Consider the following 144179-nt stretch of genomic DNA (forward strand, 5'->3'; position numbering starts at 1 on the left):
TTGAGATGGTACAGACGTCTTCTGATGGCATAGAAGGCTTTGGATGCCTGGTTTTTTAGTAACTATGGCTTGCTTGAAGCTCCCTGACTGGCTGAGTTCTAGGCCCAGGTAGGTGTACCTGTTGGTTTCTGAAAGTGGACGGTTGTCTATCATAAAGGTAGGATGGCCAGTAGGTTTCTGCTTTCTTTTCTGGAACACCATAATATTAGTTTTCTTCTTGTTGATTGGCAGTGCCCATGTGCTGCTGAAGGTCTCTAGGATTTTCAGATGATCTTGGAGGCCTTTCTCAGTTGGTAATAACAGCACGAGGTCATCCGCATACAGCAGAAATTTCACCTGGGTGTCATGGAGGGTGAGTCCTGGTGTTGAGGAGGACTCTAGGGCCACTGCCAGCTCATTGATGTAGATGTTAAAGAGCGTTGGACTGAGGCTGCAGCCCGGTCTCACTCCTCGGCTCTGTTGGAAATAGGCCGTCCTCCTTCTGTTGACCCTCACGCTGCAACTGTTCTCAGTATAGGAGTTTCGGATGATGTCGTATGTTTTGCCTCCTATTCCGCTCCCCAGCAGTTTTAGGAATAGTCCTGGTTGCCACACTGAGTCGAAGGCCTTCTTGAAGTCCACAAAACAAGCGTATATCTTCCCGTTCTTTGTATTGTGGACGTGACTCTTGATGAGGCTGTGCAGAGTGTAGATGTGGTCAGTGGTGTGGTGGTTCGGCATGAACCCTGCTTGGCTTTTGCTGAGGACGTTGTACTCAGTGAGGAAGGCGAGGATCCTCTTGTTCAGGATGCAGTTGAAGAGTTTACCCAGGTTGCTGCTGACACATATCCCGCGGTAATTTGATGGGTCGTACTTGTCCCCGTTTTTGTGTATAGAGGTTATGAGGCCTTGGTTCCAGTTTTTGGTGAAGCAGCCGGCCTGCAGTACAATATTAAATAGTTTTGTTATCACAACCTGGATGTTTGGAGGGCTGTATTTCAGCATTTCTGGGGGGATCCCATCTGGACCGCTGGCTTTTTTACCTTTTATCTGTGTGATCCTTTCTGTTGTTTTTGACAGTGTGATTGGTGTATCCAGAGGATTTTGCCCCAAGTTTGCAAATAAAATTGTTTACAGTATGTGAAATAATTGTGTTAAAATAAATTTAATGCTCTCTACAATAAACAAAATTTGAGTGGACAACAGCCGTAAAAAGTATTCTGCCGACTCACATCCTTTGTCATGATTGATAACTGTATACAAAGATTTAATATCTAATGTACCAAGTACATACTGTAGTTATATGACCACTGGATTGTTTCCAATACTTGAATAGTATCACCTGTATCTTTCAGGTAGGCCGGGAGTAATGTGGCGCATTTCTGCAAATGAACATCCACATACTCTGATAAATTTGCTGTTCAGCAATTAATTCCTGAAAAGATAGGTCTCCCTGGAGCATTCATAGGGTCTTTGTGCAGTTTTGGGATGTGATAAAATACTGCCAGACTAGGTGTTTTGTTGTACACAAATTGGAACTGTTTCTTATTTAGAACACCTAAAGATTTACCCTTACAGGCCAAGACATACAGCTGTTTAGTGAACCGGCTGGTGGGGTCACCCAGCAATTTCTTATAGGTAATGTGATCATTTAGAAGTCTTACTGATTCATTATGATACATGGAGCGATCCATGATCACATTGCCTCCTCCTTTGTCCGCTGTACAGATAATGATGTCTTGATTCTCCTGCATGTTGATTAAGGCACTTCTTTCTCCTCTAGTAAGGTTGCATGGTGTAAATTTGGAGTTCCTCTTTATTATTTTTCTAATATCCCTAGTAACTAATGTCTCAAACGTAATAAAAGCATTGGAATACTCATTAACGGGATTAAATGTAGATGGTCTAGCCAGTGATGTATGTAAATACTCTCTATTCTCCCGATTCTGTGTGCCAACACCCGTTAATTCTTTTTTTCAAAAAATGTTTTTTTATTGCTAGATTACGGAGGAATTTTTTCATACAAACATACAAGCTAAATGGATTTGTTTGTACAGTGGGAGCAAACTTCAACCCCTTTCATAGGAGGGACTCCTCATCTTTAGTCAGCACCTATGAACTTAAATTATACACTCACTGGCCACTTTATTAGGTACACCTGTCCAACTTCTTGTTAACACTTAATTTCTAATCAGCCAATCACATGGCGGCAACTCAGTGCATTTAGGCATGTAGACATGGTCAAGACAATCTCCTGCAGTTCAAACCGAGCATCAGTATGGGGAAGAAAGGTGATTTGAGTGCCTTTGAACGTGGCATGGTTGTTGGTGCCAGAAGGGCTGGTCTGAGTATTTCAGAAACTGCTGATCTACTGGGATTTTCACGCACAACCATCTCTAGGGTTTACAGAGAATGGTCCGAAAAAGAAAAAAAATCCAGTGAGCGGCAGTTCTGTGGGCGGAAATGCCTTGTTGATGCCAGAGGTCAGAGGAGAATGGGCAGACTGGTTCGAGCTGATAGAAAGGCAACAGTGACTCAAATCGCCACCCGTTACAACCAAGGTAGGCCTAAGAGCATCTCTGAACGCACAGTGCGTCGAACTTTGAGGCAGATGGGCTACAGCAGCAGAAGACCACACCGGGTACCACTCCTTTCAGCTAAGAACAGGAAACTGAGGCTACAATTTGTACAAGCTCATCGAAATTGGACAGTAGAAGATTGGAAAAACGTTGCTTGGTCTGATGAGTCTCGATTTCTGCTGCGACATTCGGATGGTAGGGTCAGAATTTGGCGTAAACAACATGAAAGCATGGATCCATCCTGCCTTGTATGGAGCATCTTTGGGATGCGCAGCCGACAAATCTGCGGCAACTGTGTGATGCCATCATGTCAATATGGACCAAAATCTCTGAGGAATGCTTCCAGCACCTTGTTGAATCTATGCCACGAAGAATTGAGGCAGTTCTGAAGGCAAAAGGGGGTCCAACCCGTTACTAGCATGGTGTACCTAATAAAGTGGCCGGTGAGTGTAAATTGTTGCTGTTGTTGCTGTAGTGCCTCATTACTTTTGCTTTACCACGTTACTTTCCGTAACGTAACGTGTCTTACCATGTTTGTTTTTGTATTTCGCAATTGAAAAAATTTTTGATAAGCTTTAGAGGTTCCCCCTTTTTTATTACCTACTCCCCCTTTTATGGGGAATTTCTGCGGCTGTGTTTTTTTTAAATTTACATCCCTACTCAGACCTTTTTTCCTTTGATTCTGTAATTGCGGTGTAAATCTAAATTTATCTGATAGATGCGTATACCCTTTGTTTTTGTTTATATTTTTATTTCTATTTTTAGGAAACCCCTGATGTACAAATAGGGGATACGCTGAATGTGTCAAAACATCCAGATAGTACACAAAATGATATGTCTGAAATTGACCCCTGTATCCCCACAAGTAGTAGCATTCCAACTAGCAATAGGTATTCTCAATTGTTATCAACAACTGAGGATCCAGGTACATCGAATGCAGAAGCGTTGCCTAAAATAGAAATAAAAATATAAACAAAAAGGGGGAACCTGTAAAGCTTATCAAAAATTTTTTCAATCGCGAAATACAAAAACAAATGTGGTAAGAGAGGAAACTCTCCAGAGCAAAAGTAATGAGGCACTACAGCAACAACAGCAACAAACAATTTATAATTTAAGTTCATAGGTGCTGACTAAAGATGAGGAGTCCCTCCTACGAAAGGGGTTGAAGTTTGCTCCCACTGTACAAACAAATCCATTTAGCTTGTATGTTTGTATGAAAAAATTCCTCCGTAATCTAGCAATAAAAAAACATTTTTTGAAAAAAGAATTAACGGGTGTTAGCACACAGAATCGGGAGAATAGAGAGTATTTACATACATCACTGGCTAGACCATCTACATTTAATCCCGTTAATGAGTATTCCAATGCTTTTATTACGTTTGAGACATTGGCTACTAGGGATATTAGAAAAATAATAAAGAGGAACTTCCATATTTACACCATGCAACCTTACTAGAGGAGAAAGAAGTGCCTTAATCAACATGCAGGAGAATCAAGACATTATTATCCGTACAGCGGACAAAGGAGGAGGCAATGTAATCATGGATCACTCCATGTATCATAATGAATCAGTAAGACTTCTAAATGATCAAATTAGAATCAAGAGAATCAATCAAGAGACAATATTTCCTGCCATTCTAGAGGGGTTATATATACGGTAAGATGCCCGTGTGATAAACTCTATGTGGGTCGCACTAAAAGATGGCTTAAAGAAAGAATAAAAGAACATCTTGATAATATTAATAAGGGCTTTATGGGACACCCCTTGTCACACCATTATGTCGACAAACATAACCGATCTTGAGACCATACTTCTTTCTGTGGGATCCAAAGGGTTAGGGGAAATCCGAGGGAGGGCGACTATTTGAAGACTATGTCAAAAGTGGAGTGTAAGTGGATTTTCAAATTGGATAGTCTTGCCCCCAAGGGATTAAATTATGAAATTGAGCTGTATGCCCTGTACGACATGTATATTTTTACAATATTTTTACAGTATCATCTTGGGGTATACTCTTTTTAAATAATAACATTTTAGGTAGTATTTCATTTACTTATTTATATATTTAATATTGAGCAATTTACCGGGTGGAGTCCATTTAAGGGCATCATTTATTTATAGAAGATTCAGCAGTTATTTGTTCATAATTTTATAGTAATTTAAATAGGTAGATTATAGTAGTTTTATAGGATTTTTTATAGCATGGTAATTATATAATAAAAGTTTTTAAATTACACATATGATTCGTTTTAAAAGTTTAGAATAAAATATTGATGGTTTAATAAACAAAAAATTCTTGTTCTAGGCATGGAATGCGAACATTTATGTGGAAGATTACCACCAGCATTAACATTTGGGATAGGACTATAGTAGTCACTTGTGGGCAATACCAGTGAAAACAGGCTGGGGATTCACTATGTGTGGCATTGTGGGTATTCCGGGTGCAGGACGGCGGTATATTGTTGCACACAGAGCTAGACAGCGTGGCTATATAATAGGCTATGTGAGCAGGGTGGCCGCACCTTGAGAAAGAGGAACGGTTTCCTCGAAACGGTCGGGATTGGCCCCTTGCTAGTGTCCGTCAGTTGGACAGGTGACATCACTGCTTTAGCCACGCCCCCCGCACACCATGCAACTGCACGGCGGCGCCATCGGCCGAGGCTGCTTGCCGGCATATTCAGCGGCGTGCGCGGAGGGGACTCAGCAGATCGGGAGGACGTTCCCTTGCATTTGTGGTTTGCAAAATGCCTCTTCTCTCCTCAGTAGTGCGAACGGCACGGTTACAGCAACAGCTCACTTTCCATACGGTGGATAAGCCAGTTACACTTACAAGGTAATACAACTGAATATTCACCGTTTTCATTCTTCAGTCACAAGTAGTTTTATCCTCTTTCAGCACGGCATCCTATATTGGGAGTATTGGTATTTATTAATTGTCAGCAGGTGTGCACACACCACCTGTGTAGGTGCCTGCAGCTTGTTTTGTACAGGTTAGCGTAGCGCCGGTGTGGTTCTTCTTGATAACCTGACTGTTGATCTTGTTGTAGGCAATTGGTCCAGTCGCGTGAGTTTCTTGCTTATAGAGCTGATCATGGTCTTTATTTCTGCCAGCTTACTGCCCTGCTACATATATACCAGGATGGTAGGACATATATACCAGGATGGTAGGACATATATACCAGGATGGTAGGACATATATACCAGGATGGGGAACATATATACCAGAATAGTAGAACATATATACCAGGATGGGGAACATATATACCAGGATGTTAGGACATATACACCAGGATAGAACATACATACCAGTATAGTAGAACATATATAGTAAGATAGTAGAACATATATACCAGGATAGTAGAATATATATACCACGATGGGGAACATATATACCAAGATGGTAGAACATATATACCAGGATAGTAGAACATATATATCAGGATATTAGAACATATATACCACGATGGGGAACATATATACCAAGATGGTAGAACATATATACCAGGATAGTAGAACATATATACCAGGATGGTAGAACATATATACCAGGACGGTAGAACACATATACCAGGATGGTAGAACATATATACCAGGATAGTAGAACATATACACCAGGATAGTAGAACATATACACCAGGATGGTAGAACATATACACCAGGATAGTAGAACATATATACCAGGATAGTAGAACATATACACCAGGATAGTAGAACATATATACCACAATGGGGAACATACTGTATATACCAGGATGGTAGAACAGATATACCAGATAGTAAAGCATATATACCAGGATAGTAGAACATATATACCAGGATAGTATAAGGACTAAGGAAGTGGACCCTCTGGGTCACGGCTTTAGAGCCCCCGAGGAAGAGTAAACCAGATGATGCCACCCCCTGTACAGGGAAAGTTAGGGACACAACCAAGGAGGGTGAAGCCGCAACTGCCGGAGCCAAAGGGACGACTGAAGATAGAACAAAGAGAGAACAGAAGATGGGGGGGAAGACTGAGCTACTGAAGAGACTAGAATGGTGGAGGTACTGGACAGATGGAGGCAGCAAAGACTAAGTACTGACCGGTAGGATGGAAGCACGCGTAAAACGGAAACAACAGAGACTCAAGACTGGCAGGTACGGCAGGCACGCAGGACTGGAAGATACAGCAGGAACACAGGACCGGCAGGATACAGCATTAACACCGGACTGGAAGGTACGGCAGGAACACAGGACTGGCAGGGTACGGCAGGAACACAGGACTGGTAGGTATGGCAGGAACACAGGACCAGCAGGAACACAGGAAAGGCAGGATACAGCAGGAACACAGGACAGGCAGGACACGGCAGGAACACAGGACTGGCAGGACACGGCAGGAACACAGTACTGGCAGGACACGGCAGGAACACAGGACTGGCAAGGTACGGCAGGAACACAGGACTGGCAGGGACGACAAACAGAGACAGTCAGAGTCACAGCAAAGATGCAAGGAACGGAGCCTAGGAACCTAAGGAGATGCTGGCGGTAAGCCAGCGAATGCAATAGGCGCAAAGGCGTCTGAGCAGGGCAGGCACTGGGAAGAAGTACCCGACGGGCGCCGCCATATTGGATGCGGAGCCGCCGGGTCACGATCTCCCAGAAGCCCCAGCGACGCACCGCAGAAGGGACGAGCGCCAGAGAAGCTGGAAGGCGAAGAGCAGGAGGGAGCATCGGGAGCGCGCCGGCCGGACAGGTAAGTATGAGGAAGCGGCGTAACAGATAGTAGAACATATATACCAGGATGGTGAACATATATACCAGGATAGTAGAACATATATACCAGGATGGTGAACATATACACCAGGATAGTAGAACGTACACCAGGATGGGGAACATATATAACAGGATAGTAGAACATATATACCAGGATGGTGAACATATATATCAGGATCGTAGAACTTATATACCAGGACAGTAGAACATATATACCAGGATGGAGAACATATATACCATGATAGTAGTGTTGAGGAGAGCCATAAGATCAAATACTTAATTAACCTCAAGACATAAGACATAAGGTAATTGAGAGAAGCAACCCATAACATGTATGTCATATGTTCATTTCTTTTGGTGCGCACCTGATCAATATCCATTAGGCCAGGAGTAGGCAACTGAATTGAAGTGAACACTTTATTAATTGTTCAACCTAACATATTTGGCCACCCAACATGGGGCCAGCAGAGGAAGAGCCCTGAACCCTGAGGACTGGCGAGTGGAATAGCAGGATGCGCTGAATACCCCGAACCTGGAAACTAATCACCTCCTTATCAGAACACGGTAAGGGTACCGTCACACAGTACCATTTTGATCGCTACGACGGCACGATCCGTGACGTCGCAGCGATCGTATGATTATCGCTCCAGCGTCGTAGACTGCGGTCACACGTTGCAATCACGGCGCTGGAGCGATGCCGAAGTCCCCGGGTAACCAGGGTAAACATCGGGTAACTAAGCGCAGGGCCGCGCTTAGTAACCCGATGTTTACCCTGGTTACCAGCGTAAACGTAAAAAAAACAAACAGTACATACTCACATTCCGGTGTCTGTCCTCCGGCGTTCTGCTTCTCTCCACTGTGTAAGCACAGCGGCCGGAAAGCAGAGCGGTGACGTCAGACGTCACCGCTGTGCTCGCTTTCTGGCTGGCAGGCGCTCACAGTGCAGAGAAGCTGAGACGCCGGAGGACAGACACCGGAATGTGAGTATGTACTGTTTGTTTTTTTTACGTTTACGCTGGTAACCACAGTAAACATCGGGTTACTAAGCGCGGCCCTGCGCTTAGTTACCCGATGTTTACCCTGGTTACAAGCGAACACATCGCTGGATCGCTGTCACACACAACGATCCAGCGATGTCAGCGGGTGATCAAGCGATGAAAGAAAGTTCCATACGATCTGCTACGACGTACGATTCTCAGCAGGATCCCTGATCGCTGCTGCGTGTCAGACACTGCGATATTGTAACGATATCGCTAGAACGTCACGAATCATACCGTCGTAGCGATCAAAATGGCACTGTGTGACGGTACCCTAAGTCTGCTGATTTTTATAATCTGTAGTCTTTACCTTGTGTCCTTCGGGGTATCCTGTACAGATTGCCTGACCGTGTCCGGTTTTCTTGGTATCTGTAAGACGGCAGAAGGGACTCTCCGCTGCTGGTCATTTAATTGCAAGAACCGTCACATGTTTTAGTTGCCTACTGCCTATTACGTGTTGTGAAGAGGGGAGATGACTGGTAGTTAAGAGAGCAAGCAGATTTTCTTTAAAAAAAACAAACAAATTTTGTCTGTGGTACAGTACAAGGTTGTCGCCTGTGATACGATTTTCAGTTCTGTATAGGAGAGACTAGAAACTTGAGTGATTGACTCGGCCTAGGAGGGGCCCGTTAACTTCGAGTGAGATGACTCAGTTCGGCGCCTAATAAATTGTGTAGCGGTCCGTAAACTTTGAGTGAGATGACTCAGTTCGAGCCAATTAAATTTATAGTTTTGCCTTGTGACATTGAGTGAATTGACTCTGCATGGGGCCTGGTAATTTAGGGAGCAATTTGATAAGTAGGGAATAATTGGTTTGTAAAGTACGGAACACGGAAGTCAGACAGGGACCACGTGACATTTTGTGGATGGCAAATGTAATTCTGGCAGCAGCCATTTTGTGGATGGCAAAAGTGTTAATGCTGGCAGCAGCCATTTTGTGGATGGCAAATGTGTTAATTCTGACGGGAGCCATTTTGTGGATGGCAAATATAATTCTGGCAGCAGCCATTTTTGTGGATGGCAAAAGTGTTAATTCTAACGGCGGCCATTTTGTGGATGGCAAATGTAATTCTGGCAGCAGCCATTTTGTGGATGGCAAAAGTGTTAATACTGGCAGCAGCCATTTTGTGGATGGCAAATGTGTTAATTCTGACGGCAGCCATTTTGTGGATGGCAAATGTAATTCTGGCAGCAGCCATTTTGTGGATGGCAAAAGTGTTAATGCTGGCAGCAGCCATTTTGTGGATGGCAAAAGTGTTAATTCTAATGGCGGCCATTTTGTGGATGGCAAATGTGCTGCTCCTGGTGTTAAACATCTCAGACTAAGGCTACACACCACATCACTAAATTCTTGTTACCCAGTAATGACCACTAACAGCCAATACTATATTCCTTCGGGAAGTGAACAGGCTTTACCCATGATTCCCGTCTCAGTGGTTTCCAATGGGGCACCGACCCTTTTCCCTATCACTCTTGTCGTGAATCCAGCAATCCTCCCACCTGGATCGTCCCCGGCACTGACCCTTTCTACTGTCACTTCCACTGCCAATTTAGCCGCTCACCCACATGAGGTGCTCCAAGCAACGGCCTCTCCTCCCAATGCTTCCGCTACAACCACACTCTCACGCAGTCTACCTAACCCTACACCCGGTACCTCACAGGCTCTCTCGCAGCCAAGTGCACACCTGTATGGGATGGTGGCAACTGTAACAAGGGGGGCTCAATCTGGGAGGGGGATACCAGCAACACAGGAAGCACAAAGGGAGGGAATGTTGGCAACCTATTTTTGAAAAAGAACTTCCTGAGGGACCCTTGTTAGTGGTGGGAAAGGGTGACATAACAACAATGGAGACAGATGCTATTGTTAATGCTGCCAATTCTCGGTTAGAGCACAGTGGAGGTGTAGCTAGAGCTATAGTGGAAGCAGGAGGGGCGACTATTCAAGCTGACGGTCAAATCATTGTTGAGTCATGTGGTCAGATAGCTGTTGGGGACATAGCAGTGACTAAAGCTGGCAATCTTCTGTGTAGAATGATCATACACACCGTGACCCCTACTTTTGACCCTATTCATCCAGACGTTAGTGCTCAACAACCTTGTGCAGCAATAACTCGCATTTTAGAGTATGCGAATATTAGTGAGCAGATTGAGACCTTGACAATTCCCACCATTGGTGTTGGCATTTTCGGTTTCCCTGTTCATGCATGCACAAGGGAAATCGTTGGAATTATAATAAACAAGTGTAGCCCCCAAGCATTTGCTGCCTCTCTGAAATCAGGTTAATTAGTAATGAGGACAGGACTGTTAAAGCTTTTAAGACTGCCTGCATCACCTGGACCCCAAACCATGATACTGGAGCTGCCCAAATAGAGCCCCTCATTCCAGGACTGTTACCTCCACCTGCTCCTCATACACAAGGGATTACATCTGTACTCCGGGTGCCATCTCTACTCCCGCCTCAGGTGCCACCACCAACAGTGCCAATGCTCATGTCTGAGGAGCCCACCCTCAAGTTCACACCCCAGCAAGCTGCTACTCTGTTGAACCAACTTCCAGATCCAGAAAAACAGCCGATGCCTTTCTACAGAAGCATGCTTCAAATCCAAAGTACTTAGCCAGCCAAGTGGCAAGATCTCATTTCCTTGCCAAATCTTAAAGCAGGTGATGCATATTGGCCTGTTATGGATATCGTGTTCAATGATGAATCACTTGCCAGTGACAAGACATGGGACTCTGGTGTTGAGTTCTGCCAAGAACCTAAGACATGGGCCTCGGATGAGTTGGCTGACCTATCACTTATTGTCGCCAAAGGATTCCAGATGCCTCAAAGCTGATGCAGCCATTGTACGATGACCTCAAGACGTCAGCGTTTCCACTATGTACCAAATCCGTGGAAGCTTTCTACGCTCTTAAACAGGCCATACGGTCTGCACCAGCTCTTGGAATCCCAAATTCTGATATCATCTGAGGACATCCAGTTCTCTTAATGGCTCCACACGACATAATTGCTACTCTTGCAACCTAAACATCTGTTGGTGCAGCGTCATATGAGACTCCAATGTTCCCTCTTGATTCCGGATAATGTCACTCTTGTCCGCTGCACCATCCTCAACCCGTCCACGCTGCTTCCTCTTTCCAGGGGGGATGTGGATGATGATACTGATGCTCTTGGAGAAGATGCCTCTACACACTCAGAGGATCATAACTGTCTCGAACAAATGCAGGAAGAAGCAGCCTCCAAGAAAAACGTGTCTGAAGAGCCACTCCCACATGCTGACCTGACGTTCTTCACTGATGGTTCCAGATTTGCAGATGAAACAGGAAGATTCCATACGGGATATGCCGTGGTTACACATGACCAGGTCATCTCAGCTGGATCGCTACCACCGCACATGTCTGCACAAGAAGCGGAACTTAAAGCTTTGACGTTGGCTTGTTAGGAAGCGACGGAGAAGGTGGTTAACATCCACAAGATACACTTTCGGAGTGGCTCATGACTTCGGCAGCATACCTAGCGTCCAGTGGAACTCCTGTAAAACATGCTGCTATCATACAAGAACTTGTGGCCGCTCTAGATCTACCTTTGGAGGTTGCAGTGATCAAGATCAAAGCTCACGGGAGATTGGATTCTCCAGAAGCAAGGGGAAACTTCTTTGCTGACAAAACAGCAAAGACCTATGCTGCGGATCCATTTGGAAAAAAAAAAGCAGCGATGTACGTGTCAGAAGACACTGAAGAAGGGACTAAAGGCTCTCTTATGAGGATTATCCATCTACATCAAGACAAGACATCAGATGATGAAAAGAAGTCATGGCAAGAAGGAGGAGCTAAAAAAGGATGAAGATGGAGTCTGGAGGGTGAAGAAAAAGCTCTGTCTACCCCGTAATCTGTACCCCTCAGTGACAGAATGGGCACACGGTACCACCCACAGAGGCAAGAATAGGATGAATGACCTGATTTGGAAGACTTATATGGCACCTGGGATCTCTACTGTCACCCAAAAATATTTCAAGTCCTGCCTTGTGTGTGCAACATGCCATCCAGCACTGCCTCAGAAAGTTACTCAGAAACATTTGGCTAAACCTCTCTATCCCTTTCAGAGAATTCAGATAGATCACAATCAAATGACAAAAGTAGGGAAGTGCGAGTATGTACTGGTAGTGACCGACATGGTCTCAGGATGGCCCGAAGCCTATCCAGTAACCAACATAACTGCCAGAGTGACTGTTAAGAGACTGGTGACTGAAGTAGTATGCAGATATGGGGTCCCAGAGGTAATTGAGAGTGACCAAGTACCCGCATTCATTGCAGCACTGACTAAGGAACTATGGACATTGGTGGGAGCGGATTTGGGTTTACATAATAATAATAATAATCTTTATTTTTATATAGCGCTAACATATTCCTCAGCGCTTTACAGTTTTGCATACATTATCATCGCTGTCCCCGATGGGGCTCACAATCTAAATTCCCTATTAGTGTGTCTTTGGAATGTGGGAGGAAACCGGAGTGCCCGGAGGAAACCCACGCAAACACGGAGAGAACATACAAACTCTTTGCAGACTCCACATACTCCATATCACCCACAGAGCAGTGGGAAAGTAGAAACACTGAATGACACCTTCAAAAATAAAATACTGAAAGCCAGTTAGGAGGTCAGACTTGGACAGACATTTTGCCCGTTGCCTTATACTCAATCAGAAACACTCCAAAGGGTCCCACTAAAAACTTACACCATTGAAGATTCTTTTTGGGGGGCCTCCAAGTTTGGGTCAATATTTTCCACAACAGCTAGCCTTAGGAAGTGATACTCTTTTAAATTATGTAATTGTCCTTACTAAAGAACTGTCAGTAACACATGTACAAGTTTTATCATCCATTCCAGGTCCAGATTCCACTGAAGGTACCCATGCTTTCCAACCTGGTGACTACGTGCTGGTAGAGAAGTTCATCAGAAAGACATCCCTGGAGTCGAGATTTGAGGGTCCCTACCAAGTGCTCCTGACTACTCCTACTTTGGTCAGGGTTGCTGAGCACCTCCTGGATCCATCTCTCACATTGTAAACGTGTTAGACAGTTAGGGACAGAGTAGGATCTGATCTGCTTGCCAAAGTCCAGTTACAAAGGGAGGTTTTCCACAAGGGAAAACTTGTCTCAAACTGGTGAAAACTCCAATTCCCCCCTCCCGGGTGAGACGGTCAGATCTAGGATGTGTTGCATCAGGGTTAGTCACATGTGCATTTTATGTAACCATGGAGATGGGAGATTGGAGAGTAATAGATCCAGCAGGTAGGAAAGTCCCGAGGACATGGGTAACGCGCTCCGATATACCTCCTCGGTATACTCATAATTAGTCACACATTCTCTGGTGTCTATAGCATCCGTATTGTCATGAAGCCTCTGATGTCATAGTAACACTTAACACTGGTGGGTTAGGGAACCACGGTGGGATCAAGATAAAAAAAAGGTGGTTAATAAAGTATTTAGGGGGGACTGTTGAGGAGAGCCATAAGATCAAATACTTAATTAACCTCAAGACATAAGACATAAGGTAAGTGAGAGAAGCAACCCATAACATGCATTGTTTAACCTTACATAAGTTTTCCCAGATCAAAGTGAGACACTAAAGATGGCTGCCATTTCCTGTATCAGCACACCATGTGCTGATATCCAAGATGACGCCCACCCTGATGACCTCATGGATCCACCCACAGTGACGCCCACCCTGATGACCTCATGGACCAACCCACCCTGATGACCTCATGGATCCGCCCATGGACTTGTTCATTGCTCAACCCACTAACCAATGGAATACATCCGATCACTCCCATTTTAGAGCTAACCGAGCCCCCCTTACAGGAGCTATATAAACTTGTGTCTGACTAATAAAAGCCCTTCTTGGAGCTGAGCCACAGATTGATCAAGGAGAGTTTACATCAGACTGTGTGTGTCATATGTTCATTTCTTTTGGTGCGCACCTGATCAATATCCATTAGGCCAGGAGTAGGCAACTGAATTGAAGTGAGCACTTTATTAATTGTTCAACCTAACAGTAGAACATATACCCGGATGGTGAACATATATGTATATCAGGATAGTAGAACGCATACCAGGATGGGGAACATATATACCAGGATCATAGAACTTATATACCAGGATAGTAGAACATATATACCAAGATGGATAGAACATATATACCAGGATGGTAGAATATATATAACAGGATGGTAGAATATATGTACCAGGATGGTAGAAAATATATACCAAGATGGTAGAACATATATACCAGGATGGTAGAACATGTATACCAGGATGGTAGAACATATATACCAGGATGGTAGAACATATATACCAGGATAGTAGAACATATGTACCAGGATGGTAGAACATACATACCAGGATAGTAGAACATATATACCAGGATGGTAGAACATATATACCAGGATAGCAGAACATATATACCACGATGGGGAACATATATACCAGGATGGGGAACATATATACCAGGATAGTAGAACATATATACTAGGATGGTAGAACATATATGCCAGGATAGTAGAACATATATAACAGGATAGTAGAACATATATACCAGGATGGTAGGACATATATATACCTGGATGGTAGAACATATATACCAGGATAGTAGAACATATATACCAGGATGGTAGAACATACATACCAGGATAGTAGAACATATATACCACGATGGGGGAACATATATACCAGGATAGTAGAACATATACACCAGGATAGTAGAACATATACACCAGGATGGGGAACATATATACCAGGATATGTGATGCAGTGACCCCTGTTATAGCTAGGGGGCGCTGTATGTGCTCCCCAGGACATGCATGGAGGCGTAATGGGGATAGTGAGACAGTGTCCGGCATTGTGATGAATGGCCGGTATGTGTTGCAGAGGAGGGGGTCTTCTGCGCTGTAAGCCTTCCTTGATATGAGGAGATGCTCCCTACAATGCAACCCGGAGTATTTGGTCTTTGGTGCACATGAGCACTAAGATGTTTAGTGAATCTGGGTCCGGGTTGGGGGTAGCTATGAGAGATGGGAGGGTCTGGCTACCCACATACCTCACCACTGGGTGAGGGTGCTCACTGCACCCCTTTTTCCTGCGGGACGTACGGATGTTTGAGGACCTGCAGTGATGTCAGGATCACGTGACCAGCCCATGTGATCCATACCTCACCTATGGGGTGTGGTTACAAGGTACATAATGTGACCAGGGTATGGGTCACATGTTGCTGTATGCTCTCCGAGTGTGGACCTGAGTGGTTCTGTGCTGGAAGGTCCTGGAAGCCTAAGTGTTGGGCGTATGGACTCCCTGAAGAGCACGTGGTGGGACTCTGGTACTGGTGGCCTTGGGTGTTGGACGGTCCCAGTCGGGCGACGGACGTCCTGAATATCACCTGGACAGATCACCTGTGGTGAGGACCTTGGACTGACGAGGAGTCAACCTGTGGAGCAGGAGCTCCTAAGAGGTAACCCCGGGTATGGGGAAAGGACTATGTGCCTTGATAAAGGACAGTTACTGAACTGTGCGGCATGCAGTCACCCATGGCAACTGGACAAAGTAAGGACCTGTGTGGTTACTGACTGTGCTTCAAAGCCGTACACTGTGAAGTGCCAAGTATTATGTGAGGTCTGTGATATGTAACATGGCCTACAGTGGTTTATGCTGAGCGGATAATAAACCACATGGACTGTTTATGTGAAAACCCGTGCCTTTCTATATTTATCCTGCTGCCAAGCGGGTATTCCCCAATACGCTAGTGAGCGCTATCTCACAGATAGTAGAACATACTGTATTCTCACCCATCCCTTGTAGATTTTGAGCCTTCGCGGGCAGGGTCCTCACTCCTCCTGTACCAGTTATGACTTGTATTGTTTAATATTATTGTACTTGTTTTTATTATGTATACCCCTCCTCACATGTAAAGCGCCATGGAATAAATGGCGCTATAACAATAAATAATAATAATAATAATAACATATATACCAGGATAGTAGAACATATATACCACGATGGGGAACATATATACCAGGATGGTAGAACATATACCAGGATGGTAGAACACATATACCAGGATAGTAAAACATACCAGGAGAGTAGAACATATATACCAGGTTTGTATAACATACATATATATCTAATATATAAAACTGAATGTGTGTGTGTGTGAGAGTGTGAGTGTCCGGGATCAGCCAGAAAGTTTTGCACAGTCACACGTCTGGATCCCGAGATCGTCATAGGCTATGTTGTGAGGTAAAATTTTAACCCCGCACTTTCCAATTCACCAATTTTGCCCCTATCTACATAATGGGGGAAAAAGTGAAAGGAAAAGTGTTGGAGGCAAATTGAAGAAGGGGGACTTAAAGAATGAGAGCGATGGCGCCAAAGAGTATATACCGTACAGTTGCTAAGGTGGGGCCCCGACATGGGATACTTGCCACACAAGGGGATATGAACACACACACAAAATGTGCAACACGCTACCACGTGCTTGAACACATACCACCCTCAGCACACATTTCATCACACATACACCAACCTCGCCACATAAAAAGTCAAAACGAAAGTCACCACTCAAAACTCGCCACGTGCAAAATTCACCACATGCAAAACTCACCTCATGGAAAACTAGGCTCATGCAAAACTCGTCACATGTGCAAAACTCACCTCATGGAAAACTTGCCACACGCAAAACTTGCACACGCAGAAAAATTGACACATGAACAAAAGTTCAACACGTCCAAAAGTTGCCTCACACAAAGCTTGCAAATACTCAAAACGCACCACATAAAACTCGCCATGCGCAAAACTTGCTGCACACAACTTGCTACACTAACCTGTCACATGCAAGTCGACACACAAAAAGTTGCTACACGCATGTCACCACACAAAACTCATCTCACAAAAGTCGCCAAGCGCAACTCAACACACACAACTTCACACATGAAACTCGCCCTAAAACACACACAAGTCTGGTATTATCCTTCAAAAATAAAAATCTGATTAATAAGCAGACAAACTACAAGAGCAACAAATGTACCATATAGGAAATACGGCAGCTGTCAGTCACATGACCTGTCTATTATGTGTATGTGTGAGCTAATATATACTGCCAGGGGGGAGGGCTTCCTGTTGGCTGGGGATTTATCAGGCTGCCAATTTAGCTTACAAATGCTGAGGTCAAAATACTGACCAAATAACATGTAAACAAGGTCTAATACAGGAGGAGATGACATACAGGTACATACAGCACGGTGGCGCAGTGGATAGCACAGCAGCCTTGCAGCGCTGGAGTCCTGGGTTCAGGCCCCACTAAGGACAACATCTGCAAAGAGTTTGTATGTTCTCTCCGTGTTTGCGTGGGTTTCCTCCGGGTACTCCGGTTTCCTCCCACATTCCAAAGGCATACTGATAGGGAATTTAGATTGTGAGCCCCAACGGGGACAGCGACGATAATGTGTACAACCTGTAAAGCGCTGCGGAATATGTTAGCGCTATATAAAAATAAAAGATTATTATTATTATACTATATACAGGGGAGATGACACACAGATATATACCATATACAGGAGGAGATGACACACGTATATACTATATACAGGAGGAGATGACACACAGGTATATACTATATAAAAGAGGAGATGACAGGTATATAGAGGAGATGACATACAGCAGGTCTATACTATATACAGGGGAGATGACATACAGGTATATACTATATACAGGAGATGACATACAGGTATATACTATATATAGGAGGAGATGACATACAGGTATATACTATATACAGAAGAGATGGCATACAGGTATATACTATATACAGGAGGAGATGAGAAAGGTATATACAATATACAGGAGGAGATGACATACAGCAGGTATATACTATTTACAGGGGAGATGACATACAGGTATATACTATATACAGGAGAGATTACATACAGGTATATACTATATACAGGAGGAGATGACATACAGGTGTATACTATATATAAGGGAGATGACAAACAAGTATATACCAAGGTGAAAATGAGAGGTGTGAGGTGAAAATGAGAGGTGTGAGTGCAAAATTTGAGGAGTGAGGGAAAATAGTGGAGTGATCGGAAAATGACAGATGTGAGGTCGAAATGACAAGTGATAGGGGGGAATGAGAGGAGTGAGGGGGGAATGAGAGAAGTGAGGTGCTATAACTAACCACAGATATTTACTATGTCCAGGCAACGCCGGGCTCTTCAGTATAATAAAATATATATATATATATATATATATATATATATATATATACTAGCTATTGAACCCGTTCTACGCCCGGGTGGCGAGCATTTATATTGGTATATGGTCTCCATCCTGGTATGTGCTGCTCCCATCTTGCTCTCCCATCCTGTCATGTGCTCCTCCATCCTGCGCCCCCATCCTGTCATGTGCTGCTCCATCCCGCGTCCCCATCCTGTCATGTGCTCCCATCCTGCACCCCTATCCTGTCATATGCTGCTCCATCCTACACCCCCATCCTGTCATGTCTGTGCCCCCATTCTGTCATGTGCTGCTCCCATCCTGTCATGTGCTCCCATCCTGTCATGTGCTCCCATCCTGTCATGTGCTCCCATCCTGCACCCCCATCCTGTCATGTGTGTGCCCCCATTCTGTCATGTGCTGCTCCCATCCTGCGCCCCCATTCTGTTGTAATGTGCTGCACCCATTCTGCCTGTTCCTGTTTCCATTCTGCCATGTGTTGCTCCCATCTTTCTCTCTCCGGCTCTACTGCCCGAGTGCGGCTGTGGCGAGTGCGGGCGGCTGTGGTGAGTGCGGGCGGCTGTCGCGAGTGCCGGCGGCTGTGCTGAGTGCCGGCGGCTGTGCGTGGCTGTGCTGAGTGCCAGCGGCTGTGGCGAGTGCGGGCGGCTGTGCGTGGCTGTGCTGAGTGCGGGCGGCTGTGCGTGGCTGTGCTGAGTGCCGGCAGCTGTGCGTGGCTTTGCTGAGTGCCAGCGGCTGTGCGTGGCTGTGCTGAGTGCCGGCGGCTGTGCGTGGCTGTGCTGAGTGCCGGCGGCTGTGCGTGGCTGTGCTGAGTGCCGGCGGCTGTGCGTGGCTGTGCTGAGTGCCGGCGGCTGTGGCAAGTGCGGGCGGCTGTGCGTGGCTGTGCTGAGTGCGGGCGGCTGTGCGTGGCTGTGCTGAGTGCCGGCAGCTGTGCGTGGCTTTGCTGAGTGCCAGCGGCTGTGCTGAGTGCCTGCGGCTGTGCGTGGCTGTGCTGAGTGCCGGCGGCTGTGCGTGGCTGTGCTGAGTGCCGGCGGCTGTGCTGAGTGCCGGCGACTGTGCGTGGTGGCGCTGAGAGTGCGGGCGGCTGTGCGTGGTGGTGCTGAGAGTGCGGGCGGCTGTGCTGGGGGCCTGAGCAGGCGGGGACACCGGCGCGCTGTGGGGGTCAGGTGCCCGAGTCGCCGCTAGCTCAGGCCCCTGGCACTTGCTATATTTACCTGTCCCCTGTTCCACTGCTCCGTCTCCCGGGTCCTCTGGCTGTGACTGTTCAGTCAGAGGGCGGCGCACATTAAGCGCGTCATCGCGCCCTCTGAACTGAACGTCACAGGCGTCCGCACTTTCCAGCGCCATTTTCTTGAAGACACGCAGTGTGTCTTCAAGAAAATGGAGCCGGAAAGCGTGGACTGCGCAGGCGCCGATTCCGGGAGCAGGCGGACATTCATGGCCCGGAATCGCATCGGTGGAACGGGACAGGTAAGTATTGCATACTCACCCTCCTGGCTCATCCCTGCTTCTCCGTTGGAGATCGCGGTGTGCGTTCAGTGCTTACGCATACCGCGATCTCCTGGGAGCCTCACTTTGTGGGGTCCAGACTGAGCCGGCGCTTGCGCAGTCTATAAAGGCTTCGGACAGAGTGACGCTCCCAGCGTTATATTATAGATATATATATACTAGATGGTGGCCCGATTCTAACGCATCGGGTATTCTAGAGTATGTATGTCCAGTAGTATATTGCCCAGTGACGTAGTATATTGCCCAGTTACATTGTATATTGCCCGGTGACGTAGTATACAGCACAGAGCCACGTAGTATATTGCACAGCCTATGTAGTATATTGCCCAGCCACGTAGTATATTGCCCAGCCACGTAGTATATTGCCCAGTTACGTAGTATATTGCCCAGTTACATTGTATATTGCCCAGTGACGTAGTATACAGCACAGAGCCACGTAGTATATTGCCCAGCCCATGTAGTATATTGCCCAGTTACGTAGTATATTGCCCAGTTACGTAGTATATTGCCCAGTGACGTAGTATACAGCACAGAGCCATGTAGTATATTGGCCAGTCACGTAGTATATTGCCCAGCTACATAGTATATTGCCCAGCCACGTATGTCACAGGTTAAAAAAATAAAAAAACATATACTCACCTTCCGCAGGCGCGTTGTAGCTCTGTCTATAAACCTACATCGAATCCGTAGCCAACACGGAAAAAATGCCCCCTAGTGGCTGATACATGTATACCAAGAAAAAAGGGTTTGCTCGACAGGAGCAACGCAGTCTATAATCAGATAATCAATGGGCGACCTCATGGAGGCCCACATGAGTAATATGTCCTAAAACAGACTGCCAAGACGGGGGTATATATTAAGAACGATTTATTTATTAAACATGTATAATATACAAAATACAAAATAGGGACAAAGTGCAAAAAGCAATGTAGATGGATAAAGAACAGCTAAAAAGATTCTGGCACCAGGACAGATGACAAAAGTTGGTGTCAGAAAAGAAAAAATATGTACACGTCTCAAAAAGACACGGCCGCACACAGTTATTAAGAGAGGCTAACTACTAATATTGTATCCGGTTAGTGGTAGATGCAATATAGTGACAGGTGGTTAGATACTGGTGAAAAAAAGGCCTTAAAATAATCTTAAATCTCCCACTAGTCCGCAGTCCAACCCAAAATGGGCTACAGGCTGCCAGTTATGTCACTATACACCCGGATTCGCCAGTTACTACTACTGGCACACGTGACTGCAAAAAGAGCAAGTGCTAATCTAAGCGGCCAACAGCAGTAAAAACGGCTCAATTATCCAATATCAAATGCAATAGCATAATATGTTTCAAGGTGAGCCACTGTACCTGTCAGTGGTGCCCAGACAAATAGTAGTCATAGTCAAATAACAATACGTTTACCTTGTGACATGATCCTCTCGGTGTGCAGCCGCGTCTGAGACACGCTATGCCTCGACGCGCGTTTCACTGCCCACGGCTTCGTCAGGAGGCTTGGTTAAAATGTAAGGGTCACAGGTATAAGTACTGAGAGCTGGGGGCCAATCGACGCGCTACTGCCCGCGATACCCCGCCCACCAGAGGGGGAGCCCGCCGCGCGACGCGGTCGATGGGAGGGAGGACTTCCGTCATCACCTCCCATCACCACAGCAACGCGCCGGACTCCTCCAAATGAAGGGCGGGTGCAGCGCACGGGCACAGCGCGTCTGCGCCGCAATTGATTCAAGTATACAGAGTTTGGACCGCCGGAATCAGAGTAGCAAAGAGAAAAAGGTACCAAGTTGCAACCCTGATAAAGGCCAACCAAATGGGCCACAGCAGCTAAATGATTGCTGCCCAAGTATGTACGAACATTGTTATATCCTCATCAATATAATTTATCAAAATTTATCAAAAAGAAACAGTACATGAATATAAATATAAGTAGCAATAACACATATATGGACTTAGCCAGTATGTGATCAGAAAAATATGTATTAATTCTGAATTTAATAGGACTATCGTAAAATCCTCTCTATCATACAGTCGCATGGCAGGAATACTGAATAAACAGAGGCATCCATACTCCGCAACTATACAGAATGTTACTAAAGAGTAATGTGGGTACACACCTAAAAATTATCTAAACATATATAAGAATATGACAAAATATCAAAATTATGTATATATGTAACGGCACTAGTCCATGCTGATTAATAGATGGTAAAGTTCATCCAGTCCACTTAAATATTCAATTATTTCATTAGATTCATCCAACGACAGCAGTGGACTTCCAGGGAAACAGTATGTTAGCAAAATAGCAAGGAAATATCTGAAAAATCAAAATTGTGAAATTAGAAACAAACGAATAAAAACAAACAAAGAGCCATGACCCCATAAAATAGCGCACAGATGAAAAATTAGTTAAAGAAAAGGCTTAAAGCTGATGGCCTCTTTGAGGCCATTGGGTGTCAACGTGTTGAGTGTCACAATCCGAGTTGTAGCTCTGTCACCTGTGTGGGGTGCAGGCGGCAGCTTCCGGTCCCAGGGTGTGATGACGTAGCGGTCACGTGACCGTGTCGCGGTCACATGACCGTGACGTCACGGCAGGTCCTTGTCGCGCAGGACCTGTGATGACGTCTTGGTCACATGACCGTGACGTTACGGCAGGTCCTTTCCGTGCAGGACTTGTGATGACGTCGCGGTCACATGACCGTGACGTCATGGCAGGTCCTTTGGCCAGACCATCCTTGCCACCGGTACATTCCGCTTGCATCACTAGGAGCGGGAAAGGCGGCGTAGGCGAGTATATAATCATTTTTTATTATTTTTGACATTAGATGTTTTTACTATTGACGCTGCATAGGCTGCGTCAATAGTAAAAAAACTTAGTCACACAGGGTTAATAGCAGCGGTAACGGAGTGTGTTACCCGCGGCATAACGCGGTCCGCTACCGCCGTCATTAACCCTGTGTGAGCGGTGACCAGAGGGGTGTATGCAGGCGCCGGGCAGTGAGTGCGGGGAGTAAGGAGCGGCCATTTTCTTCCGGACTGTGCGCGTCACTGATTGGTCGTGGGCGTTTTACCACGACCAATCAGCGACTTGGATTCCATGACAGACAGAGGCCGCGACCAATGAATATCTGTCACAGACAGAAGGACAGAAAGACGGAAGTGACCCTTAGACAATTATATAGTAGATAGATATATATCTATCAGGATAGTAGAACATATATACCAGAATAGGGGAACATATATACCAGGATAGGGGAACATATATATACCAGGATGGTAGAACATATATACCAGGATGGTAGAACATATATACCAGGATGGTAGAACATATATACCAGGATGGGGAACATATATACAGGGCCGGCGTCAGCACCCGGCGTACCCGGGCAAGTGCCGGGGCCCTGGCGAGACAGGGGGGCCCATTCAGGGCCGGCGTTAGGGGCAGGCTGCCCGCATGCGGCCCCTGAGGCAGGCATCTGCGGTCCAAGGTGCACGCTAGAAGAGAGGAGGCAGAGGCAGCACGGAGCTCTGGGACTTTTGCAGCTGCTGGAGAGCCGTCCACAATCCGTCGCCATGGATACGCAGCAGAGCAGAGTGACTTCCGACCGTCCAGTGCCTGCAGAATGAGCCGAGCGTCGACAAACAGGAAGTGTGCAGCACCTGCCACCTGGAGCAAAGGATTGCGGGGGCCGGGGGGATGCAGAGCCTGGCTGGGAGGACAAGGTATGGGCTCTTATATACTGTTTGGGCTGTATTATATACAACGTGGTGGGCTGCTATATGATACGTGGGCTGGGCTGCTATATGATACGTGGGCTGGGCTGCTATATAATGCATGGGCTGCGCTGCTATAGGATACGTGGGCTGCTATATACTACATGGGCTGGGCTGCTATATACTACGTTGGCTGCTATATACTACATGGGCTGGGCTGCTATATACTACGTGGGCTGGGCTGCTATATACTACGTGGGCTGGGCTGCTATATACTACGTGGGCTGGGCTGCTATATACTACGTGGGCTGGGCTGCTATATACTACGTGGGCTGGGCTGCTATATACTACGTGGGCTGCGCTGCTATATACTACGTGGGCTGCGCTATATACTATGTGGGCAGTGTTATATACTACGTGGGGCGGGCAGTGTTATATACTACGTGGGCAGTGTTATATACTACGTGGGCAGTGTTATGTACTACGTGGGCAGTGTTATATACTACGTGGGCAGTGTTATATACTACGTGGGCAGTGTTATATACTACGTGGGCAGTGTTATATACTGCGTGGGCAGTGTTATGTACTACGTGGGCAGTGTTATGTACTACGTGGGCAGTGTTATATACTACGTGGGCAGTGTTATATACTACGTGGGCAGTGTTATATACTACATGGCTGTGTTTATATGCGATCATGAATCGTGGTATGTGTTAAAGAGGGGGCCCACTGAGACTGTTTACCGTGGTTATCAGCGTAAAAGTAAAAAAAAAAAAAACGTACATACCATCTGATGTCCGTCCGGTCCCTTGCCGTCTGCTTCCCGCTGTGACTGAGTGCCGCCGTAAAGTGAAAGCAGATCACAGCGGCGACGTCACCGCTGTGATCTGCTCTCACTTTCCGGCCGGCAGACAGTCACAGCGGAAAGCAGACGGCAAGGGACCTGACGGACATCAGATGGTGAGTATGTACGGTTTGTTTTTTTTTACTTTTACGCTGGTAACCACGGTAAACATCGGGTTACTAAGCGCGGCCCTGCGCTTAGTAACCCGATGTTTACCCTGGTTACAAGCGAACGCATCGCTGGATCGCTGTCACACACACAACGATCCAGCGATGACAGCGGGAGATCCAGCGACGAAAGAAAGTTTCAAACTATCTGCTACGACGTACGATTCTCAGCAGGGTCCCTGATCGCAGTAGCGTGTCAGACACAGCGATATCGTAACGATATCGCTACAACATCACGAATCGTGCCGTCGTAGCGATAAAAATTCCACTGTGTGACGGTACCCTAAGGCTAGTTTCACACTAGCGTTAACTGCATTACGTCGCAAATCCGTTTTTTTGCCGAAAAAACGGATGCGTCAAAAAAGTGAAAAACGGTGACAAACGTATGCCACGCATCCAGCATTTCGACGGATCCGTCGCAAATCCGCTAAACGTTTCCGTCGAAAATACTGGATGCGTTGCATACGTTTTACCATCCGTTGTATCCGTTTTTCCGACGGATCCGTTTTTAAAAGGGGAGGCTCCCAAAATTTGATTGGCTACTGGAAAATTTGAAAAACTATATAGTACTGTATTTACAGCCCATCTTTGTGGGTTTTAGTTTTGTGGCAGCGATGGAAGGTGTTCTTGGGAGGATTGCTAGTTTGGTTACCGACGTTATCTTTGAGACGAATCGCCTGGATATCATAGTGCGGGAGAAGGAGGCGGCAGCGGAAAGGCGTAGGATGCTTCTGCAGCAACGGAGACGGAGACGACTGTGGATTCATCCGATTAATCAACTACGGATGACCCGGGGTGTCCAGTCCACTCTGTACCTGGAGTTGCGGCACAATCCACACAAATTCCACAACTACGTGCGGATGAGGATTGAACATTTCGATTTTTTGCTTGCAAAAATGGAGGATGTCATCCGAAGACAGGACACAAGGATGAGGCTTGCCATCACACCGGCGGAGCGGCTGATGGTGACCCTGCGGTAAGCCTCTTTTTTTTATTTCATTGCTGATATTGGATGTTATATTACACGCTGCAGACAATACTGCGCTGCCATATTGCGCACTATTTTCTGCAGCATGTAGTTTTGGTTTTCTTGGCGGACATTCCACTGCTTTATTTAAATGTCATTGCTGATATTGAATGTTAGATAACAGACTGCAGAAAATACTGCGCTGAAATATTGCGTTGCATTTTTTTTTTTTTTTTTGGTTTTTTGGGTTTGATGACATGCAACTGCTTTTTTTCTCTCATTGGTCATTTTGAATGTTATATTACATGCTGCAGACAATACTGCGCTGGCATATTGCGCACTATTTTCTGCAGCATGTAATTTGGGTTTTCTTGGCGGACATTCCACTGTTTTTTTACACCGGTTTCATGCTGGTTTTATTGGGTGTCCCGTCCTTAAAAAAAAAAATAACAGTGCCATATTAAAACTTGTTGGTCTGTGCAATTTTTTCTAACATTTATTTATTTTTTTTTTTTAAAGTTTCCTAGCTACGGGTGAATCTATGACTTCGCTCCATTATCAGTTCAGGCTGGGCATTTCAACTATCTCTGGAATAGTGAAGGACACATGTCGGGCTGTTTGGACCACTTTGCAACCAGAGTATATCCCCCAACCATCCATGGAAATCTGGTTGCGAAGTGCTGAAGAGTTTCTGCAAATTTGCAATTTCCCTAATTGTGTGGGTGCAGTTGACGGGAAACATATAAGGATTGCGAAACCGGCAGGAACAGGATCGGAGTATTATAATTATAAGAAGTATTTCTCCATCGTCCTTATGGCTATTGCAGACGCCAACTGCAGGTTCCTTGCCGTGGACATCAGAGCATATGGACGGTCCAACGATTCGCAAGTTCTTAAAAACTCTCCGATGGGTCGTTGCCTTTATGGAGAGACCTACGATTTCCCGCCAGCCAGACCACTGCCAGGAACAAGTGAACCAGCCATGGAATATGTCTGTGTAGGTGATGAAGCCTTTCAACTGTCGCCGCACCTACTGAAACCGTACAGTAGCCGGAACTTAAACCATACCAAGCGGGTCTTTAATTACCGGCTTACTAGAGCACGAAGAGTAGTGGAGTGTTCCTTTGGCATATTGACGGCGAAGTGGCGAGTTCTGCTGACGGCTATCAAGCTGAAAACAACAACTATAGACGAGGTAGTTAAAGCCTGTGTGGTGCTCCACAACTTTGTCCTGTCAAAGGAGCCCGTTTCTTTGGATGATGAAGAGTTGGAGACCACCTTGTGGGACTACCGCAGCAGCTCGGTTCGCTCTACAAGTTCAGTTACAAGGATGAGGGACCAGTTTGCCGATTATTTTGTCTCACCTGTCGGGCGGATCCCGTGGCAAGACATGATTGTGTAACCTGTTTCCCATGTGTTTTGTTTATGTAAAAAAAGTGTTTCAGCCCCCCCCCAAAAAAAGGCCCAAAAGCGTGGTTTTCTTGCTAGTAAAACCATTATGTTATAAATTTTACATGTCTGGTGTTTGTTTTTATTAAACCTTTTTTATTATATTACCTTATTAAATCCACACACACACAAAGAGTAGAATTGTAATCAGAAATTTATTTTATCTCTTTTTTTTTTTTGTTTTGCAAAAAAAATATATTTTTATTTTCCAACTTTTTTTTTGAAAAATTTGAACATTTTTTATAATATTATTTACATTAATAACACTTTACAAATTTTCAAAGTGTTGGGTGGAGATATGAGAGGAGGAGGGGCAGGAAGGTTGGACCACGTCGATAGGTGGGGAAACCCTACTTGTTTGGGGTGCAGTGGAAGGGGGGGTTAAACCAAGAGGCTAACCAGAGGGGGGTGGTGTTGGGGTAGGGGGAAGAGAAAAGTTGAGTAAGGAAAACATTGGGGAAGTAATTTGGTCTGGGGGCCGGGATTGTTGTGGGGACTGGGTCGGGTATTGTGACTGGGTAGGGTAGTGGGACTGGCGTGGGGTTTGGTAATGGTGCTGGTGTGGGGATTGGAGCTGGGTTTGGTAATGGTGCTGGTGTGGGTATTGGGGCTGGGTTTGGTAATGGGGGGTATGGTGTGGAAATGGGGCCTGGGGTGGAATTGGAGTGGAGGTGTGGGGAGGTGTGTGGGTCGATTCATTAATGGCCTGCAGTAGAGCATTATGGCAGGTATTCATTACCCGCATCTGTTGCTCAAAAGAAAGCTTCTCCATGCTCATGAGCATGGATTGGAAAAAAAGATTGGCCGGATCGGGACTTACAGCTGAATGCAGCCTATCCAAGCGACTGCTGGTTTCACGGCTTGTTTCACTGATGCGTGACTGCACCATGTTGAAACCAGCAGTCACTTGCTCTCCCAAAATTTTGAAAGAGCCTTGGAAGGATGCATTCAGGTGTAAGAACTCAGGAGCATAGCTCCTTTCCTGACCCCTCTGTCGCTGCCGCCACGAACCTAATGGTGGTGTCGAGGTGGCAGGATCAGAGGGGTGGGGTAAAGGGAACGCTAACTGTTCAGCATCAGATGCGAGCAATGAAGCCTGCAATAATGCTCCACTGCTTGGGGCGGATGAAGTGGAGGGGACAGAGGGGTCAGAGGAGGGGACAGAGGGGTCAGAGGAGGGGACAGAGGGGTCAGAGGAGGGGACAGAGGGGTCAGAGGAGGGGACAGAGGTGTGGGGCCTACCGACGTGGCCCTCAGTGGCGGACTCAGGAGGGATCGCTCCAGAGGAAGATGCAGGCGCCCGGTGGCTGGAGAAGGTGCTGTGAAAGAAAAAAAAAAAAAAATTAATACATTGGAATGAAAAAGCCCTGACTGAAAGCAAACTAAGTAGACAGGTTAACATGGTTATTAGTGGGCTGTAGAATACTTACACTCTGCTTAGCATGGTTCACCTCAGGAAGGAGAGGGCCTGGCCATATTTATATTTGCTCCTCTTCCTTCCTGCAGAGCCACTCGGGGCCTTCATCTCATCGTTGAATTCCCTCTTAAAGCGATCCCTCAGTGACCGCCACCGCTTCCTAATCTTTCCAACTGTGAAGACAAGAATCAAAAGAAAAAACAAAAAATTGGTAAATGCAATACATTACAGTCAGCTCAAAACATCACTGGAAAGTGAATACTTACCTAGTTTGCTCTGCTGCTGAGGATGAGGCTACGTTCACACGATCCGGATTTTGATCCGGATCCGTAGCGGATTTTCAGCTGCGGATCCGGATCAGTTTTCCATGTTGGTTACAGTACAATGTAACCCAATGGAAAACCAAAACCGCTGTGCTAACGATCCGTTTTTCCGCTGGAAAATCCGCGCGGATTTTCCAGCGGAAAAAAGAAGTAGCATGTCAATTCTTTCAGCGGATTCCGCACCGGTTTTCCAGCAGCTCCAATAGGAAACTGCTATTGGAAACCCGCAGTGGAAAACGCTGAAGAAAAAGGATCAGAAAACGCAGCTCAAATTCACTGCGGAATTTAGCTGCCGTTTTCCAAAAACGGGCAGGAAAAAAAAAAGGATGGAAATCCTGATCGTGTGAACGTAGCCTGAAGGCTCTCCCGCCTTGGAAACAGGTTGCGACACACTTCGTCCCAGAGCCGACGGGTGACACCGGTATCAGCATGCCTGCGGTCAGCCATGTTCCACAGCGGCTCCCGCTCGCGAACCTCCTCAATTAGATCATCAATGTCGATGTCATCGTCATCTACTGCGGGAGCACGCTGTGAAGCCTGTGCCAAAAAAAAGGAAGAAGAAAAACAAACAAATTAGTACACTGAAACACTAAGTACCAATAGAATCCCCCTCCCAAAAAAAAAAAAAAAAAAAAAAACTCACTGATGGCCGACCGCGGCGACGAGTCCGCCGACTCTGGGATTGTCTGGGAGAACCTTCAGCGGCAGCAGCAGGAGCAGCAGCAGCAGCAGCCTGAAATAAAGGAAACAAATTCTCAGTAATGTAGGCATATATTTTCTGTGTTTAGTTATGTATGAAAATCTGTTTTGTGTATGGTGCAGTGTGATGTGCGAAAAAACTGTTTCACCACTACTTACACTTGGTTCCTCCTCCACTAGCATCTCTCCACCCGTCTCGCCCCCTTCTGACAGCTCCTCATCTGATTCAGCTTCCTGTTGAAACATAATTTATGCATGTGGTTAGACATCAAAATGTAATTTTAAAAAACCCAAAAAAATTAAACCCATTTTTTGCGTTAACTTACCGATACACGCTGTTGCTGTGGAGGAGGGCTGTCAGAAGAGGACATTGTTTTGTGGTCCTGGTGGGCAGCGGCTGTGGTCCTGGTGGGCAGCGGCTGTGGTCCTGGTGGGCAGCGGCTGTGGTCCTGGTGTTTCTGTAAGTTAAAGAGACACTTGCAATCTGCTCGACACATTGAAGTAGCAGATTGTGGGTCTTCAAAACTTACTTCTAACACTTAGCTGTGGTCCTGGCGGGCAGCGGCTGTGGTCCTGGTGGGCAGCGGCTGTGGTCCTGGTGGGCAGGTCAGTGGCTGCGGTCCTGGTTTATCTGTTAATATGTATAATGGATCTATAGTTAGACCACCCTCTGAACTAGGTAATGTTCAATGATAAACACCCTACTGAAATGATGTCAGAAATGTTCATACAGGTGAACAACAAAAACCCCCAAAAAGTTGCACGTTATACCATTCATTTCCATGTCCCAAAAAATAAAATTTTAAAATGTTAACACTATGAAAAAATATATTGGACACATTTTATTTTAAAAAAAACAACATCCCCCCCCCCCCCCCTCCAAAAAAAAAAAAACACATTTAAACCACATGCTGCACAGACCACTATACAGTCAATACATCAGAAAAAGGCAAATAACCAATTACAGCATGGACAAATGCACATGCAATCAACAAGACGCACACAAAAAACATGCATGGTATGTTTCCACATTCCGGATTGCATCAGAATTTGGTCAGGATTTCCCATCAGTATTTGTAAGCCAAAACCAGGAGTGTAAAAATTAGGTAAAGTATAATAGGAAAACAGGCACACTTTTGCTTTTATCACCCACTCCTGGTTTTGGCGTACAAATACTGATGGAAAATCCTGACCACATCCTGATGCAATCCTGCACATGGACACATACCCTCCCACATGAACAGGCATAAAATTGGCAAAGGCATAATATGGTGCAGGCACATGATACAAAATCACACAGCCGTAAAAAAATACACACATACACATGCACGCACATAGCTTTATGCAAATACACATATGTACAACAAAGGCAGAAAGGTGAACCCAATCAGAAGACGCATACACACACACACATACAAAAGGCTGACAATCCTTTGGCTGAAGCAGCAGGTCTTCACAGTGGCTGGCATCATGGTGGATCTGGACTCTAGCATGGCACTGGCTGGTGCAGGACGATGGCAGGCCTCAGGTTCTCTTCAGGTTTTAAGCTCTTTCTGTAGTCAGTACCTCATATACACACACAAATGCACAGGCACACAGATGCACACAAAAATTGCAATACTCACACTGGCTCTATGGTGGCTGGCTCCTGTGGCTGGAGTCCTGTGGCTGGCTCGGGTCTTGTGGCTGGCTGGGGTCCTGTGTCTGTCTCCTGTGGCTGGCTCTATGGTGGCTGGCTCCTGTGGCTGGCTCGGGTCTTGTGGCTGGCTGGGGTCCTGTTGCTGGCTGGGCTCTTGCTGGCAGTCTTCTCTCTGGCTCTTGCTGGCATATGTGGGGTTGAAGGCCCAGGCCAGGTTTATATAGATTTGGGGGTGTCTGACCAATTGGCAACAAAATACTTCTTCTGAGCATGCTCAGTGTAAAAAAAACGTATTGCAGCGCTGTATTGCGTCGTACGACGTGTCCCGACGCATCCGTCGCTCATAGGCTTCCATTGCAGCCAACGACGTATGCCGCAGGATGCGTCGCGACACGTTTTTTAGGCGGAGACAAAAAACGTTACAATCTACGTTTTTTTGAGACGACGTGTCGCCAAATTTCGACGCATCCGTCGTAAAACGTACACGACGTATGCCAATCCGTCGCCATACGTCGCCAATACAAGTCTATGGGGAAAAAACGCATCCAGCAAAAAGTTTTGCTGGATGCGTTTTTTCTGAAAAAAGACGTTTTGAAACGTAATGCAGTTAACGCTAGTGTGAAAGTAGCCTAACACAAAATCTGAAGAATCACATATTTAGACACAAAAGCACAGAAATAAATAATGCAATAGATAAGACAAGTGTTTTGAAGCTGAACTATCACTGTGGGACAGGGAAACAGTTGTGGCCATAAATATTGGAACAGTTCAGAGTGTGACAGTTTTATTGCCCTCTGATTGGGGTCTGGCTCTGTGCTCTGATGCCCCCACAAGGTCAGAGGAGAAATTCCTTAGTTGATGTAAAAAGACATAAATCCATGTGACACATTCACATAGCGCCCAACCCATAGCGCCCAACCGTCCCTTATTGTGCGGGATTGTCCCGGTTTTGATGGTTTTCCCCGCGGTCCCGCACGGGACACGACTTCCCCGCAGACAACAGAAGCAGCCGTCACACGCCCCCTTGTGTTAGGCCACGCCCCTTCCCCATGTTCCTGACTGAGCAGTCTTCCAGTGCCCCCCGGGCCGGTCACTTAGCAGCGATTCGGGCTGCTGGTGGCCGGCGCTGTTCTCTATGTCCCGGCCAGCTGCGTCGTGACAGTGGAGCAGACCCGCCCCCTGCTCCCTGTGTGCGGCCTCCTGAAGAGGGAACATGGCTGCATCTACCTGCAGGAGAGGAGCCGGTGGACGGCTCACACATCAGTGTGCGGTGAGGAGATGGACGCTGCTGCTCACCTCCCGGTGATAAGGCCAGGGCCGTGTCCCTCTATAGTATGGAGAGCTCTATTATACAGTGTTATTAATGGGGGAGTCAGCTGACCCATGGAGATGCTGCTTTCACTTTCTCCACACTTTACATGCTGTTGTTCCAGTCTACCATTCCCTGCAGTATATGTAGCAGCAATGCCTGCTGCGAGTTGTACGAGATTAAAGGGGTTGTCCAGGACATTAATCTTTGAGATAGGTCATCTTATTGGTGGGGGTAGCCCTGTCGATAAACTGTTGCTGCAACCTTAAGTGCGGAGCTGCAGAGCACAGTGTTCTGATCGCGGGCGGTGCAGCCACTGTAGAGATGACGGCGCTGTGCGGCTCTGGGCGTGCACCCCCACTGATCAGGTATTGATGACCTATCATAAGGGCTCATGCACAGATCCGTATTTTCCACAGAACATTGGATCGCATTGGGACCAGTGTTCGTTAATATGGGGTCGTGTACATCCGACTTTAATTTTTTTCGTTCGTTGGACACAGCAGGTCCAAGCAAAAAGTCACCTCACGCCAGAGTTTGATTCAATATTTGGATGGCACTCAACCATGTAAGTCAATGAGTCTGCTGGAAACATCGGACTGCACTCGGATGGCATCTGAGTGCAGTTCAATTTTCACAGAATGGACTGATCAAAGTGTCATTCGCATGATCGACCTTATTCTCTTGCATGAGAGCGTATAACTCTGGTGTGACCCATAGGATAGGTCATTATTGTAACAGTCCTGAACAACCCCCTTTTTGAGGCAGAGAGACGGCCGTATGAGGTCAGGAGGTGTTTACAGTGTGGATGTAGCAGAGCCGTGTGTGTACAAGGTGTATGGATCGGAGCAGCGTGTGAAAGGTGTATGGAGCAGAGTCGTGTGTGTAAGACATGTATGGAGCCGTGTGTACGGGGTGTACGGAGCGGAGCAGAGCCATATGTGTACAAGGTATACAGAGTGGAGCAGCGTGTGCAATGTGTATGGAGCGGAGCCGTGTGTGTATGAGGTGTACGGAGCGGAGCCGTGTGTGTACGAGGTGTACGGAGTGGAGCCGTGTGTGTACAAGGTGTACGGAGCGGAGCCACGTGTGTATAAGGTGTATGGAGCTGAGCCATGTGTGTGCAAGGTATACGGAGTGGAGCAGCGTGTGCAATGTGTATGGAGCGGAGCCGTGTGTGTACGAGGTGTACGGAGTGGAGCCGTGTGTGTGCGAGGTGTACGGAGTGGAGCCGTGTGTGTATAAGGTGTATGGAGCTGAGCCATGTGTGTGCAAGGTATACGGAGTATATGCAATGTGTACGGAGTGGAGCCGTGTGTGTATGAGGTGTACGGAGTGGAGCCGTGTGTATATGAGGTGTACGGAGCGGAGGCGTGTGTGTATGAGGTGTACGGAGCGGAGCCGTGTGTGTACAAAGTGTATGGAGTGGAGCCGTGTGTGTATGAGGTGTCCGGAGCAGAGCCGTGTGTGTACGGAGCGGAGCCGCATGTGCAAGGTGTATGGAGCGGAGTCGCATGTGTACGAGGTGTACGGAGCGGACGCTGGCTGTGTCGGATCGGAGCAGATATTGCTCCTCGCTCTGACACTAACTGGCACAGGAGACACGGAGGTCTTTATCAGTGGCGTATCACAGCTGCAGCGACGTGAGCAGTCAGCAGCGCAGCTGGATGACACCATTCAGCGCCGTGGGAGTGGAAGCTGCCGGCTGCTGCGAGGGTGCGCGGTGAAAGGTGTCTGTGTGTAGTGATGGAGAAGGCAATGATGGGGGTGGGGTAACCATGTGTGGCCATTATACTGCACCCAGCATTGTGTGGGGCCATTATACTGTATGGAGCATCGTGAGGGGCCATTATACTGTACCCAGCATTATGTGTGGCCATTATACTGTACAAAGCATCATGTGGGGCCATTATACTATACCCAGCATCGTGTGGGGCCATTATACTGTACAAAGCATCATGTGGGGCCATTATACAGTATGGAGCATAATGTGGCCAATGGCCATTGTACAGTATGGAGCGTCATGTGTGGCCATTTTATAGTATGGAGCATCATGTGTGGCCATTGTACAGTATGGAGCGTTATGTGTGGCCATTGTATAGTATGGAGCATCATGTGTGGCCATTATACAGTATGGAGCGTCATGTGTGGCCATTATACAGTATGGAGCGTCATGTGTGGCCATTGTATAATATGGAGCGTCGTGTGTGGCCATTGTACACTATGGAGCATCGTGTGCGGCCATTGTACAGTATGGAGCGTCATGTGCGGTCATTATACAGTATGGAGCATCATGTGTGGCCATTGTACAGTATGGAGTGTCGTGTGTGGCCATTGTACAGTATGGAGCGTCGTGTGTGGCCATTGTACAATATGGAGCGTCGTGTGTGGCCATATTTTTTTTGTTTATAATTATTGTTTACGAACATTGTGATCAGAAGTGCTAAATGGGTGTGGTTGGGGCGTGGCTAGTTGTTAAATGGGTGTGGTCAGAGGTGTGGCTTAAAATTTGCCGCGGCGCGCTACGCGCGCCGCTGACTTTATCCCTCTTTCCCTTCCTCCAAAGTTGGGGGGTATGCATTCATCTCTGCACCGAGAGGGTCAAAGATTGGAATACGTTTATACTCCTAGACTCTCCTGTGTCTCAGAGTTGAAGTTACCTTTCAATACAATGGTGCCATGATCAGGGACACAATGTCTGCCAGCACAGAACTCTATATACTGAGGTGGAAATGAGAGGTGTGAGGTGAAAATGAGAGGTGTGAGGCGAAAATGAAAAGGTGTGAGTGCAAAATTTGAGGAGTGAGGGAAAATAGTGGAGTGATCGGAAAATGACAGATGTGAGGTTGAAATGACAAGCGATAGGGGGGAATGAGAGGAGTGAGGGGGAAAATGAGAGAAGTGAGGTGCTATAGCTAACCACAGATATTTACTATGTCCAGGCAACGCCGGGCTCTTCAGTGTGTATATATATATATATATATATATATATATATATATATATATACATACACTCACTGGCCACTTTATTAGGTACACCTGTCCAACTTCTTGTTAACACTTAATTTCTAATCAGCCAATCACATGGCGGCAACTCAGTGCATTTAGGCATGTAGATATGGTCAAGACAATCTCCTGCAGTTCAAACCGAGCATCAGTATGGGGAAGAAAGGTGATTTGAGTGCCTTTGAACGTGGCATGGTTGTTGGTGCCAGAAGGGCTGGTCTGAGTATTTCAGAAACTGCTGATCTACTGGGATTTTCACGCACAACCATCTCTAGGGTTTACAGAGAATGGTCCGAAAAAGAAAAAAAATCCAGTGAGCGCCAGTTCTGTGGGCGGAAATGCCTTGTTGATGCCAGAGGTCAGAGGAGAATGGGCAGACTGGTTCGAGCTGATAGAAAGGCAACAGTGACTCAAATCGCCACCCGTTACAACCAAGGTAGGCCTAAGAGCATCTCTGAACGCACAGTGCGTCGAACTTTGAGGCAGATGGGCTACAGCAGCAGAAGACCACACCGGGTACCACTCCTTTCAGCTAAGAACAGGAAACTGAGGCTACAATTTGTACAAGCTCATCGAAATTGGACAGTAGAAGATTGGAAAAACGTTGCTTGGTCTGATGAGTCTCGATTTCTGCTGCGACATTCGGATGGTAGGGTCAGAATTTGGCGTAAACAACATGAAATCTTTGGGATGTGGTGGAACGGGAGATTCGCATCAGGGATGTGCAGCCGACAAATCTGTGGCAACTGTGTGATGCCATCATGTCAATATGGACCAAAATCTCTGAGGAATGCTTCCAGCACCTTGTTGAATCTATGCCACGAAGAATTGAGGCAGTTCTGAAGGCAAAAGGGGGTCCAACCCGTTACTAGCATGGTGTACCTAATAAAGTGGCCAGTGAGTGTATATTATATTAGATGGTGGCCCAATTCTAACGCATCGGGTATACTAGAATATGTATGTCCACGCAGTATATTGCTCAGCCACGTAGTATATTGCCCAGCCACGTAGTATATTGCCCAGTAACATAGTATACAGTACAGAGCCACGTAGTATATTGCCCATTTACATTGTATATTGCCCAGTGATGTAGTATACAGCACAGAGCCACGTAGTATATTGCCCAGTTACGTAGTATATTGCCCAGTGATGTAGTATACAGCACAGAGCCACGTAGTATATTGCCCATTTACATTGTATATTGCCCAGTGACGCAGTATACACCACAGAGCCACGTAGTATATTGCCCAGTTACGTAGTATATTGCCCAGTGATGTAGTATACAGCACAGAGCCACGTAGTATATTGCCCAGTTACGTAGTATATTGCCCAGTGATGTAGTATACAGCACAGAGCCACGTAGTATATTGCCCATTTACATTGTATATTGCCCAGTGACGCAGTATACACCACAGAGCCACGTAGTATATTGCCCAGTTACGTAGTATATTGCCCAGTGATGTAGTATACAGCACAGAGCCACGTAGTATATTGCCCAGTTACGTAGTATATTGCCCAGTGATGTAGTATACAGCACAGAGCCACGTAGTATATTGGCCAGTCACGTTGTATATTGCCCAGCTACGTAGTATATTGCCCAGCCACGTATGTCACAGGTTAAAAAAATAAAAAATAAACATATACTCACCTTCCGCAGGCGCGTTGTAGCTGTCGCCTGTGTGGGGTGCAAGCGGCAGCTTCCGGTCCCAGGGTGTGATGACGTCGCGGTCACGTGACCGTGTCGCGGTCACATGACCGTGAAGTCACGGCAGGTCCTTGTTGAGCAGGACCTGTGATGACATCACGGTCACATGACTGTGTAGCGGTCACATGACCGTGACGTCACGGCAGGTCCTTTCTGCGCAGGCCTTGTGATGACGTCGCGGTCACGTGACCGTGACGTCATGGCAGGTCCTTCTGCCAGACCATCCTTGCCACCGGAACGTTCCGTTTGCATCGCGAGGAGCGGGAAAGGTGGCGTAGGTGAGTATATAATCATTTTTTATTATTTTTGACATTAGATGTTTTTACTATTGACGCTGCATAGGCTGCGTCAATAGTAAAAAACGTGGTCACACAGGGTTAATAGCAGTGGTAACGGAGTGCGTTACCCGCAGCATAACGCGGTCCGCTACCGCCGTCATTAACCCTGTGTGAGCGGTGACCGGAGGGGTGTATGCAGGCGCCGGGCAGTGAGTGCGGGGAGTAAGGAGCGGCCATTTTCTTCTGGACTGTGAGCGTCGCAAAACGCCCACGACCAATCAGCGACTTGGATTCCATGACAGACAAAGGCGACCAATGAATATCCGTGACAGACAGAAGGACAGAAAGACGGAAGTGACCCTTAGACAATTATATAGTAGATAGATATATATCTATCAGGATCGTAGAACATATATGCCAGGATAGGGGAACATATATAGCAGGATGGTAGAACATATATATCAGGATGGTTGAACATATATACCAGGATGGGGAACATATATACCAGGATGGTAGAACATATATTCCAGGATGGGGAACATATATACCAGGATGGGGAACATATATATATACCAGGATGGGGAACATATTATAATAATAACAATAATAATAATAATCTATTTATATAGCGCCAACATATTCTCCAGCGCTTTACAGATTAAACAGTTTCAAACACAAGTCATAAGTAACAACGTTAATAATAATACAAGAAATTAAAAGCAAAATAGAACATCCCTGCTGGTGAGAGCTTACAGTCTACAATGAGGTGGGGGAGATACAAAGTACAGGTGTGTATTTACAGTGATGTCCAGCCATCTGAGGGAGTGGGGGATAGATAGAGATAGTGATTGGCTACATGTAAAGACTTCCATTAGGGAATGTGATGGGCCGCTCTGAACAAATGTGTTATGAGGAAGCACATACATATATACCAGGATGGGGGGGGTCATGTACAAGGATGAGGGACACAGACTGATTATAAGGGTATGTGCACACGTTGCGGATTCGCTGCGGATCCGCAGCGTTTTTTGAGGTGTAGAAACGCTGCAGATCCGCAATTGATTTACAGTACAATGTAGATCAATGAGAAAAAAAAAAATGCTGTGCTAACGGTGCGGAAAATCCGCTGCGGTTTAAAAGAAGTAGCATGTCACTTCTTTTTTGTGAATCTGCAGCATTTTTGTACCCATTCCATTATAGAAAACCGCAGGGGTAAAAACCGCAGCAAATCCGCAAGAAAACCGCAGCAAAAACGCAGAAAAAACCACTGCAGAACCGCACAAAAAACCGCAGGTGCGTTTTCTGCCAGGAGAGGCAGAATCCGCACCAGAAATTCCTAAGCCGAATCCGCAACATGTGCACATAGCCTAAGAGACAATGGCATTATAAGACAGGCCCCATTTAACATTAAAAAACATTTTTTTTTCTCTTTTCCTTCACTAAATTTGGGGTGCGTTTTATAAAGTGAAAAACACGGTATATGTGCTGCTTATTCTAATATTTTTTTTTTATTTTGAATAATTTAGAAAAAAAAACGGCAGAAAACAACTGTCAAACTACGTGAAGGGGCAGGGATGGAAAACAAATGTACCAACCATAGTAGAAGTGACCGTACTTGGAAACCCCCCCATGCAAAGGAAACAAAACTACTTTCCAGAGGAGATCAAAGAGCTTGTGAGGACACAAAAATGGAAAGGACTAGTTATAATAGAGGACAGCCGCAAAGGTGGGCACACCGTGAAGACCAGCCATGCTTCCAAAAAAAGGAGAGGTGGTGTGTGATCATCACGGAGAAACTATGGACTCTACAGAAGGGGAAGAATTGCAGAGATTAGTGACAGGATGAAATTGTGCATTAATGCAATGGAAGCACCCTGTGATTGCCACCCTGACATCCCGTCCACTTTTGGATGGATGATAAACCATTCGGGGAAGGTTCACAATCTCAAGCCGAAGGTTCAGGTTTGTGGAGAAGGAGAGACGCCAACAATTCTCTTTTATGCCGAGAGAGATCTGAAGCCAGAGACAGAACTCTTTTTAGATTACGGAGTCTGAAGAAATGATTTTGGAGAAGGGGGGATTGTTCATGGCTTGACACGTAATATTGTACATGGGCTCCAACATAGCTCCCAACCGTCCCTCATTGTGCGGGATTGTCCCGGATTTCATTCTTTGTCCTGCTGTCCAGCGCAGGACGCTGTGATCCCGGGAGACAGCAGGAGACCTCCCGTCACGCCCCCTTTTGTTAGGCCACGCCCCTTCCCCTGTATGTTCCTGAGTCTCCCAGCGTCACTGTTCAGAGAGGGAGAGAGGGGAGTGACTCCCTTCTAGTTTCAGTTTGAGGTACGTAATTAGTAACACAGCCGAACACAGCCTGGGTGCCAGCGGCAATGTAAGCAGCAGACCAGAGTGTGAGTGGACTGCTGGAGCTGCTAATTATAATGCCTGGCTAATAATAATTGTGCGGAATGAGAGTGGGGCTGAGCAGGGAGGGACGGACACACTCACAGCCTCCCTCTGTTTGCCTTGGCTGCTCAGTGCTCACTGCTGTGTTCTTATTGCAGAGCGCCCAGTGTGAGTGAGTAGTCATGTCACAGAGCAGCTGCAGCTCCCACGGAGAGGGTGACGGCGCGACGCTATTGTGGCTGCTATTTCCCCACGCATAAAAGGGCTACCAAAGCCCCTGTGACAGTCTGACACTGTATCATCATGTGCTATGAGACAGCAAATCATGGCACAATTAATTCATTGCTCTACACAAAAATTACAAGCAGCTCCGCTCGGTACACACTCTGCTCCGCACGGTACACACTCTGCTCCGCTCGGTACACACTCTGCTCTGCTCGGTACACACTCTGCTCCGCTCGGTACACACTCTGCTTCCAAAGAAAGAAAAATGAGTTCCAGCTCCGTAAAATTCCAAAGTTTAATAAAGTCCTTGATTAAAATACAGACAGGTGACTGTGCTCCCTCCGGTATATATTCCCAAGTGTGAGAAGCAGATGGCGACGCGTTTCGATCCGAAGATCTTTTTCAAAGCCATACCTATATCTGATTGTGTTTCTCTATATAGAGAGATCCACCAATCAGATTGAATTATTAGATCACATGACATTGCTTAAGGTCCTAGTAAAAACATTAACAACAAATAAATGTATATACAATTAAAATATTCACTTTATATTTAACAATAGTGCAGCATAGTTTCAGTGAGTTTATTTAGCCCCATCGGGTGTCTGGTATTTAAATGAAAAATCCAATACGCCTCCCGTGTTAGGAGACGTCTTCTCATATCCCCGCCCCGACGAGGCATATGCACCTGCTCTATGGCCAGGATCTGGAAATTAGCAGTATTACGTGCATGACAGGTAACAAAGTGTCTGGATGCTGCTGACATATTCCTACTGCTACCTGTTATATTAATAATATCATGTAGATGTTCCCGAATACGGGTTTTAAGTTTTCTAGATGTACAGCCCACATATGACATATTGCACTCTTTACAATTGATTTTGTACACCAAATTGGTAGAATTACAATTAATATATTGTTTAATACTAAAATTTATTGTACCTTCCGCATTTTGAAAGGTTTAACCGGGTATTGCCCCAAGTACGTGAGGACGCTTATTCACTTTATATCGCAATATGGCCACAGATTTATCCAGGGACAGAGTACGAAAAGCCGCACAGGTGTTTTCTACTCAGCAAATGGATGACATAAGTAACAATGATCTCAAAGATAATCTGAGTAAACTGGAAACCCTAATGATGCAGGAGACGAAAGTTTGGTGGGATCAGACCACTTTAAACAACTACGTGGCCAAAGAGATGATCCCAAGAGGATTGCGTATTAAAAAGTTACCCACAACGATATATTCGGAGCAATTCTCTGAGGAATGGAATTCTATTTTGAGTATTTGTTCTTGTAACCTCATGAAACTTATTATCAAATATGAGGACAAGAAATTACAGAATATTCAACAAGAGATTGATGAGATAAATCTTGTGTTGGAGGAACATAAAACAGATGTGCAATATGATCTATCGATGGTAAAAATTAAAGAAAAAGTGGGAGCTTTGGAAGATCTAATTATGGAACGTAAGAAAAGAAAATTCACCAGAGACTCCAATGATTATCAAGCTAATATGGTCTATGAATGGGGAAAATGGACTAATGATAATGGAACGCCCAAATCCATACTCAAACAGAGCCAGTCTCACCAAAAACGCAGAAACTTTAGAAAAAAAACTAAAACGCACGTCTATTTTACGTCCTCAGACCCGGACTCATCTGATAATCAGAGTAATGCATCAGAGGTTTCGTCTAATGAAAATAGGATGATTACCCCAAAAAATAATTACCGCCAGTCAAAAAACGTAGCAGGCGGGGGGGGAGAAAACACAAACGGAGGAGGGATGACAACACGCAACAAGAAGTTTCACAAGAAATAAATAATTATGTAAATGTGTTAAACTTATCGAATAGACCTTTGACTGCAGATCAGACTCAAGTATTATCGTTGGGCTTAAATTTTGTGCCAGATCAGAATTTTGATTTATTTACAGCCATTATGGACACAAATAAGTTTATTAGAAATTTGACTATTAAAAAACATTTTTTACAAGGGGAGACTCCTGAGGATGACAGACAACAGATGGTCAGCACTACCCCTAATATAGCGGGAAATGAATTTTCTAATATGGACTTTAAAGATCAAATGACATTGGTCATGCTGCAGGATCTTGGCTCTGATATGATGTCTGACTCAGATAGAGTGAATTTCTCACAAGCTTTTGAAACGAAAAACCCATATTACTACCCAGTGCAAGATAGATCCGAATGCATGGATCGTTTTCAGGAAGGTGTGGAGAGGGAACTCAGACAACTATACAGTGAAAATAAAAATAATACTGTAAGAAATCGGAGTAATATACGCAGGAGATTTCAACATGCATTAAAAGAACTTAAAGACATGACAGATATCATTATAAAGATGTCAGACAAAGGAGGGGTAGTAGTAGTATTAAATACATCAGACTACCATAACAAAATGATGGAACTGTTGTCTGATCCAAATACATATGACAAATTGAAATCAAATCCGTCCAGTGCAATCATAACAAAAAGGGACCTGATTGTCAAGGAGGGACAGAGTTTAGGGGTACTAACCAAAAAACAAATAGACTATATTATGGTAGAAAATCCGATTCTTCCCATTATATATGGGGTACCCAAAATTCATAAAAAGGAAGGGATTCCCCCTATGCGACCAATAGTGTCGGGAGTAGGTTCATGTAATGAGAAGCTCTGTCAGTGGGTTGATTCTCTCCTCCAACCATTAGTGAAACGGACTCCGGGGTATATACAAGATTCCAAGGAGGTATTGCGGATTATGGACAACAAAAAGTGGCAAACTAATTATTCTTGGGTTTGTTGTGATGTTATCTCCCTGTACACGTGCATCCCTCATAATGTGGCACTTACAGCAATACAATATCATCTTGTTAAATTTAGTGATTACTCTATGGATCTAATTAATTATTTGCTGATGGTAATTCAATTTTTGCTAACCAATAATTTTTTTTCTTTTGATGGCCAATTCTATATGCAAAAAACGGGAGTGGCCATGGGTGCTAAATACTCACCCTCACTGGCTAATCTGGTTATGTCATTTTGGGAGATGGAATACGTCTTCTCGGTGGCCAATCCATATTTGGACCATGTGGTGTGGTATGGCAGATACATAGACGATACCCTCATTATATGGGGGGGTGATGTATCTGCCATACCACACTTCGTGGATTATCTCAATGATAATCAGTATAATATTAAATTTACATATAAATTTGATAGGTCAAAAATTTCTTTTTTGGATTTAGAACTCAGTGGATCTATTGATCTAAATATTACCACCAAAACCCATCATAAACCAGTTAGTGGGAACACTATTTTGCATGCGGACAGCAGCCACAGTAAGCACACGATCAAGGCAATCCCGGTGGGTGAGTTTACTAGGATCAAGAGGAATTGTTCCATGCAGGTAGATCTTCAGGGAGAATTTAGGCAGATTGAAAATAAACTAAAAAATCGGAAATATCCAAATTGGGTAATTAACAGAGCAAAAAAAATAGTAGAAAAAAAGGATCGTAATGACCTAATAACTTCAGAAAGGAGGATAGATCCAAATCAGGTGAAAAAGCCATATATATGTTTTCAATACAGTCCTCAATTCAATAAAATCAAAAATATTATCCATATGGAGCGCCCCCACACCGCCGCAGGGCCGAGGGGTACCCGGAGCCGGGCCTCTAGTTCTCAGTCTCGGGGTTGTCACGGTGGCTAGACCCGGTCCGTGGCCCTGTCCGTCAGTGGGGGACGTCCTGTACAATAGAGGGTAGTGATGGTGGTGTAGCGGTGCAGTTGTGGGGTGCAGGTCGCGGTAAATAACGAGGACACCAGGTTGCAGTCTCTTTACCTCTTTACTGAAGCTCTCTGGGTCCTCAGTCCGGAATACGGCTCACCAGGCTGCGCAAGTCCGGCCGGTCCAATGGCACTTCCAGAGCTCTCCTTGCAGGTGGAAATCGGTGCCTTCCTTCTAGCGCTATGTGTTGCAGTCCTTCCCTGCTGTGCTTACGGAAAGTACCCCACAACTGTTGTGTCTGTTTCTCGTGTTCCCTCACAACAACTTAATTCGCAATGATCTTCCTCGTCCCTCCAGATACTATGGTAGGAACGCACCCGTATGACGGGGAGGCTCGGAGATCTTCCGGGACTCTGTCTGCGCCCCTCTCCTGTTGGTACCCCCCTTTGCCTTCCTGGGTGATGCGTGAGACAGTCCGCCTCAAGCTAACTGCCCTGCCGTAGGTCTGAGGTATGGCTTGAAACTCTTTACCTCCTCGGCGTTCCGGCCACCGGTAGTGCGCCTCAGTAAGGTGCTGCCTCTTTCAGCACAACCCTCACTGGTATCTCCCTTCGCTTGATTTCGTTTCTCACTCAGCACAATCTATCTCGCTTCTTAGTCCTTCCTTGGGCACCGCCGCTATGCTGAGCAGGCACGGTCCCTTTACGTTCTTTCCATGCCAAGCCTCTGCCAGGATCCCACCCCTGGCAGAGACCCTACAGTCTCTCCCTTCACAACACCCTCTGCCACCAGGTGTTGCTCCGTTCAATCCCGTCAGCGTTCTCTCTAACTTCCTGCCCGACCCCCGGTTTACCCACTATGGTGGGGAGTGGCCTAATGAATAGCACCCTTAGCTCCCCCCGGAGGCCCAGCTGTGAAATGTAATGGTGACTGTGATACCTGCTCAGAGAACTCCTTCAGTGCCATCGAACGCACCATGGCCCCCCTTAGTGGCTGAGCCATGATACTGCAACGACCAGGACTCTGGGGCGCTGCACTCCCCCCTGGTTAAACACAGTACTCCGGGACTGGGAAGAAAAACAACAATACAGGTTAGCAAAAAGACATACAATTTTGTTGAGTGCAAATAACAGCAAGTATACTTAAGTAGGCTTCCCTTTATGGGAGGTGAGGACACTTAACGTTACAAACATAATCAACATTATAAATTACAGGGCATAAATAACTTCTGTTACCCAACCGGGTATTCTACTTAGTGCAATTTTTGAAACAATAACTTAACATTGCCTTTAAGAAACTCACACTCTTAGTCTATCAAAGGCCTTCCTATAATCACATTATAAGGCATTTCAACTTTACATTCTCCTTCTTGCGAACCTGCAGGACCGCCTGTCCCTACGGCACCAGACCTACTGCCTCTCCTTTCTTTTACAGGACCGCCCTGTTCAGCCAGGGCCTACTGCCTTTCGCTACTATACACAGTATAGACATAACATTCCTTTCAGTTGAAGAACTCTGAGCCAGCTCTACTCGGCCCCTTTAAGGACTCACTCTCTAACCCCTACGGGTTCACGCTCTGTCCTTAGCAACTAAGTAACTTTTCAATGGGGACGCAGGGTTTACCTTCTATCCTCATCCTCATTATTACTTCTTTTACTTTCAACTATGCAGACTTCTACATCTACCCCTACGGGCTCTCTGCATCTTTCCTTCTTACAAAACATTATTCAGATTTCACATTTCAACAAATTCAACACATATAACTCGGCATGTAAAACAGTTACATTTTCTTTTCAAGGCATCATTATCACATTACTGTTCGGTAACAGTATCACTTTCAAATTTACTTCGTCACATCCCCTTTAAGAGGGGACCAAGTCTTTCTGAGGTAGCTCGTCTTCTCAGCCTACCAGTCTTATGCAAAGTTCCAGTCCGGGATCTTCACAAAGTGTCTTTAACTAGGACTAGTAGGAAAGGTTTCTTCGCAAAGTGTCTTTAACTAAAACCAGTAGAGAAGGGATCTTCGCAAAGTGTCTTTTGGCTAAAACCAGTAGGGAGCACCTTTAAGAAAGTGCAAACTATTTACAAGGGAAAGTTTGAATCATGCGCAGTTCATGATTTCTGCAGTTTGTGTAACTTTTAAAACTGTATAAACTTCAGGAAAACAACAACAGTGACCCCGGGTCAACAAAGGGGTCACCTTTAACCCTGGACGGGTTTAGCAGCAACTTGGAACAGTAAGGAATAAACATTTAACTATGTACATTTTTCATGGTATCGAGGTTTATTCTTCTTCAGGTGGCTTTGGTTCTGGGGCCCCGGCCACTGTAGTGCCGCTGTCTGCGGTTCGAACATGCAGATGGACTCGACTAGCCAACTCTGGGGCTGCCACTAGGCGCACCGTTGCGATGGTGACGAGATCGGGTACCCCCGGGACCAGGTCTGGGGTAGCAAGTGCCGCGGCTCCAGACATACACCGCCGAACATTCCGTGCATACCACCCGAGCGGGTTCAAGTGGCGGCTGTAGGTCACTGGATCCCCCTTTTGTAACGGCTCTCCGCTTCGGCCACAACAAGGAGCCCTCACGTTACAATGCGCAACGAAAACATCAGTATCCAGTCCCGGCTCGTGTATGAGGCCCCACCCCCTTTTTACATGGTAGGCCAACACAGTGCCCCGCCTTACCGCGTCTCTATCATCCCATGCCGGGGGGGTTGGTTGTACTTTCGATGGGCCCATCGACTCAGCTCCTTTTCGTCCTTTCCACTGCAGAATCAAGCACTGTCTATATTGTTCCCATGTAAGCACCGCAAGAGTGGACCCGTTCTCCCGGGATCCGTCTGCTCTAAACCAGGGAGTGTCCCACCGAAGAACTACTCCATCTAGGCTCACATCCACGGGTTCTCCCACTCCAGTTGACAGCGGTGGCACCATCCTCCCCAGGTCATCGGGGGATAACACCATCAGCCCTGCTGAGATAAGTCGCTCCCTACTGAGATGGAGGTGGGTCATGGAAGCGGGCTCGTGGAGGGGAGCAGGGGCGTCTGCCATACCTGCGCCTGATGTGGTTCCATCGGTGTCGCTCGGGTCCATTAACGAGAACGCTGGAGTCGGCTGCAGCCCGGACCGGGGCTCCTCCAATGGGGTGCTCGGATTCAGCTCCGCTTGCTGTGGTTCCTCCTCCTCTAACTCCGAGGTCGGGATTGGTGGACGTAGCTCCACCGTCGGATCCGCCGGCCTCCAGCCCATCTCCGGTGAAGAAGGGCAGGCCGGAACCGCTTCTTCCTCGCTCAGGCACTCGCCGTTCATCATCGCTGCCTGATAGTCGGTGGCAGTGCATGCACCTAACTCCGCCATTTCTCCGAGGTCGGGCTTCTCCGTCACCAGCCTCTCGCCGTTGCATATCAAGGGGTGTTTCTCTTCTGCTTTGGGGCAGGTCATTCCTCCGCAGCCAGAAGTGCAGGGGGCGGTAGCCATTCCTCGCGCCACACTGGGAGTCTCCGCCCATAACACACCCTCCTTCTCCTGGGGTGTAGCAATGGCGGCGCCTTTTGGCGGGAACTTTTGGCGGCTAATGGCGCAGCACAGTCTTTCAATAAAGCACCGTCTAAGCACAACAAATCACAGTCTCTAGGCACACATGACCTGATTCTTCAGGCTTAAGTAGATCCTGTTCGTGACGCCAAGTTGGAGCGCCCCCACACCGCCGCAGGGCCGAGGGGTACCCGGAGCCGGGCCTCTAGTTCTCAGTCTCGGGGTTGTCACGGTGGCTAGACCCGGTCCGTGGCCCTGTCCGTCAGTGGGGGACGTCCTGTACAATAGAGGGTAGTGATGGTGGTGTAGCGGTGCAGTTGTGGGGTGCAGGTCGCGGTAAATAACGAGGACACCAGGTTGCAGTCTCTTTACCTCTTTACTGAAGCTCTCTGGGTCCTCAGTCCGGAATACGGCTCACCAGGCTGCGCAAGTCCGGCCGGTCCAATGGCACTTCCAGAGCTCTCCTTGCAGGTGGAAATCGGTGCCTTCCTTCTAGCGCTATGTGTTGCAGTCCTTCCCTGCTGTGCTTACGGAAAGTACCCCACAACTGTTGTGTCTGTTTCTCGTGTTCCCTCACAACAACTTAATTCGCAATGATCTTCCTCGTCCCTCCAGATACTATGGTAGGAACGCACCCGTATGACGGGGAGGCTCGGAGATCTTCCGGGACTCTGTCTGCGCCCCTCTCCTGTTGGTACCCCCCTTTGCCTTCCTGGGTGATGCGTGAGACAGTCCGCCTCAAGCTAACTGCCCTGCCGTAGGTCTGAGGTATGGCTTGAAACTCTTTACCTCCTCGGCGTTCCGGCCACCGGTAGTGCGCCTCAGTAAGGTGCTGCCTCTTTCAGCACAACCCTCACTGGTATCTCCCTTCGCTTGATTTCGTTTCTCACTCAGCACAATCTATCTCGCTTCTTAGTCCTTCCTTGGGCACCGCCGCTATGCTGAGCAGGCACGGTCCCTTTACGTTCTTTCCATGCCAAGCCTCTGCCAGGATCCCACCCCTGGCAGAGACCCTACAGTCTCTCCCTTCACAACACCCTCTGCCACCAGGTGTTGCTCCGTTCAATCCCGTCAGCGTTCTCTCTAACTTCCTGCCCGACCCCCGGTTTACCCACTATGGTGGGGAGTGGCCTAATGAATAGCACCCTTAGCTCCCCCCGGAGGCCCAGCTGTGAAATGTATTGGTGACTGTGATACCTGCTCAGAGAACTCCTTCAGTGCCATCGAACGCACCATGGCCCCCCTTAGTGGCTGAGCCATGATACTGCAACGACCAGGACTCTGGGGCGCTGCACATACATACCTGCCCATCCTCTATGAGGACCAACATCTTAATGATATTTTAAAATCAGGAATTAATATAGTATCAAGAAGGGCTCCAACCATAGGTAGCCAAATATCCCCCAGTCTATTTCAATCTCAGATAATGGGACAGAAAAAAACATGGTTAAATTATCCTGGTTTTTTTAGATGTGGCACGAATAACTGTAGCACATGCAAACATGCTTTGGTAGCCAAAACCTTTCAAAATGCGGAAGGCACAATAAATTTTAGTATTAAACAATATATTAATTGTAATTCTACCAATTTGGTGTACAAAATCAATTGTAAAGAGTGCAATATGTCATATGTGGGCTGCACATCTAGAAAACTTAAAACCCGTATTCGGGAACATCTATATGACATTAATAACATAACAGGTGGCAATAGGAATATGTCAGCAGCATCCAGACACTTTGTTACCTGTCATGCACGTAATACTGCCAATTTCCAGATCGTGGCCATAGAGCAGGTGAATATGCCTCGTCGGGGCGGGGATATGAGAAGACGTCTCCTAACACGGGAGGCGTATTGGATTTTTCATTTAAATACCAGACACCCGATGGGGCTAAATAAACGCACTGAAACTATGCTGCACTATTGTTAAATATAAAGTGAATATTTTAATTGTATATACATTTATTTGTTGTTAATGTTTTTACTAGGACCTTAAGCAATGTCATGTGATCTAATAATTCAATCTGATTGGTGGATCTCTCTATATAGAGAAACACAATCAGATATAGGTGTGGCTTTGAAAAAGATCTTCGGATCGAAACGCGTCGCCATCTGCTTCTCACACTTGGGAATATATACCGGAGGGAGCACAGTCACCTGTCTGTATTTTAATCAAGGACTTTATTAAACTTTGGAATTTTACGGAGCTGGAACTCATTTTTCTTTCTTTGGACTTTACTCGGTTTCCCGCAAACGGAGTTCCGTGCACCTGCGTTCATCAATGGTGAGCTGGCTTACAACTTTTTTCTACACACTCTGCTTCGCTTGGTACACACTCTGCTCCGCTCTGTACACAGACACACACGTGGCTCCACTCGGTGCACCTCGTACACACACGCGGCTCCGCTTGGTACACTTCGTACACACACGCGGCTCCGCTCGGTACACCTCGTACACACACACAAGCGGCTCCGCTCGGTACACCTCGCTCACACACACACGCAGCTTCGCTCGGTTCACCTCGTACAGGTTACGAATCCAGGTTACTCCGTCTTTTCCTGTGGATGATGAAGAGTTTGTGAAGAATTGGGAGGAAATATGTAATGGCACATCTAGGAAATTGATGGAATTACTAATCAAATTTAATTTGGGAATCCTAACAAAAATTGATGGTCTCCTGGATGAAGCTTTTACGAAAGCTAAGACTAATTTGTCATCTGAGCAGATCCAATCCATAAATTTACAAATGGACAAAAATATTGATCAGTGGGTCAAGGACATCCAAGCAAAACAATCCAGTAAACTGATAAGAGACCAAAAGGACTTCTCTAGTGGAAATGTATACAGATGGAGGAGACATCATCTTAGGGAATCACTGAGTGACAAGACTCCATCAACTACATCCAACTTACCTTTGGGTGAGGTGTCTGGAACTTCATCTTCCGCCTTTTCCATGATATCAACCGCTTCAACTCCAAAACGGAAAAGGGAACCCCGTTATGTACCTGCAAAGAAACCATACGGGTACACCCATGAAAATTCTGGGAATAATTTAAAGGTAATAAATTTGAGTTCCCATGAACTATCCTCTACTGAGATTGACATCCTGGGTCGCGGTTTGATGTTTTGCCCTCAGGCACATTTTGACCATTTTACCGCAGTCAAAGATCTCCATCTCTTTGCGAGAAAATTGGTATATAAGAAATTCTTCCATAATGAGAGTCTCTTACAAATGTTCCCAACAGAGGCGGAGCAGGAGACGTTAGCCATTTTACATGAATTGGCACAGGAAAATGAACCACAGGAAGGTAAGGTTCCTAAATCCATTCAACCTCGGTCTAGTAAATTTCCACCCTTGTCAGCTTGTCCAGCAATTGATGTGTTTGTTAAAACGGTCAGTAAAGATTTGGGAAAAATTCCTCTCTACTCGGACTCGGACAATCTTAGTGGAGATGAAAGAATGGCTCTTAAAAGATTAAAGACACTGGATGATGTTGTTTTTAAACCTGCTGACAAGGGTGGAAATATAGTAATTTGGCCTAGAACACTATATGAGAGCGAGGCCCTTAGACAATTGAGAGATAATAAATGCTATAAGAAATTGACTTTCAACCCTTTGGACAAGTTTAAAACTGAACTTTTAACCATTTTAAAGGTGGCTTTTGATAAAGGGGTAATTTTTAAAGATTTATTTGGAGCTCTCCAAGTGCCAGAACCGATGGTATCAACACTTTACCTTTTACCTAAGGTTCATAAAAACCAAAATGTTCCCCCAGGTAGACCAATAATTTCCGGTTGCGGCAATTACCTTGAAAACGTAAACAAATTCATTGCTGCCAAACTACAACCCTTGGTAGAAGAACTGCCATCATTCACAAAGGATACTACGGAATTTTTGAAAAAGGTTGACGGTCTGTGTATAGAGGATGATACATTCTTAGTGTCCTGCGACGTAGAATCCCTTTATACTAATATTCGCCATGTGGATGGGATTAAAGTAGTCCAATACTTTGCGCAGACTTCATCTTTGTCTGCCCACATGAGCGCATTTGTGATTCAGCTATTGGATTTTTCCCTATCACATAACTTCTTTTTATTCAAGGGGTCCCTCTACCTGCAGCTCCAAGGTACTGCAATGGGCGCGGCTTTTGCGCCGGCTTACGCAAATTTGTTCTTGGGGCTGTGGGAGAGGGATCTGTTCATGTCGGGTGAGGTGCCATTGATGGAGCGTGTCTGTCATGATCTCCATGGCCAGAGAACTAGCATAAGCCTCAATAGGAACAAGCTCTTGGAAGATGTAACTGTACTGACCATGAACTAAACCTACCGCATCATCTAGAAGTAGCCAGGTAGCATGTCCTACTTTTTATCCCTATATGCCCAGCGCCGGCCGGAGAACTAAATAATGCTAGCAGAGGGAAATATAAGACCTGACTCACCTCTAGAGAAATGCCCAAAAAGGAGACAGAAGCCCCCCACATATATTGGCGGTGATATGAGATGAAACAACAAACGCAGCAGGAAAATAGTTTTAGCAAATTTGAGGTCCGCTTTCTAGATAGCAGAAGACAGAAAGCATACTTTCATGGTCAGTAGAAAACCCTAACAAAACACATCCAGAAATTACTTTAGGACTCTGGCATTAACTCATAATACCAGAGTGGCAATTCCTGATCAACAAGAGCTTTCCAGACACAGTAACGAAACTGCAGCTGTGAACTGGAACCAAAATACAAAAACAAAACATGGACGAATGTCCAACTTATCTAGTAGATGTCTGGGAGCAGGAACAAGCACAGAGAGGCTTCTGATAACATTGTTGACCGGCAAGCATCTAACAGAGAAGCCAGGTTATATAGCGACACCCAGATCTAATCAGAACAGGTGAACAGGGAAGATGATGTCACAAGTTCAATTCCACCAGTAGCCACCGGGGGAGCCCAGAATCCAAATTCACAACAGTACCCCCCCCTCAAGGAGGGGGCACCGAACCCTCACCAGAACCACCAGGGCGATCAGGATGGGCCCTATGAAAGGCACGAACCAGATCAGAGGCATGAACATCAGATGCAGTGACCCAAGAATTATCCTCCTGGCCGTATCCCTTCCACTTGACCAGATACTGGAGTCTCCGTCTGGAAACACGGGAGTCTAGGATTTTTTCCACAACGTACTCCAACTCACCCTCAACCAACACCGGAGCAGGAGGCTCAACGGAAGGCACAACCGGTGCCTCATACCTGCGCAATAATGACCGATGAAAAACGTTATGAATAGAAAAGGATGCAGGGAGGTCCAAACGGAAGGAAACAGGGTTAAGAATCTCCAATATTTTATACGGACCGATGAACCGAGGCTTAAACTTAGGAGATGAGACCCTCATAGGGACAAAACGAGAAGACAACCACACCAAATCTCCAACACAAAGCCGAGGACCAACACGACGGTGACGGTTGGCAAAAAGCTGAGTCTTCTCCTGGGACAACTTTAAATTGTCCATCACCTGCCCCCAGATATGATGCAATCTCTCCACCACCGCATCCACTCCAGGACAATCCGAGGATTCCATCTGACCGGAGGAAAATCGAGGGTGGAACCCCGAATTACAGAAAAACGGGGACACCAAAGTGGCAGAGCTGGCCCGATTATTGAGGGCGAACTCCGCCAATGGCAAAAAAGCAACCCAATCATCCTGGTCAGCAGACACAAAACACCTCAGATATGTCTCCAGGGTCTGATTAGTCCGCTCGGTCTGGCCATTAGTCTGAGGGTGAAAAGCAGACGAAAAAGACAAATCTATGCCCATCCTAGCACAGAATGCCCGCCAAAATCTAGACACAAATTGGGTTCCTCTGTCAGAAACGATATTCTCAGGAATACCATGCAAACGAACAACATTTTGAAAAAACAGGGGCACCAACTCGGAAGAAGAAGGCAATTTGGGCAGGGGAACCAAATGGACCATCTTAGAAAAACGGTCACACACCACCCAGATGACAGACATCTTCTGAGAAACAGGCAGATCTGAAATAAAATCCATCGAGATGTGTGTCCAAGGCCTCTTAGGAATAGGCAAGGGCAACAATAATCCACTAGCCCGAGAACAACAAGGCTTGGCCCGAGCACAAACGTCACAAGACTGCACAAAGCCTCGCACATCTCGTGACAGGGAAGGCCACCAGAAGGATCTTGCCACCAAATCCCTGGTACCAAAAATTCCAGGATGACCTGCCAATGCAGAAGAATGTACCTCAGAGATGACTCTACTGGTCCAATCATCAGGAACAAACAACCTATCAGGCGGACAACGATCCGGTCTATCCGCCTGAAACTCCTGCAAGGTCCGCCGCAGGTCTGGAGAAACGGCTGACAAGATAACTCCCTCCTTAAGAATACCTGTGGGGTCAGAGTTGCCGGGTGAATCAGGCTCAAAACTCCTAGAAAGGGCATCCGCCTTAACATTCTTAGAACCCGGTAGGTACGATACCACAAAATTAAACCGAGAGAAAAATAATGACCAGCGCGCCTGTCTAGGATTCAGGCGCCTGGCGGTCTCAAGATAGATCAAATTTTTGTGGTCAGTCAATACCACCACCTGATGTCTGGCCCCCTCGAGCCAATGGCGCCACTCCTCAAACGCCCACTTCATGGCCAAAAGCTCCCGATTCCCAACATCATAATTCCGCTCAGCGGGCGAAAATTTACGGGAAAAGAAGGCACAAGGCCTCATCACGGCGCAGTCAGAACTTTTCTGCGACAACACTGCCCCAGCCCCGATCTCAGAAGCGTCGACCTCAACCTGAAAAGGAAGAGTCACATCAGGCTGACGCAACACAGGGGCAGAAGAAAAACGGCGCTTAAGCTCCTGAAAGGCCTCCACAGCATCAGGGGACCAATTAGCAACATCAGCACCCTGTCTAGTCAAATCGGTCAATGGCTTAACGACATCCGAAAAACCAGAAATAAATCGACGATAAAAGTTGGCAAAGCCCAAAAATTTCTGAAGACTTTTAAGAGAAGAGGGCTGCGTCCAATCACAAATAGCTTGAACCTTGACAGGATCCATCTCAATGGAAGAGGGAGAAAAAATATATCCCAAAAAGGAAATTCTCTGAACCCCAAAAACGCACTTAGAACCCTTGACACACAGAGAATTAGACCGCAAAACCTGAAAAACCCTCTTAACTTGCCGGACATGAGAGTCCCAATCATCCGAAAAAATCAGAATATCATCCAGATACACCATCATAAATTTATCCAAAAAATCGCGGAAAATATCATGCATAAAGGACTGGAAGACTGAAGGGGCATTAGAAAGACCAAAAGGCATCACCAAATACTCAAAGTGGCCCTCGGGCGTATTAAATGCGGTTTTCCACTCATCCCCCTGCCTGATCCGCACCAAATTATACGCCCCACGGAGATCAATCTTAGAGAACCACTTGGCCCCCTTTATGCGAGCAAACAAATCAGTCAGCAACGGCAATGGGTATTGATATTTAACCGTGATTTTATTCAAAAGCCGATAATCAATACATGGTCTCAAAGAGCCGTCTTTTTTTGACACAAAGAAAAAACCGGCTCCTAAGGGAGATGACGATGGACGAATATGTCCCTTTTCCAAGGACTCCTTTATATATTCTCGCATAGCAGTATGTTCAGGCACAGACAGATTAAATAAACGACCCTTTGGGTATTTACTACCCGGAATTAAATCTATAGCACAATCGCACTCACGGTGCGGAGGTAGCGAACCCAGCTTGGGTTCTTCAAAGACGTCACGATAATCAGACAGGAACTCAGGGATTTCAGAGGGAATAGATGATGAAATGGACACCAAAGGTACGTCCCCATGAGTCCCCTTACATCCCCAGCTCAACACAGACATAGCTCTCCAGTCAAGGACTGGGTTGTGAGACTGCAGCCATGGCAATCCTAGCACCAAATCATCATGTAGATTATACAGCACCAGAAAACGAATAGTCTCCTGGTGATCCGGATTAATACACATAGTCACTTGTGTCCAGTATTGTGGTTTATTATTAGCCAATGGGGTGGAGTCAATCCCCTTCAGAGGAATAAGAGTCTCCAAAGGCTCTAAATCATACCCACAACGATTGGCAAAGGACCAATCCATAAGACTCAAAGCGGCGCCAGAGTCGATATAGGCGTCCGTAGTAATAGATGACAAAGAGCAAATCAGGGTCACAGACAAAATAAATTTAGACTGTAAAGTGCCAATGGGAACGGATTTATCAAGCTTTTTAGTACGCTTAGAGCATGCTGATATAACATGAGTAGAATCCCCACAATAGAAACACAACCCATTTTTCCGTCTAAAATTCTGCCGCTCGCTTCTGGACAGAATTCTATCACACTGCATGTTTTCTGGCGTCTTCTCAGTGGACACCGCCAGATGGTGCACTGGTTTGCGCTCCCGCAGACGCCTATCGATCTGAATGGCCATTGTCATGGACTCATTCAGACTTGCAGGCACAGGGAACCCCACCATAACATCCTTAATGGCATCAGAAAGACCCTCTCTGAAAGTAGCCGCCAAGGCACACTCATTCCACTGAGTAAGCACAGACCATTTACGGAATCTTTGGCAGTAAATTTCAGCTTCATCTTGCCCCTGCGATAGGGACATCAAAGTTTTTTCTGCCTGAAGTTCCAAATGAGGTTCCTCATAAAGCAAGCCCAAGGCCAGAAAAAACGCATCCACATTGCGCAACGCAGGATCCCCTGGTGCCAATGCAAAAGCCCAATCTTGAGGGTCGCCGCGGAGCAAGGAAATCACAATCCCAACCTGCTGTGCAGGGTCTCCAGCAGAACGAGATTTCAGGGACAAAAATAACTTACAATTATTTCTAAAATTCTGAAAGCTAGATCTATTCCCTGAGAAGAATTCCGGCAAAGGAATTCTCGGCTCTGATACCGGAGCATGAACAACAAAATCTTGCAAACTTTGTACTTTCGTGGCGAGATTATTCAAACCTGCAGTTACACTCTGTAGATCCATTATAGACAGGTGAACATAGAGCCATTCAAAGATTAGAAGGAGAGAGAAAAAAAAGAAAGACTGCAGCATAGACAGACTGGCAAGTGATCCAATTAAGAGCACACTAACTACTAGAGAAAAAAAAAAAAAAAAAAAAAATTTTCAGCAGACTTCTTATTTCTCTCCTTTCTCAGCCAAGGATTTTAACCCTTTAGTGGGCCGGTCAAACTGTCATGATCTCCATGGCCAGAGAACTAGCATAAGCCTCAATAGGAACAAGCTCTTGGAAGATGTAACTGTACTGACCATGAACTAAACCTACCGCATCATCTAGAAGTAGCCAGGTAGCATGTCCTACTTTTTATCCCTATATGCCCAGCGCCGGCCGGAGAACTAAATAATGCTAGCAGAGGGAAATAGAAGACCTGACTCACCTCTAGAGAAATGCCCAAAAAGGAGACAGAAGCCCCCCACATATATTGGCGGTGATATGAGATGAAACAACAAACGCAGCAGGAAAATAGTTTTAGCAAATTTGAGGTCCGCTTTCTAGATAGCAGAAGACAGAAAGCATACTTTCATGGTCAGTAGAAAACCCTAACAAAACACATCCAGAAATTACTTTAGGACTCTGGCATTAACTCATAATACCAGAGTGGCAATTCCTGATCAACAAGAGCTTTCCAGACACAGTAACGAAACTGCAGCTGTGAACTGGAACCAAAATACAAAAACAAAACATGGACGAATGTCCAACTTATCTAGTAGATGTCTGGGAGCAGGAACAAGCACAGAGAGGCTTCTGATAACATTGTTGACCGGCAAGCATCTAACAGAGAAGCCAGGTTATATAGCGACACCCAGATCTAATCAGAACAGGTGAACAGGGAAGATGATGTCACAAGTTCAATTCCACCAGTAGCCACCGGGGGAGCCCAGAATCCAAATTCACAACACGTGTCCTTATGTGGACACGCTACATCGATGATATTTTTTTAATCTGGCAGGGGTCGGTTGACACACTTAAGGAGTTCATGACACTCCTAAACCAGAATGAATATAACATTCATTTGACCTATAAGTTTGACCGTGATGTGCTCGATTTCCTTGATGTGACCGTTCGTAGGGGTGTGGATGGCTGCCTATGTACAGATTGATATCGAAAAGATACCTCCGTGAATTCCTTACTTCACGCTACGTCGGCACACCCTCCAGCAGTGATAAGAGCAATACCGAAGGGACAATTCCTACGTTTACGTAGGATTTGTTCAGATGAGACAGATTTTAAAAAACAATCTGAAGAACTGAAAATACGCTTTCTGGAAAGAGGTTACAGTAGGCGCTCTATAAAAAAAGCTTATAATAGAGCTAAACATACAACTAGACATGAAGCCCTATACTCTAAAAAAATGTCTGCCCTTAATCAACCAGTAAGGTTCATTACAAAATATCACGAACAAGCTGACCTAATGTATTCACATATAGCGAAATCATGGTCAATTCTCCAATCTGATCCCATCTTACAGAAATACATCGGAGATAGGCCCAACATCACTTACAGGAGATCAAAAAATCTGTGTGACTATTTAGTGCAGAGTCACTATACTCATAACAATACCCTTTGTCCTCCCCTTTCTTTTTGCCCTAGGCTACAGACTGGATGTAAACCCTGTGGGAAATGTGTTTCATGTCCTAATATTCAAAGAGCCCAGGAATTTACTAACTCAAAAGGGACTAGCACATATCAAATAAAACATACTATTAATTGCATGTCAAAGGCTGTAATATACTACACCACGTGTCCTTGTTCCCTCATCTATGTGGGACTCACAACGAGACAACTAAAAGTTAGGACGAGGGAACACGTTTTGGGTATCCTGGCGGCCAAAGATGTGGAAGATATTTCTACCTTAAAAACAATCCCTAAGCATTTTAGGGTCCACCATGATTGCGATGCCTCACTTTTGAAAGTGATTGGCATCGATATGATCAAATCAAATGAACGTGGGGGCAAAATTAGCATACCTCTAGCTCAAATGGAGGCCAAGTGGATATGGATCTTGGATACTGTTTCTCCACTTGGTCTTAATGAAAATCTCAGCTTTGCCCCTTTCTTATAAACCTTTTTATAAACCTTTTCTATAAACCGTTTTACACCTTTCAGTATTAGTGTAATTTTTTAACTGTTTTGGATTTTTAACTTTTTATCTAGGTGTTTGTATTTTTATTTATTTTCTAAGTTTTTATTATATGTTGCTCATATTTCCATTATCGTCTTTCAGATTTTACTTACCTTGTCGCCATGATGTTCGCTAAATTTCATCGCCATGTCCTTTGTTTCCTCCATGTGATCGGCTTGTCCTGAGGAGTGGTCGACGGATCTACAAAAAAAGACTATTATTATACTGTATATTATATGGTTTTTCTCTCCTATTTTTGAGAATATTATTAATATCTTGTAGAATATTAAAATGTCGGTGATTTGGTTTTTGCTATTTCTTATCTGATCTTGTTTATAATAATTATGTTAGAGTGACTGATATAGCCTAGCCACTTATATTCTTACTGAGTATGATTTATATTATCTTACTGTATTTTGGTGTTCATTTTTTTTTTTTTATCACTTTGTCATTTTTTGATCATCCTGATCTTCCTGTTGCACCTTCACTGTCATAATACAATTGTGATATTTTTATGATTGTTCTCTCCTTTTTTTCTTATTATTATTATATTTTTTAAGGTTGATTCCTTGATAATTCACAGTATATTGATATTTATTAATTTACTTTTTTGTGATATACCATTATTTTAGTATATCTATCAAATGCACCGTTATCACACTTTTTCTTTAATTATTCTCTCTCAGTGACTTAGACGGCATTCGCTATAACGCTATTAGGCTATATATTATATTATTGGCGCTTACTATATATCCCCTTTTCTTTTCATTTTTTCTATCGGTCGGCCCCGTATTTGGTCTATCCAGGTATTATTCCTGCTCTATTGCTCATGTCTTGCGCCGGAGTGGTGCGCATGCGCCTTCGGTAGCCTGCGGTCTCTGCTCTCGGCGTCATTGTGGTCTTGGCAACGCCGGGTCCTTCCTGTGCGTCCGGCCGCGTGACGCTGGGGGCGGGAACTTCCGGCCTGTCTGTCGGCGTCTGCGCCGCCTGCACAATGGCTTCAGTCATCAGCAAAATATATAAACCCCTAGCCATATGTATCCATCACCCCCTGACGAAGGATCGTGTATCCGAAACACGCGTCGGGGTGCGCTTTGTTGGATACGGTGACTCCATAAGGTATATGTCCTCCATATTTCATACTGGCCACTTTATTGTTTTTTTTGTGTGCAGTGCACTTGATAGATTTGCGAGTGAGTTATATTGCACGATTGCACTTTTTTCACTATAGGCACTTTCTTTTTTACCCTATTATGGGTTAATATATATATTTTTTAATTTTTATTAATTTCCACGATTTTATACGTATAATTGGGAGACATATACATGATATTACTATACAATTGTTTTAATACTTATGGTACACCGTAAGCCTATTGGTTATTATATATATTTGTTTGGGAATTTTATTTCAATTATTTTATCCAACATGTGCACTTTTTAAATTATATGTATCACCATCAATAAAGATTTATATATAATTATACATATACCCTGCTCTGTTTTCCTTTTTCTGGGATTGGTATCCTGGCTCTAGGTGGTTGGTTTCTTCTCCTCATGGTATGAGTGGTTTCCACTCACTTTTTGTTGTTATCACTGGGGTCATTATAAATTATTAATATTAATTCTAATTTATTAGTTAACATAATTTTTTACCCCTGGTTGTGGTTGCAATCTTCTTAACTCGTACACACATGCGGCTCCGCTCGGTACACCTCGTACACACGCGGCTCCGCTTGGTACACCTCGTACGCACACACACACATGCGGCTTCGCTCGGTTCACCTCGTACACACACGCGGCTCCGCTTGGTACACCTCGTACACACACACACGCGGCTCCGCTCGGTACACCTCGTACACACACACGCGGCTCCGCTCGGTACACCTCGTACACACACACAAGCGGCTCCGCTCGGTACACCTCGTACACACACACAAGCGGCTCCGCTCGGTACACCTCGCTCACACACACACACGCGGCTTCGCTCGGTTCACCTCGTACACACATGCGGCTCCGCTCGGTACACCTCGTACACACGCGGCTCCGCTTGGTACACCTCGTACACACACACACACACGCGGCTTCGCTCGGTTCACCTCGTACACACACGCGGCTCCGCTTGGTACACCTCGTACACACACACGCGGCTCCGCTCGGTACACCTCGTACACACACACGCGCGGCTTCGCTCGGTTCACCTCGTACACACACACATGCGGCTCCGCTCGGTACACCTCGTACACACACACGCGGCTCCGCTCGGTACACCTCGTACACACACACAAGCGGCTCCGCTCGGTACACCTCGCTCACACACACACGCGGCTTCGCTCGGTTCACCTCGTACACACATGCGGCTCCGCTCGGTACACCTCGTACACACGCGGCTCCGCTTGGTACACCTCGTACACACACACAAGCGGCTCCGCTCGGTACACCTCGCTCACACACACACGCGGCTTCGCTCGGTTCACCTCGTACACACATGCGGCTTCGCTCGGTTCACCTCGTACACACACGCGGCTCCGCTTGGTACACCTCGTACACACACACACACGCGGCTTCGCTCGGTTCACCTCGTACACACACGCGGCTCCGCTTGGTACACCTCGTACACACACACGCGGCTCCGCTCGGTACACCTCGTACACACACACACACACACACACACACACACACACACACACACGCGGCTTCGCTCGGTTCACCTCGTACACACACGCGGCTCCGCTTGGTACACCTCGTACACACACACACGCGGCTCCGCTCGGTACACCTCGTACACACACACACACACACGCGGCTTCGCTCGGTTCACCTCGTACACACACGCGGCTCCGCTCAGTACACCTTGTACACACACGCGGCTCCGCTGTATAGATCAGCTGAGATGCTCAGTTCAGAGCGGGCTCAGCGCCGGAGCCCGCGCTGAAACAGGGTTTATTACCTATGTCGTACTATTACGGCATAGGTAATAAAGCAGTTAAAGAACAGCACCAGAATGGGGGGGGGGGGCATATACCAAGATAAGGGATATATATTACCAGGATGGGGATATATATACCAAGATGAGGCCCAGTTTAAGGGACATATACCAGTGTGTGTATATAGATAGACTAGCTATTGAACCCGTTCTACGCCCGGGTGGCGAGCATTTATATTGGTATATGGTCTCCATCCTGATATGTACTGCTTCCATCCTGCGTCCCAATCCTGTCATTTGCTCCCATCCTGCGCCCCCATCCTGTCATGTGCTGCTCCCATCCTGCGCCCCATCCTGTCTTTTGCTCCCATCCTGCGCCCCTATTCTGTCATGTGCTGCTCCTATCCTGCGCCCCCATTCTGTCATGTGCTGCTCCCATCCATATGCCCCGTATGCTGCTCCATGAAGGTTGATGGCCCCCATAAGACGCTCCATAGCATAATATGCCCCGTATGCTGCTGCGATAAAAAAAAAAATGGCTCAGGCCCCCGACACTTGCGAAATTCACCTGTCCCCGTTCCACCGCTGTGCTCCAGTTTGTCTTCCGGGTCTCTGGCTGTGACTGTTCAGTCAGATGGCGCGCACTAAGCACGTCATCGCGCCCTCTGACCTGAACATCACAGCCAGAGGACGCGGAAGCCGTAGCCCAGTGGTTGAACGGGGACAGGGGAATATCGCATACTTGGCCTCCTGGCACGTCCGTGCTTCTCCGTCAGAGATCTCAGTATGCGTTCAGTGCTTACGCATACTGCGATCTCCTGGGCCACAATTCTCATCCCCGGATGCATAACTCTGTGGAGTCCAGACTGCGCAGGCACTTGCTCAGTTTATAAAGGCTTCGGACACAGTGATGCTCCCAGTGTTATATTATAGATAGATATGATGCGGGGGTCCGGTTCAAATCTTGCACCACAACCCATCACACTCTATTTATGCCGCTGTTCTGGGTTGCTCTATGTAACTGTAGACATTTGAATCTTCACACCGTTCACATCGCACGCTGTGAGGATTCTCCAGACACGGCAGCAGGCGGTTATATGACTTTGAGTATGTGACTTGCATACTTGTTGTGAATTTGGATTCTGGGCTCCCCCGGTGGCTACTGGTGGAATTGAACTTGTGTCATCATCATCTCTGCTCACCTGTTCTCATCTAGATGTGGGAGTCGCTATATAACCTTGCTTCTCTGTCATTTGGATGCCGGTCAACAATGTTATCACAAGCCTTCTGTGCATGTTCCTGCTCCTAGACAACTCCTAGATAAGTTGGACTTTTGTCCATGTTTGTTTTTGCATTTTTGTTCCAGTTCACAGCTGTAGTTTCGTTACTGTGTCTGGAAAGCTCTTGTGAAACAGAAATTGCCACTCTGGTGTTATGAGTTAATGCTTGAGTCTTAAAGGAATTTCTGGATGGTATTTTGATAGGGTTTTTCAGCTGACCATGAAAGTGTCCTTTCTGTCTTTCAACTATCTAGTAAGCGGACCTCAAATTTGCTAAACCTATTTTCATGCTGCGTTTGTCATTTCATCTTAAGTCACCGCCAATATATGTGGGGGGCTACTGTCTGCCTTTCGGGGTATTCCTCTAGAGGTGAGCTAGGACTGTATTTTCCTCTGCTTAGATTATTTAGTCCTCCGGCTGGCGCTGGGCATCTAGCGATCAACGTAGGCATGCTACCCGGCCACTTCTAGTTGTGTGATAGGTTTAGTTCATGGTCAGTTTAGTTCCCATCGTCCAAGAGCTAGTTCCGATATGTGCTGGGCTATGTCTCTTGCCATTGAGACCATGACAGTTTGACCGGCCCACTAAAGGGTTAAATCCTTGGCTGAGAAAGGAGAGAAAAGAGAAGTTGCTGAAATTTTTTTTTTTTTTCTCTAGCCCTGTGTGTGCTCCTAATTGAACCACCTGCCAGTCTGCCTATACTGCAGCCTTCCTTTCTTTCTCTCCTTCTAATCCTTGAATGGCTCTGTGTTCATCTGCTTAAAATGGATCTTCAGGGTGTAGCTGCAGGTTTGAGTAATCTCGCCACGAAGGTACAAAATTTGCAAGATTTTGTTATTCATGCACCCATGTCTGAGCCGAGAGTTCCTCTGCCGGAATTTTTCTCGGGGAATAGATCTGGTTTTCAGAATTTTAAAAATAATTGCAAATTGTTTTTGTCCCTGAAGTCGCGCTCTGCCGGAGACCCTGCACAGCAGGTCAGGATTGTGATTTCCTTGCTCCGGGGCGACCCTCAAGATTGGGCTTTTTCATTGACGCCAGGGGATCCTGCGTTGCTCAATGTGGATGCGTTTTTTCTGGCCTTGGGGTTGCTTTATGAGGAACCTCATTTGGAGCTTCAGGCAGAAAAAACTTTGATGTCCCTGTCTCAGGGACAAGATGAAGCTGAAATATACTGCCAAAGATTCCGTAAATGGTCTGTGCTTACTCAGTGGAATGAGTGCGCCCTGGCGGCGACTTTCAGAGAGGGTCTCTCTGATGCCATTAAGGATGTTATGGTGGGGTTCCCTGTGCCTGCGGGTCTGAATGAGTCCATGACTATGGCTATTCAGATCGATAGGCGTCTGCGGGAGCGCAAACCGGTGCACCATTTGGCGGTGTCCACTGAGAAGACGCCAGAAAGTATGCAGTGTGATAGTATTCTGTCCAGAAGCGAGCGGCAGAATTTTAGACGGAAAAATGGGTTGTGTTTCTATTGTGGTGATTCTACTCATGTTATATCAGCATGCTCTAAGCGCACTAAGAAACTTGACAAGTCTGTTTCCATTGGCACTTTGCAGTCTAAGTTCATTCTATCGGTGACCCTGATTTGTTCTTTGTCATCCATTACAGCGGACGCCTATATCGACTCTGGCGCCGCTTTTAGTCTTATGGATTGGTCCTTTGCCAAACGCTGTGGGTATGATTTAGAGCCTTTGGAAACTCCTATTCCTCTGAAGAGGATTGACTCCACCCCATTGGCTAGTAATAAACCACAATACTGGACACAAGTAACTATGCGTATTAATCCGGATCACCAGGAGATTATTCGCTTTCTGGTGCTGTATAATCTACATGATGTTTTGGTGCTGGGATTGCCATGGCTGCAATCTCATAACCCAGTCCTCGACTGGAGAGCTATGTCTGTGATAAGCTGGGGATGTAAGGGGACTCATGGGGACGTGCCTTTGGCTTCCATTTCATCATCTATTCCCTCTGAAATTCCTGAGTTCTTGTCTGACTATCGCGACGTCTTTGAAGAACCCAAGCTTGGTTCACTACCTCCGCACCGAGAGTGCGATTGTGCTATAGATTTAATCCCGGGCAGTAAATACCCTAAGGGTCGTTTATTTAATCTGTCTGTGCCTGAACATGCTGCTATGCGAGAATATATAAAGGAGTCCTTGGAAAAGGGACATATTCGTCCGTCGTCATCTCCCTTAGGAGCCGGGTTTTTCTTTGTGTCTAAAAAAGATGGCTCTTTGAGGCCATGTATTGATTATCGGCTTTTGAATAAAATCACGGTCAAATATCAATACCCGTTGCCGCTGCTGACTGATTTGTTTGCTCGCATAAAGGGGGCCAGATGGTTCTCTAAGATTGATCTCCGTGGGGCGTATAATTTGGTGCGAATTAAGCAGGGGGATGAGTGGAAAACCGCATTTAATACGCCTGAGGGCCACTTTGAGTATTTGGTGATGCCTTTTGGTCTTTCTAATGCCCCTTCAGTCTTCCAGTCCTTTATGCATGACATTTTCCGCGATTATTTGGATAAATTTATGATTGTGTATCTGGATGATATTCTGATTTTCTCGGATGACTGGGACTCTCATGTCCAGCAGGTCAGGAGGGTTTTTCAGGTTTTGCGGTCTAACTCTTTGTGTGTGAAGGGTTCTAAGTGCCTTTTTGGGGTGCAAAAGATTTCCTTCTTGGGATATATTTTTTCCCCCTCTTCCATTGAGATGGATCCTGTCAAGGTTCAGGCTATTTGTGATTGGACGCAGCCCTCTTCTCTTAAGAGCCTTCAGAAGTTTTTGGGCTTTGCTAACTTTTATCGTCGATTTATTGCTGGTTTTTCGGATGTTGTTAAGCCATTGACCGATTTGACTAAGAAGGGTGCTGATGTTGCTGATTGGTCCCCTGATGCTGTGGAGGCCTTTCGGGAGCTTAAGCGCCGTTTTTCTTCTGCCCCTGTGTTGCGTCAGCCTGATGTTACCCTTCCTTTTCAGGTTGAGGTTGACGCTTCTGAGATCGGAGCTGGGGCAGTGTTGTCGCAGAAAAGTTCCGACTGCTCCGTGATGAGACCTTGTGCTTTTTTTTCCCGTAAATTTTCGCCCGCTGAGCGGAATTATGATGTTGGGAATCGGGAGCTTTTGGCCATGAAGTGGGCTTTTGAAGAGTGGCGCCACTGGCTTGAGGGGGCTAGACATCAGGTGGTGGTATTGACTGACCACAAAAATTTGATCTATCTTGAGTCCGCCAGGCGCCTGAATCCTAGACAGGCGCGCTGGTCGTTGTTTTTCTCTCGGTTTGATTTTGTTGTGTCATACCTACCAGGTTCTAAGAATATTAAAGCGGATGCCCTTTCTAGGAGTTTTGAGCCTGACTCGCCTGGTAACTCTGAGCCCACAGGTATCCTTAAGGATGGAGTGATTTTGTCAGCCGTTTCTCCAGACCTGCGGCGGGCCTTGCAGGAGTTTCAGGCGGATAGACCTGATTGTTGCCCACCTGGTAGACTGTTTGTTCCTGATGATTGGACCAGTAAAGTCATCTCTGAGGTTCATTCTTCTGCGTTGGCAGGTCATCCTGGAATCTTTGGTACCAGGGATTTGGTGGCAAGGTCCTTCTGGTGGCCTTCCCTGTCACGAGATGTGCGAGGCTTTGTGCAGTCTTGTGACGTTTGTGCTCGGGCCAAGCCTTGTTGTTCTCGGGCTAGTGGATTGTTATTGCCCTTGCCTATCCCTAAGAGGCCTTGGACGCACATCTCGATGGATTTTATCTCGGATCTGCCTGTTTCTCAGAAGATGTCTGTCATCTGGGTGGTGTGTGACCGTTTCTCTAAGATGGTCCATTTGGTTCCCTTGCCCAAGTTGCCTTCTTCTTCCGAGTTGGTTCCTCTGTTCTTTCAAAATGTTGTTCGTTTGCATGGTATTCCTGAGAATATCGTTTCTGACAGAGGAACCCAATTTGTGTCTAGATTTTGGCGGGCATTCTGTGCTAGGATGGGCATAGATTTGTCTTTTTCGTCGGCTTTCCATCCTCAGACTAATGGCCAGACCGAGCGGACTAATCAGACCCTGGAGACATATCTGAGGTGTTTTGTGTCTGCGGACCAGGATGATTGGGTTGCTTTTTTGCCATTAGCGGAGTTCGCCCTCAATAATCGGGCCAGCTCGGCCACTTTGGTGTCCCCGTTTTTCTGTAATTCGGGGTTTCATCCTCGATTTTCCTCCGGTCAGGTGGAATCTTCGGATTGTCCTGGTGTGGATGCTGTGGTGGAGAGATTGCATCAGATTTGGGGGCAGGTGGTGGACAATTTGAAGTTGTCCCAGGAGAAGACTCAGCTTTTTGCCAACCGCCGTCGTCGTGTTGGTCCTCGGCTTTGTGTTGGGGATCTGGTGTGGTTATCTTCTCGTTTTGTCCCTATGAGGGTCTCTTCTCCTAAGTTTAAGCCTCGGTTTATCGGCCCGTACAAGATATTGGAGATTCTTAACCCTGTGTCCTTCCGTTTGGACCTCCCTGCATCTTTTTCCATTCATAATGTTTTTCATCGGTCATTATTGCGCAGGTATGAGGTACCTATTGTGCCTTCCGTTGAGCCTCCTGCTCCGGTGCTGGTTGAGGGTGAGTTGGAGTACGTTGTGGAAAAAATCTTAGACTCCCGTGTTTCCAGACGGAGACTCCAGTATCTGGTCAAGTGGAAGGGATACGGCCAGGAGGATAATTCTTGGGTGACTGCCTCTGATGTTCATGCCTCCGATCTTGTTCGTGCCTTTCATAGGGCTCATCCTGATCGCCCTGGTGGGTCTGGTGAGGGTTCGGTGCCCCCTCCTTGAGGGGGGGGTACTGTTGTGAATTTGGATTCTGGGCTCCCCCGGTGGCTACTGGTGGAATTGAACTTGTGTCATCATCATCTCTGCTCACCTGTTCTCATCTAGATGTGGGAGTCGCTATATAACCTTGCTTCTCTGTCATTTGGATGCCGGTCAACAATGTTATCAGAAGCCTTCTGTGCATGTTCCTGCTCCTAGACAACTCCTAGATAAGTTGGACTTTTGTCCATGTTTGTTTTTGCATTTTTGTTCCAGTTCACAGCTGTAGTTTCGTTACTGTGTCTGGAAAGCTCTTGTGAAACAGAAATTGCCACTCTGGTGTTATGAGTTAATGCTTGAGTCTTAAAGGAATTTCTGGATGGTATTTTGATAGGGTTTTTCAGCTGACCATGAAAGTGTCCTTTCTGTCTTTCAACTATCTAGTAAGCGGACCTCAAATTTGCTAAACCTATTTTCATGCTGCGTTTGTCATTTCATCTTAAGTCACCGCCAATATATGTGGGGGGCTACTGTCTGCCTTTCGGGGTATTCCTCTAGAGGTGAGCTAAGACTGTATTTTCCTCTGCTTAGATTATTTAGTCCTCCGGCTGGCGCTGGGCATCTAGCGATCAACGTAGGCATGCTACCCGGCCACTTCTAGTTGTGTGATAGGTTTAGTTCATGGTCAGTTTAGTTCCCATCGTCCAAGAGCTAGTTCCGATATATGCTGGACTATGTCTCTTGCCATTGAGACCATGACACATACTCCTTTAAACATTCTCATACCTCCCAACCGTCCCGGATCCCACGGGACTGTCCTGATTTTGACAGTCAGCCCCGGGATCCCGGATGGGACATTAGTTGCCCCGCATTACGTGCCTAGGGCGGGGACAATGCAGCAGGGGGCGGCATCTGAATAAGGTTTGTGTCTGTTTCCTGTTTGTGTCGGCTTTCCTGGCTGAAACTGTTCCTGAGCCAGGAGATGACCCCTCTCTTCATGTTTTGGCCGAGGTAATCAGGGAAGAGGAAGTGAGACTGGCCATTGATGGGCTCCGGCCCAGAAAATTGCCAGGTCCGGATGGCTTAACATCCGAGTTTTACAAGACTTTTAGGGATTCCTTGGTCCCCCTCTTGACTGAGGTGTTTAATGAGTGCCTCTCCTCGGGTGCTCTTCCCAGTTCAATGAGGAAGTCGGCCCTGATTATCTTGTCAAAGGGTAAGGACCCATCCCATATCGAGAATTGGCGTCCCATAGCGCTACTCAATACGGACCGAAAGATTCTGGCAAAGGTGTTGTTTAATCGGCTGGTGAAGTTTGCACCCCGGCTCCTTTCAGGGGCTCAGCACTGTTCTGTTCCAGGCCGCAGTACTTTTAGTGCTGTGCTCGGTGTCCGAGAGACAGTGGAGCAGGGCATTGCGGGTCGCTGGAAGGGGTACTTGCTGTCCTTAGACCAGGCAAAGGCTTTTGACCGGGTGGATCAGGAGTACCTCTGGTCTGTCCTTCTGAGGTATGGTCTGCCGGGGAGGTTTGTCAATTGGTTAAAGACCTTGTATGAGGGGGCTGAGACTTTCCCGCTCGTGAACGGTTGGGTTGGTCACCCTTTTGAGGTGAGCTCCGGGGTCCGTCAGGGCTGTCCTCTGAGCCCACTTTTATACTTGTTTGTGATCGATCCCTTCTTAAGGAGGGTAGATCGTGGACCGTTGGTGGGAGTCGGGATGGACCGGGCGGAGCCACTCTTGAGAGTGGTAGCGTACGCCGATGACGTCTCCCTTTTTGTATCCTCGAGAGAGGAGGCGGATTGGGTCATGTCTGAGGTCGTGCGCTACTCGGAGGCTTCCGGGTCCATGATCAACCGGGAAAAGTGCGAGAGTCTCTGGCTGGGAGGGGGAGATCCAAGTTTTGATCTCCCGGACACCCTTCCAGGGCCCCAGTCCTCCGCTAAGATCTTCGGCATCAATTTTGGCCCAGGGGACTATCCCCAACAAAATTGGGAAGGCAGGCTCAAGATTGCCGCCCAGAAGGTGGACCAGTGGAAGGGTTGGTCTTTAACCCTAAGGGAAAGGGTCAGCTTGGCCAAGGGTTATTTGCTTCCTTTGTTAATTTACTTGGGCAGCGTCTGCATCTTGCCGGAATCTCTCTGGACGCGGGTCTACAGCCTGTTCTTTCAACTGTTATGGGGGAACAGGCTTAACCTAATCAAGAGGGAGGTCACGTACCGCACGAGGAGACTAGGCGGGTTGGGTATGGTCAACCCAGTGGTGTTCTTAGTGAACACCTTTCTTAAAACCAACATTGCCAACCTCTGGACAGAGAGGGCTCCTCCGTGGGTATTCTCCTGCAGGGGATGGTTTCGGCCTTTCTTCCAGGAATGGGAGACAGGAGGGCAGGTGAAGGACCTATGAACACCACATGGTCATCTCCCGGCTTATGCTACCCCGGCTCTGAAGGTGATCCGCTGGTGGGGTCTGGGAATGTGGGAAATCAGTACCATGTCGAGGAAATCCCTTGACAGTAGGGTCCTGTTGACCCATTTCCAGAAGCCCCTGGTGCTCAGAGATTGCCCAGGCCGGGATCTGGAGGGGGGGATCGGGTTGTTAAATTCTTCACGGATCCCCTCGAAGTTTTGGGACTTGGCCTGGCGCTGCTTCCATGGGAGGCTGTATGTAAGGGACAATCTGAAGTACAGGAACTCTGATGATCGGGGTTGTCCCCGTGAAGAGTGGCGACATGCTAGAAAGCATGGAGCACTTTCTCCTTCAGTGTCCCTTTAATACAGGGGTCTATAACCGGGTGGGTGCTTCCATAGGCTGGCCTCGGCTGGCATCCCTCTCTTATCCGGAGTGGGCTTATGGGGCATTCAGATCCCTTGGTGGCCGAGATCGGGGCACTTTATTCCTAGTTAGTGTAGTTGTTAGGTTCTACACCTGGAATGCACGGTGCCTAGTTTCAACACAGCAGAAAACCCTCCCCCGGAATGAGGTGGTTAGTAACATCTTGGGTGACCTGGGCAAGGTGCGCTCTTTGGTGTTCGGGAGGCTGGGTGCGAGGAGGGCCTCTTGGCTTTGGAGGGGTCTCTCCTTTTAATACGTACCCGAGGGAAAGCTTGGTTTGAGTGATTAGGGAAAATCTTCCTAGGATTTTGGGAGGCCGTGTATGAAAAGGGCCTCTTCACTTTGGAGGGGTCTCTCTTCTTACTCTAGGGACAGACTGGTTGTGTGATTGGGATAGGGAAAGATAAGGTGGTGTGGGGCGTTGAGGGATAGTTATATAGGGATAGATGGGGACAGTTTAGGGATAGGTAGATAGTTAGCATTGTTAAGTTAGGTAGAGTAGGGATAGGTAGGGGCAGGTAGGGATAGTTAGGGTCAGCTTTTTGAGGGACAGTCTTAGTTGAGTAGGGACAGGGTGTTTGTGTTGGTGTTAGGGTCAGGGCCTCTTCAGACTCCTTTTTCCTGGTGGCGGGCTGATGTGTGGCACGCTTAGTTTTTTGTTTTGTTTCTGGTATAAAAAGTTATTATAATTAATATTATTATTAAAAGTTATATATTGGGCTTGCAGGTGCTGAACTTGGGCCTTGCATTTTTGTTTATGCTGATGTTATGTAGTTATGATATTGTAGTGTGTTTTGTAGAAGTCTTGTAATATAGGTTGATATTGTATAGTTTTGTTAAATTACTGTATGTATATGTGTGTAATTTTTTGAATAATGTAATAATGTATATAGTTAGTATGATGGGGGGGGTATAGTTTAGGTTGGGAGGGGGGAGTGGTGTGCTGGGATGGGTTATTCTTTACATGGGCATATGGACCCAAAAATTATGGGCATGAAACTTTCCCATGGACCCAGGGGTAAGTGTGTTTTGGGCATGAACTTGCATGGACCCGTGGTGAATATATTAATAAGGCATGAACTGACATGGACCTAAAAAAAAGGTGGAGGAAAAAAAAAAAAAAAAAAAGTGTGGTTTGCTGTGTTAAAAATGTGTTAAGCTTATATGGCCGGGTGGGCCTTTTCTTTCTTTTGGGCAGTATGGGCCAGTTTTTCTTTTATAGTTTTTTTATATATAACATGATATGAGTGGGGGTATGAGTGAATATGTGTGAGTGTGCTTTATTTTTGTTTAACATATAGTGAAGTATGGTACTGTTCCTGCTGGGGGTTCCCTAAAACTGCAAAGTTTTAAATGGACTCTGGTCCGGTATGATGAAGGACTTCCTTTTGTTTTGAATTTTAAAAATGCTTTTTTCTTGTTGTACAGTATGTTTCGTATTTTTCGGATTGTTTTGTAATGTTTATGTGTTTTGTATTTTTTATAATGAAAAAGAGTTCCAGCTCCACACAGGAAGAGGCGTGGCTGCTGGTCGTGTGATGGCTGTGTGCTTGCTGAGGACCGTGTGCTCCTGGGAAGTGAGGTATTTTTTCACCTGGGACTTTTTGCCTGCCCCCTTCCAAGGAGAGTGAACAGTTCCTGGGACTGAGCTCCGGGGCTGAGCCCCTGGCTCTAAGCCAGCTGGGGGTGGGAGGCCTTGCATACCATCAGGAGGCCCCGTGTGTCATCCAGCCAGTCCCAGGAGCCTGGGAAAAAACAGCAAGAGCTCGGGGGGCCGCAGGCCCCAGAAGACCGGGACCCCTAAGGCCGAGGCGGTTCCTCCTCCCGGAGGAGAGGCGGCCAGTAGAGGTGCGGCGGTGGGCCCCCTGATATGGGGCTCTAAGGTGGCAGGGGAGCCGATTACCAACTACGGCTCCCGGATACACGCGCACCTCTACGAGTATGAGAAGGCCGCCAAGAAGCTGAGGTTACTCCGGGAGGAGTTGAAGGGAGCTAGGGCAACTGCGAAATGCAGGCTCCCTATGTCAAAGAGAGCAGAGGTCGCCGCCACGGTGAAGAGGCTGAAGGGGTCTATAATCTCCCTGGAAAACCATAGAGCGGAGATCCTGGCGGGAAGTGGCCCCTTTGAGGAGAAACATAGGAACGATGACTGGTTTAGGGCCATGACCGGTGGGTCTCCTGAGGGGTCAGGAGACCCCTACCAGGTGGAGGAAGAGGAGGAAGATGGCGGTCCATCTGCGCCGTAGCCACCTGAGGACCTGGGAGCAAGAGCGCCCAGGTATCGTATAGCGGGATAGCCCCTGAGCAAGTGTGAGCAAGTGGCCCTCCCGTCAGACTCCAGTAACTCGGAGGAAAGAGGGAGCGAGGGGGAGGATGGTGGTGGTACCAGCAGTCAGGGGGGGCTGCCTCATCCTGCAGCAAGTGCGGTAGATCGAGTCCCCAGCACGGTTTGGCGAGCTGTTTGGGGACGAGGTCTGCGAGGATGGGGCAACCGGGAGGGGGAAAAAGCGGAAGAAGGCGAAGGAGTCCGTGGTAGATAAATGTCTACGTCCCCCTTCCTGGGGCTCCACTGTCCCGTTGTGCGGAACCCGCTACCCACCCCTGCTGGGGTCCTGTTGTGGGTCCGCAGCGAGGGAGCGGGGAGAGGAAAGTCTGCCCGGATCGGAATGCCAAGCCTGGTAGTGGTAGTTCAGATTCGGGCAGTGATATGGAGTGCGGTGCCAGTGGTGGTAATGGTGCTCGGGCCAAGTCCTCTGTGGCAGGGGGGGGCTGGCCCGGCACCTGGTGTGCAGGCAGCCGGGGCCGCATCTCCGACGGCGAGAGCTGGGGTGTCCGGGTCCCCCACATGCGGATCCGCTCAAAAGGCTGGATCTTTTTCGGGGGCCCGGGAACCAGGAAAGGGCGCGTTGAAGTTAAAGGCACAGTGCAAGGTGCTGGTCGCTCCCCTGGCGGTGTCCGTGGCCAGGTCGGGTGCCCCTGTGCGCAGAGCCAGCGATGGGTCTGTGCCGGGGGTCCCGCAGCCGCTGGACGCCGAGGGGGAGTGGCCTGTGCTGAGGGTGTCAGCGGTGGTGGTGGCTGCTGCGGGAGCTATGCCCCTTGGCGTCAGTACCGTGGGGGGCCCTGGGCGAACCCCGGGGTCTCCAGTGCGGGCAGCGTCGCTTCCCCAGCTGCGGCCCCAGTTGTCCCCTCCATGCCTGTGCCCCGTGAGGGGGGCGTCGCTTCCCCGAGTGTTGCCCAGCCCGCCGTGGTTGTGGCATGCGGGGGGGTGTGCCCTCCTCGGCTGTTGTCCCGCCCGCTGTGGTTACAGGGGGGCACAGCCTCGGTGGTCACGGGACCCCCCGCTGTGATCGCGGCCGGCGGTGGGGGCGTGGCCTGTGCAGCTGCGGCCCTGCCTGCTGGTGCTGTGTCCAGCGGAGGGGCGTGGCCTCGGCGGGTTTGCCGCAAGTGGCTCCGCCCACTCCGAAAATGGTTAGTGCTGCGGCAGTAAAAGCCGGCAAGGGGGTGCCGGGGTCCCCTGCCCACTTACCATCATCTGGTGGTGCGGGGGCTCCGGTCCCTAAGAAGAGCATGCCAGGTTCCTGTGTGGGGCAGGGTCCGGCCCTGCTCCATGTGCTAAGGGAGAAAAAAAAATGGTGGTAGCAGCCGAGAGCTCAGGAAGTGCTGCTGCTCCTCAGCCCGGGCAGAGCATACTGACTGAGCTCTGCGGCTCTTAAAGGGGCAGCAGCACTCCTGGGCAAGAATAGTGCTGCTGCACAAAGCACTGTGCAGCAGGGGTCCCCAGCAGGAGGAAAAGTAAAAAAAAAAAAAAAAAAAACCCATTTAAAGTAATAATAAGGATAACACCCGTGTGAATGTGGCCAGGGCGAATGAGGATATGAATGATGGTATGGATGGTGTGCTGTGTGTTGGGGATGTGGGGGAGGGGGCGAATGGCGGTACAAATGTTGCGGGTGTGAATGGTGTGGGTGTCAGTGATGTTAGTGGCGCGGTGGTGGGTGAGGGGGAGGCTGGTCTATCTGCCCCCCCAGCCTCCCCTCCCCCCCCCCCTTTTGCAGCGGTGGTGGTTTGAGGGGTGCTCGGGGGGTCTCCTCGCCTCTGGGTTCCGGGGACGGCGTTTTGCAGCGCCGTTTCCTGGAGGCCCTAAAAAAGGAGAGAGGTCAATCCTGGTAGAGGGAAGAGAGGTGGACATGTCTTTCTGGCTGGAGAGACACGGCCTAGCTGCCTTCCATGATAGAAGGGAGGGGGAAACAGTATGGTCCCTCCCAACAGCCGGGCAGGGGGTGGAGAGGAGGAATGTAGTCCGTCTTCGCTGGAGGGGCAGTGAAGCTTGCCCACCCAGGAGTAGGGTGGTGGAGCTCCTCCTGAAGATGGACTTTGGGGTGGTTGACATCTTTGCCCTGATTCATCCTGCGGCCACCCTCTTCTTCGACATCAGTTTCGTGCGGCCGGAGGGGCTTGAGCTCTTCTGGTCAAATTACGAGCTGGTGAAGGGGGAGCCTGGCTGGCGAGACTTCACTGTACAAGCGGTGTCTTGCCAAAATGGCGTGAAAAAAATGACCGTGGTGACTTGTAACGAGTCACTTTCTGGGGTGGACATCTTAACGTGGCTTTCCCGCTATGGGGAAGTCACGGACGTCCCCAAAAAAAATCGTGACGTGTTCGGCATCTGGTCAGGGGGCTGGACCTTCATGATGAAGTTGAAGGTCTCAGGGGGTACTGTCACCCACATCCCTTCCTCGGCGTTCATAGGAAGGGACCGGATCCTGATCTTCTACCAGGGGCAGCCGAAAGTCTGTCACAGGTGCGGTGATCCCCGCCACTTCAGCGCAAGCTGCAAGGTGCAGAAATGTGCCTTGTGTGGCGGGGTAGGTCATCTCGCTGCATCCTGTAAGGACATAAGGTGTAACCTGTGTGGTGATCTGGGTCACCCGTACAGCCGCTGCCCTCTCTTTCTCCAATGCTGCTGCTGGCCGGGCGGGGGGGAGGCCGTGAGGGGATGACCTCTGGTAGTTCGACCTCTGCCGTGGTAGGTGGTGGCAGCAGGGGAGGGGCTGAGGGGCCAGTGAGGAGAGACAGAGCCCGGGGTCCTGCCTACCAGAGGAGGCAGGTGGTGCGCCATGAGGATGGGGGGCAGGGAGAGCCTCAGGCAACTGGAGTAATGTCTGCTCCCCCCTCTGGGGCATCGGCTGTTGTCGCTGAGGCCCCAGGGGAGGCGGAAGTGTGCGAGGAGATCAGGAGGATGGAGAGGAAGGACAACAGGGCTGACTCCGACAACTCCTCCCAATATGAAAGTGTGGATGAGGAGGTCACGGATCAGCCGACAGTAAAACAGGGTGGAAACAAGCGTACCAAAAAAAGGGGGAAGATGATAAGGAAGGTTGCTAAGCCTTCTGGTCCTTCGCCCCCTCCCCTGACCGTAGGTGTGCCAACGGAAGGGCTTACCGGCTGCCCTCTGATTGCCCTCTCCAACTGGTTCCAAGCCCTCGACGACTCTGCTGAGTCGGAGGTCGAGGGTGAGGGGCCGGCACTTGGGGGGCTTTCGGGGGGCGGCGCAGTCTGTCCTCCCGAGGACGTTGTTTCCTCTGGGGGTGGGGACTGACCCGGAACCCAGAGGCGAGGACACCACCAAAATGGACACCTCATCATCTTTAAAGAGGAAGAATATATCAGAACCAGACCCCTCTCCGGAGGGGAAAAGTAAAGATGACGGGGTGGGGAAGAAGAAGGCCGTCTAGCTTAATCACCCATGATGGCGGAACTCACCCCGTTGACTCTGGCGTCGATTAATGTCGCCAGCATAAAGTCTGATGCGGCTAGATTTGCGGCCTTCGATTTTTTCACCCGAATTGAGGCTGAAATTTTGTTTTTGCAGGAGACCAGACTAACAGACATGGGGTATAGAAAAAAATATAACCTCAAGCACTCATCCATGAATAAGTCTTATTTTTATTAAATGGAATCCACAGCCGATGTAATAACAGAAAAAACTTTTTCCAACGTTTCGGCCTACTTCTGGCCTTCCTCAAAAGGTATTTTTCTATATATAAACATAAATACAAAAACATCCAAAATCATCATATAGTAAATGAAAAACAAACAGAACCATCATATGAACTATTACATCATCATATTATTTAATATCATATATATGTCTGCTTGTGGATAACCTGAAAACATAAAAAGGGGGTTTAGGCTAATATCCACATAATACAGTAGCCTGATTAAACTCTTTGGCTACAACTCTAAAAAGGGCTACATGCAAACGCCAAGGATCAAAGATGTATCAACAAAAAAACTTTTTTAGCTTTTTAACAAAGGGGACAGCCAGACACCCTGAGAGAGAGCCCCAGATCCCAGACAAACACCCCAAATAGTAATATATAGGAACCACTAATCCATGATAAAGGAGAATCACAAAAACTATAAATGACCAAGGTCACTCACCTGTAACAGGAAAATCGGCAAGCATACCGTGCGCTAGGTCCGGTGTGGTGAAAGGTGTACGCTGTACTGAAAGAAGCCCCTTTTATGTGCCACCACCGTTTCTACTTCCGGGTGCGTCATGTGATCCGCAGTGACCACTGCTGGGAAAAGATGAGTACCAGAACAAGTTTGAGTGCGCAGTCGCGGTAGTGAGCAGAGTGCGCATGCGCCTGCAATAAACGTCGGAAGGAGCCGAAGAAATCCGAGTGCAGAAGGAGTAAGTGCGCAATTGCAATAATGAATAAGGTGCGCGTGCGCAACGATAAGAACCAAGGGGGACTACATAGCACCAAGGAAAAAACATATACCCGGACACGATTGTGCCATATATATAAAAAACTAAAACTGAATTGATTGTATATATGGATTGTGCAATATATAGAAAAGAGAAAAAGAAGACAAAAGGGGAGAAAAAAAAAGGAGAAAAAAAAGGGGAAAAAAAAAGGGAAAAAAAAGAGGGATAATAAGGAGGAAAACATTGCCAGGCTCGCTAGGTGACCTGAAATAAGAGAAAAGGAATATTAATATCCTTATATGCCCACATTGAAGATAATGACACAAGATAATACATTCATATTAATTATAAACGAATCACTTCGTATTCTCTATTGAGACCCCATGGTTCCAGGGTCTGTAATGTGTAAATCCAAAATGCCTCCCGTAATTTCAATCTCCTGATCCTATCACCCCCATGCCTTGATAAAGGAACATGCTCAATCACTTGATACTTGAGCTGAGATATGTTATGACTAGTGTTGAGCATTCCGATGCTGCAAGTATCGGGTATCGGCCGATACTTGCTGTATCGGAATTTCCGATACCAAGATCCGATATTTTTGTGATATCGGGTATCGGTATCGAAACAACATTAATGTAAAAATGTGTAAAAGAAAGAATTAAAATAAAAAATATCGCTATACTCACCTCTCCGACGCAGCCTGGACCTCAGCGCAGGAACCGGCAGCGTTGTTTGTTTAAAATTCCCGCTTTTACTTAGTTACGTGAAGTCCCGGCTTGTGATTGGTCAGGGCGGCCATGTTGCCGGGACGCGGACCAATCACAGCAAGCCGTGACGAAATTACGTCACGGCTTGCTGTGATTGGTCCGCGTCCCAGGAACATGGCCGCCATTAACCAATCACAAGCCGTGACGTCACGGGAGGCTGGACACGCGCTTATTTTAAAAAGCGCGCGTGTCCAGCCTCCAGTGACGTCCCGGCTTATGATTGGTCACGGCGCCATGTTGCCGGGACGCGGACCAATCACAGCAAGCCGTGACGAAATTACGTCACGGCTTGCTGTGATTGGTCCGCATCCCGGCAACATGGCCGCCATTAACCAATCACAAGCCGTGACGTCACTGGAGGCTGGACACGCGCGCTTTTTAAAAAGCGCGCATGTCCAGCCTCCCGTGACGTCACGGCTTGTGATTGGTCACGGCGCCATATTGCCGGGATGCGGACCAATCACAGCAAGCCGTGACGTAATTTCGTCACGGCTTGCTGTGATTGGTCCGAGTCCCGGCAACATGGCCGCCCTGACCAATCACAAGCCGGGATTTCACGTAACTAAGTAAAAGCGCGAATTTTAAACAAACAACGCTGCCGCTTACAATCGCCGAGGTCCCGGCTGCGTCGGAGAGGTGAGTATAGCGATATTTTTTATTTTCATTCTTTATTTTACACATTTATATGGTTCCCAGGGCCTGAAGGAGAGTTTCCTCTCCTTCAGACCCTGGGAACCATCAGGAATACCGTCCGATACATGAGTCCCATTGACTTGTATTGGTATCGGGTATCGGTATCGGATTGGATCCGATATTTTGCCGGTATCGGCCGATACTTTCCGATACCGATACTTTCAAGTATCGGACGGTATCGCTCAACACTAGTTATGACTAGGGTTGAGCGAAACGGGTCGATCATTTTCAAAAGTCGCCGACTTTTGGCTAAGTCGGCGTCTCATGAAACCCGATCCGACCCCTGTGCTTGTCGGCCATGCGGTACGCGACTTTCGCGCCAAAGTCGCGTTTCAATGACGCGAAAAGCGCCATTTCTCAGCCAATGAAGGTGAACGCAGAGTGTGGGCAGCGTGATGACATAGATCCTGGTCCCCACCATCTTAGAGAAGGGCATTGCAGTGATTGGCTTGCTGTCTGCGGCGTCACAGGGGCTATAAAGGGGCGTTCCCGCCGACCGCCATCTTACTGCTGCTGATCTGAGCTTAGGGACAGGTTGCTGCCGCTTCATCAGAAGCAGGGAGAGCGTTAGGCAGGGTCCACTAACCACCAAACCGCTTGTGCTGCAGCGATTTCCACTGTCCAACACCACCTTCGGTGTGCAGGAACAGTGGAAGCTATTTTTTTTTTTTTTTCCCCTCAGCGCTGTAGCTCATTGGGCTGCCCTAGAAGGCTCCGTGATAGCTGTATTGCTGTGTGTACGCCACTGTGGAAACCAACTGCTTTTTTCAAAGCACATATCCTCTTGTTCCTTCCTTTCTGCACAGCTATCTTTTTTGTTTGTCCACACTTTTTATTTAATTTGTGCATCAGTCCACTCCTATTGCTGCCTGCCATACCTGGCTTACATTACTGCAGGGAGATAGTAATTGTAGGACAGTTTTTTTTTTTTTTTTGTTTTTTTTTTGTGGGAGATTAAGATTGGCATTTCTGCTACAGTGCCATCCCTGTGTGTGCCATCTCTCACTGAGTGGGCCATAGAAAGCCTATTTATTTTTTCCGTGATTTGTGTTCTAAAATCTACCTCAACACAGAAACACTACATCAATCAGTGGGAGAAAAATATTGGCCTCAGTCAGGGCTTGTGTGCCACTGCTGTGTGTGCGCTATCTCTCATTCAGTGGGCTATAGCAAGCCTATATTTTTTTTTTTTTTTTTTTTTTAATATTATTTGGTTTCAAAAGTCTCCCTGAAAAAAAAAAAAAACCTAAAAAAACAGTGGGAGAGTAATATTGCCCTTTCAGCTTGTGTGCCAGTCTTGACTCCTGGGTGTGCCACCTCTCTCCCTCTCATTCAGTGGGCCATAGAAAGCCTATTTATTTTTTTTTTTAAATATTATTGGGTTTCTAAAGTCTCCCTGAAAAAAACAAAAAATACATAAAAAAACAGTGGGAGAGTAATATTGCCCTTTCAGCTTGTGTGCCAGTCTTGACTCCTGGGTGTGCCACCTCTCTCCCTTTCATTCAGTGGGCCATAGAAAGCCTATTTTTTTTTTTTTTAAATATTATTGGGTTTCTAAAGTCTCCCTGAAAAAACAAAAAATACATAAAAAAACAGTGGGAGAGTAATATTGCCCTTTCAGCTTGTGTGCCAGTCTTGACTCCTGGGTGTGCCACCTCTCTCCCTTTCATTCAGTGGGCCATAGAAAGCCTATTTTTTTTTTTTTAATATTATTTGGTTTCTAATTCTCCCTGAAAAAAAAAAAAAAACCTAAAAAAACAGTGGGAGAGTAATATTGCCCTTTCAGCTTGTGTGCCAGTCTTGACTCCTGGGTGTGCCACCTCTCTCCCTCTCATTCAGTGGGCCATAGAAAGCCTATTTATTTTTTTTTTTAAATATTATTGGGTTTCTAAAGTCTCCCTGAAAAAACAAAAAATACATAAAAAAACAGTGGGAGAGTAATATTGCCCTTTCAGCTTGTGTGCCAGTCTTGACTCCTGGGTGTGCCACCTCTCTCCCTTTCATTCAGTGGGCCATAGAAAGCCTATTTATTTTTTCCGTGATTTGTGTTCTAAATTCTACCTCAACACAAAAACACTACATCAATCAGTGGGAGAAAAATATTGGCCTCAGTAAGGGCTTGTGTGCCACTGCTGTGTGTGCTATCTCTCATTCAGTGGGCTATAGCAAGCCTATTTTTTTTTTTTTTTTTTTTTTTTTAATATTATTTGGTTTCTAAAGTCTCCCTGAAAAAAAAAAAAAACCTAAAAAAACAGTGGGAGAGTAATATTGCCCTTTCAGCTTGTGTGCCAGTCTTGACTCCTGGGTGTGCCACCTCTCTCCCTCTCATTCAGTGGGCCATAGAAAGCCTATTTATTTTTTTTTTTAAATATTATTGGGTTTCTAAAGTCTCCCTGAAAAAACAAAAAATACATAAAAAAACAGTGGGAGAGTAATATTGCCCTTTCAGCTTGTGTGCCAGTCTTGACTCCTGGGTGTGCCACCTCTCTCCCTTTCATTCAGTGGGCCATAGAAAGCCTATTTTTTTTTTTTTTAATATTATTTGGTTTCTAATTCTCCCTGAAAAAAAAAAAAAAACCTAAAAAAACAGTGGGAGAGTAATATTGCCCTTTCAGCTTGTGTGCCAGTCTTGACTCCTGGGTGTGCCACCTCTCTCCCTCTCATTCAGTGGGCCATAGAAAGCCTATTTATTTTTTTTTTTAAATATTATTGGGTTTCTAAAGTCTCCCTGAAAAAACAAAAAATACATAAAAAAACAGTGGGAGAGTAATATTGCCCTTTCAGCTTGTGTGCCAGTCTTGACTCCTGGGTGTGCCACCTCTCTCCCTTTCATTCAGTGGGCCATAGAAAGCCTATTTTTTTTTTTTTTAATATTATTTGGTTTCTAATTCTCCCTGAAAAAAAAAAAAAAAACATAAAAAACAGTGGGAGAGTAATATTGCCCTTTCAGCTTGTGCGCCAGTCTTGACTCCTGGTTGTGCCACCTCTCTCCCTTTCATTCAGTGGGCCATAGAAAGCCTTTTTTTTTTTTTTTTTTAATATTATTTGGTTTCTAAAGTCTCCCTGAGAAAAAAAAATAAATAAATTAGGTGGGAGATTAATATTGACATTAGTGCTTGAGTGACAGTCCTGCGTGTGTGTCATCTCTGTGATTTTGTGCCACAGAAAACAGAGTGTGTAACATTGTGCCTGATTTTCCTTGTGGTCTCACCAACCTGTTAAGGGATATTGAAATCATACTGAAGTTATAGCTCACCGTGTAAGTTGTTTGATAGCAACAAATAAAGTTACTTTGGTTAAGATTTTAAAACAATGAGGAAGTCTGGTGCAAGAGGTCGTCGTGGGCGTTCATTGTCAGCTGGTAATGATGGTAGTGGTAGTGGAGCATCAGGTGGTCGTGGGGATAAAAATATTCCACCTAAGTCTGGAGCTGTGGAGCCAGTTTCGTCGTCAGGCTACACAAGGCCTCGAACGCTCTCTTTTCTGGGAGTAGGAAAACCGCTTTTAAAGGCGGAGCAGCAACAGCAAGTTTTGGCTTACATTGCAGACTCAGCCTCTAGCTCTTTTGCCTCCTCTTCCGAAACTGGTAAATGTAAAAGCAGCGCGTCGCTTGTGGATGTTCACGGTCAGGGACAAGTCGCTTCCTTGTCCTCCTCAGCAAAAACTACAACAAGAGAGAAGGATGCAGCAGGCGACACAACGGGTCACTCCATGGAGCTCTTTACACATACCGTCCCTGGCTTAGAAAGTGAAACATTTAACAGGCCATGCCCATTACAAGTATATTCTGACATGGAGTGCACTGATGCACAGCCACAGCCAGAGTACTATGCTGCTCCTTTGACTCAGACCACCACATTGCCCTCTCAGGGTACAGATCCACAATCAGACCCTGATGAGACTATGTTGCCCCGCCACGAACGCTATACCACCGACCGACACAGTGACACAGACGAAGTTGCACACGAGCTCGAAGAGGAGGTAATAGATGACCCAGTTATTGACCCCGATTGGCAGCCATTGGGGGAACAGGGTGCAGGCGGCAGTAGTTCAGAAGCGGAGGTGGAGGAGGGGCCGCAGCAGGCATCAACATCGCAACAGGTTCCATCTGCCGGGCCCGTATCTGGACCAAAACGCGTGTCAAAGCCAAAACCTGTTGGAGCACAGCGTTGCCATCCGGTTAAAGCTCAGTCTGCAATCCCTGAAAAGGGATCAGAGTCTAGGAAGAGTGCAGTCTGGCATTTTTTTAAACAACATCCAACTGATCAGCGCAAAGTCATCTGTCAAAAATGTTCAACTAGCTTAAGCAGAGGTCAGAATCTGAAAAGTCTAAATACTAGTTGCATGCATAGACACTTAACCACCATGCATTCTCAAGCCTGGACTAACTACCAAACGTCCCTCAAGGTTGTAGCACCCTCGGCCAATGAAGCTAGTCAGCAACGCAACATCCCTTCCGTCACTGTAAGGCCACCATTTTCCGCACCACCGGCAGTATCTGTGCAGGTTTCTTTGCCAGCCAAAAGCAGTCAGGGTCAGGGAATCACCAGTTTTGTAGGAGGAAATATTGCATGTAGGGCACCGGCGGAAACAATACCGTCTCCAACCGTCTCTCAGTCTGCCATGTCCACCGGCACACCCGAAAGTTCCACGATCTACAGCTCTCCAGTCCAGCTCACCCTACATGAGACTCTGGTTAGAAAAAGGAAGTACTTATCCTCGCATCCGCGTACACAGGGTTTTAACGCCCACATAGCTAGACTAATCTCGTTAGAGATGATGCCCTACCGGTTAGTTGAAAGCGAAGCTTTCAAAGCCCTGATGGAGTACGCTGAACCACGATACGAGCTACCCAGTCGACACTTTTTTTCCAGAAAAGCCATCCCAGCCCTGCACCAGCATGTTAAACAGCGCATCGTCCATGCACTCAGGCAATCTGTGAGTACAAAGGTGCACCTGACTACAGATGCATGGACCAGTAGGCATGGCCAGGGACGTTATGTGTCCATCACGGCACACTGGGTGAATGTGGTGGATGCAGGGTCCACAGGCGACATCAATTTAGGGACAGTTGTGCCTAGCCCACGGTCTAGGAAACAGTTGGCTGTAGGCGTTCGCACCCCCTCCTCCTCCTCCTCGTCCTCCTGCAGAAGCTACAGCTCTTCCACAGAACGCAGTCGGCCAACCACTCCATCGGCAGATGACACTGTTGCACACCAGTTGTCCCATTATGGGCCAGCTACTGCCAAGCGTCAGCAGGCTGTATTGGCTATGAAGTGTTTGGGCGACAACAGACACACCGCGGAAGTTCTGTCCGAGTTCTTGCAACAAGAAACGCAGTCGTGGCTGGGCACAGTAGATCTTGAGGCAGGCAAGGTAGTGAGTGATAACGGAAGGAATTTCATGGCTGCCATCTCCCTTTCCCAACTGAAACACATTCCTTGCCTGGCTCACACCTTAAACCTGGTGGTGCAGTGCTTATTGAAAACTTATCCTGGGTTCTCCGACCTGCTCCTCAAAGTGCGTGCACTTTGCTCACATATCCGACGTTCGCCTGTACACGCCAGCCGTATGCAGACCTATCAGCGGTCTTTGAACCTTCCCCAGCATCGCCTAATCATAGACGTTGCAACAAGGTGGAACTCAACACTGCACATGCTTCAGAGACTGTGCGAACAGAGGCGTGCTGTTATTTATTTGTGGGAGGATACACGGGCAGGCAGTAGGATGGCAGACATGGAGTTGTCAGGTGTGCAGTGGTCGAAGATACAAGACATGTGTCAAGTCCTTCAGTGTTTTGAGGAATGCACACGGCTGGTTAGTGCAGACAACGCCGTAATAAGCATGAGCATCCCCCTAATGCGTCTGCTGATGCAAAGTTTGACGCACATAAAGGAGCAGGCGTCTGCACCAGAGGAAGAGGGAAGCCTTGATGACAGTCAGCCATTGTCTGGTCAGGGCAGTGTACAGGACGAGGTAGCGGGCGAAGAGGAGGTGGAGGACGAGGAGGATGATGGGGATGAGTATATTTTTAATGCGGAAACTTTCACGGGGGCACAGGAAATTGGTTGCGTGTCACGGCCGGGTTCTGGTTTTTTGAGGGACACAAGTGACGTAGATTTGCCTGCAACTGCCCCTCAACCAATCACAACCGGAGATTTGACAAGTGGAACTTTGGCCCACATGGCGGATTATGCCTTACGTATCCTACAAAGGGACACACGCATTACGAAAATGATGAACGATGACGATTACTGGTTGGCCTGCCTCCTTGATCCACGCTATAAAGGCAAATTGCAAAATATTATGCCACATGAGAACTTGGAACTAATATTAGCAACCAAACAATCAACTCTTGTTGACCGTTTGCTTCAGGCATTCCCAGCACACAGCGCACGTGATCGTTCTCACACGAGCTCCAGGGGGCAGCAGACTAGGAGTGTTAGGGGTGCACACATCAGAAGTGGCGTTGGACAGAGGGGTTTTCTGACCAGGTTGTGGAGTGATTTTGCTATGACCGCAGACAGGACAGGTACTGCTGCATCAATTGAAAGTGACAGGAGACAACATTTGTCCAGTATGGTTACTAACTATTTTTCATCCCTTATCGATGTTCTCCCTCAACCGTCATTCCCATTTGATTACTGGGCCTCCAAATTAGACACCTGGCCAGAATTGGCAGAATATGCATTGCAGGAGCTTGCTTGCCCGGCAGCAAGTGTCCTATCAGAAAGAGTATTCAGTGCTGCAGGGTCAATATTAACCGAAAAAAGGACTCGTCTGGCTACCCAAAATGTTGACGATCTAACATTCATTAAAATGAACCACAACTGGATTTCAAAATCTTTTGCCCCACCTTGCCCGGCCGACACCTAGCTTTCCTATGAAAAGCTCTTGCCTGTGAATTACTTTTCTAATGTCTAATTTGCTGCTGCAGATTGTACAGCATACGACATGTTTACACCTCCCTAAATGGCCAAACTCCCCACACGGGGCCGTGGTATCGCGACTTGGCGCAAGCACCCGTGAGACTGCTGTTTGTCTGAAGAGGTGGGTGTGCTCGCTTTTGGTTGACGGCATTGCTACTGGGTCCCTCATAGTACAATGTAGTGTCTCTGGCGGTGGTGGTGCGCACCCAACGTCAGACACACCGTTGTAACATGAGTGGCCCTGGGGCGGTCCCGCCGGCCTCAAGAGAGTTCCCCCCTACCCCAGCTCAAACTGGGCTCTACTACGTGCAAAATTATGTCGCACAGCTCCACCAATCTTTAGTCTATTCGCTGACATCATTCAATGTCTGGCACTGACAATACAAATTTGTAGACATCTATGATGCAACTTAAAGTAGTCTGTGTCTGTGTCCTATATTGGCACCATTAAATAGTTACTGCCAAATTACTATGTCAGAAACACAGCAGATGAGCCCACCCCTGTACCTAAGTATGCCATCTTTTTTTTTGTTTTGGTTGTTTTGCGAGACATTAACATCTATTTATATTTTGGGAGTACTGGGACAGACACTCCTTGCACTACTCCTCCACTCAGCACCAAGCTGCCTGCCCGTGTATCCATGTAACCGCTGTAAAACTGCCATGAGCCTATTGTTTGTTATTTTAGGCCTTTGATAGCCTGTCTGCGGTCCCTACTCCTCCACTGACCACCAAGCTGCCTGCCCGTGTATCCATGTAACCGCTGTAAAACTGCCATGAGCCTATTGTTTGTTATTTTAGGCCTTTGAAGCCTTTCTGCGCTCCCTCCTTCCACTAGTCCTCCACTGACCAGACCACTGCTGCCCGTGTACCCCTGGAACCAATTTTAAAGTGCCTACAGCCAGCCCATTTTATTGTGTTAGGCCTTCGAAGCCTGTCTGCGGTCCCTCCTTCCACTAGGCCTCCACTGACCAGACCACTGCTGCCCGTGTACCCCTGGAACCAATTTTAAAGTGCCTACAGCCAGCCCATTTTATTGTGTTAGGCCTTCGAAGCCTGTCTGCGGTCCATACTTCCACTAGTCCTCCACTGACCAGACCACTGCTGCCCGTGTACCCCTGGAACCAATTTTAAAGTGCCTACAGCCAGCCCATTTTATTGTGTTAGGCCTTCGAAGCCTGTCTGCGGTCCCTCCTTCCACTAGGCCTCCACTGACCAGACCACTGCTGCCCGTGTACCCCTGGAACCAATTTTAAAGTGCCTACAGCCAGCCCATTTTATTGTGTTAGGCCTTCGAAGCCTGTCTGCGGTCCATACTTCCACTAGGCCTCCACTGACCAGACCACTGCTGCCCGTGTACCCCTGGAACCAATTTTAAAGTGCCTACAGCCAGCCCATTTTATTGTGTTAGGCCTTCGAAGCCTGTCTGCGGTCCATACTTCCACTAGTCCTCCACTGACCAGACCACTGCTGCCCGTGTACCCCTGGAACCAATTTTAAAGTGCCTACAGTCAGCCCATTTTATTGTGTTAGGCCTTCGAAGCCTGTCTGCGGTCCATACTTCCACTAGGCCTCCACTGACCAGACCACTGCTGCCCGTGTACCCCTGGAACCAATTTTAAAGTGCCTACAGCCAGCCCATTTTATTGTGTTAGGCCTTCGAAGCCTGTCTGCGGTCCATACTTCCACTAGTCCTCCACTGACCAGACCACTGCTGCCCGTGTACCCCTGGAACCAATTTTAAAGTGCCTACAGCCAGCCCATTTTATTGTGTTAGGCCTTCGAAGCCTGTCTGCGGTCCCTCCTTCCACTAGGCCTCCACTGACCAGACCACTGCTGCCCGTGTACCCCTGGAACCAATTTTAAAGTGCCTACAGCCAGCCCATTTTATTGTGTTAGGCCTTCGAAGCCTGTCTGCGGTCCATACTTCCACTAGTCCTCCACTGACCAGACCACTGCTGCCCGTGTACCCCTGGAACCAATTTTAAAGTGCCTACAGCCAGCCCATTTTATTGTGTTAGGCCTTCGAAGCCTGTCTGCGGTCCCTCCTTCCACTAGGCCTCCACTGACCAGACCACTGCTGCCCGTGTACCCCTGGAACCAATTTTAAAGTGCCTACAGCCAGCCCATTTTATTGTGTTAGGCCTTCGAAGCCTGTCTGCGGTCCATACTTCCACTAGGCCTCCACTGACCAGACCACTGCTGCCCGTGTACCCCTGGAACCAATTTTAAAGTGCCTACAGCCAGCCCATTTTATTGTGTTAGGCCTTCGAAGCCTGTCTGCGGTCCATACTTCCACTAGTCCTCCACTGACCAGACCACTGCTGCCCGTGTACCCCTGGAACCAATTTTAAAGTGCCTACAGTCAGCCCATTTTATTGTGTTAGGCCTTCGAAGCCTGTCTGCGGTCCATACTTCCACTAGGCCTCCACTGACCAGACCACTGCTGCCCGTGTACCCCTGGAACCAATTTTAAAGTGCCTACAGCCAGCCCATTTTATTGTGTTAGGCCTTCGAAGCCTGTCTGCGGTCCATACTTCCACTAGTCCTCCACTGACCAGACCACTGCTGCCCGTGTACCCCTGGAACCAATTTTAAAGTGCCTACAGCCAGCCCATTTTATTGTGTTAGGCCTTCGAAGCCTGTCTGCGGTCCCTCCTTCCACTAGGCCTCCACTGACCAGACCACTGCTGCCCGTGTACCCCTGGAACCAATTTTAAAGTGCCTACAGCCAGCCCATTTTATTGTGTTAGGCCTTCGAAGCCTGTCTGCGGTCCATACTTCCACTAGGCCTCCACTGACCAGACCACTGCTGCCCGTGTACCCCTGGAACCAATTTTAAAGTGCCTACAGCCAGCCCATTTTATTGTGTTAGGCCTTCGAAGCCTGTCTGCGGTCCATACTTTAAATACTCCTCCACTCACCACCAAGCTGCCTGCCCGTGTATCCATGTAACCGCTGTAAAACTGCCATGAGCCTATTGTTTGTTATGTTAGGCCTTTGATAGCCTGTCTGCGGTCCTTACTTTAAATACTCCTCCACTCACCACCTAGCTGCCTGTGTATCCATGTAACCGATGTAAAACTGCCATGACTGCCTACTGTTTGTTATTTTAGGCCTTTGATAGCCTGTCTGCGGCCCCTACTTGCAATACTCCTCCACTGACCACAATGCTGCCTGGAGTGCCTGCCTGTGTATCCATGTAACCGATGTAAAACTGCCATGACTGCCTACTGTTTGTTATTTTAGGCCTTTGATAGCCTGTCTGCGGCCCCTACTTGCAATACTCCTCCACTGAGCACAATGCTGCCTGGAGTGCCTGCCTGTGTATCCATGTAACCGATGTAAAACTGCCATGACTGCCTACTGTTTGTTATTTTAGGCCTTTGATAGCCTGTCTGCAGCCCCTACTTGCAATACTCCTCCACTGACCACACCAATGCTGCCCGTGTACCCCTGGAACCTATTTAAAAGTTCATAGAGCCTAGTTATATATTTTATTTACTATTAATAAGGCCATGATGGACTACGCTGTACCACGCTACAAGCTAACCAGTCGACACTTCTTTTGCGAGAAAAGCCATCCCAACCCTCCACCAGCATGTAGAAGACCGCATTGTCCATGCACTCTGGCAATCTGTGAGTACAAAGGTGCACCTGACAACAGACGCATGGACCTGTAGGCATGGCCACGGAAGATTACGTGTCCATTACGGCGCAATGGGTTAATGTGGTGGATGCATGGTCCACAGGGGACAGCCTACTAAGTCTGTCTGCAGTCCCTAATTCAAATTGTCCTCCACTGTCTAAATCGGAACTTCCACCTTCTGGCTTTCGGCCTATAGTATCAGAAATTAAACTGCATTTGGCCTTCAACTTTGGTTAGGGCCTACTAACGGCTTCTGCCCCTCCCTGGTGTTGCCCTCAACTAAATAAAGCTGAGCTTCAACCTTCCGGCTCTCATTATGTGGTTTTAAAAAAAAAAATGGTGGTTAGGGCCTACTAACGGCTTCTGCCCCTCCCTGGTGTTGTCCTCAACTAAATAAAGCTGAGCTTCAACCTTCCGGCTCTCATTATGTGGTTTAAAAAAAAAAAATGGTGGTTAGGGCCTACTAACGGCTTCTGCCCCTCCCTGGTGTTGTCCTCAACTAAATAAAGCTGAGCTTCAACCTTCCGGCTCTCATTAAGTGGTTTTAAAAAAAAAAAAAATGGTGGTTAGGGCCTACTAACGGCTTCTGCCCCTCCCTGGTGTTGTCCTCAACTAAATAAAGCTGAGCTTCAACCTTCCGGCTCTCATTAAGTGGTTTTAAAAAAAAAAAAAATGGTGGTTAGGGCCTACTAACGGCTTCTGCCCCTCCCTGGTGTTGTCCTCAACTAAATAAAGCTGAGCTTCAACCTTCCGGCTCTCATTATGTGGTTTTAAAAAAAAAAATGGTGGTTAGGGCCTACTAACGGCTTCTGCCCCTCCCTGGTGTTGTCCTCAACTAAATAAAGCTGAGCTTCAACCTTCCGGCTCTCATTAAGTGGTTTTTAAAAAAAAATGGTGGTTAGGGCCTACTAACGGCTTCTGCCCCTCCCTGGTGTTGTCCTCAACTAAATAAAGCTGAGCTTCAACCTTCCGGCTCTCATTAAGTGGTTTTAAAAAAAAAAAAATTGGTGGTTAGGGCCTACTAACGGCTTCTGCCCCTCCCTGGTGTTGTCCTCAACTAAATAAAGCTGAGCTTCAACCTTCCGGCTCTCATTATGTGGTTTAAAAAAAAAAAATGGTGGTTAGGGCCTACTAACGGCTTCTGCCCCTCCCTGGTGTTGTCCTCAACTAAATAAAGCTGAGCTTCAACCTTCCGGCTCTCATTAAGTGGTTTTAAAAAAAAAATGGTGGTTAGGGCCTACTAACGGCTTCTGCCCCTCCCTGGTGTTGTCCTCAACTAAATAAAGCTGAGCTTCAACCTTCCGGCTCTCATTAAGTGGTTTTAAAAAAAAAATGGTGGTTAGGGCCTACTAACGGCTTCTGCCCCTCCCTGGTGTTGTCCTCAACTAAATAAAGCTGAGCTTCAACCTTCCGGCTCTCATTATGTGGTTTTAAAAAAAAAAAAAATGGTGGTTAGGGCCTACTAACGGCTTCTGCCCCTCCCTGGTGTTGTCCTCAACTAAATAAAGCTGAGCTTCAACCTTCCGGCTCTCATTATGTGGTTTTAAAAAAAAAAAAAATGGTGGTTAGGGCCTACTAACGGCTTCTGCCCCTCCCTGGTGTTGTCCTCAACTAAATAAAGCTGAGCTTCAACCTTCCGGCTCTCATTAAGTGGTTTTAAAAAAAAAATGGTGGTTAGGGCCTACTAACGGCTTCTGCCCCTCCCTGGTGTTGTCCTCAACTAAATAAAGCTGAGCTTCAACCTTCCGGCTCTCATTAAGTGGTTTTAAAAAAAAAAAAAATGGTGGTTAGGGCCTACTAACGGCTTCTGCCCCTCCCTGGTGTTGCCCTCAACTAAATAAAGCTGAGCTTCAACCTTCTGCTCCAAATTACCATTTTAAAAAATGCAATAGGCTTTTCCGGCCTACTAAAGGTGTCTGCCCCTCCCTGGTGTTGTCCTCAACTGAACAAAGCTGAGCTTCCACATTCTGGCTTTCGCCCTATACTATCAGATATTAAACTGCATTTGGCCTACTAGTGTGGTTAGGCCCTTGAAACAGTGTCTGCTGCTCTTGGGTTTGCTACTCCACTGAACAAAGCAATGCCGCCTGTTTAGTCCTGTTACCAATTTTGAACTGCATGTAGCCTACTTTATTCTTTGGCCCTATATCTGTTTCCTCCTCATCCTGCCCATTGCCCAGCCACTGCTAAATGAGTCTGCTGGTACATTGACCTAGACCACTACATTCCCCTTGTACTCTACACAGCCAGAATCTGTCCCTGCTGAAAGTAAGGTTCCCCTTCCCGCATGTTATACCACCTTACACAGGGACAAAGAGGAAGGTGCAGATGAAAGTGCAGGTTCCTTCATCAGGTGGGGGGGCATACTCGTTGGCGACGTCACTGGCACAGGGCCCCTCAGAGTACGCAAAAGTGTCGCTGCTGGTGGGAGGCGCCCCCGCCATGCAAACACACCGCCGTACTTTGAGGGGCCCTGTGCCAGTGGCAATGCGAACGAGTGGGCCCCCCCTGCTTGCTCAGGATCACAGCACTTGCAACTTTTAAATACTTACCTTTCCCTGCAACACCGCCGTGACGTAGTCCGCATTTCCTGGGCCCACGAAAAACTTGAGCCAGCCCTACTCCCCCCACAACTTTCCCCCAATTCCCTATGCCCAACTATTATTATACAGTTAATTAAGATTGGCAAGCTTCAGAAACAAGAATGGATGTTTTTGGCATTAAAATGGGCACTGTAGGTGTTTTCCTGGCCTCCACTCACTGCCGACTATGCTTCCCCATTGACTTGCATTGGGTTTCGTGTTTCGGTCGATCCCCGACTTTTAGCGATAATCGGCCGACTGCACTCGACTCGACTCTGGACAAAATCGGGTTTCCCAAAACCCTACTCGATCTTAAAAAAATGAAAGTCGCTCAACCCTAGTTATGACCCATCTGGATTAAATGAGCTGGGATGGGTAACATGAGTCTTTTGCATCTGATGGTCGACTTATGCTGAGAGATGCGGTCTCGGATATGTTGGGTAGTTTCTCCGACATATCCGAGACCACAGGGACATTTTATAAAGTAAACCACATAAGATGAGTCACACGTAAAATAACCATCAATTGAAAAAGTTTTACCCGAACGTGGATGAGAGAAGGTGTTACCTTTAGAAATATTGGAACACTGCAAACAATGCAGACATGGAAACGTACCACGCCTCTGTGTTACCAATGTCCTCTGGGTTAATACCTTGCTGGAACCAATGTCTGCTCGAACTAGCATATTCTTAATGTTAGAGGGTCTCTTATAACACATCATGGGTAATGTGCTGAATTCCGGAACATCTGGATATGATTGACTAAGGACATGCCAATATTTGTAAATACAGTTCTTTATAATCTGGGCATAAGGATGGTACGTATTCACAAAAGGAATCCTACATTTTTTCTCAATCCTAGTGATAGGAGCAGTATCAATATTTGACAAAATATCATTCGGATATCCCCATTGTTGAAATTTATGTGCCATCTCATCCATACGTATAGATCGCTTTGAAATATCCGATACTTTTCGTGTGACTCTCTTAAATTGAGATTTGGGTAAGGATCTTTTAACATGTTTAGGATGACAACTGGTGTAAAATAGCAGACTATTTTTATCCGTTGGTTTAGTATATAATGTCAATGTCTAAGGTGCCATTTTTCCCAAAACCAATCAATGTGTCCAGAAAATTAATCTCACCAGTACTTTTCTGTAAAGAAAAAGTAAGACCAGGAAGACATAAATCTCATTAAAAAAACTAACAAAAGAGACTCATGACCATTCCAAATCAAAAAAATATCGTCAATGTATCTTTTCCATAGGAGTGCATGTGCCTGAAACAAAGGATTGGTGTAGACATACATTTCTTCAAATACTGACATGAAAATATTGGCATAGGGGGGTGCCATATTGGACCCCATGGCTGTACCAGTTTTCTGTATATAGAATTGTTCAGAAAAAAATTCCGATGTAAAATGAGATGAAGGATCCTCAGGCAGAAGTGCACCTGTGAAATTGAAAAAGTAGTATGCTTGAGTAGAAATTGTTGCACTGCAGCAGTACCTTGATCATGAGCTATGCAGGTGTAAAGGCTGTTTACGTCTAAAGTTACTAGAAAACATCCTGAGGGGACAGGACCGATTGATTTTAATTTAGTCAAGAAATCAGATGTATCTTTCAGATAAGAAGTAATACATGGCAATAAAGGAGTTAGAATGCGGTCTAAAGTTATTGCAAGGGGTGATAAAATAGAGTTCGTTGACGCCACTATAGGCCAACCTGGTGGGTTCCAAAGGTTCTTATGCACCTTCGGAAGAACATAAAAAACGGGAGTAATAGGATATTGGTTAATAAGAAATTCACCCAATTTTTTATCGATAGTGCCATTCGTGGTGAAATGGTCAACGACCTCACGTATTTCCTTCGCTATCAAGTGTAGGATCTCTCTCAATTTTCTCATATGTAATTTCATCAGACAAGAGAGACTGAACTATAGAGACATAATGTGTCTTGTCTAACACCACAATTGAACCCCCTTTGTCTGCTGACTTTAAAAGAAAATAAACAAATCGTAATAATGTCTTTTAGTTGCTTCCTGCTCGTCTCTAGATAAAATTACGCTGTACCCGTAAAGTGCCCCTATGGATATGTTGAAGATTATTCACTATATCCTTCTGAACCAAAGCAATATAGGTTTCCACGGGGTGATAAAATCGTGGCGGACTGAAGCTACTAGGTATATGAAGATTCAAGTCTTTAAGTACAAACTGAGCATCTGGTGGTATAAAACCAGATCCTTAACAGACATGGGGGTCATCCACAAGGATAAAAAGGAGTGGAGGTGTGGGCCCTCATACTGGTCTCTTGCGGCCGAGCCGAATAGCGGGGTGGCGGTCCTTTTTAAGACCGCTGAGGTGGAATGCCGACGGGTTATTGAGATAGAAATGGGGAGGTGCCTGGTCTTAGACATCTTCATGAGGGGACAGGAGCTTCGGCTCATAAACATCTATGGCCCACAATCTAAGTGGGACCGTAAATGTCTCTTCATGAAGATCAAGCCCTTTCTTTTTACGAGCCGGCAGGTGGTCTTCGGTGGGGATTTCAACACCATTACGAGATCCCGTGATAGGGGGGGTCCCGGAGGCCGCCTGGCTTATGATAGCATAGCCCTAAATAGTCTAGCTAGTGAAGCTCGCCTGGTGGATGTCCACATTCGGCACACCCCAGGTCACGGGGGTTTAACCTTTCATAGGGGTAGTAGTAGGTCTAGGATAGACAGGTTTTTTTTGAAGGAGGACGCCATCTTTTCCGCAGTGTCCGCCGTTGAGATGGAGTTCTCAGATCACTGTTTAATTTTCTTTTCTCTGAATGTTACAGAGACCCCCCGGATGGGAAGAGGGCTGTGGAAGCTGAATTCATCCCTTCTGGAGGAAGCGGAGGTGAGACAATCTTTTGAGGCCTTTCTTCAGAGCCAGGTACCGCTTTTGGATCTCTGTAGTACTGAGTCTGAGTGGTGGGAGATCTTCAAGAAAAGGGTGGCGGGGTTCTTCCGTCAGCTCTCGAGCCTCAGGAGTCTGAACAGGCATCGCTTGTATCAAGACCTGAGGAAGAAACTCGAGCAGCTCGTCTCGACTGGAGGTGACCGAGAGGAAATCTCCAGAGTGAAGCCTTTACTCAAGGGGTGTCAGTATGATAGGCACGCATCTTTGGTTTTTGACAGGGACTTCGGGAAGTACCGCTCGCCCGACCCTTACAGAAACTGTAAGATGTCAGTGAATTGTAAGGTGGTGACAGGACTGATCGATAGTACGGGTTCCCTGAACAGATCCAAATAAGGGATCCTGGAAGTGGTCAGGTCCTTGAGAAAGAGGGATCTGGATCGAGATGGGATGTCGGCTTTGGCTACTTTCACACTAGCGTTTTTCTGCGGACGTCTAAAACCGTCGTTTTGGCAAAAAAACGCATCCTGCAAAATCTCCCGCAGGATGCGTTTTTTTTTCCCATAGACTTGTATTGGCGACGGATCGCGACGCATTGTCATGCGTTGTGTACGTCGTGCGACGGTTGCGTCGTAATTTGGCGACACGTCTGGAAAAAATGTTGATTGTAACGTTTTTTGTCTGCTGCAGAAAAACATGTCACGACGCATCCTGCGGCATACATCGTCGGCTATAATGGAAGCCTATGGGCGCAGGATGCGTCGGGACACGTCGTATGACGGAATGCAGCGCTGCAATACGTTTTTTTACACTGAGCATGCTCAGAAGCAGGATTTTGTAGCCAATTCACCAGACACCCCAAAATCTATATAAACCTGGCCTGGGCCTTCACCACCACATTTGCCAGCAAGACTCCAGCCACCAAGCATCCATCCAGCCAGCCAGCAAGCATCCATCCGGCAAGCATCCGAGGCCTGTTGTGTGTGTGCGTTATGCTTGCGCCTGTGTTGTGCATGCACCTGTGTGCTTTCGTGTGTGCCTGCTTCTGGGTAATTGCGGGTGCATGTGTCATTGCAACTGGTTGAGTGCACGTTCCTTTTTTTTTTTAAAAGTGTGAAGTATTTACCCAGTAGTGTGGTCTGTGCAGCATGTGTTTTCAGTGTGAGCGTGTATCTTGTGTGTGTGTTTGTTATTTTCCTGTCATTTTTTTTATTTTTTGGTGTTTTACTGTTGAAAATATTTCCAGTTGATGTACTTGTATTTAAAATAAAGAGCATTTTAGCTCCTATTGTGATGGTAAAAAAAAAAAAGAAACTAAAAAAGAATAAAATTTTTATTAAAAATGTCCGTAGTATCATTTCACAAAGGTCAATTTCAAAGTGGTGTATGTAAAAATGGCCACACATGCAATACTGTGTTGGTTCAAGGTTTATTTTTTACGATAAAAGGTAATCTTAAATTTTTAAAATGGAAATTTAGGTTATGTGCACACTCTGCGGCGTGCTCTGCGGGTTCTCCCGCAGCGGAATTGATAAATCTGCAGGGCAAAACCGCTGCGGTTATCCCTGCAGATTTATCGCGGTTTGTTTTGCGATTTCCGCTGCGGGATTACTCCTATACTATTGATGCTGCATATGCAGCAATATGCAGCATCAATAGTAATGTTAAAAATAATAAAAATTGGTTATATACTCACCCTCTGATGTCCGGATCTCCTCGGCGCTGCACGCGGCGCTCCGGTTCCAAAGATGCTGTGCCGAGAAGGACCTTCGTGACGTCACGGTCATGTGGGAAGCTGGGTACGAAGAGGGCCTCTTCACTTTGGAGGGGTCTCTCTTTTCAAGACGTACCCTAGGGATAAGACTGGTTTTGGGATAGGGAAAGATAAGGTGGTGTGGGGTGTTGATGGACAGTTATATAGGAATAGATAGGGACAGTTTAGGGATAGGTAGATAGTATTGTTAAGTTAGGTAGAGTAGGGAAAGGCAGGGGCAGGTAGGGATATTTAGGGTCAGCTTTTTGAGGGACCGTCTTAGTTGAGTAGGGACAGGGTGTTTGTGTTGGTGTTAGGGTCAGGGTCTCTTCAGACTCCTTTTCCTGGTGGTGGGCTGATGTGTGGCACACTTAGTTTTTTGTTTTGTTTCTGGTATAAAAAAGTTAATGGATATTGGGCTTGCAGGTGCTGAACTTGGGCCTTACAAGTTTGTTTATACTGATGTTATGTAGTTGTGATATTGTCGTGTTTTGTAAAAGTCTTGTAATGTAGGTTGATATTGTATGGTTTTGTTAAATTGCTGTATGTATATGTGTGTATTTCTTGTAATAATGTATATAGTTAGTATGATGTGGGGGGTATAGTTTAGGTTGGGAGGGGGGTGTGCTGGGTTGGGTTTTTCTTTACAAGGGCATATGGACCCAAAAATTATGGGCATGAAACTTTCTCATGGACCCAGGGGAAAGTGTGTTTTGGGTATGAACTTACATGGACCCGTGGTGAATATATTAAGGCATGAACTATAACATGGACCTGAAAATGTGGAGGGACAGGAAAAAAAAAAACAACTTAAAAAAGTGTGGTTTGCTGTGTTAAGTGTTAAGCCAGGCGGGCCTTTTCTTTTCTTTTGGGCAGTATGGGCCAGTTTTTCTTTTATATTTTTTTATATATAACATGATATAAGTGGGGGTATGAGTGAATATGTGTGAGTGTGTTTTGCTTTCGCTTTATTTTTGTTTAACATGTAGTAAAGTATGGAACTGTTCCTGCTGGGGGTTCCCTAAAACTGCAAAGTTTTAAATGGACTCTGGTCTTGTATGGTGAAGGACTTCCTTTGGTTGGATCTTAAAAAAATGCTGTTTTTTTTTTTTGGTTGTAGAGTATGTTTTGTACTGTTTGTTTTGTTGGTTTGTAATGTATGTTTTGTATTTTCATAATAAAAAAGCGTTCCAACCCCACCCAGGAAGAGGAAAAGGCGTGGCTGCTGGTCGTGTGGTGGCTGTGTGTTAGGCTGTGGACCATGTGCTACTGGGAAGGGAGATAATTTTTTCATCTGGGACTGTTTCTCTGCCCCCTTCCCATGGAGAGTGGACTGTTCCTGGGACTGAGCTCCGGGGCTGAGCCCCTGGCTTCCACCCCCCGGTCTAAGCCGGCTGGGGGTGGGAGGCCTCACATAACATCGGGAGGCCCAAAGTGTCATCTAGCCAGTCCCAGGAGCAATAAGCAATAACAGCAAGAACTCGGGCCGCAGGCCCCAGAAGACCGGGACCGCTAGGGCCGCGGCAGTTCCTCCTCCCGGAGGAGGAGAGGTGGCCAGCAGAGTTGCGGCATTGGGCCCCCTAATCTGGGGCTCTAAGGTGGCGGGGGAGCCAGTTACCAACTACGGCTCCTGGATACACGCGCACCTCTGTGAATACGAGGAGGCCGCCAAGCGGCTGAGGTTGATCCAGGAGGAGTTAAAGGGAGCCAGGGCAACAGCCAAGTGTCGGCTCCCTGCCTCAAAAAGAGCAGAGGTCTGCGCCACTGTGGCAAGGCTGAAGGGGTCCATAGTCTCCCTGGAACAGCGTAGAGCGGAGATCCTGGTGGGAAGCGGCCCCTTCGAGGAGAAGTTAAAGAACGATGACCGGTTTAGGGCCATGACCGGTGAGTCTCTTGAGGGGTCAGGAGACCCCCACCAGGTGGTGGAGGAGGAAGATGGCAGTCCATCTGCGCCATATCCACCTGAGGACCTGGTGAGTAAGAGTGCCCAGGTATCATATAGCGGGATAGCCCCGGAGCAAGTGGCCCTCCCGCCAGACTCCAGTAACTCAGAGGATGGTGGTGGTAATAGCAGTCAGGGGGGCTGCCTCATCCTGCAGCAAGTGCGGCAGATTGAGTCCCCAGTGTGGTTTGGCGAGCTGTTTTGGGGACGAAGTCTGCGAGAATGGGGCAACCGGGAGGGGGAAAAAAAAACGGAAGGCGGCGAAGGAGTCCGTGGTAGAGAAATATGTCTACGTCCCCCTTCCCGGGGCTCCCCTGTCCCATTGTGCGGAACCCGCTACCCACCCCGGCTCGGGCCCTGTTGTGGGTCCGCAGCAAAGGAGCGGGGAGAGGAAAGTCTGCCCGGATCGGGGTGCCATGCCTGGTGGTGGTAGCTCAGATTCGGGCAGTGATATGGAGTGCGGTGCCGGCAGTGCCGGTGGTGGTGTTAGTGATGGAGGTGCTTGGGCCAAGTCCCCTGTGGCAGGGGGGGCTGGCCAGGCACCTGTTGTGCAGGCAGCCGGGGCCGCATCTCCGGCGGCGAGAGCTGGGATGTCCGGGTCCCCCACATGCGGATCCGCTCAAAAGGCTGGATCTTTTTCGGGGGCCCGGGGACCAGGAAAGGGCGCGTGATGAAATATAGGACACAGTGCAAGGTGCTGGTCGCTCCCCTGGCGGTGTCCGTGGCTAGGTCGGGCGCCCCCGTGCGCAGAGCCAGCGATGGGTCTGTGCCGAGGGTCCCGCCGCCGCTGGACGCCGAGGGGGAGTGGCCTGTGCTGAGGGTGTCAGCGGTGGTGGCGGCTGATACGGGAGCTATGCCCCTTGGCGTCAGTACCGTAGGGGGCCCTGGCAGGACCAGATTTAAGAGGTGGGTGGCCCGGGGACCATTTTGGAGGGAGGCCCATTTTTCAAGGTGCTGCAATATGTAATGCAAAAAACACAAAAATAATTTACGCAGAGTAATTCAAGTAAAATCATTCATTTTTTACAATCCGGGCACTTTCCTTGATTTTTGTGCTGCAAAATCACTAATGATGTCACTAAATTCACGCAGTAGATCTGACCTTGTCAACCCTTGAAGTCCTGAAAGGGTGTTAAAGATTAAAATATGTACGTATGTATGTATATTGTAGAAATTTGGGCTGTCTATATCAAAGACTGCTACTGGGCTCTACTGTTTATGTCAGAGGCTTCTGCTGGGCTGTATATGTATGAGAGGCTTCTGCTGGGCTGTATATGTATGAGAGGCTTCTGCTGGGCTGTATATGTATGAGGGGCTTCTGCTGGGCTGTATATGTATGAGAGGCTTCTGCTGGGCTGTGTATATATATATATATATATATATATATATATTGTAGCGTGGCTAAAGGTTGGATAGTTGACGGGAGGTATGTATCACAGAGAAGGCTTGTCGCTGTGATGTAACCCAAAGTGTTTTCTGTAATGCACATAAAGCAATAAGGAAGTGTTTAAGTATATTTGGGTCCGGGTTACGGGTAGCTAGGAGAGATGGGAGGATCTGGCTACCCATATACCTCACCCCTGGGTAAGGGGCATAACCATGCCTATCTATACTAAAACAGGAGAAAAACGAGTCACATTAAGCCTGGATACAATCAAAATATCCTTTATTATAAGACTAATATCAATTCCATTTTAAAACAGATGTACAACATAGTGCATGAGTATAAGTAGATTCACTAGGTAGCTAAACAGTGATTACTATGGTGCAACCCTTAAACCGGGACACATAACAGGACATAGGTATTAAGAAAATAAAAAAATAGTACACAAGAGGATCCAATGCATACAAACAAAAGTAAAGGCCCACAATCAGCAGCACATGGCAGAGTAAAATGTCCTTGCACGGCTAAATTGCCACAATACATACCGCCATCATGTGCCACATAACTATGCCCATACTACTTGTGAAAACGTAGATAAATGTATTAGTTACCCATCTATAGTAGAGTGTCCTGAACTGGGTCCCGGTCCCGTACCCCAACGCGCGTTTCGCGTTTACGTGTGCCGCTTCCTCAGGGAAAGGAAGCGGCACACGTAAACGCGAAACGCGCGTTGGGGTACGGGACCGGGACCCAGTTCAGGACACTCTACTATAGATGGGTAACTAATACATTTATCTACGTTTTCACAAGTAGTATGGGCATAGTTATGTGGCACATGATGGCGGTATGTATTGTGGCAATTTAGCCGTGCAAGGACATTTTACTCTGCCATGTGCTGCTGATTGTGGGCCTTTACTTTTGTTTGTATGCATTGGATCCTCTTGTGTACTATTTTTTTATTTTCTTAATACCTATGTCCTGTTATGTGTCCCGGTTTAAGGGTTGCACCATAGTAATCACTGTTTAGCTACCTAGTGAATCTACTTATACTCATGCACTATGTTGTACATCTGTTTTAAAATGGAATTGATATTAGTCTTATAATAAAGGATATTTTGATTGTATCCAGGCTTAATGTGACTCGTTTTTCTCCTGTTTTAGTAAGCTTATGATCGAGTGGCTTTAAATATAAAAGAAATTTCTGACGCTTAATTTATGACCATGCCTATCTATGTTTGTTTCAGGACCTGTGGTGATGTCAGAACCACATGTCTAATCATGTGACAGGTGCCTGGGTGTGGTTTCAGGCTACATAATGGAGGTGTGTTTGGCACATGCTGGTGAGTGTTTGGAAGTCTGTCAGAGTGGACACACTTCCATGTGTCTTGGCTGGACACTGCAGAGTGGCCTGTGTGTTGGACGGTTCCAAGTGGGGACAGACGTCCTGGAAGCACACAGAGACCATATTTAGGCTGGAGAGCCTACGTGCTGGACATGGCACAGCCTGTATGCCTACAGGTCTGAGGGAGAGCGGAGCTCTACTATGGACACTGAGGACTTATCCGTCTGATGTACGGACTGTTTACCTTTGTGTTGCTGAGCTAAATGGTTTATGGAGCGAATAAACCTACATGAACGCTGAAGAGAATGTGCCTCCTGTTTCCTCCTATGCACCTGAGCGAGTGAATCCCTACAAAATATATATATATATATATATATATATATATATATATATAGCTTCTGCTGGGCTGTATATGTATGAGAGGCTTCTGCTGGGCTGTATATGTATGAGAGGCTTCTGCTGGGCTGTATATATATATATATATATATATATATATGGCTTCTGCTGGGCTGTATATGTATGAGAGGCTTCTGCTGGGCTGTATATGTATGAGAGGCTTCTGCTGGGCTGTATATGTATGAGAGGCTTCTGCTGGGCTGTATATGTATGAGAGGCTTCTGCTGGGCTGTATATATATGAGGGGCTTCTGTTGGGCTGTATATGTCAGAGGCTTCTGCTGGGCTCTATATGTCAGAGGCTTCTGCTGGGCTCTATATGTATGAGAGGCTTCTGCTGGGCTGTATATGTATGAGAGGCTTCTGCTGGGCTGTATGTGTATGAGGGGCTTCTGCTGGGTTGTATATGTATGAGAGGCTTCTGCTGGGCTGTATATGTATGAGGGGCTTCTGCTCAGCTGTATATATATATCAGAGGCTGTTTACCTGTATATATCAGAGGCTGTTGCTGTGCTGCCTGTATATATGTATGAGAGGCTTCTGTTGGGCTGTATATGTATGAGAGGCTTCTGCTGGGCTGTATATGTATGAGAGGCTGCTGAGCTGTATATATCTACTATATAATTGTCTAAGGGTCACTTCCGTCTGTCTGTCCTTCTGTCTGTCTGTTGCGGTTATTCGTTCGCTGATTGGTCTCGGCAGCTGCCTGTCATGGCTGCCGCGACCAATCAGCGACGCGCACAGTCCGGAAGAAAATGGCCGCTCCTTACTCCCCGCACTCACTGCCCGGCGCCCGCATACACCCCTCCGCTCACCGCTCACACAGGGTTAATGCCGGCGGTAACAGACCGCGTTATGCCGCGGGTAACGCACTCCGTTACCGCTGCTATTAACCCTGTGTGACCACCTTTTTACTATTCATGCTGCCTATGCGGCATGAATAGTAAAACGATCAAATGTTAATAACAATAAAAAAAATAAAAAATCGTTATATACTCACTGTCCGTCGGCCCCTTAATCGACAACAGACCTGCCTGACGCTCCGGTGACCGCTCCATGCTGCGATCTCACGAGATGATGACGTAGCGGTCTCGCGAGACTGCTACGTCATCATCTCGCGAGACATTAATGCACTCCTGGGACTGGAGCGCGCGAGGAGTGTCGGTAAAGGCCTCGCGTCGGTAAAGGCCTCGCTTGGATCCAGGAGCTCCGCAAGATGAGTATAACTATTTTTTATTTTATTTCTTTTTTTTAACAGGGATATGATGCCCACATTGCTATATACTGCGTGGGCTGTGCAATATACTAAGTGGGCTGTGCAATATACTCCGTGCGCTGGGCAATATACTACATGGGCTGTGCAATATACTCTGTGCGCTGGGCAATATACTACATGGGCTGTGCAATATACTCCATGCGCTGGGCAATGTACTACATGGGCTATGCAATATACTCCGTGTGCTGGGCAATATACTCCGTGTGCTGGGCAATATACTACGTGGGCTGGGCAATATACTACGTGGCTGTGCTATATACTACATGCGCTGGGCAATATACTATGTGGCTGTGCTATATACTCCGTGCGCTGGGCAATATACTTCATGGGCTGTGCAATATACTCCGTGTGCTGGGCAATATACTACGTGGGCTGGGCAATATACTACGTGGCTGTGCTATATACTACGTGCGCTGGGCAATATACTATGTGGCTGTGCTATATACTCCGTGCGCTGGGCAATATACTTCATGGGCTGTGCAATATACTCCGTGCGCTGGGCAATATACTACGTGGCTGTGCAATGTACTGCGTGGGCTGTGCAATGTACTGCGTGGTCTGCGCAATGTACTGCGTGGGCTGCGCAATGTACTACGTGGCCTGTGTTATACACTACGCATACATATTCTAGAATACCCGATGCATTATTAGATGGTGGCCCAAATATATATATATATATATATATATATAAAAAAAAATTGGAACAGCACAATGCTCACCCATGGGTGCCAGGCCTCCTAGGTAAGACGGTCCATTCACACACGCGTGTGTAAAGCAGAGACATGCGCAGTAACAACAATAGGACGCCGAAACTAAGAGAGATGGCGTCCTCCATGTGAGTTCATGAATCCGGCAGGGTAAGGGACACTAATGAAAACAAAAATATATATGTATTATAAGAGATATGGGTAAAATATAGGAAAGTGGTAATAGTGAGATGAACATGGAGATAAATATCTGCACTAAAGCACCTCTGCACAATGCACTTTATGATGTACAAGAGAGCACATGGAGCAAGTTTTAATGATTATATTTATGCACGCTTAGTCAAAACACATGTATGGCTATCACATGATGTAAATGATTGGTGATTATATGTATAAAAGCACATGAAATGTTACCACCCACTGCTTGAGAAAGGCTCAGTGTGAGCCGAAACGTCGTATAGAGATGTGGGTCTGAATAAACGTCACAAGTTTATTTCATCTTTAAAAAGAACTGGAGTGCTGCCTCTTTTTCCCTGGTTTGGTATATATATATATATATATATATATATATATATATATATATATATATATATATATATATATATATATATATATATATATATATATATATGTATATGTATATATATATATATATGTATATATAGATGCTGCCGGGCTGTATATATCAGAGGCTGTTGATGTGCTGGCTGTATATAGAATAGAGGCTGAGGGGCTGTATAAAGTATACACAGCACTATACTGTAAACAGGTCCACACTATATACATACAGTATACAGACACACTGTAATGCAGGATATAGTGTGGACCTGTATATACAGTATGGTACTGTGTAGGACAGGAGCTGCAAGAAAAATACAGACAGACACACAGACAGAGATCATACTCACCCACTGTGAAGACTAAACCACTTCACCTCTGGATCTTCAGCGACTGAAGTCCTGCCCCGCTCCGCAGTGGAGAATCCTCTTCTTGCACCGACATTGTGGCTCCGCCTCCTTCCTCGAAGGTAGCTGAACAAACTCTCATCTGATCTAATCCGAGGGAGCGATCATATAGCTGAATAGGTAGCGCCTAGAAGCTTCTGTTGGGATCGGAGAAGGCTGCTGCTTGCCATAAGCTAAGCATTAGGTACAGGGAGGGCACTAAGGAAGTCTGGCTAGCCAGGTCAGTGGATGCTGACGCAGGTCAGGTGCCATGACTCTGCCGCTCTGCGCCAGCCACTGAGATGTAGGACCGTAGCCAGGTCCCTACACTTTCAATAGTTTCTCTTTTGTTAAATGTTCCTTATCATTAGAAATGGTTCACAGCAAAGAGACGTGTATTTTATATGTTTTGAGATATTTATCCCTATATTGGTGGGAGGCCCCCGCTTGGTGGGCGGCCCCGGGCCCTTTGGGCCCACCCCTAAATCCGTGCCTGGGCCCTGGGCGAACCCCGGGGTCTCCGGTGCTGGTGGGGTCGGGGGGCTTGGCCTCCCCAGCTGCGGCCCCAGTTGTCCCCTCCATGCCTGTGCCTGTGGCCCGTGAGGGGGACGTGGCTTCCCCTAGTGTTGCCCAGCACGCCGTGGTTGTGGCATGTGGGGGGGGCGTGCCCTGCTCGGCTGTTGTCCCGCCCGCTGTGGTTACGGCCGGCGGGGGGGCATAGCCTCGGTGGTCGCGGGTCCTCCCGCTGTGATCGCTGTCGGCGGTGGGGGCATGGCCTGTGCAGCTGTGGCCCCACCCGCTGGTGCTGTGGCTGGCGGAGGGGGCGTGGCCTCGCTGGGTCAGCCGGAAGTGGCTCCGCCCACTCTGAATGTATGCAGCAATGTGGAAAATAATCCAGTTACGGTGGTGAAAGCCGGCAAGGGGGTGCAGGGGTCCCCTGCCCACTTACCGACATCTGGTGGTGCGGGGGCTCCGGTGCTCCAGAAGAAGATGCAGGCGCCGGGTTCCTGTGTGGGGCAGGGTCCGGAGGCAGTGTCCGGCCCTGCTCCATGTGCTAAAGAGAAAGGGAAAAAAAAAACTGGTTCAGGAGGATCAGAGCTCAGGACGTGCTGCTGCTCCTGAGTCCGGGCAGGAAGTGCTATCTGGTCTGGGTTCAGAGACTCTTAAAGGGGCAGCGGTATTCCTGGGCAAAGCAAAGGGCAGTGCAACACAAGGCACTGTAAAACAGTCGGGGCCCCCAGCAGGTGGTAAAGCCAGTAGTAAACAAAATCATACTACTGATAAAGACGACACCTGCGTGAATGAGGGTATAAATGATGGTACGAATGATGGTATGGGTGGTGTGTTGTGTGATGGGGATGTGGAGGGGGGTGTGAATGGCGGAATAATTGATACGGTTGTTAGTCGTGTGGATGGCAGTGGTGTGGGTGTCAGTGTAGGAGGTGTGAGCAAGGGTGGTAGGTGAGTGGGGGGCCGGCCCATCTGCCCCCCAGCCGCGATTCCCCCTCCTTTTGCGGGGGTCGTGGCTGGGGCTCCGCGGGGAGCTCAGGGGGTCTCCTCGCCTCTGGGTTCCGGGGACGGCATTTTGCAGCGCCGTTTTCTGGAGGCCCTAAAAAACCGAGAGAGGTCAATCTTGGTAGAGGGAAGAGAGGTGGACCTGTCTTTCTGGCTGGAGATAATAAAGCGTAGACGTAGGCACTACTAAGAAGGGGTGGTGCTCAAGTAGGGGCCCAAGCCGTGATATATATAACAGTAAACTCGGCACACACCAATGCGTAAATGCAGTGAAGAAGAGGGGTTTATTTATGAGGTAAAGTACATACAGTGACGTTTCGGTCTAATCACTAGACCTTCATCAATGTACTGCAATGAAATACAACAAAATATAATGTGAAAACAACTAAGGTATTTACAAAACAATGGGTCATTACATAATCGTTTGCATGGAATTTTACATATAGCAATGTGCATATGCAGAAAAACATCAGACTTATAGCCATATAGCAGCAAGGGATGCAAGGCCATGAGGACCAACAGCCAACAATGAGGCCCAGATGAAAAATGTTCAGCTATTTAATATGTGAAGTCAAATATGTTGACCAGCAAAAGAGATGAATAAGAACCGCACCTACCCTCACTCTAATAGTAGGAAGGGTACCCCGGGTCACAGAATGGACAGTCAGTCCTAAAGGGAGGGGAAACCGTGTTGTACGTTACTAATTGTAACAGAGTGAGGCTGAGACCCAAGGTGAATGCACACATACCCTGTTGCTGTGAATGGCTCCTGTAGGTTGAAAGGGAGCAGACCGCTATAGAATAAAGAGAGGCGGTGTAATTAATAAGCTGGCAGGAGCGGTGAGGTGCCGGCGAGGCTGAGCATAGGAGCATGAAGGCTTACCGTAGTGAAGGTGGGCTGGTGTATATGGACCATGGACGCAGTATCCACCGCTTGTCCAGTGCGTCCGTGTGCCCAGCTAGTGTGCCTTTTATGCCTGCTCATAGCAGTGCGCGGCCGGAAGTCCTCTACCGGAAGTGACGCCGGCAGTGCTGTAAAGTGTGTGCGTTCCACTGTGAACTAAGAGGGTGGGGCTGAATCCGGGTGTGCGTTCCACCTTACAGACATGCGTACTAGGAGGATGTGATGGTGTATATCCTCAGAGCGCTAGTGGAGTTTTAAAAGAAAACGGAGCGGTGGAGATGTGATCCTACGGACAGATGGTGCACTTGCTTAGTAGAGGGGGGTCGGGTCTCCTCGCCTCTGGGTTCTGGGGACGGAATTTTGTAGCGCCGTTTCCTGGAGGCCCTTAAACAGAGAGAGGTCGATGTTGGTAGAGGGAAGAGAGGTAGACCTGTCTTTCTGGCTGGAGAGGCACGGCCTAGCCGCCTTCCAAGATAGAAGGGAGGGGGAAACCGTATGGTCCCTCCCAACAGCCGGGCAGGGGGTGGCGAGGGGGAATGTAGTCCGTCTTCGCTGGAGGGGCAGTGAAGCTTGCCCACCCAGGAGTAGGGTGGTGGAGCTCCTCCTGAAGATGGGCTTCGGGGTGTTGGACATCTTTGCACTAATTCATCCTGCGGCCACCCTCTTCTTTGACATCAGTTTCGTGTGGCCGGAGGGGCTTGAGCTCTTCTGGTCCAATTACGAGCTGGTGAAAGGGGAGCCTGGCTGGCGAGACTTTGCTGTGCAAGCAGTATCTCGCCAAAATGGCGTGAAGAAAGTGACCGTGGTGACTTGTAACGAGTCACTTTCTGGTGTGGACATCTTAACGTGGCTTTCCCGCTATGGGGAAGTCACGGACGTCCCCTCAAAAAATCGGGACGAATTCGGCATTTGGTCAGGGGGCTGGACCTTCATGATGAAGTTGAAGGTCTCAGGGGGTACTGTCACCCACATCCCTTCCTCGGCGTTTATAGGAAGGGACAGGATCCTGATCTTCTACCAGGGGCAGCCGAAGGTCTGTCACAGGTGCGGTGATCCCTGACACATCAGCGCAAGCTGCAAGGTGCAGAAATGTGCCTTGTGTGGCAGAGTAGGTCATCTCACTGCATCCTGTGTGGTGATCTGGGTCACCCATACAGCCGCTGCCCTCGCTCTTTCTCCAATGCTGCTGCTAGCCGGGCGGGGGGAGGCCGTGAGGGGGAAACCTCTGGCGGTTCAACCTCTGCCGTGGTGGTGGCGGGGGAAGGGCTGAGGGGCCTGTGAGGAGAGACAGAGCTCGAGGTCCTGCCTACCAGAGGCAGGTAGTGCGCCACGGGGGTGGGGGGCAGGGAGAGCCTCAGGCAACTGGGGTAATGTCTGCTCCCCCCTCTGGGACATTGGCTGTTGTCACTGAGGCCCCGGGAAAGGCGGAAGTGTGAGAGGAGATCAGGAGGATGGAGAGGGAGGACAACAGGGCTGACTCCGACAACTCCTCCCAATATGAAAGTGTGGATGAGGAGATCACGGATCAGCCGACAGTAAAGGAGGGTGGAAACAAGCGTACCAAAAAAAAGGGGGAAGAGGAAAAAGAGGGTTGCTAAGCCTTCTGATCCTTCGCCCCATCCCCTGACCGTAGGTGTGCCAACGGAAGGGCTCAGCGGCTCCCCTCTGATTGCCCTCTCCAACTGGTTCCAAGCCCTCAAGGACTCTGCTGAGTCGGAGGTCGAGGGTGAGGGGCCGGTGGCAGCACCAGGGGGGCCTTCGGGGGGTGGCGCAGTCTGTCCTCTGGAGGACGTTGTTTCCTCTGAGAGTATGAGGGGGAATGACCCGGAACCCAGAGGCGAGGACACCACCAAAATGGACACCCCTTCTTCATTAAAAAGAAAAATTGTAATAGAGCCAGACCCCTCTCCAGAGGGGAAAGGTGGGAAAGACGGGGTGGGGAAGAAGAAGGCCGTCTAGCTTAATCACCCATGATGGCGGAACTCACCCCGTTGACTCTGGCGTCGATTAATGTCGCCAGAATAAAGTCTGATGCGGCTAGATTTGCGGCCTTCGATTTTTTCACCCGAATTGAGGCTGAAATTTTGTTTTTCCAGGAGACCAGATTAACAGATATGGGGACCATCCATAAGGCCAGGAAGGAGTGGAGGTGTGGCCCCTCACACTGTTCTCTGTTGTGAATTCCGCTCTTGGGCTCCCTCCGGTGGTTGTAAGTGGCATTTTTGCAAGTTCTGCTCTTGGGCTCCCTCCGGTGGTTTTAAGTGGTACTGCTGCTCCTTGGATTTAGTAGTCAGCAGCTACTTCCACTGATTGTCTTTCTGGCTCGACTATTTAGCCTGGTTCTATCCTTCAGCCAGTGCCAGTTGTCAATGGTTCCTGGTTGGATTCACATCTCTGCTTGGATTTCCCTGATATTCTGACCAGCTCAGCAAAGATAAGTCCTTGCTTTGTTCTTTTGCAGTCCACTTGTTGTGGACTTAATCTTTCTGCACTTTCTATGTTTTTTCTAGTCCAGCTTGTCAGTATGGATTTATTCAGTTATGCTGGAAGCTCTGGGAAGCAGATTTACCCTCCACACCTTTAGTCAGGTGTGGAGATTTTTGTAAACTGTGTGGTGGATTTTTCTAGTTTTTAATACTGACCGCACAGTATTCTTTCCTGTTCTATTTATCTAGTTAGACTGGCCTCCTTTGCTACATCCTGGTTTCATTCTGCGTATGTCATTTCCCTCTCCACTCACAGTCAATATTTGTGGGGAGCTGTCCTATCCTTTGGGGATTTTCTCTGAGGCAAGATAGCTTTCCTGTTTCTATCTTTAGGGGTAGTTAGTCCTCCGGCTGTGACGAGGTGTCTAGGGAGTGACAGGAACATCCCACGGCTACTTCTAGTGTTGTGTTAAGCTCAGGAACTGCGGTCAGTACAGGTACCACCTCCTCCAGAGCACGTCCCATGTTGTTCCTAAACCACCAGCATATAACAGGTCTCTTGCGGCCGAGCCGTATAGCGGGGTGGCGGTCCTTTTTTAAGACCGCTGAGGTGGAATGCCGACGGGTTATTGAGATAGAAATGGGGAGGTGCCTGGTCTTAGACGTCTTCATGAGGGGACAGGAGCTTCGGCTCATAAACATCTATGGCCCACAATCTAAGTGGGACCGTAAATGTCTCTTCATGAATATCAAGCCCTTTCTTTTTACGAGCCGGCAGGTGGTCTTCGGTGGGGATTTCAACACCATTACGAGATCCCGTGATAGGGGGGTCCCAGAGGCCGCCTGGCTTATGATAGTATAGCCCTAAATAGTTTAGCTAGTGAAGCTCGCCTGGTGGATGTCCACATTCGGCACACTCCAGGTCATGGGGGTTTCACCTTTCATACTTTTACTCGCGCCTCTTGAGAAAGAGGGATCTGGATCGAGATGGGATGTCGGCTTTCCTGGCTGAAACCGTTCCTGAACCAGGGGATGACCCCTCTCTTCATGTTTTGGCAGAGGTAATCAGGGAAGAGGAAGTGAGACTGGCCATTGATGGGCTCCGGCCCAAAAAAATCCCCAGGTCCGGATGGCTTAACATCCGAGTTTTACAAGACTTTTAGGGACACCTTGGTCCCCCTCTTGACTGAGGTTTTTTATTGAGTGCCTCTCCTCGGGTGCTCTTCCCAGTTCAATGAGGAAGTCTACCTCGATTATCTTGTCAAAGGGTAAGGACCCGTCCCGTATTGAGAATTGGCATCCAATAGCTCTCCTCGATACGGACCGAAAGGTTCTGGCGAAGGTGTTGTTTAATCAGCTGGTGAAGTTTGCACCCCAGCTCCTTTCGGGGGCTCAGCATTGTTCTGTTCCAGGCCGCAGTACATTTAGTGCTGTGCTTGGTGTCCGAGAGGCAGTGGAGAAGAGCAGGGCAGGTCACTGGAAGGGGTACTTGCTGTCCTTAGATCAGGCAAAGGCTTTTGACCGGGTGGATCATGAGTACCTCTGGTCTGTCCTTCTGAGGTATGGTCTGCCTAGGAGATTCGTAAATTGGTTAAAGACCTTGTACGAGGGAACTGAGACTTTTCCGCTTGTGAACGGTTGGGTTGGTCACCCTTTTGAGGTGAGCTCCGGTGTCCGTCAGGGCTGTCCTCTGAGCCCAGTATTATACGTGTTCACGATCGATCCCTTATTAAGTAGGGTAGATCGTGGACCGTTGGTGGGAGTCGGGATGGACCGGGCGGAGTCAGGGGCCACTCTGAGGGTGGTAGCGTACGCCGACGATGTCTCTCTTTTTGTATCCTTGAGAGAGGAGGCGGATTGGGTCATGTCCGAGGTTGTGCGCTACTCGGAGGCTTTCGGGTCCATGATCAACCGGGAAAAGTGCGAAAGTCTCTGGCTGGGAGGGGGAGATCCAAGTTTTGATCTCCTGGACACCCTTCAAGGGTCCCAGTCCTCCGCAAAAATCTTTGGCATCAATTTTGGCCCAGGAGACTATCCCCAACAAAATTGGGAAGGCAGGCTCAAGATTGCCGCCCAGAAGGTGGACCAGTGGAAGTGTTGGTCTTTAACCCTGAGTGAAAGGGTCAGCTTGGCCAAGGGTTATTTGCTTCCATTGTTAATATACTTGGGCAGTGTCTGCATCTTGCCAGAACCTCTCTGGACGTGGGTCTATAGCCTGTTCTTTCAACTGTTATGGGGGAGCAGGCTTAAACTAATCAAGAGGGAGGTCACGTACCGTACGAGGAGACTTGGTGGGTTGGGTATCGTCAACCCAGTGGTGTTCTTAGTGAACACCTTTCTTAAGACCAACATTGCCAACCTCTGGTCAGAGAGGGCTCCTCCGTGGGTATTCTCCTGCAGGGGATGGTTTCGGCCTTTCTTCCAGGAATGGGAGACAGGAGGGCAGGTGAAGGACCTACGCACACCACACGGACATCTCCCGGCTTATGCTACCCCGGCTCTAAAGGTGATCTGCCGGTAGGGTCTGGGAATGTGGGAAATCAGGACCATGTCGAGGAAATCCCTTGACAGTAGGGTCCTGTTGACCCATTTCCAGAAGCCCCTGGTGCTCAGAGATTGCTCAGGCCGGGATCTGGAGGGGGTGCTCGGGTTTTTAAACTCTTCAGGGATCCCCTCGAAGTTTTGGGACTTGGCCTGGCACTGCTTCCATGGGAGACTGTATGTGAGAAACAATCTGAAGTACAGGAACTCTGATGATCGTTGTTGTCCCCGTAAAGAGTGAGGCGACATGCTGGAAAGCATGGAGCACTTCTTCCTTCGGTGTCCCTTTAATACAGGGGTCTACAATCGGGTGGGTGCTTCCATAGGCTGGCATCCCTTTCTTATCCAGAGTGGGCCTATGGGGTATTCAGATCCATTGGTGGCCGAGATCGGGGCACTTTATTCCTAGTTAGTGTAGTTGTTAAGTTCTACACCTGGAATGCACGGTGCCTAGTTTGTACGCAGCAGAAAGTCCTCCCCCGGGATGAGGTGGTTAGTAACATCTTGGGTGACCTGGGCAAGGTGCCCTCTTTGGAGTTTGGGAGGCTGGGTGCGATGACGGCCTCTTGGCTTTGGAGGGGTCTCTCCTTTTAATACGTACCCTAGGGAGGGCTGGTTTGACTGATTAGGGGCTTCCTAGGAGTTTGGGAGGTTGGGTACGAAGAGGGCCTCTTCGCTTTGGAGGGGTCTCTTTTTTTCAAGATGTACCCTAGGGATAGACTGGTTGTGTGATTGGGATAGGGAAAGATAAGGTGGTGTGGGTGTGAGGGCCAGTTATATAAGGATAGATAGGGACAGTTTAGGGATAGGTAGATAGTATTGTTAAGTTAGGTAGAGTGAGGAAAGGCAGAGGCAGGTAGGAATAGTTAGGGTCAGCTTTTTGAGGGACAGTCTTAGTTAAGTAGGGACAGGGTGTTTATGTTGGTGTTAGGGTCAGGGCCTCTTCAGACTCCTTTTCCTGGTGGTGGGCTGATGTGTGGCACGCTTAGTTTTTTGTTTTGTTTCTGGTATAAAAAAAGTTAATGGATATTGGGCTTGCAGGTGCTAAACTTGGGCCTTACAAGTTTGTTTATACTGATGTTATGTAGTTGTGATATTGTTGTGTGTTTTGTAAAAGTATTGTAATGTAGGTTGATATTGTATAGTTTTGTTAAATTGCTGTATATATACATATGTGTGTATTTCTTGAATAATGTATATAGTTAGTATGATGTGGGGGGTATAGTTTAGGTTGGGAGGGGGGTGTGCTGGGATGGGTTCTTCTTTGCAAGGGCATATGGACCCAAAAATTATGGGCATGAAACTTTCTCATGGACCCGGGGGAAAGTGTGTTTTGGGCATGAACTTACATGGACCCGTGGTGAATATATTAAGGCATGAACTGACATGGACCTAAAAAAAGCTGGAGGGGGAAAAAAAAAAGGGGTGTGGTTTGCTGTGTTAAGTGTTAAGTATGTGTTAAGTGTTGGATGGTTGCAAAGCTGAAACTTAAAGGGAACCTGTCACCTGAATTTGGCGGGACCAGTTTTAGGTCATATGGGCGGGGTTTTCGGGTGTTTGATTCACCCTTTCCTTACCCGCTGGCTGCATGCTGACCGCAATATTGGATTGAAGTTCATTCTCTGTCCTCCGGAATACACGCCAGTGCAAGGCAATATTGCCTTTGCATGTACACCGAGGAAAAACAGACCCCCCCCCCCCCCGCACGCGAAAGGCCATCCCGGGTACCATTCTCCCGGAGGGTCGGGGGAGGCCGAGCGCCCGGGGCAACAGGGCCGAGATGGAAAACCCCTCCGAAGCACCCAGTCTTTTACGGCCGGCTGACACGAGAGTGAAAGGGGGCGCCTCCGGGCGTCCCAGACCCAGAAAGCGTGACTCTTAACGGTGGATCACTCGGCTTGTGCGTCGATGAAGACGCAGCTAGCTGCGAGAATTAGTGTAAATTGCAGGACACATTGCTCATCGACACCTTGCGCCCCCGAGTTGCTCCCAGGGCTATGCCTGTCTTAGGGTCGCTCCTCCGTCGATCGCCTCCGTGGCGTGGCTGGGGTCCCATCGAAAGGGTGACATTGAGGGAGGCCCGAGGCTCCGTGCCCCGACGCTCTCCTGCTTTCTCCCTTACATCCCCCCAAGGCCAGACCCACATGCCCTGGACCCACCCAATGGGGATGACTCTATCTGTAACCACCATCTGAGAGATTGGAGCACAGAGAGTGGGAGAGTGAGCTTCTGCTCTAACTGCCCCTGAAGTTCCCGGTCGTTCTGCAGCACACACCATTGCAGTTCTCTTGCATGGAACTGGGCCCATTTTACTGCCGGTATGCAGGAGGTTAGGGACCCTAAGTGTATGTTTCCACGGTCAGGAAACGCTGCTTGTTTGACGCTGCGCAGAGCTGCAGCGTCAAACAAGCAGCATCCAGATGTTCCAGCATAGTGGAGGGGATTTTATGAAATCCCGTCTCCACTATGCGTGGAAACCCGCACGCCGCGGCCCTGCGACTACGGACATGCTGCGCGTCTTTTCAGATCGCAGCATGTCCGTACACCTTGCGAGGAGGCAGCGTCCCCGCAAGGCATATCACAGGGCGCTATGGGAGAGAGCGATCATCCCGGATGTGAAGAGTTAACACATCCGGCATGATCGCGTCCCAGAAAGGGGGCGGGGCTTAGCGCCGAGCGGCTTCACCGCCGGCCATCCTGAACGTGGAGACATAGCCTTACACCGACATGGCCCTTCTTAAAGTCATTTCCGTTTTTTTTAATGTGGCCATAATCATCTGTTTGATTTTTCCTTCTTTTTCTTCTGGGAGGCGACACTCCTGTGCCACGGAGTCTACCGTTATCCCCAGGAAATTCTGGACCATTGCCGGCTCTAGTTTGGACTTTTTGAGATTTATTTGCCATCCCAGTGTCTGAAGAGTGTCCATCACTATCCTGACCTGCTCTTGACAGTGAGAAAAGTTCTTCCCCACTATCAGGAAGTCGTCCAAGTAGGGAATTATTAGAGTGTCTTTTTCCCTGAGATGTGCTGTGACCTCTGCAATCAGCTTCGTAAATACGCGTGGGGCAGTAGCTATCCCAAAGGGCAGAGCCCTGTACTGGAAGTGACGCAGCTGGGACCCCATCTGAACTGCCACTCTGAGGAACTGACGATCTTGTTGTCTGATTGGGACGTGATAATAAGCGTCCTTGAGGTCGAGGACGGACATGTAACACTGGGGATAGAGAAGTTTCACCGCTGATTTTATGGTTTCCATCTTGAACTATGGTATTACAAGAAATTTGTTGAGGCCTTTTAAATTTATTATTGTCCTCCAAGAGTTGTCCGGTTTTTTTATGAGAAAACGAGGGGAATAAAATCCTTTCCTCCTTTCCTCTATAGGAACCTCTTCCAAGACGTGCTTGTCTAGGAGTGATGTTACTTCCCCCTCCAGACTGTCTTGTTTTTCTTGGGAGGACTGTACCGGGGTCTGCATATATCTTCTTGGAGGCCAGTGGTGGAATCTTAGTTTTAGGCCTGATCCCACTATCTGCCGGATCCATATGCTGGATGAGATCCTCTCCCAGGCTGGAAGGAAGTGAGAGAGCCTCCCTCCCACCTGAGAAGGACTGTCACTGGGAGGGTTTTTTGGTGTCGTCTCTGGGGGACTTGCCAAAATAGAAGCCCTTTCCTCCCCTGGGTCGCTTGTCCAGGTTGCCCCTGTCTCGGTCTCTGTACTGCTGCCTTTCTAATTTTTGGCCTCTCCGAAAGGAGCGACGAAAGGGCTGAAATGGCTGTTTTGGAAAGTTCTTCTTTTTATCCCCGGCTTTCTCCAATACCTCGCCTAATGCCGGTCCGAAAAGGAAGTTCCCCACACAAGGCAAAGAGCAGAGCTTCATCTTCGCCTGAGTATCTCCTGGCCAGCATTTAAGCCATACGGCACGGCGTCCTGTGTTGGCTAAAGCTGCTGATTTTGCTGCCAGCCTAGCCTGCTGATGCTTCAGCTAGAAACACAGCCGCTGCTCTCATGGTTGGTATTGATTCTAGAATAGCTTCCCTGGGAACTTTTTGCTCTACCTGTTCCTCCAGGTTGTCTATCCAGACTTTTAAGGATCTGGCTACACAAGTGGCTGCGCTCGTTTAAATAGGTTCACTTTTTTTTTTTTTTTTTTAAATGAATCACCTGGTTGATCCTGCCATTACTGGCCGCTTCACTAGTCAGGTGCATATGTGCACCTGTCATGAATTAATTACCTGGCTGATCGTGCCTGCACCACTTCCAGTGCTTATAGATGCCATCAATCACCTGGTTGATCCTGCCTCTGCCGCCGCCAGCGCAACGCCTGCGCTGTATAATTACGACAGAGCGCGCACCCGGCAACCACTTCCGGTGCGCGCTATCAGATCCACCATTCACCTGGTTGATCCTGCCTTGCCGGCCGCCCAGCGCGACGCATGCGCAGTGAAATGATACCTGAGCGCGCACCCGGAAACCACTTCCGGTGCACGCTCTCTCCAGGCCGCCCCTGTGCAGATTGTTGGAGCGCCGGCCTCTTCCTCTGGTCCCCGCTCGATCCCGGGTCCAGAGCCGGCGATGCGAATCCCGGCTTCCAGCATCGCCGCATAGACACGCCCCTTCACTTCCAGTCACGCGGTAAAGTGCTGAGGAGGGCGCGTGCACAGCCTTACCCTCACCCCTGCAGCACCATGATAGAGTCCACAGCCGGCAGCCTTACATCCCGAAACACCATGCTGTTCTTGCAGGTACCATCCGTCTTTGGGGAGGGTTTGCTGTGTGCTCAACAGGGAGTATCCCATACACCGAGGAGCCCTAAAATGCCCAGGCACCGATGTGCTACACAGGCTGCATGGCCACCATAAGTCAACAGGGAGGGGGCACATACCGTGGCCTCCGAGGACTTAACAGCAGGTAGAATTCATTTGCGGGTACAGGGAGGTTACACCGTCGTGGCCTCCGAGGCCCAGTATTCACCCGGGCGTTCGCCTCACGGGCTGTGGCCATGCTTCGCTCAGGGGGGGCATGGTATACATTGACCCCCGAGGTGACTATGGGTACCTGGTGACGGGTGCAGCAGACCAGCGCCTGCCCAAATCCACCCGACCCAGATCCCAGCATCCTCTTCAATCTTCATCAGACGTCTTCCATCTTGAGGGTTCCCATTCAAGGACAGGAAACCAACTGATGTGGAGAGAGGAGCCGCTCCTTTTATCTTGAAGGTTTCCTGTCCTTGATGGGCAGATCCCCTCTCTCGTGGTGCCGTCATGTATGATGGAAAAAGATAGAGGGATCTAGATACAGGAGCTTGATATGTCATGGACTCCTGTACCCCAACCCTGGACATATCCCTATCCCCTGACTAAAGAGCCCGATTTGCCATGGACTCCTATACCCCACCATAGACATGTCCCCTATCCTCTAAAAGGAGCCTGATATATCCTGTATCTCTATATGCCTCCCTACCCCACCCCTATCCCATTTTTACCATATGCTTTGGCAATGCTAACATGTACTTAGTCCTGCCAATAAAGCTCATTTGAATTGATATAGAGATAGATTTGATAGAAGAATCAGCACGGTAAGCCTACATCAGGGACTTTTGCTGTACTCCGTCATCAGCAGTATCCGATATAGAAGGGGGGACTGGACACAAAACACACTGGTATAATAATCATCTTTATATAGTGCTAACATTCTGCAGCGCTTTACAGTTTGCACACATTACTCATGTTGTCCCTCCTCTTGTGTCTGTGTTGTAGATGTGTCAGACATGTTTTTTAGGACTGGTTTGTTGAATGGTTGCGTCTTCTCCCCTTAAAGGCATTGTGTACTTCTTATATAGTTGTCTGAGCTTTCATGTGCTGGAAAGCTGTGCCAATGAAGGCCTACTCTGAGCACTTATGTACTGAGCGCTGATCCTTCTTTTCCAGGCTCTGCGGCTACTGACAGTGGGGAAGAGGCAGCAGCTCCTTATTTATTACCATCAGCGGTTTAAATTCCACTAGGTCAGTTAGTCCAGCATTGGAGGTGGATATGCTTTATTAATCCATTAAAAAGATGACATCTGATCCATCTAACAAGACAAATATAAAATCCAAGAGATGACAATGATGTAATGTTCGAAGCCCATATTGTCAGAATTGTAATCTCTTGGATTTTATATTTGTCTTGTTTGATGGAATCTCCTCTTTTAAATGGATCAATACAGTAGGAGTTTTTATCTTTGGATATTCACCTCCGATGCTGGACTAAAGGTACCTTCACACTGAACAACGATATCGCTAGCGATCCGTGACGTTGCAGCGTCCTGGATAGCGATATCGTTGTGTTTAACACGCAGCAGCAATCTGGATCCTGCTGTGACATCGTTGGTCGGAGCTAGAAGGCCAGCACCTTATTTCGTCGCTGGATCACCCGCTGAGTCGGTGTGTGTGACGCAGATTCAGCGATGTCTTCACTGGTAACCATCGGGTTACTAAGCGCAGGGCCGCGCTTAGTAACCCGATATTTACCCTGGTTACCAGTGTAAATGTAAAAAAAAAACAAAAACCAACACTACATACTTACATTCCGATGTCTGTCGTGTCCCCCGGCGTCCGCTTCCCTGCACTGTGTCAGCGCCGGCCGTAAAGCAAAGCACAGCCGTGACGTCACCGCTCTGCTTTAGGGCCGGCGCTTACAGTGCAGGGAAGCAGAACGCCGGGGAACGCAGCAGACACCAGAATGTAACTATGTAGTGTTGGGTTTTTTTTCCATTTACACTGGTAACCAGGGTAAACATCGGGTTACTAAGCGTGGCCCTGCGCTTAGTAACCCGATATTTACCCTGGTTACCCAGGGACTTCGGCTTCGTTGGTCGCTGGAGAGCTGTCTGTGTGACCGCTCTCCAGCGACCACACAGCGACGCTGCAGCGATCGGCATCGTTGTCTAGATCGCTGCAGCGTCGCTAAATGTGACAGTACCTTAACTGACTTAATTCAATCTTCACTCATCTACAAAGCGCTGTGGAAGTCTGTGCACAGGTCGTGGACAGGTGAGCTGATAAAACTAGATTGCCTCTTGATCAGCAGTTTGAAGTTTTGGAGGAATTTATGGTTCAGAAGTTGACGCGTGTAACAGTACTATAAAATACCATACCCAGCACGTAGATGCAGAAGAGGGCATGAGTCACAAATTTGCTAAAGTGATAGTGTTTAATTATTTAGAAAATACAACACTGCAAACCAAAACATCCTTACTGACTTTAATATATAGTAAAAGAAAAACAAAAAAACAATGAAAACCACAAAATGAATGCTACAGTTGTTCATTAGAAATCTTCTAAACGCTTGAGCAGGACCACTGGATTCATCCTCCGACGAGAGGTGCTGGGTTCTTCAGTGCTTTAAGGGAACACAAATAGTGATGTTAAAATATGAAAACATTAAAGCATGTCAACACCAAGTACCCTTACATACATCAACTGTTGGCAGATACAGTATCTGCAATACATGGTGGTGACAGTTGCTGCAGTGTTGGACCATTTTGGACAAGGCAAGAATCCCTAACAGACAATTATAAGAGAACAAGTTATCATTAAGCCAGCGAACAAAGGTGGGGTCATCTTGGTCGTGGACCGTTCCTATTACACTAATGAGATCCTACACCAACTTAGTGATGCCTCCACCTACATCCCAATACCAAGGAATACAGCATAAGGACCACTGTTGGAGAAGTTGGAGTTTTACTTTAAAGAAGGTGCCATAGATAGGAACTTAGCAGACTTAACACCCAAATCCTGTAACCAGTCTTCTATACTCTCCCCAAAATCCATAAGGATCTCAATAAACACCTCCCGCCCCACCCTACCGATATTTGCAATGGACTCCTTAGTCTTTCCCCTCGAACAACATTAGACAGGATTCTTTCACCTTTTTAATGACACACATGCAATGTGTACGTAGAAGCATGATCCATAATTACCTTGAGGAGCTCCTTTCTGGTGACTGGGCCACCCTTGACCCAGTTTCCATGGCAGGTGGAGAGCCTAAACCTGCCCTGAAATAATAACATGACTATTAGTGCTTTAAATGAGTGCACCCATTAGCTTGGCATCATGTTCTTGAATTAAAGGTATATGTACTATCTAATCAAAGGTTCTGTAGTACTCTCTTCAGAAGTGTTTAAAAAACACTTTATGCTCTCCCAAAAATCCATAAGAATCTCAATAAACACCTCCCGCCCCACCCTACCGATATTTGCAACGGACTCCTTACTCTCTACCCTTGGAATAACATTTTACAGGATTATTTCACCTTTTTAAGGACAGACATTTAATGTATAAAAGAATGTTCCATAATTACCTTGAGGAGCTCCTTTTCTGGGACTCGGCTGCCCTTGACCGCGTTTCCATGGCAGGTGGAGAGCCTAAACCTGCCCTGAAATAAAATCACTACTATTAGAGCTTTAAATGAGTGCACCCATTAGCTTGGCATAGTATTTAATTAAAGGTATACGAACTGTCTAATCGCAGGTTCCCTTGTACTCTCTTCTGCAGCCCTTTAGAAGTGTTAGAAAGCAAATCAAATCTTAGTGTATGTAAAGTACAAACTCAGACCTGCTTTGTAGCAAACTTGACAATGAAATACCTTGATGTGCTGGCTCCGGCTTCCTGCCTTTCTTCCTCCCAGGATCTTAGGACCAGCAAGTGGCCAAGGCAGATGTTTTCCAATATATTTTCCCGATAGTTTCTCTCTGCCGTTAAATAAGAGTGTCCTAGATACCTGGCAATGAGATGTTTTTCTGTGTCCTTCAGCCTTGAAATGGTCCAGGATTCAATCACCTTCCTTATCATTTTACTGTTGACAAGGGGAAGCTCAAACCTAGAATGGAATATAGAGAACCAAACAAATGTATAGCTCCGCACACAGACTTTCAGAAATATTTTAGACTTTCTAAATCTTACTTCTCATGGTAACGCATAATGTCATTGGACACATTATATATGGCTTTCCCTGTGGTGGATACGAAGAAGGTATTTGGCGTGTGTGGCTTGACTAGATGGGGTCTCACTTTCTCTAAATACACTTTGAACCACTGTAAAACCAAATACAAACATGGTAAGGATGGAAAATCCCAGAGTCCATCTCTATGAGGAAAGGATACTTTGAGAAATCTTACTTCTTCTTCAGTTGGACTAAGCGCAAAGCAGGCCACTTGCTGTGCTGAGGTTTTGTGCGACTTCACCCCGACGACTGTGAAGTCTTGCCCCTCATATGTGTGAGGCTTCCTCCTCTCCCATTCTGAAACCTGTGAGTGAAGACAGATGAGAAAGTCTTAGTGACAGGTATCATTTAAGAAGATAATGTAAGCTTGTGAGCAGGACCCTCACTCGTCATGGTATCTATGTCCCCTCTGAATTGTAAAGTGCTGTGGAATCTGTTGGTGCTATATAAATGAGATTATTATTATAAGGCAGAGGAGGTGGATACTTACTGTGAGATTCTTTACTACACCCGGCCGTTGTCCGTCCTTTAATACCAGTAGGGCCTCCAGGTAGTTCAGGACGTTTAACTGATGTTCCCTTTTCTTGCTATTCCTTTGGATCTCGCTGAGTGATTTAAAAAAGGATGGCTTGGCCACATCCAAAATCTTTAAGTAGTGTGATGGTGGCAAATGTGTTGTTGTTAATGTGTCATATCTAAGATGGATAAAACATATGATGGTTACATATGGCCATGTTAAAACCCTGGGTACAAAAGAGTGTGATTCTAACAATTTACACAAATTCATATAGGCACATAACTTGCCTGTTGCTGACCACCTCCTGTGAGACACCTTTTGCCAGATTTTTCTGGATATCTTTCATCACCCCTTTAAAGATTTTAAATGCTCGATACAGATCCGGGTTTTCATAGGCCAAATTGGTTCCTCGTAGCTGATAGCGCACAAATCTCTTTATGTGTTTTAAATAATTCCACGCCGTCTGGCTTGAGAGTCCAATTTCCCGCAGCTTGACAAAGAAAGACTGTGCCTTCGCAGTGTCCTTCACGAACTCTAAACTCACACAGTCTTTATTCATATAGTATAGGAAGCGTGAGACATCTGCAACCTCTTGCTTCACCTTCCTTACTGCCAAATTTTTATTTAAATAATCAGAAAAACCTTTAAGGATTGGATCAGCATCTTTAAAACGCTTATACAAGCCAGCTTGTTTCATTTTTAGTTTCAGTCCGGTCCATCTTCTCTTTTGAATTCTAATGTTGGATGAAACAACAACAGTTAAGACTTGTGTTGTATCATTTTACAGATTATGAGAAAACAAAGACTGAATATTTCCTGACCTGTTCAGATCCTCATCAGAGCAGACATCGGATTCCTGCTCATCAGGGTGGTCTGCAGATTCCTGCTCAGGGTGAACGGTGGATTCCTGCTCAGGGTGGACGGCGGATTCCTCCTCAGAGGAGATGGCATATTCCTCACCAGACGACTCTTCATTCTCATAGTCATCATCCTCATCCTCATCACTCTGGTCTTAATGAAGATTGATCATATCAGGAACCCTGAAAGCTGGACTACCCACGAGCCCCTCATCAAATCCCTCAACTTTACCAACTGGTGAGCCCTGTTGCTCCATCAGGATTGATGTGGACAGAACCTCTTCCTCAGTCCTTTCTGGTGAGCCTTGTTCCATCAGGATTGAGGTGGAGGGAACCTCTTCCTCAGTCCTTTCTGGTGAGCCTTGTTCCATCAGGATTGAGGTGGAGGGAACCTCTTCCTCAGTTCTAAAAAGTTAGTATGACAAACACCAAACATATCATTTTGCACATATATAGTAGAGGAGATATACTAAATACACAAAAAATAGGAACATTATCTCATGGTATATAATCCAAGAGAGTAGGGATTATTATGGCAGATTGCTATAGATAATAGAAGGATATATATTAGCTGCAGATCAAATAGATTATATTTAGCTATTAAGTAAAATAGAAAAAATTGGATTCCAGCTCAACAGGACTGGATTATCCTCTTTTTATTTTTCAAAAGAAATTCTAGTGCGTACAAAAAAAAAAAAAAAAAAAAAAAAAAAAAAAAAAAAGTACATGGTCGACATGACCCAGTCGACGCGTTTTGACTGCACTAGGCAGTGTTATGACATGACAGGAGTCATGAGTAAGACTGCCTACTGCAGTCGAAACACGTTGAGTGTCATGTCAACCATGTACATTTTTCTTTTATACGCACTAGAATTTCTTTTGAAAAATAAAGTAAAGGAAAATCCAGTCCTGTTGAGCAGGACACCAACTTTTTCTATGTTCCTTGCTGTGAGGCCAGGGCGAGGCTGGAGTCTGGGCCCCAGGTGGATGAGCATGGAGCAACTGGGTGAGCTGGAATCAAGTCTCTATAATATTTAGCTATTACTCTATGTTCATCCTGATTCTCCATGCGAGTCTGTCATAAAGAAAAGACAAAGAAGAAACTCACTCTACGGGTGATCTCTGGTGGTCTTCTCTATTATTGAATGAGAAATAAAAAAAAATATATATATATATATATATATATATATATATATATATATATATACACACACACACACACCAAGAGTTTGGACACACCTCATTTAAAGATTCTTCTGACTATGAAAATTGTAAATTCACACTGAAGGCATCAAAACTATTAACCCCTTACTGACCTCGGATGGGATAGTACGTCCGAGGTCAGCTCCCCTGCTTTGATGCAGGGCTCCGCGGTGAGCCCGCATCAAAGACGGGACATGTCAGCTGTTTTGAACAGCTGACATGTGCCCGCAATAGCAGCGGGTGAAATCGCGATTCACCCACTGCTATTAACTAGTTAAATGCCACTGTCAAATGCAGACAGCTGCATTTAACTACCGCATCCGGCCGGAAATGAGCACATCGCCGACCCCCGTCACATGATCGGAGGTCGGCGATGCTTCTGAATGGTAGCCATAGAGGTCCTTGAGACCTCTATGGATACTGATCTCCGGCAGCTGTGAGCGCCACCCTGTGGTCGGCGCTCACAGCACACCTGCATTTCTGCTGCATAGCAGCGATCTGATGATCGCTGTTATGTAGCAGAGCCGATCGCGCTGTGCCTGCTTCTAGCCTCCTATGGAGGCTATTGAAGCATGGCAAAAGTAAAAAAAAAAAGTTTTAAAAAAGTGAAAAAAATATAAAAGTTTAAATCACCCCCCTTTCGCCCCAATCAAAAATCAATAAAAAAAAAACAAAAAAACCCCAAACCTACACATTTGGTATCGCCGCGTTCAGAATCGCCCGATCAATAAAAAAAAAAAACGCATTAACCTGATCGCTAAACGGTGTAATGAGAAAAAAATTCGAAACGCCAGAATTACTTTTTTTGGTCTCCGCGACATTGCATTAAAATGCAATAACGGGCGATCAAAAGAACTTATCTGCACCAAAATGCTATTAAAAATGCCAGCTCGGCATGCAAAAAATAAGCCCTCACCTGACCCCAGATCACAAAAAATGGAGACGCTACGAATATCGGAAAATGGCGCTTTTGTTTTGCGAAGTTTGGAATTTTTTCACCACTTGGTGAAAAATAACCTAGTCATGTTAGGTGTCTATGAACTTGTACTGACCTGGAAAGTCATAATGGTAGGTCAGTTTTAGCATTTAGTGAACCTAGCAAAAAAGCCAAACAAAACGTGTGGGATTGCACTTTTTTTCCAATTTCACTGCACTTGGAATTTTTTTCCCGGTTTCTAGTACACGACATGGTAAAACCAATGATGTTGTTCAAAAGTACAACTCGTCCCGCAAAAAATAAGCCCTCACATGGCCAAATTGACGGAAAAATAAAAAAGTTATGGCTCTGGGAAGGAGGGGAGTGAAAAACGAACACAGAAAATCCCAAGGTTGAGGAGGGGAGTCCGAAAAGCGATACAAAGAAACTTGCTCACATGAGGACTGCCCCAGGAAAGGAAGACCAAGAGTCTCCTCTGCTTCTGAGGATACGTTTATTCGAGTCACCAGCCTCAGTAATCACAGGTTAACAGCAGCTCAGATTAGAGACCAGGTCAATGCCACACAGTTCTAGCAGCAGACACATCTCTACAACAACTGTTAAGAGGAGACTTTGTGCAGCAGGCCTTCATGGTAAAATAGCTGCTAGTTAACCACTGCTAAGGACAGGCAACAAGCAGAAGAGACTTGTTTGGGCTAAAGAACACAAGGAATGGACATTAGACCAGTGGAAATCTGTGCTTTGGTCTGATAAGTCCAAATTTGAGATCTTTGGTTCCAACCACCGTGTGTTTGTGCGACGCAGAAAAGGTGAACGGATGGACTCTACATCCCTGGTTCCCACTGAAGCATGGAGGAGGTGTGATGGTGTAGGGGTGCTTTGCTGGTGACACTGTTGCGGATTTATTCAAAATTGAAGGCATACTGAAGCCTCATGGCTGCCACAGCATCTTGCAGCGGCATGCTATTCCATCCGGTTTGCGTTTAGTTGGACCATCGTTTATTTTTCAAAAGGACAATGACCCCAAACACACCTCCAGGCTGTGTAAGGGCTATTTGACCAAGAAGGAGAGTGATGGGGTGCTACGCCAGATGACCTGGCCTCCACAGTCACCAGACCTGAACCCAATCGAGATGGTTTGGGGTGAGCGGGACCGCAGAGTGAAGGCAAACGGGCCAACAAGTGCTAAGCATCTCTGGGAACTCCTTCAAGATTCTTGGAAGACCATTCCCGGTGACTACCTCTTGAAGCTCATCAAGAGAATGCCAAGAGTGTGCAACGCAGTCAAAGCAAAAGGTGGCTACTTTGAAGAACCTAGAATATAAGACATTTTCAGTTGTTTCACACTTTGTTAAGTATATAATTCCACATGTGTTAATTCATAGTTTTGATTCCTTCAGTGTGAATGTACACTTTTCATAGTCATGAAAATACAGAAAAATCTTTTACTGAGAACATGTGTCCAAACTTTTGGTCTGTACTGTATATGCAAAAATTATATATATATATATATATATATATATATATATATATATATATATATATATATATATATATATATATATACATACATATATACACACACACACACACAGGTCCTTCTCAAAAAATTAGCATATAGTGTAAAATTTCATTATTTACCATAATGTAATGATTACAATTAAACTTTCATATATTATAGATTCATTATCCACCAACTGAAATTTGTCAGGTCTTTTATTGTTTTAATACTGATGATTTTGGCATACAACTCCTGATAACCCAAAAAACCTGTCTCAATAAATTAGCATATCAAGAAAAGGTTCTCTAAACGACCTATTACCCTAATCTTCTGAATCAACTAATTAACTCTAAACACATGCAAAAGATACCTGAGGCTTTTATAAACTCCCTGCCTGGTTCATTACTCAAAACCCCCATCATGGGTAAGACTAGCGACCTGACAGATGTCAAGAAGGCCATCATTGACACCCTCAAGCAAGAGGGTAAGACCCAGAAAGAAATTTCTCAACAAATAGGCTGTTCCCAGAGTGCTGTATCAAGGCACCTCAATGGTAAGTCTGTTGGAAGGAAACAATGTGGCAGATAACGCTGTACAACGAGAAGAGGTGACCGGACCCTGAGGAAGATTGTGGAGAAGGACCGATTCCAGACCTTGGGGAACCTGAGGAAGCAGTGGACTGAGTCTGGTGTGGAAACATCCAGAGCCACCGTGCACAGACGTGTGCAGGAAATGGGCTACAGGTGCCGCATTCCCCAGGTAAAGCCACTTTTGAACCATAAACAGCAGCAGAAGCGCCTGACCTGGGCTACAGAGAAGCAGCACTGGACTGTTGCCAAGTGGTCCCAAGTACTTTTTTCTGATGAAAGCAAATTTTGCATGTCATTCGGAAATCAAGGTGCCAGAGTCTGGAGGAAGACTGGGGAGAAGGAAATGCCAAAATGCCTGAAGTCCAGTGTCAAGTACCCAGTCAGTGATGGTGTGGGGTGCCATGTCAGCTGCTGGTGTTGGTCCACTGTGTTTCATCAAGGGCAGGGTCAATGCAGCTAGCTATCAGGAGATTTTGGAGCACTTCATGCTTCCATCGGCTGAAATGCTTTATGGAGATGAAGATTTCATTTTTCAGCACGACCTGGCACCTGCTCACAGTGCCAAAACCACTGGTAAATGGTTTACTGACCATGGTATTACTGTGCTCAATTGGCCTGCCAACTCTCCTGACCTGAACCCCATAGAGAATCTGTGGGATATTGTGAAGAGAAAGTTGAGAGACGCAAGACCCAACACTCTGGATGAGCTTAAGGCCGCTATTGAAGCATCCTGGGCCTCCATAACATCTCAGCAGTGTCACAGGCTGATTGCCTCCATGCCACGCCGCATTGAAGCAGTCATTTCTGCCAAAGGATTCCCGACCAAGTATTGAGTGCATAACTGAACATTATTATTTGATGGTTTTTTTGTTTGTTATTAAAAAACACTTTTATTTGATTGGACGGGTGAAATATGCTAATTTATTGAGACAGGTTTTTTGGGTTATCAGGAGTTGTATGCCAAAATCATCAGTATTAAAACAATAAAAGACCTGACAAATTTCAGTTGGTGGATAATGAATCTATAATATATGAAAGTTTAATTGTAATCATTACATTATGGTAAATAATGAAATTTAACACTATATGCTAATTTTTTGAGAAGGACCTCTATCTATCTATCATGTAAAGCTGAATATGTGTGTTTATGTCCGGGATTGGCATCTGCACCATCGCAGCTACAGCCACAAGATTTTGCAGTCACACGTCTGGACCCTGAGAGCGTCATAGGCTATGTTGTGAAGCAAAATTTTAACCCCACGCTTTCCAATTCAAACAATTTTGCCCCTATCAACATAATGGGGAAAAAGTGAAAGGAAAAGTGTTGGAGGCAAATTGACAGCTGCCAGATGTGAACAAGGGGGACTTAAAGAGTGAGAGCGATGGCGCCAGAGTATATACTGTACAGTTGCTAAGGTGGGGCCCCGACATGGGATACTGACCACACACGGGGATATGAACACACAAAACACGCCACACTACCACGTGCTTGAACACATACCACCCTCAGCACACATTTCACCACACACACCAACCTCGCCACATAAAAGTCGAAACACAAAAGTCGCCGCGCAAAACTCACCACATACAAAACTAGCCACACATGCAAAACTCACCTCATGGAAATGCAGCGCCCCAGAGTCCTGGTCGTTGCAGTACTGTGGCTCCGCCGCTAAGGGGGGCTATGGTACGTCTGATGGCACTGAAGGAGTTCACCTGACCAGGTATCACATACACCAATACATTTCACAGTCTGGCCTCCAGGGGGAGCTAAGGGTACTATTCATTAGGCCACTCCTCACAGTCTGGTAAAACTGGGGGTTAGGCAGGAAGTTAGAGGGAACGCTGACTGGGTTGGAACCAGGCAACACCTTGTGGCAGAGGGTGTTGTAGGGGAAGATTCGGTAGGGTCCCTGTCAGGGGTGGGATCCTGACAGAGGCCTGGCAATCGGAGAGAAAGCTACGGGACCGCGCCTGCACTTCATAGCGGCGGTGCCCTAAGAAAGGACAAGAAGCGAGATTTATTGTGCCGAGTGAGAAACGAGATCAACGCAACAGGGAGAATACCAGTAGGAGTCGTGCTGTTAGACCGAGGCAACATCCTACTGAGGCGTAAATAACTGGTGGCCGGAACGCTGAGGAAGTACAGGGCTCTAAGCATTACTTCATACCAACGGCAGGGCAGAGCTATAGGCTGGCTCACCTACATCACCTACGCAGACATAGGGGGCAACTTGTGGAGAGGGGCGACTCTAGGGTCCCGGAAGAGCTCCGAGCCTTCCCGTTATATGGGTGCGTCCTACCATAAGATCTGGGGGACGAGAAGAAGAAGATCAGAATCGAGTTGTGAGGGAACACGAGAAACAGACACAACAGTTGTGGGGACTATCCCGTAAGCACAGCAGGGGAGGACCACAACAAATAAGCGCTAGAAGGAAGGCACAGATTTCCACCTGCGAAGGGAACTCTGGAGGTGCCATCGGACCGGCCGGCCTTGCGCAGCCTGGTTAACCGTATTCCGGACTGAGGACCCAGAAGCCTTCAGTAAAGAGGTAAAGAGACTGCAACCTTGTGTCCTCGTTATTAACTGCGACCGGCACTACACCGTACCACTACCACCATCCACATCTATACCTGTACGCCCCTCAGCAGGGTCACGGACCGGGTCTAGCCACCGTGACAATCCCAGAGCAGAGACTCAGAGGCCCAGTACAGGGTACCCCTCTGCTGGGGGCGCTACAGAAAACTCGACACATGCAAAACTTGCACACGTGGAAAAATTGCCACATCCACCAAAGTTGCAACACATGCAAAAGTTGCATCTACTCAAAACGCACCACACAAAACTCGCCACGCGCAAAACTTGCTGCACCCAACTTGCTACACTAACCTGTCACATGCAACACGACACAAAAAGTCGCTACATGCAACTCAACACAACTTGACACATGAAACTCACCCTAAACCACACACAAGTCTGGTATTCTCCTTCAAAAATAAAAATCTGATTAATAAGCAGACAAACTACAAGAGCAACAAATGTACCATATAGGAAATACGGCAGCTGTCAGTCACATGACCTGTCTATTATGTGTGAGCTAATATATACTGCTCGGGGGAGGGCTTCCTGACCAAACGTGTGAACGCGGTCTAATACAGGAGGAGATGACATGCAGCAGGTATATACTAAAAAAATGAGGCGTGATGGGAAAAAAACGTCCCTCTCTCTCTATCCCACCTATGTGTGCACATACCCTAAAAATCCAGAAAAATTGGAGGCAGCACACAGTTTGTAGTGAAAAGGAGCTATTTAATCAGGGACCTGGCTTGAGAAAGGTTCCTGTTGGGACCGAAACATCGCCTTCTGGGCTGATTAAATGGCTCCTTTTCACTACAAACTGTGTACTGCCTCCAATTTGTCTGGATTTCAATACATACACACCTCTCGCTTTCTTGAGCAACTTCAGTCTCTTTGCATGCCTCTGCCGGTCCTTTGTCACTCTGTTTCTCCTCAACTTGGACAGTCCTGTAAATCATAAAAAGCCACCTGATTAGAGGATATGCATATCTAATAGTGATGAGTGATCCTGAGTTAGATGGGGGTCAAAAGCATTGACTCGAGCTGACCGAAAATCAGGGATCAGCCCTAACCATAAACCCCATCTGCCAAAAAAAGTGCCTGATCCATCCTCACATTGGGCGGATCAGAGCGTTAAACACTAATATTGGTTAGTATTAATCATAGTCATGTGACAGATGCAAAACTTTGACAGGCTAAAGTGGAGCCTACCTGGCCGTACTTGGCTTGCGGAGTATGAGGAACCCTCTATCCTCCAGAAAAGGGATCATGTTCGCCGCGGTTCCAAATGACAGAATCTCCTCCTCATCCATTGTTGTCCCTTTGGATGCGATGATGCGAACTCTTTCCCTTGCAGAATCCATAGCATCTGTCCTCTCCTTGGCGGAATTTAGCTTCATGCAGTGATCATGGAGATGTTTGTCCAGTCGTTCTGTCACTTTATAGCAGACTGGACAAGTGAGGTGCATCCTCCTTTGTTTTCTAAAAACAGTGGTGTAAGACTCATGATGTGCAGTACAACTATTGTGAAAGGGAATCCAGCCTACACATGACATTGGTATTGTCGAGACCCTGGGTATACCGGGTGAGCGCCTCTCACCACATGACCCACCCCTTGATCACCTCTCTTTTCCTCCGTTACCCCTCCACACTCCCATTCACACAAAAAACACGTGACAAGAATTATCTTTGGAATAATTTGGCCACAGCAGCCTTTTATTTAACACATAAAATAAATAACAACAATGTAAATATTACTCTTGTACTAGGAGGAGTCCTTGAAGCTACAAAGGATCTGGCGAATATCCAAAAACATAACCGTGAACATAACCATAAACACATAGTTACTCCCAGCCGTTACCACTCTGGCTCGGGAGCACCAATAAACCCAAAGGTTTAACTGTTCACCAAAACTTCACGGGGATTCGGCCACCCCGGCCGAAAGTCCCCACCACAATTCACCAGATCCAACACCTGTTAAACTCCGAAAACAGGGGACCCATATACCGATGGATCCCCAGAACCAATTTACACCAACTCCAAGGACTCCCCCCAGCCGCCTCAGCCGCAATGACCCGTCAAAGCAAAACATTAAAGACCCTGTCAAACTGTACCCCCATATTGCAAATAGAAACAAAGGGCGGGATGCTCCGGGGGTTTGAAGAGCGGGAACTGACAGGCCCCACCCCTAACTACCCCATATAACCCCCCATCCTTAGTTCCTCCTCCCAATTACCCTAAATACCCACCTCCAACCCCTTGTCATGCTGGCCTCCGCTCAGGCCTTGGTTGAGGGGGTTGGGCGGCCCTGCTCCAGCCATTACTTGACATTGGTATTGTCGAGACCCTGGGTATACCGGGTGAGCGCCTCTCACCACATGACCCACCCCTTGATCACCTCTCTTTTCCTCCGTTACCCCTCCACACTCCCATTCACACAAAAAACACGTGACAAGAATTATCTTTGGAATAATTTGGCCACAGCAGCCTTTTATTTAACACATAAAATAAATAACAACAATGTAAATATTACTCTTGTACTAGGAGGAGTCCTTGAAGCTACAAAGGATCTGGCGAATATCCAAAAACATAACCGTGAACATAACCATAAACACATAGTTACTCCCAGCCGTTACCACTCTGGCTCGGGAGCACCAATAAACCCAAAGGTTTAACTGTTCACCAAAACTTCACGGGGATTCGGCCACCCCGGCCGAAAGTCCCCACCACAATTCACCAGATCCAACACCTGTTAAACTCCGAAAACAGGGGACCCATATACCGATGGATCCCCAGAACCAATTTACACCAACTCCAAGGACTCCCCCCAGCCGCCACCACGAGGGCCGATGACCACCTCAAAGGCCCGAGACCCCCCCAGACCGAAAAGCCATGGCCCTTTCAATCCCTTCTTGCAGGCCCAAAGCCCACAGATCACTACCCACCGCATTTAAATGCACACCGTCCCCCAACCAAAAACTCCCTTCAGCCTTCTCCAATTCAAAATGGCGCACCGCCACGCCCCCGTTCCGTGACACAAACGCTGACACAGCCCTGTTCACCTTCACCCTGGCCTTGTTAATTTTAACACAAGATCGCATATTCCGCCAACGAGAACGTGGCACAATTTCCGACCAAACAACAGTAAGGCCAGGATACAACACCCACAACCGCAACAAATCCTGCTTGATGTCCCTCACCAATTCCCTGAAAGGTCGTACTCCAAGGTCGTTTCCCCCGGCGTGCAACACCAAAATATCCGGTGCCCTGTCCAAACTCACGCTGTTGTGCACTTCTTTCAAAACTCCGTTCCAGAGCATACCCCGGAAACCCAACCACCGGACCACAGCCACCGCTCGCTCGAAACCCAGTTGTCTCCCCTCTCTCCGTACGTCCGCACGCAAGGCTCCCCAGTGAACGAACGAGTGACCAAAGATCCACACCAATACCGGCGGAGACCCTGAAACAACAAAAAACAACACTAAACAAAACAGAAAGGCAAGCAAATACCCCTAAACCACGAGGCATAACTATTCTGCGGTCACCCACTGAGGCCTAACATAACTACGATACCGAATGGACCGCCACCGTCCAATTCGACGAATGTCCTCACTACCCAAACCACCCAAAGCGGCCTCAGTTGCCGCCCCGATACGAAAAGAGTGAGGAGCAAAGCATGAACTGTCCAGCCCCAACAATCGCACCGCCTTCCTGAAAATCACCGTAAATTGATATCTGGACAGAAACGTACCATCCGCATGACACAATAAAGCACCTTCCCCCATCGGCCGCAGCCTACAAAAATTAGCTAAACAACTCACTGGACACATAACCGAACTCGCAACCTTCCCCAATACCACTTGCTGACCCCGACCTTCCTGATCCGTTTTAGACCTTCGCAACCAAAATTCCACCCTCCCAGGAGACAATAACACATCCTTCGCTAGAATGCCCCCCGATACATGTTTACTGGGAGACACCAGCTCCCCAAGTCTAAACGCCCCGAAAAATGCCAACGAAAATGCCAACCTGAAAAGACTGCATTCAAACTCCGACGAACACACCGAAGGCAAAATCTCCCCCAATCGCTCCAACAGGGCAAACGAAACCGGGCGCCTAGAGTCCACCTGACCTTGCCGCCTCCGAAAACCTTTTACCGCCTGCCTGACCAAAAAGACCTTGGACAGATCTCGTTGCCCCCTTAATTTAAAACCAAAGGCTAGCGCCGCCAAAGTACGTGACACCTTAGCCGCAGACCAACCTTCAGATGCCCAAACACTTAGCCAAGATAATAATGCCCCCACCTGATCCTCTGTGCTCGCCTCAAAGTGCCTTGCTGCCAAAAAACCCTCCCAAGACGACCACACTGTCTGATAGGCATCCCACGTTCTAGGCGCGAGCGACGACCTAATCAAACCTTCTGCGTCTCGAACACCACCTGCCAAAGCTCCGCAGGGCATCTCAAGCCGACGACTTCTGCCTCCGGGACCAACAAACGGAAACGGTCGAACTGCGAACGAGAAAGAGAATCAGCAATAGAATTGTGAGAACCTGGCACATGGGATGCTGTCACATGCGCATTCAACGCTAAGCATGACAAAACCAACTGCCTCAGCACGCGCACCACAGGCGGCGATGACGCTGAAAGCCCGTTGATAGCGCAAACGACCCCCATGTTATCACAATTAAAGCGCACACGCCTGTCACGGAAATCTTTTTGCCATAAATGGACCGCCACAAGGATGGGAAAAATCTCCAACAACGCGATATTCCTAACCAAGCCGGCAGCAATCCAAGCCTCAGGCCATTGTTCCGCACACCACTGCCCGCGAAAATACGCTCCAAAACCAATCCCCCCTGCGGCGTCCGTAAACAACTCCAGCGTGTCGCTATCCATCACCTCATCCATGATCAATGAGCGCCCATTATAGTCCTTCAAAAACTTGTTCCAGACTACCAAATCCTCCCTCACCTCTGCAGACAATCTGATGAAATGATGAGGGGCACGAACTCCAGCCGTCGCATTAGCTAACCTTCTGGAAAAAACTCTCCCCATGGGCAAAACCCGACATGCAAAATTAAGTTTCCCCAATAATGACTGCACCTCCCGCAAAGATAACTTCTTTAAACGACAGGCCCTGGCCACGTCAGCCCGAAGACCTTCCACCTTCTCCATCGGCAAACGAAACTCCCACCGCACCGTGTCGATCACAATGCCCAAAAAAGAAAGACACGTGTCCGGACCCTCAGTCTTTCCCGGTGCCAGCGGGACACCGAACAAATCAGCCACCCACTGAACCGCGCTCAACAACCTCCGGCAACAATCGGACCCTGCTGGGCCGACGCACAAAAAATCGTCCAGGTAGTGGATGATAGAATCACAGCCGGACACATCACGGACCACCCACTCCAAAAATGAACTAAACGATTCGAATAAGGCGCATGACAAGGAACAACCCATTGGTAAACACCTGTCCACAAAAAACCCCCCATTCCAAAAACAACCTAACAATCTAACACTGGAGGGGTGAACTGGCAACAAACGAAAAGCTGATTCAATGTCCGTTTTTGCCAACAGCGCCCCTTTTCCACACCTGCGCACCCACGCCACCGCTTCATCAAAAGATACGTATACCACCGAGCAAAGCTCTGGTGCTATACCATCGTTAACGGACAACCCCCGCGGGTAGGACAAATGATGAATCAGACGAAATTTACCCGGCTCTTTCTTAGGCACCACCCCCAGTGGTGACACCACTAAATCAGGCAAAGGTGGCGCCTCAAACGGGCCCGCCATACGCCCCAACAACACTTCCTTCCCTAACTTTTCAGTGACCACCGCACCGTGCAACAAAGCAGAACGTAAATTCTTAACCCCTTGTGGTACCACAAAATTAGGTGCCGGTATCACAAAGCCATCCCTAAAACCTGAAAATATTAATTCGGCCTTCACCCTATCCGGGTATCTACTTAGATAAGGGGCCATCTTTTCCAAACTCACTGGAGTCGCCCCCTTGGGTATTACCAGCCCCTGACTTAGGCTTGCCTTTTTTAAAACATTTTGCGGCCCCATGGGAAGAGCCGCTACAATGGGAGCAGAGGTGCTTAAATTTGCAGTTGGACCCAAACCTGCACTGCCCCTCATTGAACTGCCAGCATAGTCCCGGCTTACGCTCTCCCGAATTACCCGACTGTGTCCCGGAACCTGACCCACCGGCCTGACCCGAGGATCCGGATCCCCCATGAAAGGAATGCCCGAATTTGTACTGCGCCATAACCCGCAGCCACAAACCGATATCCTTCTGATCCCACCTTATAGCAGGCCGGATAGCTTTCCGCTGCCGAAATTGCTCATCGTACCTGAGCCATGCCTGCCCCCCGTAAACCCGATAAGCCTCACCAATGGCATCCATATAACAAAACAACCCAGCGCCGTTCTCCGGAGCTTTTTCGGCAATCACGCTGGCGAAGATCGCAAACGCCTGCAGCCAGTTCGAAAACGTCTGCGGAATCAGCCGCCACCTCCGCTTTTCCTCATCATCTTTCTTGCTTTCTTCCTTTTTCCCCTTATCCAAATGAAACTTCTCAAGCGGAAGCAACGAAAAAATCTCAACGTATTCATCCTTACCAATTTTCTCTTTCACTTCCTTTTTAAGATGGGCCCCCAAAGGACCCTCAAAACATACATAGACTTCCCCGTGAGCCCTATCATCCAGATGCACCCTGCATTCCTTCTCCTTTTCTGTCTGCACCGACACGGAAACCGGAGACGCCTGCACCTGTGCTGTCGCCACCACACCAACTGTGGGCCCGCAAGGGGCTACCCAAGCAGCTAACTGCCTCTGCTCCAATAAACCCCTATCCAACCTAGTCAATAAAGCCTGAACGCTTTCTAACACCTCCTGCACCCCAACGCCCCCTGCAACAGCAGCCCCATGCACTACATCTGCACCAGCCATACTACCCCGCGTACCACCAACAACCGGTACGGACACATTTGAAATACTTGGACTAGACACAGACATATACTCACCAGGCTGCGAGGAGGCTGTGACTCCTCCAGCCGGAATGCCGGTCTCCTGACGTCCCTGCTGCCCGCACTCCTGCCTCGGCGGAACTTGCTGTGATCGTTGCACCTCGTACGAAGGACCCGGTGCCGCCGCTGACGAATAGGGTGTCCCTCCGCTTCTGGACGACACGCTCGCTGGTCCTGGTGCTCCTGCCGAGTCCCACTGTGTGACACACGCACGATCAGGCAGCGCTGCTGCGCCCCCGCTGTTGTCCGGTTGTGCAGGATAGCTCCCTGCTCCCGACGACCGGACCGGCACCTGGCTGGGCCGCCCGTCACCGTCCGCCCCCACGCTGGCTCCACCGCTGCTCATTTGAAGAGGGACAGGCCGTGCGACAGGAGCATCGCCGCTGCGGCCCCCCGCACTGCTAAGCCTCCCTCGCTGCCTGGCGCGCGCTGGCTCCGCCCCCCTTCTCGCACGAGACTGAGGCCCAGCAGCCGCCGATGAGGCCTGCCCGGCGATAGGATTCCTCCCAGGCCGGGGCCTGCTGGCAACGGTACTCACCGGCGCCCGGCCTGGAGGGTCCCTGGAGGGGCTCCTGCGCCTGCGGGAGGCCCGGGGAGCCATATCTGGGGACAATCTTTCAGGAGGCCTGCATCTCCGCGCACGCCGCTCCGGCGGGGACGCCGCTGCAGCCACCGTGCTCCCGCCGAGGATTCCTGCCACCTGCGCCTCCAGCCAGCCATCAGGGTGTACAGCAGCCGCTGCCCTGAGGCTCTCCAAGACCCGGTCCAACGCCGACATGGTGAGAGATATGCTCCGGGGGTTTGAAGAGCGGGAACTGACAGGCCCCACCCCTAACTACCCCATATAACCCCCCATCCTTAGTTCCTCCTCCCAATTACCCTAAATACCCACCTCCAACCCCTTGTCATGCTGGCCTCCGCTCAGGCCTTGGTTGAGGGGGTTGGGCGGCCCTGCTCCAGCCATTACTTTCATAAAGCACTGAAAAACTTGCAGAGCTGACAAAATAGTACACCTCACACCGCCATGTAACCCATACAGAGTTCCATCTGAGGGAGATACTCTGCAGATTGCATCACACAAGGTAATTTACCATAGAAAGACACCAAGAAGTGAATAAAAAAAGTTCTATGCATGTTAGCAAATGTAAAACACACTGGTAGGGAACGTACATACTTGGACACAGCAGCCGGCGGCTCCATGACAGCGGGGGATCTGTATTCACAAAATACACCATGTGAAAATAAAGCCTAGCCTGTAACAATCATATTTAACAGCCTATTTTCCCTGCAATAAAAACAATCATGTATTTCTGAGGAGCATCCTTTTCCTGGGAACATTACAAGGTTTAAGCTCCTTGTGCTGCTTGCTCTGGTAGAGGAGATGACCCCCTGTGACTGAAAACAACAAATACATACAGAGCAGATAGGATTCATCTTTGGGGAGCAGTGACTCTGTACCCATAGCAAGGCTCCCTAGGACTGGGCACTGTCCAAATCCGCATATTGCAGACATACACTTGTAGCAATGATACTCACTCATCCTGATGACTTGTAGCAGGCTCCATTGTGAAGAGAGAACTTTCCAAAACTTCTCAGCAGACACTGAACCTCCACTTTGACAATGATCTGTGTTTAGGGCACAATAGGAGAATGAACACATGTCCCATATAAACAGGCATATATTATATTCCCTGTGCCTGATAGGTGGGGAATGAACATGAAATATATGTAGACTAGATGGTGGCCCGATTCTAATGCATTGGGTATTCTAGAGTATGTATGTAGCACAGGTCACGTAGTATATAGGAGCCATATAGTATATAGCAAATACTACGTGGCCTGTGCTATATACCATGTGGCTGCTATATACATTCATACATAGTGTAGAATACCCGATGCGTTAATACTGGCCACGCGGTATATTACAGTGGCCAAGCAGTATATAACACAGCCCAAACAGTATATAACACAGCCCACGTACTATACAACACAGCCCACGCAGTATATAGCAGCCACGCAGTATATACAGCAACACAGGCAATGTAGTATACAACACAGGCCACGCAGTATATAACAGTGCACGTAGTATATATCACAGCCCACGCAGTATATAACACTGCCCATGTAGTATATAGCAGCCACGAGGTATATAACACTGCCCACGCAGTGTATAACACAGGGCACGTAATATATAGCACAGCCCATGCAGTACATAACACAGGGCACGTAGTATATAGCACAGCCCGCGCAGTATATCACACAGCCCACGCAGTATATAACACTGCGCATGTAGTATATAGGAGCCATGCGGTATATAACACAGCCCACGCAGTATTTAGCAGTGTAGGCACCATATCCCTGTTAAAAAAAAAAACTAAAATAAAAAAATAGCTATATACTCACCCCCTGGGATCCAGCAAAGCTCTGGCGATGAGCGCGGCAGCCGCCATCTTCCGTTCCCAGGATGCATTGCAAAATTACCCAGATGACTTCTAGGTAATTTCGCAATACATCTCTGGGAACGGCAGATGGCGGCCGGCACGAGCACATCGTCGGACTATGGAAGGTGAGAATAGCAGGTTTAGTTTTTTTATTATTTTTAACATTACATGTTTTTACTATTGATGCTGCATAGGCAGCAACAATAGTAAAAAGTTGGGGACACACAGGGTTAATAGCAGCGGTAACGGAGTGCGTTACACCGCGGCATAACAGCCCGTTACCGCTGGCATTAACCCTGTGTGAGCGGTGACTGTCACTGGAGGGGATTATGGAGCGGGTACCGGGCACTGACTGCAGAGCAGTAGGGGAGGTACTCAGACTGTGCCCGTCGCTGATTGGTCGCAGCAACCATGACAGGCAGCTGGCGAGACCAATCAGCGAGGCGAGATTTCCGTGATGGGAGTTGCCGACAGAAAGACGGAAGTACTATCTATCTATCTATATTTTTTTTTTAGAGAAATGAACACATATCCCATATAAACAGTTGTATATTATATTCCCTGTGCCTGATAGTACTAAGATGACCGTCAGGTGCTGGCTGACAAGGATTACTGTGATTAGAATTGATTGTCCATATGTTGAGATGAGGAGAAATGCTCCCCTAGTCTGTTGGAGCACTAATATGCCACAATTGCTATGTGCACATAAAATATGCTGTACTCACTGTGGTGCTGAGTGCGGAGGGAAGCGGTTCCGGAAAGTCTGAGCCACCGCTAGGCTTACCGCTATGGCAGTGGTGGGTTAAGGAGACCTCATGTGCCCCGGCCGGATGCAGCGCTGAGGTAGCGGTCGGAGAGGGCGGAGCTACTGGTGACGTCACCACGCTACGGGGCTAAAGAGGACAGGTGTGCTAGTACAGCTAGTCAGCCAACCAATGCATTTCAAGGGCTCTGGCCCTCTTCATCAGGGTTAATGCTGACCGCATGTGTTCCTGCTTCTTTTATAGCGATATGCCCTCCCCTCCTATCAGACCACTTAAATATAGAGGGCACCATCAACAATAATGTCTAATGTGCTCAACCTGCAGCATGTCAAAACACACTATACAACAAAAGAGAAAAGAAACATGCACAAACGCAGGGATCACCGAGACTGTATATAGTATATAAACAAATAACGTTTTATTTAATGCCTTTTAACCACACAACTGGAATTTAAAAACATCTAAAAACATAAATACAGAAAAATACACCCAAGAACAAGGGCAGTGTACAAGGATGAAATCTTGCCAATGGAAGAGGACAATCCCTCACCAAATAACCTCAAAGAATCGTATAATGCCCCACAAACATCAATAAATCATATTTTACCTCCAAACAGCCTATTGATTATGGATTGGTACCCAATGTAGATATAAACCATATAATATAGTATAAAGTGCAGTTATGGTGCTAATATAACGGGCATCAAGAACACATGTAGATAAATAACCCAAAAGCACAAATAACAGTTTGGCACCAAATCTAGATAGGAATCTCAGTAGATTCACAGCATGATTGAGCAAAAAGACCCCAAAGGGTTAATCAGGGGAAAAAAAAAATATATTATTACATTTACCCAACAAAATAGTTCCAAATAGGCCAGCTCACATACTGCATAGGGCTCAGGGGTTTGAGGCAAAAAGAGGGAAAGTCAACTCCAAAATAGCCCACCCAACGCGTATCGTCACCTCAGTGACTTCATCAGGGGTGAAGTAATGTGGTCGCTCACAGACCATGGTATAAATAGCACTCACAAATTGTGGAAGTCATTGCAGCTGTGGCGTGAGTCATCCTGGAGCTCAGACACTCACATGGTATTTCCAATGGACCGTGAAACAGGTGGAGCAGGATGAAACTGAATGCTGGTATTTCCTAGGCGTCCCAGAAGTCACCAGTGCGCATGACCAGGGATCTCCATGGAGATGCAGTGATACCAGCCTTATTGCGCAAGCGTGGACGTCACAATCGCAACCACCAGGCGATCGCTACTGCGCATAATATATAATCCCCATATAGAGGCGGCAAGATCAGCTTAACTGCGTAGGCGCCGTCGCCATGATTATGGCCGAGGTAAAGTCCCTAATGCGCATGTCAAAAAAAACGGCACTATTTGTGCAAAGGCTCCATACTGCTTCAAACTTTAATAAGTGCCGTGGGTAGTGTAGGGGGACTGGTGTCGCCTCTTTACATCTTGGCGGCTATCAACTATGTGCATCAGCATCTTCTGAATTTGCTATGCGGCGATTTTGCTTTGATTTTTCTTTATTTTTTTATTTTTTTTGACATGCGCATTAGGGACTTTACCTCGGCCATAATCATGGCGACGGCGCCTGCGCAGTTAAGCTGATCATGCCGCCTCTATATGGGGATTATATATTATGCGCAGTAGCGATCGCCTGGTGGTTGCGATTGTGACAACCACACTTGCGCAATAAGGCTGGTATCACTGCATCTCCATGGAGATCCCTGGTCAGGCGCACTGGTGACTTCTGGGACGCCTAGGAAATACCAGCATTCAGTTTCATCCTGCTCCACCTGTTTCATGATTCATTATTTTCTTGCTGGTATCTACTCCGCTGCCACGTTAATTCATGTGCATTATGGCACTATTTGTGCAAAGGTTCCATACTGTTTCAAACCTTAAGTGCCGTGGGTAGTGTAGGGAGACTGGTGTCGCCTTTTTGCATCTTGGCGGCTATCAACTATGCGCATCAGCTTTTTCTGAATCTGCTGGAAATTGCGCTTGTGCAATGAGGTTTGAATTCGTATGTTACTCTGACCATCATCTAGGCGATTGCGCCTGTGTAATAACTCTAGTATCGCCGTACCTTTTTACTGATCTCATACCATGCGCATTAGCGATTTATTTGAACTGCGAATGAAGTAATTGCGCCTGTGTAATGGGGTTGGAGCCACGGCAGCTCTATGGGGTTCCCCCTTTTTTTGACATGCGCATTAGGGACTTTACCTCGGCCATAATCATGGCGACGGCGCCTACGCAGTTAAGCTGATCTTGCCGCCTCTATATGGGGATTATATATTATGCGCAGTAGCGATCGCCTGGTGGTTGCGATTGTGACGTCCACGCTTGCGCAATAAGGCTGGTATCACTGCATCTCCATGGAGATCCCTGGTCATGCGCACTGGTGACTTCTGGGACGCCTAGGAAATACCAGCATTCAGTTTCATCCTGCTCCACCTGTTTCACGGTCCATTGGAAATACCATGTGAGTGTCTGAGCTCCAGGATGACTCACGCCACAGCTGCAATGACTTCCACAATTTGTGAGTGCTAGTTATACCATGGTCTGTGAGCGACCACATTACTTCACCCCTGATGAAGTCACTGAGGTGACGATACGCGTTGGGTGGGCTATTTTGGAGTTGACTTTCCCTCTTTTTGCCTCAAACCCCTGAGCCCTATGCAGTATGTGAGCTGGCCTATTGGGAACTATTTTGTTGGGTAAATGTAATATTTTTATTTTTTTTCCCCTGATTAACCCTTTGGGGTCTTTTTGCTCAATCATGCTGTGAATCTACTGAGATTCCTATCTAGATTTGGTGCCAAACTGTTATTTGTGCTTTTGGGTTATTTATCTACATGTGTTCTTGATGCCCGTTATATTAGCACCATAACTGCACTTTATACTATATTATATGGTTTATATCTACATTGGGTACCAATCCATAATCAATAGGCTGTTTGGAGGTAAAATATGATTTATTGATGTTTGTGGGGCATTATACGATTCTTTGAGGTTATTTGGTGAGGGATTGTCCTCTTCCATTGGCAAGATTTCATCCTTGTACACTGCCCTTGTTGTTGGGTGTATTTTTCTGTATTTATGTTTTTAAATTCCAGTTGTGTGGTTAAAAGACATTAAATAAAACGTCATTTGTTTATATACTATATACTGTCTCGGTGATCCCTGCGTTTGTGCATGTTTCTTTTCTCTTTTGTTGTATGCCCTCCTCTCCTATGTGTAATTGCTGCCAGTGCTGATTCAATTAGTGAATCGTATCATTAATTGGATGATTGTTTGTGCACCAATACATAAAGTTACTGATATGTAATTAGGTATTGAGCTGTGGAACTCAATTGAATTGTCTGTTGGTTAGGAATTGGGCTGTGTGCACACGATGCAGAATTTTCTGCAGAAAATCTGCACAAAATCTGCATCCTCCTGCAGAATCCATACGGGCAATCAATTCTAATCACAGTAATCCTTGTCAGCCAGCACCTGACAGTCATCTTAGTACCTTAACCTAACGGAATCCTGCGCTACTCCCATCAGCAGTAAGTTTATTGTGTACTGGGAAAACTAGACCGCATTTATTTAAAACCATACCTATCACGTCTCTTCATTGCACATTTCCATCTAATATCTGAGTGAGTATATATTATAAATCTATTTAGTCTCACTATATTCACCAATACAAACATTTACACTTTTTTTTTTTTTTTTTTTCTTCTTTTTTCTTCTCGTTCCCCAAAGATTCTGGTAGTACTTTAACCCCTTACTGACCTCAGACGGGATAGTACGTCCGAGGTCAGCTCCCCTGCTTTGATGCAGGGCTCCGCGGTGAGCCCGCATCAAAGCCGGGACATGTCAGCTGTTTTGAACGGTGTCGGCGCTCACAGCACACCTGCATTTCTGCTGTATACGAGAAAAAAATTCGAAACGCCAGAATTATGTTTTTTTGGTCGCTGCAACATTGCATTAAAATACAATAACGGGCGATCAAAAGAACGTATCTGCACCGAATTGGAATCATTAAAAATGCCAGCTCGGCACACAAAAAATAAGCCCTCAACCGACCCCAGATCATGAAAAATGGAGACGCTACGAGTATCGGAAAATGGCGCAATTTTTTTTTTTTCTTTTTTTAGCAAAGTTTGGAATTTTTTTTTCACCACTTAGATAAAAAAATAACCTTGTCTTGTTAGGTGTCTATGAACTCGTACTGACCTGGAGAATCATAATGGCAGGTCAGTTTTACCACTTAGTGAACCTAGCAAAAAAGCCAAACAAAAAACAAGTGTGGGATTGCACTTTTTTTGCAATTTCACTGCACTTGGAATTTTTTCCCCGTTTTCTAGTACACGACATGGTAAAACCAATGATGTTGTTTTAAAGTACAACTCGTCCCGCAAAAAATAAGCCCTCACATGGCCAAATTGACAGAAAAATAAAAAAGTTATGGCTCTGGGAAGGAGGGGAGCGAAAAATGAACACGGAAAAACGGAAAATCCCAAGGTCATGAAGGGGTTAAGGACCTACTACAACATCCGCTGCATAACCACTGATTACTCATTAAGTAAGTGCTCTCTTATTCATTTGTTCATCTATTTTTCATTTTATTGTTCGTTTTTGTAGACAGCGCAGGTGAATACCACTTTTTTTCATATGTAGAGAATAGGAGAATGAACACATATCCGATGTAAACAGGTGTAAATTATATTCCCTGAGCCTGATATGTGGGGAATGTACATGAAATATATGTAGAGAATAGGAGAAAGAACACGTATCCCATATAAACAGGTGTATATTATATTCCCTGAGCTTGATAGGTGGGGAATGAACATG

General features: G+C 47.3%; 1 long non-coding RNA gene across 1 annotated transcript; it reads right to left on the minus strand.

The window, feature by feature from the left end:
* Positions 1 to 20982: 20982 nt before the first annotated feature.
* Positions 20983 to 105547, minus strand: LOC143806297 (uncharacterized). Its single transcript, XR_013221429.1, has 5 exons — positions 105470 to 105547; positions 76998 to 77137; positions 58838 to 58925; positions 50456 to 50548; positions 20983 to 22447 (listed from the first exon to the last, which is right to left on the minus strand). It is a non-coding gene; the product is annotated as an uncharacterized LOC143806297 (long non-coding RNA).
* Between the last annotated feature and the right edge of the window lie 38632 nt (positions 105548 to 144179).

The sequence above is a fragment of the Ranitomeya variabilis genome, chromosome 2 (genome assembly GCF_051348905.1).
Source record: "Ranitomeya variabilis isolate aRanVar5 chromosome 2, aRanVar5.hap1, whole genome shotgun sequence".
Taxonomy (NCBI): domain Eukaryota; kingdom Metazoa; phylum Chordata; class Amphibia; order Anura; family Dendrobatidae; genus Ranitomeya; species Ranitomeya variabilis.